Raw genomic sequence first — 128,630 nt, forward strand, 5'->3', positions numbered from 1 at the left:
GGCATCCATGAGAAAGCTTTAGGCCTGGTAGTATCAGAATATGTTCTGCTTTATTTCAGTAAATTTGAAATTGCTGATGGTCCCAGAATTTATACAAAGGACCTAGACCTGTTTGAAGGAGCTTAGGTAGAAATTATATGTAAGCATAAAACATTGAAGTTACCTTTTTTATTTTGATGCTAGATATTAAATCCAGGGGGTTCTACCTCTGAGCCATACTCCCAGAACTAACTAACTTACTTTCTTTCTCTCTTTCTCTTTCTTTTCTTTCTTTCTTTCTTTCTTTCTTTCTTTCTTTCTTTCTTTCTTTCTTAACTTTGTTTACAGAGTCTTGCTAAGTTGCTGAAGCTGACCTTGAACCTGTGATCCTCCTGTCTTAGTCTTCCAAGTACTGGGGTTATAGCATTCTCCCCCACACCCAAATTTGAAGTTACTTCTAATTTATAGTGATATGGAAAGCCAGGCGTGGTGATGCAGGCTTGTAATCCCAGCATTTGGAAGGCTGAGACAGGAGGATCGCAGTTTGCCAGCCTCAGCTACTACTTAGTGAGGCCGTTTGCAAATAGGGTCTCAGTGAGACTTTATTACAAAATATAGTGACATGGAAAAATTATCTTCAGGTCCTGGCAGGAGAATCTAAGGTCACTGAAGAACTGTCAAACTGGCTATATTTTAGGTAAATTCTTAAAAACAAAAATGTGCCATATTTTTATTTTTAATGTCTATTTGCATGGATAGTACTGGAAGTTGAAGCCAGGAGTGTTCTCTCTCTGAGCTATACCCCTAGCCCTATTTCATTTTATTTTTTGTTTTGAAACAGGTCTCACTAAATCACAGAGGGCCTCACTAAGTTGCTAAGGCTGGCCACAAACCTGTGATCCTCCTGTCTCAGCCTCTCAAGTTCTGGGATTACAGGTGTGCACCACCACACCAGGGTAAAAAAATATCTTTTATAGTGTTGGGCAGTCCCTTCTGGAATCATCCCTTTGAGGCAGAGGTCATTCCCTAGCAACTGTGTTTATGGTATGGGGGTTCCTGGGCAAGCCAAGGGCCACGAGCAGCACTTATGGGCGCCGCCTCCTCAGGGTGTGGGGCCCTTGCCGACCCCACTGCAGCAGCGTGGTGCTCGCCACTGCCCATTCTTCCTGAATCAAGAACTCTCCTATTGGAGAAGTTCACTCTTAGGAGATTCTTTTTCCCTCGTGCATTCCCCCATTGATATTTAGTTGGAACCATTTGAAATCTTCATATAGATATAGCAAGGCCCCCAGACACTGGGCCTTACCTCCATGTCTCTGAGTCGTCCAACTCAGAGGCCAAGATGAAGGAGGCAAAGTCCAGAATCGTTGCATTTATGTTGAATTGCCATGTTGTTGTTCTGTGAAGATATGGGAGCTCATTTTCTTTCTGGGATCTTAGAGAATTATCACTGTGAGCCAGGAAAAGCCATTGAGTTCATTCAGTCGCTCAGCAAAAGTTTCTAAGCATCTGCCGTAACTTCCCCTACAGTGCTCCTTCGAGACCAGACATCCTTTGGAGTAATCTTTCTTCAAAACTGAAGCAGTTTGCCGGGCGTGGTGGCGCACGCTTGTAATCCCCACGCTTGGGAGGCGGAGACAGGAGGATCGCGCAGGTTCAAAGCCAGCTGCTTGCTCTGGCTTAAGAGACCCGGTTTCCAAATAAAAATGTAAAAATAGGTCTGGGAGTGTAGCCCGGAGGTAGAAGGGCTTCCAGGAACCCCAGTACCACAAAAAAAAAAAAAAAAACGTAAGCAGTTCTTATACTTGACAGTGATTCTGTCTGACTTGACTTCCTGCCCAGCAGGTTTGTGGAGACAGTGTCTTCTCATGACACTGCAGTTGACTTGCCTAGTGCTGTCCGACACCATGGATAGGAGGCACCTGGGGAGCAAGGTTTGCCAGGGCCCTCAGATTTGTCTTGAGGGAATGAATACCCACGCTGCTTTGTTGGCTTTCATCAGGTGGGTGGATTCTTAAATCTAGACATTTTAAAAGTCTCCTTTTCAGCCGGGCATGGTGGCGCACACTTGTAATCCCAGCATTTAGGAGGCGGAGACAGGAGGATCGCAGTTCACGGCCAGCCTCAGCTACTTAGGCCCTTTGCAACTCAATGAGACCCTATTTCAAAATAAAGAATAAAAAATAGGGCTGGAGTGTCGTTTGGGGGTAGAATGACCCTGGGTTCCATCTCCATTACCACAAAAAAATTTAAAAAAATAAAAATAAAAATATTTTCAAGCAAGCTGTAAAACATGGCTATTCATGTAACCTTAGAACCCCACTCTAAGTACACTTCAGGGAAGAACCACATTGATATGATGTCTTATTAATTAAATGCGGTTGGTAAATGTTTCAGAATCTTCCTGAAGAAAAGTTACTAATGAGTTAGACTTCACAGGCATGAATCTATACTCTCCATGGGTGACTCAGCAGCCCTGTTTCATTTCTTCAGAGCCTTAAGGTGCTGGGAACAGACGGGTTTTAGCTTTCAGCTTTCCTGGTGTTCCAAAGCAACTAGCTGCCTGGTTTCCAGTGACCTTTGGGCATTTGCTGACATATAGAATATTGTGTTTAATTTTGATGCAGGGTGGTAGAGCGGAGAGACTGGGAACTGTCGGAATCCAGGGTCTGATTGCTCCTCCCTTTACCAGCTGTGGCAAGTCAGGGCCCATTGCGCTACCTGTAGACTGAAAGGACCAACCTGGTCACAAAGCTCCATCCTTTAACATGTGGTGGGAGTAAGATTGTGCACAAAGCTCCTCCTCCTCCTGAGAAAGAGACAACATATACCACTCTTTCGGCAGTTAGTAAGTGTGAGTCAGTCTGGTAACAGATTTTATTTTATTTTTATATATATTTTTGTGGTACTGGGGGTGGAACCCAGAGGCTTTCTACCACCGGGCTATATTCCCAGCCCTATTTTTTATATTTTATTTTTGAAACAGGGTCTCACTAAGTTGCTGAGAGCCTCACTAAGTAGCTGAGGCTGGCTTCGAACCTGCGCAATCCTCCTGTCTCAGCCTCCCAAACGTGGGGATTACAAGGGTGCACCACAATGCCCGGCTTCAGGTAACAGATTTTAGAGAGTTTAGTACTTAAATGGCTGTCTGTTATCCAGAGAGGGAGAGCACTGTACTGATCCCACCTTGTGGTCGCTCCAACATTCTACGGAGGGGAAGCAAATAGGTCAGTTGCATGGTGAATTTCCAGACATAAATAAGCGGGCCTGCTGAAATAAAAGCACTAAAGAGAATTATGCCAGGAAAAACAGAGCTTAGTGGGCCAACACTGTACAGGAGAAATTGTCATGAGGCTGTTGTAATGGAGCCCTTTTTGCTGAGTAGTGATGCCAGTTGGGGTCCCCCAGCAGGTTGGCTGCAGTAGGTGTGGTGAGGATCACTATAAAAGGCCCAGTCCACCGTGGTTGGAGATGTTTTGGTTGAAGCGGCCTGAGGAGGACTTGGCCTCCTGGCTGAAGAGCCCTGGCTGCTGGGTGTGGAGCTGTTTCTTCGGTCCCAGGTTGGGGAAGATATCGGTCAGCATGTTCCCTATGGAGGTGCCTGAGAAAAGACAAGTGGGATCCAGAAGGAGAGTGTGATTAAGCAAAAAAAGGTGACCAGACAGCAATTCAAAGGAGCTCATGAAGGTGGTGCTTCGAGGGGTGGCCCATATGCAAGCCAGTGGCAGGAGTTCAGGCCACAATACCCGCAGCTCCAGGGAAAGTTTTGTTTGATGTCTTTTAAGAATCCCATTCTTTTTTTTTTTTTTTTTTTTTTTTTTTACCTTTCCTCATAACTGTGGTAGATATGGGATGTGGAGCTTCCAAGAAATGCCAAGGGCTTGTGCCATCTGTTGAGTAACCTTAGAAATAAAAGCTGGTCCATTATCAGACTGTAAGGAATTGGGGAGTCCAAACCGAAGGATAATAATCAAGCATAGAGCATTGGGCACTGTGCTGGCTGTCTTATTTTTTTGAGGGAAAAGCTTCTACCCTGTTAGGGTGTTGACCATGTTAAGAAGATATTTTAGTTATTTGTGAGATGGCATATGGGTGAAATCAATTTGCCAGTACTGTCCTGGCAAATGTCCTCTCATTTGGTGGATAGGAAAAGAGAGGCAAAGGCCTCCTTGGGGAGAAACAGCAGCACAAGTAGAACAGGAAGCACTGATTTTACTAATCAGCTATTGCAGGAGGGGAGACTAAAACAAGGGGTTTAGGAAATGTTTAAGCACTGTAGGCCCAATATGTAGGGAATTATGTATTAGGTTAACAACTGCTTTGGCCTGAGCCTCAGGCAGGGCAATTTTGTCCTGTAAGAGGACCTGTAGTGTGTGAGCAGGAGGGCTTACTGTCAACACCCTGTACCAAAACTGGAAAAGGAAAACTAGGACCCAAAAAGGATGGAAGGATTGAGTAGGCAACCAAAAATGAGATTGGCTTACCTGCTACCTTGAGAGTTATCCTGGGCCTGGCAAGGGGAATTGAGGTTGAGGAGTCTGGGAGCCATCAGTCTTCGGCCAGGCCGAGTAGGGCCAGCAGCGGGGCCTGGTCTGGAAGGGTGGTCCCGTGTTGAGGTACCTGGGGCTCACTGCTTTTCCAAGGGCACTGTTCCAGCGGCCCTCCTGGCTACATGCCAGGCATGGTCTGGTGGGTGGGTATGGCCTTGCCACACTTGAAGCAGGGTCTTGGAGGTAGGTATCATTGCTGTCCTCCACCCCTAGGTGGCGCTCCAGAGGGTGAGCCTCCACCACTGGCTGCAAGGCACTACCAAGGATCTGCTTTTTGGTGAAGTTGGAGTGTATGCTCCATTTCAGCCTGTTCCTCTCAGAAATTAAAGGCTTTAAATGCCATGTTTACCAAATCTCAGATAGGGGTCTGAGGGCTGTCCTCAGCCTTTCTTAATTTTTCAATTATCAGGGGCCGATTGCCCAGTGAAATGGGTTGCCAACACCACAGATCCTGCCTCAGTAGACAGATCTAAGCGGATATAGAGGGTAAAAGCCTCCTGAAGCCAATTAACAAAAATGGCTGGGTTTTCATCTGAACCTTGGGTAATTTCCTAAAGTTTATCATAATTAACCGCTTTATGGAAAGCAGCCCGCATGCCATCAATAAGGCATAGTATCATATGGTCTCTCATTTTTATACCCTCACCCCACCATTTGGGGCAGGCTGATACTCCCAGTGGTGATCTTCAGAAGATACCACAGCCGCTCCCATAGGTAGTTAAATGCGCCTGGTCGGCCCGTTCTTGGGCAGCCTTTATAATATGATTCCGTTCATTCAGAGTTAAGGCAGAGGTTAAAGTAACATGAAGATCCCACCATGTGAGATTGTACCCTTGCACAATGTATTGGAATTTTTTAATAAAACCGGATGGATTGGCGGAAAGAGAACCCAGTTTTATTTCAATTTGAGCAAGGTCTGGGAGGGAGAAAGGGACATGGATGTGGACCACTCCTTCAGCACTGGCCACCTCACGGAGCAGGACCAAGAGAGAAGAGGGGTTCTTGGAGCAGGTACAGTAACTTACAGGTGAAGGCGAGAGGGAGGTAAGGGTTAGTCCCTTAAGGGAGGATGGCGGGGGTGGGGAAAAGGAGGAGGTTAGAGTGAGAAGCCATCCTAGGGTAGTTTGGTGGTCGGGGCAGTGAGGAGATATTCTGAGGATTAGGGTCCTCAGAAAGCGGTGTCTGTAACCCAGCCAGGTCACAAGCTGGCAACCACAGGCTACCACAATGGGGCGAACAAGATGGTGACCTTGTGACATCACCAGGTCATGACAGTGCGTCATCACAAAATGGCAACTGACAGGGGAGAGCGGTCAGGGGGATGGAAGTGCAGGAAAAAGAAAGCCTGGACATAAAGGCTTTCTGACCATTTACCAGGCTGCTTACAAAAGTTGCTGAGATTGGTCAGGGTATTAAAATCCGGAGTTTCGTTTTTGGGCCAGTGTGACATATTATTTTGGAATTCTGGCTTCTCAAGTCTGGTCCGTGGGCGAGAACGAAAAACAGGACACAAGCGTCCTCAATTATCTTGATCAACGTCCGGGAATCAGGGCCAAGAGGGCAGGAAGAATATCTTGCTCCCTTCTCAAGGCTGGAGGACGACCTGGTCGTCTGGAGGCAACTCTGACATGGCCACACATTTTGAAAACAGAGAAGCGAGAGGCAAGAAGCCGGACCCGCTGACCAGAGAAAGGGATGGAACTCACTCTGTGTGAAAGAAAGCAGTCGGTCCAATGAAGGGTTGGTTCAGGTGGGAGAGTCCGGGGCTCGAGGAGGAGTACAGCAACAAAAAAAAGAGAAAATATATAAAAAAATAAATCCTGGGTTTTGTGCACCAGATGTTGTGGTAATATGTCCCATTCTAAAATTTCTCTTTTTTTGTGTGTTAAATCTGTCTAAACCCCTGAGTTGTTCCTTTGTGCCAAAAGGCCTGCAACCCCTGCCCTGCCATGTCCTGTGTCCAAAAAAGAAAGCATTTTCTGTAATTGGCTAAGTTTAAGATAACCCTGGGAAGCCGGGTGTGGTGACGGACGCTTGTAATCCCAGCATTCAGGAGGCTGAGACAGGAGGATCGTGGTTCGCGGACAGCCTCAGCTGCTTAATGAGGCCCTCTGCAACTCAGTGAGACCCTGTTTCAAAATAAAGAATAAAAAATAGGGCAGGGGGTGTAGCTCGGAGGTCGAATGCCCCTAACTTCCATCCCCAGAACCACCAGCCTCATGGAAGGCCCCAATCCCAGCTTTGCTGTGTCTGTCGCCGGCCTCACCCCTTGGCAGGCTCTAATCCGAGCACCCTCTTCGTCCCAACCATTTGTCCCATGCTCTCGAGGGTGCATGGTGGTAGCATTCTGCCTCTGGGGTCATTACTTCAAAGGTTCCAGGTATAATGCATCAGATCTCTGCCTCCCCTGAGTACTGGCCACTGCCATTGCCACTGCCTCCACCATTTCAAATCTTTCCCAAGCTCTTTTGCCACTCTGAATGATGTCCAGTGTTCCTAAGCATGCGCGACGGTAGCATTCAACCTTTGGTGTAATTTCTCCAAATAAAAAATAAAAATAAGGTTGGTAGGCTCCGATTTCTGCTTCTCCCGAATACAAGTCTCCACCGCCAACGCGGAGACCGCTTCTCCTTGGTCTCCGCTAAAGTCTCTCTCCTTAAACAGGTGATGTCCAAGATTCTTAACAATGTAGAGAAGAAGCAGTCCTCCTTAGTGGGGAATTTTTCCAATAATTCCAGTTCATTTGGATAAGTTTTGTCTGCATCTCCAGTATCCTGGCATCCACCATGGCCTCCTTGACCCCTCTCCGATGTTTTCCTTTTTTCTTTTTCTTTTCCTTTTTTACAGGGTCCTTCCGGGTGGAGAGGAGGTCACCGAAGGGTGCCCCGCCAGCGCCTGCCCACCCGCCCAGGGTCGGGGCCAGAGGCCTGGACCACAGGGTCCTTCCAGGTGGAGAGGGGGTCGCCGAAGCCTGTTTTTTATTATTAAAAAATATTGAAGAGGGAGGAAGTTGGCAGCGGCTGCAGCTGCAGTGGTGACCACAGCCAGAGTGGTGTAGGTTGGCAGTGGCTAAAGAGGACATGCATCCCTCTGAGAAACCCTGAACAACAGATTTTGATTTAACAGCTGATTGGGACAACACACAGAAACATCTCCAGTCATGACTTCCTATCTGAAATATAAGAGAGAGAGTGGCAAATAGTGGAATTAGAGGCAAGATGGCAGCGCGGCGCCTGCCACTGCAAGAAAAGTAATTTTTGGAGGGATATCCCAGAAGAGATCAGAAAGCAGACTGCTCCTGCCACACATGCACAGGAATACTTAACAACATACTCTAGGAGACACCAAGAAGGCGGCGGCAGCGGCCAGCATTCAGGAGAGACAGACAGATCCAACCAAATCACCTTGATTTTTGAAGAAATCTCCCCAAAAGTAGACTGCTCCTGCCGCACATGTGCAGGAATTCTGGACAACATACTTTGTAAGAAAAATGTCTGGAGCAAGTCGGATGGAGCCCCGCCCTTATTGCTGGACCAGCTTGCTGCGCGGTGTCCTGGGAGACCTCAGCTCATGGTTACCCACTCATCTGCGCTGCGCTGGGGGACAGGGTGTGCTTGGAGCAGCGGATTCCGCTCTCCATGGTGAGGCTGTGAGCCTCCGCTTTCAGTGGGGAGATAAAATCCATTGCTGCTAAGGAACTGGGCTCCCAGCTTCTGTAAATGACACATGCTGTTTTCTCTGGAGCCAGCTAGGCCGGGCTTGGAGCCTGTTGCATGGCAGGCCTGGAACTGGGGCCTGCTCCGCAGCAAAGGGCCAGAGGGTTTCTTTAGCTGTGTGGCCAGGAAGCACTAGAAGCTGCCGCTGCCTCACCTAATCTCTCAGCAGATTTCCAGATCCAAGTGACCTCTATTAAAAAAAATTGGTTGTGAGTGGATCATCTTGTCAAAGTTACTCACCTTCTGGCTATCAGGTTTTCAGTAAGTGGGAATAGTGTGGAGAAATAGAAGCTCTAATACATTGTTGGCGGGATTGCAAGTTGGTGCGACCACTTTGGAGAACAGTATAGAAGATCCTCAGAAGAAGGAAAACGAACTTACCATATGATCCAGCAACATCACTTCTGGGTATCTACCAGAAAGAATGAAAATCAAAATACCAAACTAATGCATGAACAACCATGTTCACAGATGCACAGTTCACCATTGCCAAACTATGGAACCAGCCAAGATGTCTTTCAATGGATGAGTGGATTTCAAAACTATGGGATATGTACACAATGGAATGTTGCTCAGCCATAGGGAGAACAAAATTATGGCGTTTACAGTGAAATGTCACAAAAAATAAGAAATCAGATGATTTTCTAAATGTGTGAAATATTAGGGAGAAATGGGTAACAGGAGGAACTCTAGATGAAGAAGGGACCCTATAGAGGAGCAATGAAGGTGACATATCTGAGGGGATAAGACGGAGGATAAGGAAACTCTTTAAAGCACATGATGTACTTAAACATATAAAAGTTAATCAGGAAGCCAAGCATGGGTAGGAGGGAGAGGGAGGGAAGGGGTTAGAGATTGGGTAGGGGCTGATTGGGTGATGTGTGCATGTATATCTCCACAAGTTTTTTATCCCATTGCGATATATGACTACAATGCACCAATAAAAATTTATTAAAAAAAAAAAAAGCTTGGTGTGGTGGTGCACGCTTGTAATCCCAGCACTTGGGAGACTGAGACAGGAGAATCATGCAGGTTCAAAACCAGCCTCAGCTACTTAGTGAGGCTTTCAGGAACTCAGTGAGACCCTGTTTCCAAATAAAATATAAAATAGGTCTGGAAATATAGCCTGGGACTAGAAAGCCCCTCGGTTCCATCTCCAGTACTACCAAAAAAATTGCTTTAAAAATAAAGGACAATCTCGAGCCCTCTGCCTGTAGCTCTATGTTTGCTGTGGTGACAGATCAGGGGTGAGCGCCCAGCCTCCCTTCAGCCCAGCACGCTCTTCACAGACGTAGGGAAAGTTCTCTTCCTCTCCTCTCCAGGACTGTTTCCTTTTGTTATCTTGTCTGTACTAGAGCCGCAATCTCATCTTTTCTTACATCCTGACACCTCCTCTCCACCCCAGCAAGTCTCTTCAGCTCCACTCCTGTATTAGTTGAAATATACGAGCTGGCTGTGGTGGTGCACGCTTGTAATCCCGCACTTGGGAGGTGGAGACAGGAGGATCACGCAGGTTCAAAGTCAGCCGCGCTGGCTTAAGAGACCCTGTTTCCAACTAAAAATATAAAATAGGTCTGGGAGTATAGCCCAGAGGTAGAAGGGCTTCCAGGAACCCCAGTACCACCAAAAAAAAAAAAAAAAAAAAAAAGGCCGAGTGTGGTGGCGCAAGCTTGTAATCCCCGCGCTTGGGAGGCTGAGACAGGAGGATCGCACAGGTTCGAAGCCAGCCTCAGCTACTTAGTGAGGCTGTCAGCAACTTAGTGAGACCCTGTTTCCAAATAAAATATAATATAAAATGGGTCTGGGAGTATAGCCCGGAGGTAGAATGCCTCTGGGTTCCACCCCCAGTACCACCAAAAATAAAAAAGAAAAAAAAAAGAAATATACGAATGGATGGCTAAAACAAATGAAGAAATAAGTGAATGGCTACCATTTTAAATTCATATTAAAAGGCACTATCTCAAACAACTACACTGACATTTCAATTGTGTATTTATATTTGGATTTGGATTATATAATTATTGTGATGAATAGCCTTCTCAGTCATAGAATTCAAAACAGTTTTATGGGATGGGAGAGGAGATGATCTTTAATCTCAATGAGATTTAAGCTCTATTAACCTATCAAATGTCTACCAGTTGAGCCAGGAATGGTTGTGCATGTTTGTAATCCCAGTTCTTGGGAGGCTGAGATGGGAAAATTGCAGGTTCAAGGACAGCCTTAGCAATTAGTGAGATTCTCATTAACCTAGTAAGACCCTGTTTCAAAATAAAAATAAAATAGGACTGAGGATGTAGCTCAGAGGTAGAATGCCCTTGGGCTCAATCCCTAGTACCACACACACACACACACACACACACACACACACACACACAAGAGTTCACTGCTAGCCGGGCGTGGTGGCGCACGCTTGTAATCCCCGCGTTTGGGAGGCAGAGACAGGAGGATCTCGCAGGTTCGAAGCCAGCCCTGCGCGCTGGCTTAGGAGACCCTGTTTCCAAATAAAAATGTAAAAATAGGTCTGGGAGCGTAGCCTGGAGGTAGAAGGGCTTCCAGGAGCCCCAATACCACCCCCCCAAAAAAAAAAGTTCACTGCTGCTTTGGGGAATATCCAGAATCCTAGAAAATAAGTGTCATTATCCTAAACAGAATCTACTTAAAACAGTCTCTCATGGATATCTATCACACCTGACTTAATTACGAGGTCTTCTGAACTTAGGAAACAGAACTGTGCTGAGGCCCTGTTTGATGGAATGTTACACGATTTGGAAACCAGATGTTTGATGTTAATAAGCCCTAGTCAAACTGCACTTCCTGGAGGCACCGCTTATAACTCCAGTACTTGGGAGCCTGAGACAAGAGGATCGATCGCAAGTTTGTGGCCAGGCTCAGATACTTAGTGAGGCACTCGCCAACTTAGTGAGACCCTGATTCAAAAATAAATAATAATAGTGCCCGCTTATAATCCCAGTACTGTTTCAGCCTGTCTGAGAGGCTGAGACAAAAGGAGCGCAGTGCACAGCCAGCCTCAGCTACTTAGTGAGGCTCTCTGCAACTTAGTGAGACCCTGTTTCCAAATAAAGAATAAAAAATAGGGCAGGGGATGTAGCTTGGAGGTCAAATGCCTCTGGGGTCCATCCCTAGACCTGCAAAAAAAAAAAAAATTAAAAAAAATAGGGCTGGGAATATAGCTTGGAGGTGTAATGGCCCTGAGTTCCAACCCCAGTACTGGGGGAAAAAAAAAAAGAAAGCACTTTTCTATCTAAAGTTTTTTTTTTTTTTTTTTTTTTTTGGTGGGTCTGGGGATGGAACGCAGGGGCACTTAATCTCCAAGCTACACCCCCTGCCCTATTTTTTATTCTTTATTTTGAAACCAGGTCTCACTGAGTTGCAGAGGGCCTCACTAAGTAGCTGAGGCTGTCCGCGAACCGCAATCCTCTGGTCTCAGCCTCCCGAATGCTGGGATTACAAGCGTGCGCCACCACTCCCGGCTCTATCTAAAGTTTAACTTTTTTTTTTTTGTACTGGGAATGGAAATCAGTGGCATTCCATCTCCAAGCCACCACTCCCTGGCCCGATTTTTTATTTTTTATTTTGTAGCAGAATCTCACCAAATTACTTGCTGAGGTTGTTCTTGATCATGTATCCTTCTGTCTCCGCCTCCCAAGTCCTGGGATTACAAGCCTGTGTCACCACGCCCAGTTTAACAGGTTTGAAGTTTGTCTTATCTGAACTAAACACTGAGAACATTTAAATGCAACTTCTGACCTAAAAATAACCTTAAAATCAAAGTAACACTTTTTCCTGTCATACTCAGGTTGCTTCTGCTTTTCAAAGCACTGATTTTATTATATTAGAAACAAAAACTGAACTGGGCGTGGTGGCGCACGCTTGTAATCCCTGCGCTTGGGAGGCGGAGACAGGAGGATCATACAGGTGGCTTAAGAGACCCTAAGAGACCCTGTTTCCAAATAAAAAAATATATAAAATAGGTCTGGGAGTGTAGCCTGGAGGTAGAAGGGTTTCCAGGAACCCCAGTACCACCAGAAAAAAAACAAAAGAAACATAAACTGAACTGGGCATGATGGCGCATGCTTGTAATTCTAGTACTTGGGAGGCAGAGGCAATTTAGTAAGGCCCTCAGCAACCTAGTGAGACCCTGTTTACAAATAGGAAACAAGATTGGTCTGGGGGTGTAGCCCACAGGTAGAATGCCTTTAGGTTCAATTCCCAGTACCCTCCCCCCAAAGAAGCACAAACTGAAGTTGGGTGTGGTGGTGCCCACCTGTAATCCCATTACCTGAGAGACTGAGAAGAGGGTCGCAGGTTTGAGGCCAGCTTTAGCAACTAGTGACTCAGTAACCTAGAGACCCCATTTCAAAAATAAAAAAGCCCAGCCAGGCGTGGTGGCACATACTTGTAATCCCAATACTGGGAGGAAGAGACAGGAGGACTACAGGTTTGTGGCCAGCCTACGCAACTTACTGAGAGCCTGTTCCAAAATAAAATAATAAATCAGAGCGGGTGTACCTCAGAGGTAAAATGCCCCTGGGTTTCATCCCTAGTACCACCCTAACCACCAATGCCAAAAAAAAAAAGTGCTTAAAAGCATAAAGTGTCTTCATTATGTCCAAAGTAGAACTGATAAGTATTTAGATGGGAAAAAGTAAATAGTAAACACTGAAATGCTTTTCCTAAGTTTTGCTTTTGAGATAGGGTCTCACTGTGTTGCCCAGGCTGGCTGGCCTTGAACTCCTGAGCTCCAGAGATCCTCTTGCCTTGGCCTCCCCAGTAGCTGGGATTACAGGTATGTAGGTGCATGCACATGTGTGTTAATACACACATGCACACACACGCCTTTTTTCTTGACAATTATTCCCAAAGTTTGGTAATCTGACACTTTTGTTGAATATTTAAGATTTTTTTCCCCTTTTCTTGTGGCACTGGAGATTGGACTCAGGGCAGTCTACCTCTGAGCTACACCCTCAGCCCCATTTTATTTTTTATTTTGAAACAGTGTCACTAAATTGCAGAAGGCCTTGCTAAATTGATGAGGCTGGCTATGAACCTGCAATTCCTCCTGTCTCAGTCTCCCAAATACTGGGATTACAAGTGTGTGCCAACACACTCATTTTTGAATGCTGTCAGGGATAAAGAAAACAAGCTTGAGCCGGGCGTGGTGGCGCACACTTGTGATCCCAGCATTCCGGAGGCTGAGACTGAAGGATCGCAGTTGGCGGACAGCCTCAGCTACTTAAGGACCTCTGCAACTTAGTGAGACCCTGTTTCAAAATAAAGAATAAAAAATAGGGCAGAGGGTGTAGCTCAGAGGTCAAATGCCCCTGGGTTCCATCGACAGACCCGCAAAAAAAAAAAAAAAAAAAAAAGCAAGCTCAACAGACGAGAACAGGCTTTAATTGGGGTAACGCCTGGGAGGGGGAACTGGCCAGGAAAAGAGTGAGAAAAGCCCCTTCCTCACAGACTACAGGCTTTGGGGCAAGGAAGGTGGGGACAGGAACGGTCACGGATGCTGCTGGCTGGTGGGCTGGTGGCAGGTCATCTTGGGCAGGGTCATTGTCTGGAGGCGTCCCTCTTTCTATTGTGCTGTTTTTGGCCCTTTGTTCTCCGCCCTCCCCAGCCAGACCTCACAGCGCTCACATTCCACAGGTCTGATAATATTTGTATGAGGAATGGGCCGACATTTTTTTTTTTTTTTTGCTTTAGCTACTTCCTGCATGACAAGAAGACGAAGGTAGATCTAGGGCTAGAAGCTGTGTAGGCGTGATGATGATCTTCAGAGGTTCTGTGTTTGGGAGGAGAGTACATTGGCCTCTGGTCTACAAGAGAAGAACCTTATTAACAGAGTGGGAGCGATTTTTTGTTTGTGACATAAGCAGGCTGATGATGCATATTCCAAAGAGTAGGACGAAGAGGAAAATGAGCAAAAGAGGCGGGAGCCATGCTCTCCAGGAGAAACACACATCCAAAGAGTCCTTTTGATCGGGAAATATTATCTGGTTTTATGTACATGACCTAGTTCTGCATTGATGACTGCCAAAGCTAAGGCTGCGTCATTAACACTTTTGGTGATTAGGCAAGCCAGCTGATTTATTTATTTATTTATTTACTTATTTATTGTGGTACTGGGGATGGAACTCAGGGGCATTCTACCTCCAAGCTACACCCCCAGCCCCATTATTTATTCTTTATTTTGAAACAGGGTCTCATTGAGTTGCAAAGGGCCTCACTAAATAGCTGAGGCTGTCTGCGAACCTGCGGTCCTCCTGTCTCAGCCTTCTGAATGCTGGGATTACAAGCATGCGACACCACGCCCGGCTTCTTTCTTTCTTTCTTTCTTTCTTTCTTTCTTTCTTTCTTTCTTTCTTTCTTTCTTTCTTATTTTTGGTCTGGGGATGGAACCTAGGAGCATTTGACCTCTGAGCTGCACCCCCTGTCCTATTTTTTTTTTTTTTTTGAAACAGGGTCTCACTAAGTTGCAGAGGGCCTCACTAAGTAGCTGAGGCTGCCGCTGATGGGGTGTGTGCATACAGCGCCTAAGGAGATGCAGCCTCCCTCTGCCTGAGCGGCCTGCAGCTTAAGGCAAAGCTTTAGGTAAAGTTTAAGAACTTCTGCAGTAAAATGATTCAGCAGAAAATGGGCTAAGATGGAGCCTGGAGGAAGCTACGAAGGCGTGGTTTCCCCATTCGTTATGGGTAGGGAGACTGAGCAGTTTTTCCCTTTTTTACCTTTAAAGGAGCTTCTGCACACATGAATGGCTCATGTACTGGCCTGGGATTGGCTGTGAACTACGTGCTAGTGATCTTTATTACAAGAGGCTAGGCTATTTCCCATGGGAATTCCCCTTGTGCTTTGGTGCTATATATATGATTGCTTGGAGAGAAATAAACGAGATCTTGCTTGACATATCTCCTGGCTCCGTGTGGTGATCGGGCCGTCGGTACTCATCATCTCTCCAAGCCCCGCCGCTGTCGGGCTGGATCCTGACAAGCCGCGAACTGCGATCCTCTAGTCTCAGCCTCCTGAAGGCTGGGATTACAAGCGTGCGCCACCACGCCCGGCTTATTCTTTACTTTTGAAACAAGGTCTCCCTGAGTTGCAGAACTGCACTCAGTAGCTGAGGCTGGACACAAACCCGGATCCTCCTGTCTCAGCCTCCCAAGTACCGGGATTACAACTGTGTGCCACCACGCCTGGCTCAGCTGATTTATTTGAATGTAAGTACCTACCATTAACCTGGGGATGGCTGACAATCTGTGACAAGAGCTGGAGACCAGGGACATCAAAGGGTAGAGAGAGCGTGTGACCCATGAATGAGTTGATATTGGTGGAGAACATAAAAGTATTCTGAGTTTTCTAGCCGGGCGTGGTGGCACACGCTTGTAATCCTCATGCTTGGGAGGCTGAGACAGGAGGATCACACAGGTTTGAAGCCAGCCTCAGCTACTTAGTGAGGCTCTCAGCAACTCAGTGAACTGTTTCCAAATACAATTTAAAATAGGTCGGGGTGTAGTCCAGGGGTAGAGGCCCTGGGTTTTATCCCCAGGACCACACACACACACACACACAAAATCATTCTGAGTTTTCCAACATAAGAGCAACCATTGGGAATGGTGGAATAAGAGAAATTAAAAGACTTATCAACCTGAGGCTTGGTTCATCTTCATTGTTGGAATTGGACTATGGACATCGTGATTTCATTTGAGGTTATGTAGTGCTGATCCTATACACTGTCTCCTGGAATAATCATTAAGATTGGAATGGGAAAACCCATTCCAATCTTAATGTGTCTTACTATGAGGGTTATGGTATAGCCACTAAAACCCAAATGGGCCATTAGGTTAAGATTTGTCTGCTTTTGGATTCTTCATTCTGTGAGGCCATAACCAATTAGATGTGAGGCCAAGACCTGTTTAGCTAAATTGGGCTTGAACATACAGAAGGAAGATGTGTTTAGTACATGTTCTGCCATGTGAGTCCAGAAATTAGTACTCTGGAGAGCAGAAGTGGGGTTTGGAATAACTTGGACAAATATAGAAGTCAGTTTTTTAATATATCAAAAGAGTACCAGCCAGGTGTGATGGCGCACACTTGTAATCTCAGTACTTGGGAGGCTGAGACAGGAGGATTAAGCAGGTTTGAAGACAGCCTCACCTACTTAGTGAGGCTCTCAACAACTTAGTGAAACCCTGTTTCCAAATAAAATATAAAAACTAGGTCTGGGGGCCCAGACGCACTTGGGAAGCTGAGACAGGAGGGTCACGCAGGTTCGAAGCCAGCCTCTGCTTAACTTAAGAGACCCTGTTTCCAAAGAAAATATAAAATAGGTCTGGGAGTGTACCCTGGAGGTAGAAGGCTCCTGGATTCCATCCCCAGTACCACCCCCCCCAAAAAAAAAAAACCCAAAATAGGTCTGAGAGGATAGCCCGGAGGTAGAAAGCCCCTGGGTTCCATCTCCAATACTACAAAAAAAAAAAAAAAAAAAAAAAAAAAAAGAATACTGGACCAAGAGGCTCCTCCTGGTGGGGTAGATTCAGTCGTTTTTCCCACTGCCATTTGAGTCACTTACAGGTACTAATGTCTAGTAGAGTAGCAAGATGATAAGAACTTTTGGTTGTTTTTTCTGGCTTGATCTGTTAGGTTTTTTAACCTGGACTCCTTTGTCCATATGACAGGACCTCATGCAAACAGTGGAGTATCAAGTGAGCACCCACAGTTATCATGGTCTCACGATGGTTAGATGCTATTAGGAGACAGCTCTTAGCCATTAGAACTGTAATAGAGGAAAGAAAGAAAAAGAATGAGGACAAACCCATTACTTATTTATACCCCAGTAGGGGATTTTTTTTTCAGCACTGAGGATGGAACCCTGGGGCATTCTACCTTGGAGATACACCCCCAGCCCTAGTTTTTATTCTTTGTTTTAAAACAGGGTCTCACTAAGTTGCAAAAGGTATCACTAAGTAGCTGAGGTTGTCTTTGAACTGTGATTCTCCTGTATCAGCCTCCCAAATGCTGGGATTATGAGTGTGTGCCACCATGCCTGGCACCAGTAGGGGATATATATATATATATATTTTTGGTGGTACTCGGGTTCCTGGAAACCCTTCTACCTCCGGGCTACACTCCCAGACCTATTTTATATTTTTATTTGGAAACAGGGTCTTTTAAGCCGGCACGGCCAGCTTAGAACCTGCGCGATCCTCCTGTCTCTGCCTGCCAAGTGCGGGGATTACAAGCATGTGCCACCACGCCCGGCTATAGGGGATATTTTTTTTTCCTTATTTGTTTTTAAAAAATTTTTTTTCATTGGTGCACTGTATTCATACATCATAATGGGATTAAAAAAAAAAAAACTTTTGTAGACATACATGCACACATTGCCCAGTTAGCCGCTACCGGATCCCCACCCCATTCCCTCCCCATCCCTCCTTCCCATGCTTGGCTTAGTGGTTGACATCTAGTATTATAGCAATTTATCCAAAATTAACGGTGATAATCTCACATAACATTTTCATTTGTCTGATACCAAGCTTTTGATGACTTAAAGATAACATTTCAATATTTCTTTTTGCTTTCTTTCTTACCAGAAAATATTTTTTCTTTTTTTAGGTGAAACTATCATACACTTATTTATTTTTCAGAAAAAAATCTATCCTAATATGGAATATGGACTCTAGATACCCAAAACGATCTTGAAAAGAACAAAGCTAGAAGATGTATATTTTCTGATTTCAAACCTTATAAAGCTACAATAATTGAAACAGTGTAGTACTGTTATAAAGGCAGATATATAAACCATTGGAGTTAAATAAAAGCCTAGAGATGAATCCTTCCAAATATTGTCAAGTTATTTTGACAAGGTTTCCACAAACATTTGGTGGAGGAAATAATAATCTCTTAACTAAATATTGTTGAAAAATAATAATTACATGAAAAAGAATAAAATCGGACCCTTACCTAACCCCATATACAAATATTAACTCAAAATAGATAAAAGACCTAAATATAAATCTTAAGACTATAAACTTTTAGAAGAAAATCTGGGTCATAAAACCTCACAACATTGAAATTGGCAGTGATTTCTTGGATATGATTTCAATGGCACAGGCAACAGGAGGGTAAACAAACTCCCTAAAAAATAGAAAAAATTACATATCCAAAGACAATGTAAATAGAGTTAAAAGTTACTGATAGAATGGGATAAAATATTTCCAAATGCTATATCTGAAGGTATATTAATATTCCAAACAGAAATCCTAAAAATTAGCAACAATAAAAGCAAACAATACAATTTAGAAATAGGCAAGAGACTAACATAAATAATGAATCTCAACAGATAACCAATCTTAGTTGTCTACTGGATGGAAAATCTTGTTTCTCTGGTTCTGGTGTGTGTTACCTATTTCTTCTTTGTAGTTAATCTCTTTGAGTATTTTCTCTAGCGCTGGTTTTGAAGACATAAATTCCTTCAGTTTCTGTTTGTCATGGAAGCTTCTTATTTCCCCATCTAATTTGATAGAAAGTTTTGCTGGGTAGGAAATTTTTGGCTGGAAGTTGTTTTCTTTCAGAGTTTGGAATATGTTACTCCAAGCCCTTCTGGCTCTCATGACTTGGTTTGGGAAGTCTGGAGTGATTCTAATTGGTTTGCCTCTGAATGTCACTTGGCCCTTTGTTTTTGTTGTCTTTAAGATTCTCTGCTTGGCTTCCACATTGGTCATCTTGACAATTATGTGGTGTGGGGATCCTCTTCTCCGATCCTGTCTAGAGGGAGTTCTATAAGTTTCCTGGACCTGTGTATCGTCCTTTTGCTCTATGTTTGGAAAATTTTCTGCTATTACTTCCTTGAAGAGATTGTTGATCTCTTTGGTTTCACCTTCTTTTCCCTCCTCTATTCCAATTATTCTTAGGTTAGCTCTCTTAAAATGAGCCCATATTTCTTCAATGTCAGATTCCTGCTGTCAGATTTTTTTTTCTAAATTAGAAACTATGCATTCATTTTTGGAGTGATCATCTTCTAAGAGTGAGATTTTATTCTCCATGTGGTCTAATCAGTTGTTTGTACTTTGAATTGAGGCCTTTACTTCATTAATTGCATCCTTTATATCTTTTTGGCTCTCTCTGAATTCTTTTTGAAACACCTCTATTATTTCTACAGTTATTTTCCTGATTTGATTTTCTAGAAATCTCTGAATTTCTGTTTTATCAGGTTCTGATGTTGTGGGGTTGTGGGCATTCATTACTCCATTGTTATTCCTCTTTCCCATGATTTCAGAAGTTTGTGCCTTCTCTGGGTTCTTCCCTGGGTCACTACAACTTCACTTAAGGTGCTCTGGATCTCAAGTCTGTGGTATCTCAGTCACCACTACTCCGTTACTGGGTTGTATCACAAAGTCTCAGACCCAGGGAGTCAATCAAGGCTGCTTTAGACCATGGGGGGTGCCAGGTTGGGCATTCTCCTATGGTGTGATATCTCTGCCACCACCACTCCCCCACTGGGTCAAGTCTCTGGGAGTGCAGTACTGGGATTTCTCCTTTAGGGGCCGCAATTTGACTCACTGTTGTTGAGTACGCTGATGGAGCTGTAGTGGACTCAGTGAATTCACTGCTGCTGCTGCCGGTGTCAAGATGGCACCACTGCCACGCCCTCAGCCGTGAGGCTGGTGTATTTCTTCTCTGGTTTTGAGCACCACTCTGAATCCCTGCAGGGTGTGCTGAGCCCAGCCACTGGGAGCTTTAGATGCTCCCTGCACCGAAAAATCTGCTGAATTTCGCCCAGCTGATCCGCAGCGGCTCACCTCGGCTTGCTGTCCACCGCTCCTCTCTGGGGCTTGGTGGACTGTTGAGTGCATTGGTCTGGTACTGTCCGGTGAGCTCGCTGCTGCCTTCGGCAGCATGGCCTTGCTGCTGCGTCCTCAGCCGTGAGGCCAGCTTATCTCCTCTCTGGCTGTGAGCTCCATTGTGAGTCCCCCTCCTCTCTGGGGCCTGGTGCTGCAAGGGAAGATGGCGCCCGCGCGCTCCACACCGTGGCTCCAGCCACAGCACTGCGGTCTGGTTTCTTTCTGGTGTCTCGTTATTCTAGCCCTCTTTTTCTCTGTCCTTTGTATTTACATTTTTTGTTTCTCTGCTGATGGTGTTTTCTGGCTATGAAAGGTGCTGATTTTGTGGTAATAGAGATTGGTTGTTAACGGGGCTCGTAAGCCCTGCTTTTCTCCGTCGCCATCTTCCTGGAAGTTCCTAGGGGATATTTTTGAAGAGAAGTTTAAAAAAAATTTTTTTATAGGCTTAGAGGCTGGGGGTTGCTTTTTAGCATTCAGCATCCTCTGACTGTATCCATCTTAGAGGCTCTAACAGTGTCCAGTGTAATTCCAATCATGAGGCATAAAACAATTTCACATCAGCAGATCTAGTATAACGTGGACACCAGGGACAAGAGTCCAGAATAGGGTGCGGGGTCTTAGAGCTTCTTGATCTATCATGGAGAGGGAGTTTGGATATTTTCTCAGAAGAAATTTGATCTGAGGAACAGTCAGTTAAATTACCTTGCAGGGATGATTAGTCCACCTGTATGTGCTTGGTTCCAGGAAGAGGTGAGAAGGCATTTTTGGCTCAGAAAAACAAGAGTTAAAAGAGAGTTAGAACTGCTGCTATTTTTAGCCAGGCGTGGTGGTGCAGGCTTGTAATCCCAGCATTCAGGAGGCTGAGACTGGAGGATCGTGGTTCGTGGACAGCCTCAGCTTCTTAGTGAGGCCCTCCGCAACTCAGTGAGACTCTGTTTCAAAATAAAGAACAAAAAATAGGGCAGTGTGTGTAGTTCAGAAGTAGAATGCTGCTATTTTATCTGGTAAGGGAAGTATGCCAAGACATCCTGCTGCCTCGGCATCTATGTGTTGAGACCCCACTCCACATAGTTAATTCGGCAAAAAGCCCCGAGAAGGAGGAGTCGTCTCTGGCCAAAGTACCCCCCACTTTTACTATTATCCTTTTAACTCTCTACACGAATTGCTCCAGTGATGTGAAATTAGGACTATAAATAGAAACTGAGTCCGTGGAAATAAACTCTCTAATAATTTGTCTAAACATCCTTGGCTTTGCTCAATAGTAATGAAAAAACTGGCCAGAACTCAGATGTTGTGATAAGCATTCCAGCTGCAGCAATCACAAAGGGTCTCCGACCCTCACTCCTATCACTAGGTTAAGCTGTTAACTTCGGTAACCGGTAGCTCAGTTTAAGGAAACTTTGCTTACCCTTGAGATCCTGCCTAGAGACAGAGAAGATAAAATTTTGTGTGTGACTTCGAAGCAATTTAGTTGATGAACAACTTAGTTGCCCAAATACAATAGAGCCAAGGAAAAAGATTGTTGACTTTTACGCCCAGTGTAAATATTCCTGAAGAAAAAAGGCATTTTTGCATGAAGAAGAGCTTATCATAAGAAAGTCCCAACTGGGAAAGAAAGGAATTAGAAGGTTAAGAGCAGGTTGCAGAGGGCTTGTGACAGGGAAATGGATTATTAAAGATGGTTAGACTTTTAATAGGCTTGTTGTCTAAAGAAGAGTGTTCAGCAGTTAAGGAAATACATCTGACAGTTAAAACCAAGAACTTTGTGGTGTTGTTTGTGGTATTTTGTCTACCAAACTGTGTTGTGAGTTTGCTTAAGCTTTCAGATTTAGAAGGTAAAATGCCAACACCTGGAGAAACTCTATCACATCCACCTGAATCACCACATCTCCCCACACTTGCTATATGGAACTGAGCACAAAAGATGGAAGGTTCCAGGAAAGTTAAAGAAGATTCCCCGAGAAGCCTCCAAGCCTTGGGTGTGCCCGTTTTCTTCTGAAAGATTGCCCTTTGGAACTGCTTGACTGCAAGATCTGGGAGAGAGCCGGAGTTAATCCCTTGAAAGCCAAAAGCCAGCTGAAAACCGGACTAGTTTTTTTACCTCTGTTTATGTGTCATTCACTATTGTTTCACAGTGATTACATTCACTTTCTTTCCTCTTACTATTAACTTTACTGGTGAAGGGTATAAATTTTGGGGGTTTTTGTAATAAAGTGTCATTGGCTCAAGAAGCCTTTGTCCATCTCAGGTTCTTTCCAAAGCGTCGTACCTAAAAACTTAAGGAATTCATAGAGGGGAAAGAATCGCTGCAGATAAGTTTCTGCAGAACTCCACCTGCCTTTTGCTCCATCTTTCTGAGGATTTGACCGGGAGCTGACAATAACGACCCAACTGAGATTAGTCGGCAACAGAAGTATATATGGGGGTGAAAAGTGAAGGGCAGAGAAAGCAAGGCAGAGGGAAAAGAAGTGAATTTTGGTGGGGGTATAATCTTGGAAGGTGCCCTGAAGCCACAACTGGTGGTGTGCATGTAGGATTTGTTCAAGTGTGTTGAGGGACCACGAGGAAACCAGGTGTGGTCCCAAGTGAAGTATAGGAGAAGCCTGTGGAATTCTTGTTGAGAAAGAGACAATGTTAGGCTGGGTCATTTTGTTCAGATTGATTTTCTTCTGGTATAAAAGTGATATGGTATCCTTTTTTGTGTGTATGTGGTACTGGGGATGGAACCCAGGGTCATTCTACCACTGAGCTCACCCACAGCCTAATTTTTTATTCTTTATTTTGAAACAGGGTCTCACTAAATTGGGGAGGGCCTCACTCAGTAGCTGAGGCTGTCCTTGAACCGTGATCCTCCTGTCTCAGCCTCCCAAATGCTGGGATTACAAGTGTGCGCCACCATGCCCAGCTCTTGTTTTGTAATTTTTATCTGCCAAGGAAAGAGGGAAGAGGGTGAGGGAGTATGGTGATTAGTAGAAAAAAGGGAGGATGGGTACATATACATATATATTTACCTGATTTTATTTAATTTTTGTTTTTTTTTTGGTGGTATTGGGTGTGGAACCCAGGGGCTTTTCTACCTCCGGGCTATACTCCCATACCTATTTTATATTTTATTTGGAAACAGGGTCTCACTAAGTTGCTGAGAGCCTCAGTAAGTATATGAGGCTGGCTTCGAACCTGTGCAATTCTCCTGTCTCAGCCTCCCAGGCGCTGGGATTACAAGTGTGCACCACCACGCCCGGGTTTATTTACCTGTTTTTTTTTTTTTTTTTTTTTGTGTGTGTGTGTGTGTATGTGTGGTACTGGGGTTCCTGGAAACCCTTCTACCTCCGGGCTACACTCCCAGACCTATTTTTTATATTTTTATTTGGAAACAGGGTCTCTTAAATCAGTGCGGCTGGCTTCGAATCTGCGCAATCCTCCTGTCTCCACCTCCCAAGCGCGGGGATTACAAGCGTGTGCCACCACCCCCTGGCCATTATTTACCTGGTTTTAAAGAATGTGGAGATTCCTCTCCGGGACTTGGGCGGGAGAGACCTGAAATGAAGGACCCGGGCAATTGCCTCTTGTGCAACTGACAATTTTATTCTCTGAAACTATTTTTTTATACCCTTTTGCAGTTAGGTTAAGTATCACAATCTCATGGGAAAAAACAGACACCGCAATACCATGAGTAATGTTAGAGATTGGGAAGGTGCCATAAATCACTAAAATACAATCATCAAAGAAAACTAACAAACTAACAAACTAAACACAGGGAAGGACACAGTGGCTCAGTAAAGGATTAAGATAAGTTCCCTCTTTCACTGGGGGGCCTTGAGGTGTGAATTTTGGAGGGACTGGAGTTCTGCCTGGAGTCTTGGGGGAGTCTGACCTTCGTCAGCCCCCCTTTTAACTCCTTCAGAATCTTTCATTCCTCAGGCTTCATCCATGTCTCCTGTCAAAAGAATCCAGTTCTGACGGGTCTGGTGGTCATGCCTGCTTGAGGAGGATAAACGATTCCAGGAGGGGAGTCTCTTTAATTTCACTGCTGTTAATGTAGTCAAGATAATTTTGTGGGGCCCTTCCCATTTTGGGCAAAGTGGCTTTGGTGAAGTGTGGAGATATATTCAGTCTCCTGGTTGTGAGGAAGAATGGGTGAAGGGGAAGCATTGGGCAAGACTGGAATCTACGTGTTTCCATAACACAGAATGCAGGGAGTGGAGCAGGGGACTGAGCAAGGGTGGAGGTGCAGAAAGGGCAACCTGGGAGGGTTGAAGTGTAAATGGGACAACAGAGGCTCCCACACCTTATTTCAAAGGGCTTATCATGAGGGGTTTTCAGGGAAGTCTTCTCAGTTTTAGGAGGGCCAAAGAAATGAGGGTAATCCACTCAATGTGAGTTTGTTGAGAGAGGTTGGTTAGGGTGTGTTTTAAATCCTCTATTCATTCTTTCAACCTTCCCTGATGACTGGGGTCTATAAAGGAAAATGTGGAAATGCCAAGTTATCCCCAGGGTCTAATCAGACTTTGGGTGATTTCTGAGGCAAACTCGGATCCATTATCAGACTGGATTGCATTGGGTATGCCAAATTGGGGAATTATTTTAAGGTGAGGTGAAGAGCAATAGTTGAGGCTCTTTTGTTGGTAGTTGGAAAGGCCTTGACCCACCTCAAAAAGGTATCTACTAAGATGAAAAGGTATTTTACTTTTCCTACCATGGGCATGTGGATGAAGCCTATTTAACAGTCTTCCCCAGGAAGGTGACCTTGGGCTTGAAGAGTGGAGAAGGATGGGGAGGGGATCACAGGTTAGAGGAGGTTGAGGACTGCCCGCAGATAATTAATTAATTAATTAATTAATTAAATTAATTAATTTAATAATTAATTAATTAATTAATTAATTATTTTTTGCAGTACATGAGATGGAACTCAGGGACATTCTGTCTCCGAGCTACACTCTGGTATTCTTTATTTTGAAACAGAGTCTCACTGAGTTGCAGAGGGCCTAAGTAGCTGAGGCGGTCAGCAAACCATGATCTCCCTGTCTCAGCCTCCCAAATGCTGAGATTACAAGTGTGCGCCACCACATCCGGCAGTCTTTTTTTTTTTTTTAATAGTTTATTTTATATGCTTTTTTTTTCTCGGATCTGAGGTAGAGATGGGGTTCTGATAATCTCTGGATAGAGTTGGAGCCAGCATGGAAAAGGTTATGTAATTTGGTGAGGAAGTGATCTTGGGACTGCTTTAGAAGAATTAGCTTTTCCTGTATATACCAAAAGGGATTTTGTGTGTGTGTGTGTGTGGTACTGGGGTGAAACCCAGGGGCTTTTCTACCTCCGGGCTACACTCCCAGACCTATTTTATAATTTATTTTTAATTTAATTTTATTTTTTTTTGCGGGTCTGGGGATGGAACCCAGAGGCATTTGACCTCCAAGCTACACCCCCTGCCCAATTTTTTATTCTTTATTTGAGTTTCAGAGGGCCTCACTAAGTAGTTGAGGCTGTCTGTGAACCACGATCCTCCGGTCTCAGCCTCCCAAATGCTGGGATTACAAGCGTGCGCCACCACGCCCAGCTCTATTTTATACTTTATTTGGAAACACGGTCTCACTAAGTTGCTGAGAGCCTAAATTGCTGAGGCTGGCTTCGAACCTGTGCGATCCTCCAATTTCAGCCTCCTAAGCGCTGGGATTACAAGCATGGGCTACCACGCCTGGCTTACCAATAGGGATCTCAAAAGTGGGCTTCTAGAGCCTTAAGTTGGCTCTCTTGTTTAGGAGGATACTCAGTTGGGAGAAGGCGTGGGTTGGGATTAGTGGCATTAGTGGAAATTAAGCAGAGGGGAGTATACTCACCTTTAGCGGCCAATATGCTAACTTGCCTACCTCTTGATTTCTTGAGGAGATACATTCTTTTTCCTTTTGGTGTCCCTTGCAATGGATAACCACCATTTCTTTTGGTAGGAGAGCTGTGTGGAGAAGGTGATTAATTTGTGATTCTGTATGGGACTCCCTTTAGTAGTTAAAAGACCTTGCTCCCTCCAGATTTGGGCATTGGACTGAAGAATATTGTAGGAATATTTGGAATCAATATATAAATTATAGAATTTTTTGCTAAGTTTAGTGCTCAAGTAAGACCTATGAGTTCAGCTTGATGGGAAGTGAAGCGAGGGGATGGAGGGGCTGCCTCAGTTACCCTCCTGCATGGGTAACATTGATTGAGGGACCAAAGTGACGCCATAACAGGCTCCAGTTAAAGCTTTAAGAAGAGTAGGCCTAAGTTCCCCCTTCTTAGAAGTTAAGTTCCCAAGTCGAGTGTGGTGGCGCATGCTTGTAATCCCCGGGCTTGGGAGGCGGAGACAGGAGGATCACGCAGGTTTGAAGCCAGCTGTGCTGGCTTAGGAGACCCTGTTTCCAAATAAAAAAGTGTAAAATAGGTCTGGGAGTGTAGCCCGGAGGTAGAAGGGCTTCCAGGAACCCCAGTACCACCAAAAAAAAAAAAAAAAAAAAAAAAGTTAAGTTCCCCTTTGCCCTACTTTCTGGAGAAACTGCAACTATGCTAATCTGTTCTTCCCCTAGCAACAGCCAATTAGTACAGAGTACCCCAGTGTCTGGAACTAGCAGATAAAAAGCAAGGTCACTGTGCCTCTAACAGGAGACCCCCACCCATCCTTGAACATTCCTAAGATAACCAGCCACGGGCCAGACCAATCAGCTAAAGGGCCACCTAATATGGCAGATACTTCTTAGTGATGATCCCCTTCCCAAGGTGTGAAAGCTGAACTAATCATGAACTAATCAGGGAAGAACAGCAAATGCTTAGGTTTATTTTTATTTGTTTGTTTATTTATTTATTTATTTATTTATTTATTTATTTATTTATTTTGTGGTACTGGGGATGGAACCCAGGGGCCTTCTACCTCTGGGCTACACTCCCAGACCTATTTTTTTTTTTATATATTTTTTATTTGGTAACAGGGTCTCTTAAACCAGTGGAGGCTGGCTTCAAACCTGCGCGATCCTCCTGTCTCAGCCTCCGAAGTGTGGAGATTACAAGCATGTGCCACCACTCCCGGCGAATGCTTATTTTTAAAAGTGACCAATGAATATACTGGTGGGTGGGAAGGTACTCTCAGGGGATAAAAGCTTTGTTCTTGGGGGACAACGGGCTCTTCCTCCATGACTACTGTGTTGGTGTATGTGGAGAGTCCAAGCTCGAGCTTGAATAAAAAGCCCTTTTGCTTTTTGCATCGGAACATCGGCTCCTGGTGGTCATTGATGCATAATGGACTGGCATTTCAGATCATGGTCATGATACCCTTCAATAATGGTATATCCAGCAGTTAGGGGGTCCTTTATACACTCTCACCAATGAGCCAGTCATGTGCCCTCAGAATGTGGGTGATGGTTGTATGGTGGAAGGTGGACAGGGAAAACCCAATAATCTCTCAACAGTTATGTTGGTCATTTTCTTCTGGGTGTTTTGGGGGAAAAAGACTAACAGGGCTTAAAGGGACCATCTTGCAAAGGAGATTTCAGGTTGGAGGAGAGTGGAGAGTTTGTAAGTGGGAATCTCAAAACAGTGTTAAGAACTTTGTGACTCAGCATATCAGGTAAGTTTTGAGAGGATAGCACCATAAGCGGGCGATAGAAGGTTAGTTTGAGGACCTTTGGTTTTAGTAGGGTGGCAGAAGCCAAGACCTTTAGACAGAGTGGCCATCCCTGATATATGGAGTCTAATTTTATTTTATAATCTAGTGACAGGTACTATTTGGTCCCTGGCTGGCTGAGCTAGGGGCCCTAAAGCCTGGTTTTTTATTCTTTGCAGATACAGAAAAAAGGGTTTATTTGGATTTGGCAGCCCCAAGGCAAAGGCCTGGCTCAGGGCCTGTTTAAAATAATGAAAAACTCGCAAGGTGCTGAGTATGGTGGAATGTGTTTGTAATCCCAACATTTGGGAGGCTGAGACAAGAAGATTGCAGTTTGCTTAGAGCCTTGGCCACTTAGTGAGGCACCTTTGCAACTCAGTGAGTTTCAAAATAAAAAAATAACAAATAGGGCTGGGGGTGTAGCTCAGAGGTAGAATATCCCTGGGTTCCATCCATAGTACTGCAAAACAAAACAAAACAAAACAAAAATCCTCTCAGTGTCAGGGGAATTAGGTCAGTAAGGATTCCTTTTGCCAGTCTGTAGAGGAGTTTGGCTACAAGGGCAAAGTTAGATACCCAGGATCTGAAGTACCAAGTAAGATGCAGGAAAGAGACAAGGCCCTGTTTTCTGTCAGGAAAGGGAATAGAAACGATGGCCTTTTTCTGAGACAAGGGGATCTCTTTTGTTTTGAGAGTGATTATTAAGCCAAAATATGTGGCTCCCTGAGTGATCAGATGAGCCTTTTCTCGTGAAACTCTATACCCACAGGTGCCCAGGAACTTTAGCAACTGGACAGTATGAGTTATACAGTCTTGCTTGATTGGACTATGGAGCAATAGATCATCAAGATACTGGAGAGCAACGCTGGGAATTAGGTCTCTTCAAGCCTGAGAGAAGGGCCCGACTAAAGAAATGGGGACTGTCACAGAAGCCTTGAGGGAGGACTGTCCAGGTAAGTTGGTGGGCATGTCCGGTATTGGGATCTGTCCAGGTAAAGGCTAATAATTGTTGTGAAGATGGGTTAGAGGAATAGTAAAGAAGACATCTTTAAGTCTAATACAGAGAAAAAGGTGATGGGTGGAGGGATGTGGGATAAGACAGTATAGGGGTTTGGCACTAATGGGTGGGTGGGGATTATGACTCTGTTTACATGTCAGAGGTCCCACACTAAGAAAAGGAGCCATCAGGTTTTGTGACAAGAAGGAAAGGGGTATTATGTGGGGAGTCAGTAGGGATTAGGAGTTGGACAGATAGAAGGCAAGAAGTAATAGGCTGGAACCCTCAAAGACTGGCAGGCTTAATGGGTATTGGGGAGCAGTGATCAAGTGGGAAGGATCGCTCAATGAGATTTTTATTGCTCTATGGTAGATGGCTATTTTTGGAGATTTTGTATCCCATATTTCCAGATTTATTTGGGCATGGATGTTTTGGGGATTGTTATTTTCCCCTTGAGACAGTGGGGTAGATAAGTAGGCCAAGGATGACTTTCCCTAAACTTTTAGTCATATGGATGTACCTAATTTGTGAAGTAAGTCCCTGCCCATAAGGGGCACAGGACATTGTAGAATCACCAGGAAGAAGAAAGGAGGTTTTTCTAAAATTGCAAAATAGGAGTGGAATCTCCCTGGGGTTTTCTGGGATTCCTTTTACTCCAACAACAGAGTCAGAGTTGAAAGGAGCAAAGGTCCAGAGAATTCTGTTAAAACAGATAAACTTGCCCCAGTATCCAGAAGAAGGAAGATAATTTTACCAGACACCATCCCTTTTCCCCCGGGGTTCTGTGGGTTCACAGTGTGAGGGTGGGAGGCTCAGCCCTATTTTTCAGGCGGTGGCCTGGGATCCTGAGTGTGGGATGCACTTGAAGGAGGGCGTCCCCATTGAGGGCATTTCCACTTCCAGTGGCCCCCGTGTCCACACGGTTGACAGGTTCCCTTTGATGGCCGTGGATTACGGCATTCTTTATCCCAATGTCTGAATTTGTCACAACATAAACAGTTACCAGGCGGCCTGTGGAGGGCCTCCCTGGGAAGCAGTCACTGTGAGAGCTGTCTGAGGAAGGTCCCTCTGGTCTCTGGATATGGAGACAAGCATCTGATACTTTCTTTTTGGCTTTGTTGTTACTCCTTATTGTTTACCTTAAAGGCTGCCTTTAAGAGAACTTTGAGAGGTCTGAGGACCCTCTTCAATGTGCTGTGACATTTTTTGAATACTGGGAGCAGACTGAAATAAAAGATGTAAAAAGGTCTTACCTTCCTGTGGGTTGGGAGGCCATGTTGTATATTTAAACATTGTCCCCCGGAGGCCAGACAGGAAATCTGCAGGATTCTCAGGGGGCATCTGCGTCACTTCTCTAATCTTATAATTAAAAGCCTTATTGACATTTTTGCCTATTCTTGCCATCAAGGCAGGAGATCATATGGTTTCTACTATTAAGAGATTTACCTCTCTGTTGCTAAGTACATTTAGGACTGGTTCTAGGAAGAACCTAAATGCCCACTGGGTACGTTTCTTAGACCTATTGATGGGGGTCTTTGCGTGGGCTTCAGAAGCCCACCAGATGCGTTCCTTTTCCTCTAGGTAAGGGTAGATGTAAATATCATCCCAGAATAGATTGTTTTGTTGAAATACTCGGAGGAAACCCCAGTGGAGTTTGGTGGAGTCCTAGGAGAAAGATCCTGTTGGCTCCTCTGCTTGGACAAGGTCTGTCCAAGGAAAAGGGCACCGGAACACAATCCCTCAGGGCCCCAAAACCTCTCGCATAGGCAACGGCAGGGGAGCGTGTGAGGGGTGGAGAAAAACCGAGAGCTTTGGTCTGCTGGGCAGCCAAGGGCTGTAGCGCAGCAGCAATGGCTGCAGGAGGGCAGGTGCCAGCAGAAGCAGCTGCCTGAAGTGGCTCAGTGTAAGCAGTGGCAAAAAACAGTGGGATGAGACAGAAAGGCAGAAAGTGGCGCCACACCAGTGGGGAGGGGAGGCGGGGCTTGAGGGAGGTGGGCGGATCAGGGAGGAGCTTGTGGGACGCTCGGAGGCTGGAGATGGGGGAAACCCAGGAAAGAGTCCGAGGGAGATTTTTGTTTTGGAAGCTTAGCGTTCAAGAGAACCTGGCAGGGAGAGGGTGTAGAAATAAGGCGTTTTGGTTTAAGCTCACCCATTAGTCCCAAGGTGGCATTGTAAAAGGCATGCCAGCGGAAACTCGGGGTTATCTTCGAGGTTTTGGAACTCATAGGTCCGTCAGGAAGGTGCTGGAAGACAGGTGTGGCTTTTTATTTTTTTAATTTATTTTGTTTGCAGTACTGGGGACTGAATTCAGCCAGGTGTGGTGGGCAGTGCTTGGAATCCCAGTACTTGGGAGGCTGAGACAGGAAGATAGCAGGTTCGCAGCCAGCCTCAGCTACTTAGGCCCTCTGCAACTCAGTGAGACCCTGTCTCAAAATAAAGAATTAAAAACTAGGGATGGGAGTGTAGCTTGGAGGTAGGTGAGGCTTTTTATTTTATTATTATTTTATTATTTTTCTGGTGGTACTGGGGTTCCTGGAAACCCAGCCAGAAATCTCTTCAAGCAAGAGACCTGACTTCTAGTTACCCTTCTGGGTTTTCGGCACCATCGGTGTCGGGGAATATGAAGACAAGCTTCAATTGGGGAAATGCCAGTGAGGGGGAACTGACCCAGGAAGACAGTCGAGGAGACGGAAAAGGCCCCTTCCTCACAGACCAGGAGCTTCCTCTGGGGTGAAGAGGAGGGGGCAGGAGAGGCCCAATGCCTCGGGGGCTGGTGGCCAGGTCATCTCGGGCAGGGTAGTGGTCGGGGGGCTCCTCTTTCTTTCCCCTGACTTTGGTCCTTTTGTACTTGATCCTCCCCGGCCAGACCCCTCACTGCCCACAAACACAAAATTTTATATCAATCAGTAATATGGTACCTGAATTTTGATACTTGATATGAATGATCTTTTATAGCTTTAAAATTTTTTAAAAAGTGGTATTGGCTGAAATGTAAAATAGCTATTGTAAATAAAATCTGGATGAAAGAAACAGAAGAAGCATGATATTTTTGAGATCCTTTTATTTTTTAAAGGAGTTTTTTAAAATTTTAAACTACAAAACAGACTCCATACATTCTGCCATAAATAAAAACAAACAATAAGGCAGGACTCTACATAAGCAAACTGAGAACAACGGTTTTTCAGAAAATGTGATAAAATGCTTTACAATCATAAGCCATCCAGTTTTTAAAATAAAACTGTGGGAAACTCACAAATCTTCAAGCGGCACAAACGAGACACCCTTGAAGAGGGAACAAAATGTGGTTCTGCCATTTGGTATTGTTCTCACACTTTTGAAAACCTAATGTTGCTTAGAGCATAGGTCTGTTCCATTTTCTAAAGTTCACACAGGTTTGTTTCTTCTCAAGAACCATATGATAGAGGCACCAATGACAATACAACTTTGTTTCCAAGAACCTTGTAACAAAGTGTTGTCTCTTTAAACATATGACTTAAGAGGCAAACAGAATCCTGGGGAAGTTTTCTCTCCAGGCTGGACGCAGCCGGCCTCACCGAATGCGCTTCTGCTGCCGCGCTCTGTAGATGTCGTGCACGGGCGGGACGACGGCTCCCTTCTCTTCGTCTTCGTCGGAATCCTCGTTGGGCCTTTTGACCGCCTTGGTGAGCACCGCGTTGCTCTCCACCGGGCCGTTGCCTTCCACCGCCAGCTCCGGGGCCCCGCCCGTGATGAGCCTCACCGCCTCCTCGACAGCTAGAAGAGAGACAGGACGTGGCAGGAGGCCGCACATGGCCCTGCTAGGAACATGGTCTTCCACCCTGAATACTTAGTAGCTCACTTCATAGCCTACCAGCAAAGCATGGGGCAGTATTACAGATGCTAAATTAAAGAGCAAAGCAGCTGTTAAAACGAATACAATTAGATTTTCATAAGCCAGAAAGGAGAGTGCATATTCATCACATGCATAGAAAACGTAAGCTTTTATGACAATTTACTTTGTGGAATTAGATTATGAACACGGTTCTCTCTATTGAAGAGGGTGCAGCCCACTCCCGGGTTTCTTTGTACTTCTGCAAACTGACTAGCTGGTTCTGGAGACTTCAGTGGCAAATAACAATCTCTGCTGCTTGGGAGGCAATGTGAATGACACGCGGGAAATGGAGCTTTGGTTACTCACTATTTGGTATCTTGCATCTTCGGAAAATCTCCATCAGTTCATCCACTTGTACAAAAGGACCCTATTTTGACACAAATAAATTTTAATTAATTCCTAGATATCTGACAAGTTAGCAGTGCTTTATATTTCCATGTATACAAGGGCGAAAGCATACAATTATTATAACCCACAGAACCAGGTATCTATCATAAAGAGTTAACAAACCTGGAAACAGATAGGTGGAGGGAGAAGTTTCATGAGAACGACAGCTGCAGGGGGCACTGGAAACACTCCACCGGGGACAGGGTGTAAGCCTGGAGCTAAGAGAGACAGAGAGCATGATCCAGAGGCACAGAAGAGCGTCTCTACAGGTTAAGCAAAATGATTTCCTATGTCTCTTGCTTTGTCCTGGACACTGAAAAATGCTTGTGAGCACTTTTGCTTGACCAACCCAAATGGGTTGGGTGAGACAGGAAGCAGGCTCAACCCCAAGGCCACAGGGAAGCAGAACTGCACTCAAGTGACGTTCAATAAGGCACCCAGGGCCGAACTAAAGTTTTTTGTCAAGGACTATTTCTGAGTGGTATGTGTCACTTTTTCATCAATTCTATTTTTTTTTTTTCTACTAGGGATTGAACACAGGTATTCTACCTGCAAGCTATACACCCCCTGCTGATTTTATTTATTTGGAAAAAGTGTCTCACTAGGGTTACTGAGAGCCTTGCTAAATCGCCGAGGCTGGCTTTGAGCCTGTGAGTCTGCTGTCTCGGCCTCCCAAGTACTAGGATTATAAACATGTGCCACCAAGCCTGGCTCACCAATTTTACTTATTTTGGGTACTGGGGATTGAACCCAGGAGCATTCTACCTCTGAGCTACACCCCCAACCCTTTTTTGAAACAGGATCTTGCTAATTTACTGTGCATTGGCCACAAATCTGACTCCTGTCTCAGCATCCCAAATACTAGGATTACAAGTATGTGCCACTATACCCAGCTTCAGCAGTCCTATTTAAATAAGTTATTCAAAAGCATATGTAATTATTAGGACCTTATTCAAAAAAACAATCTGGAGAGGCTACTAATCATTAGTAACTATAAATAATAACAAATAATATCACCAAAGTAAGTTTCCAGCTTTTCAAGTAACCTGCACATAGGAGCATGTTTGAAAACCAAGTACTACCGCCATAATGGGCTACTGGAGTGTAGACCACACAGAGTTTTGTATTTTAGGACCAGAATATAGTTCGCCTGGTTCAAAGACTACTGCCAAGTCACTTGTCATCGTGACCCTAAGTCTAATTGTTAACCTACAGTGGAAAGACCATGTCACTTCCCCCCACACCTTGGGCTTAAGCAACACACCCGGCTTCTGAGCCGGGTCTGAAGCTGTGGCTTACGTGCTAAGTGTCGTGGCTGGAATGGGATCATCTGCTGGGTGTCTGGTTTGGGGTACTCTGGTTTTCTATCCACTTCATCTTTCAGAACAGGCACTATAGAAGGAGCTACAACTGGGTCTGGAATTATAGCTGCTAGCTTAGCCCGGGAGACATCCTGAAAATGCAGAACAGAAGAATCCTAAACCTGGAAAAGGGTCTTATGGAGTATAATTGTACAATTCTACAATCTTGAGGATACAGTGGAATAACTGAGTTAAAACCACAGGAAGAAAAGGGAGAGGGATATGCAAGAACTTTCATGATGGCAAAGATTGTTAAATACTCAACAAGGAAAGCTCTGGGCTATGAAGACTCAGTGCTTTACCACCTCTGCCACACAGGACATCAGTACGAGCTTTTGTGGGATGAAAGTTTTGTAAGAGAGCAGCAGATAAGATTATAGGTATTTTTGTGAGACAGCAGGGTGATTTGGAGGAAAATTTCAAAATTTTAGATATTCTTTTGACTCCTCCCAGTAGAATTAAATAACCTCTATCCATTTCTTTAGGTGAAGAAGGTGGATTAGGTGAGATTCTGCTTCATGAAGGCACAATAAAGTTTGCCAGCACCTACAGTCAGAAATAAGACTGATAAAGATATTAAGAATGATTTCCAATGTACTATGAGGGAAAGGACCACAAGCTGAGCAGCCCCTATTGGCCAGGCAACCTCCCTCTCTGAGGAAGCAAACAGTAATATCTAGTAATATCCCCACTTTACAGAGGGGACTCAAGGCCCAAAGTTCACAGAGTAGAAAAAGGGTTGCGAGCCCTGGCCTTTGACCTCAAACCAATCCTGAGTTGTCCTTCCAATGTACTAACAGTGCCCTTCCAGGGCTGAATACTCTCTTAAGGTATATCAAAAGAGGGCTGCAGTTGCCTGTTTATAGAGGCCCTGTCCCATTTTACTTTCTCAAAATTTGATCAAATACAGTTGGTATCATAGGAGCAAATCTAAAAGTGTAGGCACAATGAGAATTTCCTTTTTTTTTTTTTTCCTTGTGATGCTGGAGGATGAAGCCAGGGCCTTGTGCATGCTAGGCAAGTGTTCTACCACTGAAGTACATCTCCAGCCCACAGGGAAATTTCTTTTCTCTTACTCATGCACATTTCACACTACCTACCACATATGGAAATTCATTAATTTTTCCGAACAAAAAAACAGAAATAGAAATACAGGGTGGAAAACTCCTATTCAAGAAGTAGTTCTATGTGGAAATATTAAAATCTATTTTCACCAACCCTTTTAATTTCCATTTTTATCTTGGAAGGGTTGAAGTAATTCTTTCTTTCTCCTTTCTTTCTTTCTTTCTTCCTTTCTTTCTTTCTTTCTTTCTTTCTTTCTTTCTTTCTTTCTTTCTTTCTTTCTTTCTTTCTTTCTCTCTCTCTCTCTCTCTCTCTCTCTCTCTCTCTTTACCAACCCAATTTTTGTATTCTTTATTTTGAAACAGGGTCTCACTGAGTTGCAAAGGGCCTCACTAAGTAGTAGCTGAGGCTGTCTGTGAACCTCAATCCTCCTGTCTCAGTCAGCCTCCCGAATGCTGGAATTACAAGTGTGCGCCACCACATCCAGTTTGAAATAGTCTTTTCTAATAAAGTAGTCTTGAAATGTTCTTGACATTTCATTGAGGAGTAAACAAGGAGCAGAAACCACCTATTTTTGAGCAGTAACCCCCTGAATACTGGGATCTCATGATTCAGAAAAAGAATTGGGTTAGCACAGAACTGGGGCTCCATTAAGGAAAATGACTGAAGCTAAATTATAGGTACTTTTTCTTTTTTTCTTTTGGTGGTACTGGAGATGGAACCCAGGAGCCTTCTACCTCTGGGCTACACTCCCAGACCTATTTTATATTTTATTTGGAAAGAGGGTCTCTTAAGCCAGCTGAAGGTGGCTTTGAACCTGCATGATCCTCCTGTCACAGCCTCCCAAGCGCGGGGATTACAAGCGTGCGCCACTACACCCGGCTAGGTACTTTTTCTTAGTTTTTAATTTGATTCAGACAGAGTGAAATGGGTCAAAAGAGATGGAGTGAGGGAAAGAATGATGGTCAAGAATGCTCTAATGCTAGCTGGTTTAATGGGACCAGCCAAGGGCTCTTGTGTGTTTATATATGTATACATGGAGACATGTTCGTATGTGTACGCAAATATATACACACACACGCACACAAACACACATTGATTTCCATGTTGTTTTTTTGTTCATAAAGGATGGAAAGATCAAGAAATTACAGAGCAACGGTTTTCTAAGCAAGGACTATTTCTAAACCTTTGTATACATTAATCTTTCCATCTTGGCCTAAACAGCTTCTGGGACTAGATTTGTTTTCTTATGACTCAAAAATCTCCACAGAAGAACTCCATTCCTAGATGAGCTAGTTCCCCTGAGGGCTGCTGAATGAATGCTGTTTCAGGATATAAACCTCTCAAGGGACTTCATGGATTAGTAAACTGTCACATTTCTTCATTATATTGTATAAAGTATGCAACAGGAACTGCCTGTGGTTTAAGATCTGTCAAAACATGTTCATTGGTTTGATAAGAATTATTAGAACAAAGGTAATAACCAAGATGGCATTAAGACTTTCTTCTGTTTTTTTCCCTTCCCACACCCTTCCCATCTGACCAGACAGAAGATGTAAGCACTGCAATCTCAGGTACAGATGGAAGTGTCTGCTCGATCTCATATCAACTTTCATTTTGTTCAGATACTTTGCCAAAAAAAAAATCACTGAATTATCTGTTTCAAAGCTAGATTATCTTATATTTTGGAGTCTACTAATTTAGAATGAAGGTTATCCATGAACTTTTCTAAAACACTAGAAAATTAAAGAAACTACGTAGCCATGTTGGTCGTAAGTACATACCTTATAACCCAGTGCTTTGAGCTCACTTGCGGAGCAAGGGTACAAATCCATGAACTTGTACCTGTCCACCAGCAAAGCTGTTTCTTTGCCTTCATATTCTTCTTTGAATGCTGTAAACCGTCTTTTTTCTACTTTGAGTATACTAGCTAGATCACCAATATTACTTTCAAAAGCTAGAAATCGGGCCCAGATTTCTCTATAAGAAAATAAACATAATCAACACTTAGCTATTCTGGGTTGGGAACAATCATTTATCGAAAAACCCGTAAAATAAACAAACGACCAAATTAACAAAAATATCCCCTTAATTTCTCTCCTTCTACTACTCCTAAATTATAAAAAGATTTTTTATTATAAAGATTTCCAAATTATAGAAAAATAGAAGAGTTTAATGAATACCTATATATCGTTATCCAGATTTAATAATACTTAATATTTTGTCATATGTGGTTAATCTTACTTTTGCTTAAGCATTTTTTGTGTGTGTGTGGTACTGGGGGGGGGAACCCAGGGGCTTTTCTACCTCCGGGCTATACTCCCAGACCTATTTTATATTTTATTTGGAAACAGGGTCTCACTAAGTTGCTGAGAGCCTCACTAAGTAGCTGAGGCTGGCTTTGAACCTGTGCGATCCTCCTGTCTCAGTCTCCCAAGCGCTGGGATTACAAGCGTGCGCCACCACGCCTGACTCTTGCTTAAGCATTTGAAAGTAATTATAAACAAAAGACTTCACTCTAAATACTTAAATAAGTCCTTTTTATTTATTTATTGTTTTGGCACTAGGGATGGAACCCAGAGGCATTCTACCTCCAAGCTACACTCTCAGCTCTGTTTTTTATTTTCCATTTGAAAATAAGGTCTCACTAGTTTGCTGAGAGCCTCTTTAAGTTGCCAAGCCGGCTTTGAACCTGTGATCCTCCTGTCTCAGCCTCCCAAGTACTGGAATTACAAACGTGCGCCACCACACTTAGCTCGTAAAACTTTGAATATGTGACAAGAGTCTGCTTTTGAGTAGAGGAAGTAAAAACTTAAGAATTCCTAATATGTTCATATCAATTTCTAAATATAATAAACTAGAAAGACATATTAAAATGTTTAATAATAAATTACAAAGGCATCTCTCAAAAAATAACCAAGAATGAAAATATTGCAGGTAAATAAAGTAAATCTTGAGAGAGAAGGGAAATTTTTCCTGAAACTCCCACTCAACCCAACATTCACCCCACAGATCACCTTCAGTATTAAAGCTGCCCTTAGGGCCTCAACAACTCACTGTCAAGAGTGGCTTACCCAGATTTCTCAGGAGGAAGGCTTCCAGATGTTAAAACTCGTTCAAACAAAACTCGGGTATTATTGTCCTCTAGGATATTTAACAGATTTTAAATATTAAAAATCAGTTTTACAGTTCAACAATGTTTTTTACAAACATTATGTCAACCCTCACAAAAATCCTTTGAGGAAATATAACTATTGTTATATCAAATTATCTTATAGAGGAGGAAACTTGGGGTTCAAAAAGATGAGTACTGTGGATTGAACTCAGGGGCATTCTACCTCTGAGCTATACTCCCAGCCTTTTTATTTTTTAGTTTGAAACAGGTTCTCACTAAGTTGAGGAGAGCCTCAGTAAGTAGGTGAGGTTGGTCTGGAACCTGCGAACATCCTGTCCCATCTTCGCAACTACTGGGATTCCAAGTGTATGCTACCACACCTGGCCTATTACTCATCTTTCAAACCAGCCCACAGGCCCCTCCCTGAGACACCCACTAGGATAGTGCTACCCAACAGAAAAGTAAATGCAAACCAAATATGTCATTTAAGATTTATGAGTTGGACAAAGTGGCACATGCCTGTAATCCTAGCTACTGAGGAGGTTGAGGCAAGAGTCCCCCAAGTTTCAGGCAAGCCTGGGCAACTTAGTGAGAAGCTGTCGCAAAATAAAATATTAAGCTGGGTGTGGTGGTGCATGCTTGTAATCCCAGCATTTGGGAGGCTAAAACAAGAGGACTGCAGTTTGAAGACAGCCTCAGCTACTTAGTGAGACCCTTTGCAACTCATTGGGACCCTCTTTCAAAATAAAGAATAAAAAACCAGGGCTGGGGGTGTGGCTCAAAGGTAGAATGCCCCTGGGTTCCACCCTCAGTACTGCAAAAATAAATAAATAAAAAATAGAAAATAAAAGCTGGGTGTGGTGGCGCACACTTGTAATCCCCGCGCTTGGGAGGCAGAGACAGGAGGATCGTGCAGGTTCAAAGCCAGCCTCACTGGTTTAAGAGACCCTGTTTCCAAATAAAAAGTATAAAATAGGTCTGGGAGTGTAGCCTGGAGGTAGAAGGGTTTCCAGGAACCCCAGTACCACCAAAATAATAAATAAATAAATAAACAAACAAACAAAAAACAAAAACTGAAATAGGGCTGAGTTGTAGCTTAGAGACAGAATGCCTCTGGGGTTCAATCTCCAATCTCAGCCTCCCAAATGCTGGGATTACAAACATGTGGCTCCATGCCCGGCTTATATAAGATTTTTTCAGTCAAGAAATTGCATATCCAGGACTATAGGTAATTAGGCTAAATTTTCACACATGTGCAAACACATACAAATGAATCACCTAGCATAGTTCCTGGCACATTATAGGAACTCAATAAAGGATGGCTATATTACTGTTACTATGACAGAATGGGAGGATAGAAGTAAGAATGGTAATGAATATATGTGTCTTTCTAAATGTCCCCCAGTAGACTCAATATGTTTTCCTTTACTACATGGGCATATTTGAGTTTTGGTAACTAGAGGTTTGTTTGATTTGGCAGTGCTGGTAAATGAACGCAAGGCCTCCCACTTGCTAAACCAGCACTCACCACCAAACTTCATCCCAGCTCTAGGTTTTTTTAGCCTGTTTCCCACCTATGGAGATAGGAGATAAGTTGCCCAGAGTCATCAGAAATTAACATAAACAGTCTGTGTCTCCTAACTCTGACTCTGCAGCCGACAGATGGTATTTTACCAATTAAAGGCCATTTGGTGCCGGGCATGGTGGCTCACGCTCGTAATCCCAGCATTTTGGAGGCTGAGATGGGAGGATCAAGGTTTGCAGACAGCCTTGGCTATTTAGGCCCTTTGCAACTCAGTGAGAACCTGTTTCAAAATAAAGAATCAAAAATAGGGCTAGGGGTATACAGCTCAGAGGTAGAATACCCCTGAGTTCCATCCCCAGTACAGCAAACAAACAAATAAACAAACGCCATTCAGTAGAGTCAAAAGACATCTATCTTTTATTTTTTGCGTGTTTATGTATAGTACTAAGGATTGAATCCAGGGGCTTTCCACCTCTAAGCAACACCCCCAGCCTTATGCATTTTTTATTTTGGAGCAAGGTCTTACTAAGTTTCTGGGGCTAGCCTCAAACTTGCAATACTCCAGTCTCAGCCTCATAAATACTGGGACTACAGGCATGTGCCACTACATCCAGAAGCACCTATCATTACAAGTATAATAAATTCATGATAGGCACAAATATTTCTTGAGTAGCTATTTGCTTTGTTCTGGCGTGATGCCAAAATTATAGTACATTCAAGGAGAAAAAACCCAGCAACATAATTTCAGATAATTTACTATTAAGTAACTATAATATATTCTAGAATCAACTTACCATTGAGGTGAGATAGATAATCAATATAGGCCAGAACATATTCTGGAATGTCTCCATATTTCTTTAGTCCCAGCTCAAAGATTTTAAAGGCAACAGATTTGTCCTGCAAATAAAGAGAATAAAGTATTAATTTCCATGAAATGTCAGGTAAGATACTCAAAAGAGTACTAAAACTATAGCACTTTAATATGACACGATGCAAAAAATTAAAACCAGCCAGGTATGGTGGTATACACTTGTAATTCCTGTACTTGGGAGGCTGAGACAGAAAGATTGCAGGTTCACAGCCAGCCTCACCTACTTAGTGAGGCCTTCTGCAATTTAGTGAGACACCGTTTCAAAATATAGAATAAAAAAAAAAATAAGGGCTGATGGTGTGGCTCAAGAGGTATGCCACTGGGTTCAATCTCCAGTACTTGGGGGGAAAAATTAAAATCACATAAAGTAAAAATTAGTGAGCTAAAAACCAGTCAAGGGGTTTAGGAATATGGAGTCTAAGCTGGATATGGTGGCACATGACTGTAATCCAGTACTTGGGAGGCTGACAGGAGGATCACAGGTTCATAGCCAACCTCAGCAATTCATCAAGGCCCTCTGCAACTTCATGAGACTCTAGAGGGGGAAAAAAGGGCCTGGGAGTGTAGCTCAGAGGTAGAATGCCTCTGGGTTGAATTCCCAGTACTATACACACAAAAAAGAGGTCTATGGCCCTGATTCGTGGTGCTTGCTTGTGGTCCCACCTAATTGGGAGGATGAGGCAGAAGTTCAAGGCCAACTTAGGCAACAAAGTGAGGACTATCTCTTAAAAAAAAAAAAGGAAAGAAAGAAAGAAGGGAAGAAAGAATGAATGAATGGAACTTCACCAGGTATAAATAGCAGCCAGTTGGGGATCTAGATAACACTTCACATAATTTTACATAGATACATTTGAACTTCCTTTAGAAAATGGAATAGTAAAGCTTAATGACAGAAACTGGGACTACTTTTAATTAAGGTCCTCAAATGAAAGGACTAATTTCATCTTTATGTATTTCAGTATTTACCTTACTACAGTAATATTCCATGAGTGCTGCAGTAACATAGACATGGTGGCGTGTTCTGGTATCTTCTCTTGCTTTTTTAAATATCATTCTTCCAGACTTGATACCTTCTGCTCTCCTTGCAAATTTCATATATTGAATATATACCTATGCAAAAACCCCAACATATTTGTATTCTACAAATTAGGCAGAATTTGATCCTAATACCATCCATTACCAGCTCATCCAATCCCTATACCACTTTGTTTCTATAACAAAGTAGAAATATATAAGAAATCAATTATGAATATCCAAAATATTAGAATGTAATAGATAATAGATAATAAATTGTTTAAATGGTATTAGGACATGGTGGTGCTCCTGTAATCCCAGTATTTAGGAGGCTGAGACAGGAGGATTGCAGATTCACGGCTAGCCTCAGCAACTTGTGAGGACCCCCACAACTGAGACCCTATAAAAAAAAAAAAAAAAAAAAAGCCAGGCCAGGTGTGGTAGCACACACTTGTAATCCCAGCAATTGAAAGACAGAGACAGGAGGAGCGCACAGGTTCAAAGCCAGGCTCAACTACTTAGTGAGACTCTCAGCAACTTAGTGAGACCCTGTTTCCAAATAAAATATATAAAGTAGGTCTGAGAGTATAGCCTAGAGGTAGAAAAGCCCCTGGGTTCCACCCCCAGTACCACAATAAATAAATAAATAAACAAATAAATAAATAAATGAAAATTAAAAAAAAAGCCAGGCATGGTGGTACACGCTTATAATTCCAGCATTTGGGAGGCTGAGAGAGGAGGATCATGGTTGCAGACAGCCTCAGGTATGTAAGACCGTTTCAAAATAAGGAATAAATAGGGCTGGGGGTATAGTTCAGAGGTAGGATGCCCCTGGGTTCCATCCCTAGTACCAGAAAAACAAAACAAAACGGCTGGAGGGGTCTATAGCGAAGGTAGAAAGTCCCTGGGTTCCATCCCCAGTACCACACAGAAAAACAAAAACAAAAAAACAGAACAAACAAAGAAAAACAACCCTGGGAGGCTGAGACAGGAGGATTGCAGGTTTGAGGCCAGCATGTGATAATTTAGCAAGACTCTGTCTCAAAATAAAAATTTAAGGAAAAGGTTGGGGATGTAGCTCAGAGGTAGTACACCCTTGGGTTCAATCTTAAGTTCATTGTACCACAATAGATAAATAAGCATATAAATAAAGAAAGAAAACAATATAATTTAGCAGGGTCCAGAGCAGTACTTGTCAGAAACCGAGGTGAGGGAAAGGCATGCACGCAGCAGTCACACAATGGAATTTTGTTTTGTATCTTTATTGTGATGGTGCCCCATGAATTAACGTTATTTGTCAAGATGCACAGAACTACACAACAAAAAATGATAATTTTACTATATTTGAATTAGTTAATCTTGTTGTTAAATCAGACTTCAAGGTGAAAAGAGTTACAGTTACTCACCAAGGTGGGGTCAATATCCTCAATTGCTAGAAGTCTGTTATATATACTGTGTACCTTCTCATACTTCATGCGACTCTAGGAGGTAAAGAAATAAACGAGCAGGATTTGAGTTCTTAGGAGACCAGTGCTCCACCCTGGCCTCTCCCCTTCCCCGTGCAAACACAACAGCACTTGGAACTAACACCGATGTGAGCTGAGAACTAACAACGGTTACTTCCTGCTTTGTCATCTCTGGCTACCAAGCAATATCAGGCAAAGCAACAGCCAGAAAAAAAATCCAGTCATGTAGTAAAAATTAAATTATAATGAAGTTCTAAACATTTTTACTTACTTCTTCATAATCTGCATATGCAAAATAAAGAAGCATATTCTTCTTCAGTAAAGTGCTTATGGCTCTTTCATATATATTAGCAGCTTCATCACTAAATAATTTGGCATTATTCATATCCTAGGGGAAAAAACAGCTCATCTTCAGTAATTTTAATATAGTTGAAAGTGAATAAAATTAATAAATTTATGTATATGTACTTTACAAAAGACATACAAGTTGACATATACACACACAGACACTTTCTGAATTCTAAAAAAGAATGCCAGCGGGGTGTTGGTGGCACAGGCCTGTCATCCCAGCTATTCAGGAGGCTGAGATAGGAGGATCTCAGTTTGAGGCTGGCCTTGGCAACTTAGGGAGACCCTGTTTCAAACAGAAAATGAAATAGGGCTGGGGATCCCAGTGTGGTGATACACACCTGTAATCCCAGTACTTAGGAAGTTGAGCCAGGAGGATCACAGGTTCAAGACCAGTCTCAGCAACTTAGTTTGAGACACTGTTTCAACATTAAGACTGGGAGTGTAGCTCAGAGGTACACCCCTGGGTTCAATTCCCAGTAAAAAATACATCAACATATATAATGTTTTTACTTTTATTTTTTATACTGTGGTACTGAGAAAGGAACCAAGGGCATCATTCTACCTCTAAGATATACCTCCAGCCCTATATTACTTTTTAGATTGAAACAGGGTCTCACAGAGTTGCAGAGGGCCTCACCAAGTTGCTGAGGCTAGTCTTAAACTTGTGACCCTCTTGTCTTAGCCTCTCAACAATTGGGATTATAGGTGTGTGCCACCACTCTTGCACAACATTTTTAATTTTTTAAATTAATAAAGTAAAAAGGATTGGGATGTAGTTCAGTGGTAGAGCACCACAGGTTCTATCCTCAGTACTGCGGAGGGTGGGGAATTCAAGGCCTCTGTTTTTTGGTGCTAAGTATTGAACCTGGGGCCATGTGCTTGACACTGAGCAATAACCTCATGACCCATTGCTTTAACTTTCAGGAGAATCATGCAACAAGATTATTCATCACGTTAATACGTTAAGCAGCCTAATCATATTAGTGTAACTAAGATTCATACTGAAAATGTTTAACATTTCCACCATTTACAATACCAAAATTCAGTGTTATATTTTTCAACCAATCATTGCTATATCAAAAGTCACAAAAAGATTCAGAGAAATACTCACTCCCTTTTCTGCTAGCAGTTTACTTGACTGTTCAAGATACTGGGCAGCTTCATACCAAATATCAGGGTGGTGACCCAGCACAAGCAGGCACTGTTCATAGGCAAACATAACTAAGGGAAGAGACACACAAAGAACATTCAATTAAGATAACTATTATTTGTAAAACTATCAATACAAGCATCAAAACTAATTTATTAAGATGACTTAGGGTCCTCAATAATGAATGACAATTAGAAATGAGAAGCTTTAATGATTTCTGCCACTGTTATCTACCCAAGCCCCATCTGCCCATCATTTACTAAGTTAATATTTACTGGGCACCAACTATATCCTAGAAAGTATGAGTGGCACACTTTAAGCATATAAGTAAAAATAAGATGTCCTATATTCAATTAGTCTGTAGTAGTTAGGCATAGTGGTATATAGCTGAAATCCCAGTGATTTGGGAGGCTGAGGGAGGAGGACTGCAAGATCAAGCCCAGCTCAAGTATAGAGTGAGATCCTTTCTCAAAAAACAAAAGAGCCAGGTGTGGTGGTGCACGCTTGTAATCCCACTTGTAATCCCAGCATTCGGGAGGCATGGCGGTTCAAGGACAGCCTCAGCTACTTAGGCCCTTTGCAACTCAATGAGACCCTGTTTCAAAAATAAAACCACAGCGGGGCATGGTGGCGCACACTTGTAATCCCCCCACGCTTGGGAGGCGGAGACAAGAGGATCCCACAGGTTCAAACCAGCCGCACTGGCTTAAGAAACCCTGTTTCCAAATGAAAAATATATAATAGGTCTGGGAGTGTAGCCCTGAGGTAGAAGGGCTTCCAGGAACCCCAGTACCACCACCACCACCAAAAAAAAAAAAAAAAAAAAAAAAGAATAAAATATAGGGCTGTAGGGGTAGCTTGGAGGTAGAATGTCCCTGAGTTTAATCCAGTATCCCCCCCTAAAAAAAGAGAGAAAAATATGTATATCCATATATGGTGTTATGATGAGGAAAGTATAATATATTCATGGAATTTAGGAACTAAAGAAAGGCTTCCCTAAGGAACTGATACCTGAAGCACAGATCAGATGAGGAATGAGTGGAGCAAAGGAAGGACAGAGAAGGGTAGATATGAAAATGGTGCAGGCAAGATGGGTCTGTTTTAGTTGGGTGTGGTGGCGCACACTTGTACTCCCAGTACCCAGGAGGCTGAGACGGAAGCACAGAAGCATCAAAAGTTCAAGGACAGCCACAGGAACCCCCCCCATGGGGTGAGGACAACAATGATGAAGGCAAAGGAAGCAATATTTGCAAAGGCCCACAGGTAAATGAGTAAGGCAAGATTGAATAACTCAATACAGGTCCAAATTCCAATCGAGCAGCGGCAAAGCAGATTGTTTCAGAATAACCCTGAAATAGCAATTATAAACTGAGGCCTGTGGAACTAGAATGCCCCTGGGTTCAATCCAGTACCAACCAACCAAACAAAAACAACAAACAGCCAGGCGTAGCCCGGAGGTAGAAGGGCTTCCAGGAACCCCAGTACCACCAAAAAAAAAAAAAAAAAAAAAAGCAAAAAACACCAACTATTAAAATATCTTAGAGCCGGGCATGGTGGCACCATGTTTATTTTTATTTTTATTTTTTGGTGGTACTGGGGTTCCTGGAAGCCCTTCTATCTTAGGGCTACACTCCCAGACCTATTTTATATTGTTTTTATTTGGAAACAGGGTCTCTTAAGCCAGAGAGGATGGCTTCGAACCTGCGCGATCCTCCTGTCTCCGCCTCCCAAGCACGGGGATTACAAGCGTGCACCACCACGCCCGGCACGCCATGCTTTTAATCCCAGCATTTGGGAGGCTAAGACCAGAGGATCGAGGTTCGCGGACAGCCTCAGCTACTTAGCAAGGCCCTTGGCAACTCATTGAGACCCTGTTTCAAAAGTGAAAAGAGGAAAAAAATAGCTCTGGGGGGTGTAGCTCGGAGGGAAAATGCCCCTGGGTTTTATTCCCAGTACTGCAAAAAAAAAAAAAAAAAAAAAAAAAAAATCTTGGAAAGCCAGGCACATGCCTATGGTCCCAGTTTCTTGGAAGGCTGAGGTAGGAGGATCACTTGAGCTCATGAGTTCAAGATCACCCTTGACAAGATAGTGAGCTTACATCTAAAAAAAAATTTTTTTAAAGTACTGGAGAATGACCAAAATGAAGCAGAAATCAGAGTATAATGAGCTCTTAAAAAAGGGGACCTATACTAGGTAAGATCCATACTTAACATTTTTTTAAGGGCATACCCATATCCATGCAGCTCGGGAATAGCTAGAATTCAAGTCAGATTATACAGTCCTGCTAGCTTGAAGAAACATGGAATTTTGTGCTATGAGAGCAGATGGAAACTAAAGACAGACATTCCCCTAAGGAAAGAGAAAGAGCCTGAAAGTCTGGGCATAAAAATCACTAGGTGCAGTGGCATATACTTGTAATCCAAATATGTGGGAGGCTGAGACAGGAAGATCCTAGGTTTGAGGCCAGTCTTAGCAACTTAGTGAGATCCTCGGCAACTTAGCGAGCTCCTATTTCAACATAAGAAACAAAAGCCAAGTACAGTGTGACACACACCTGTAATCCTAGTATTTGGGAGGCTAAGACAGGAGGATTACAGGTTTAAAGCCAGCCTCAGCAACTCAGTGAGGTTTGCATCAATTTAGTGAGACCCTGTTTCCAAATAAAAAATAAAAAAGGGCAGGAGGTGTAGCTCAGAGGTATAATACCTCAGGGTTTAATTTTTAGTACCCAAAATATTTTTTTAATTAAAAAGAATGGCTGGGGTATACCTCAGAGGCAGAGTGCCCTTGAGTTCAGTTCCCAGTACTAAAAACAAACAAACAAACAAACAAACAAACAAACAAACAATCCTAAAATGCCCATCCAATCCCTGAAATGTATGTAATGTGTCAGGAAAGAACAAAGAACCCAGCAAAAAGTAAAGATGGAGGGCTTAAAGACTTGAATAGGCATCTTAGCAGCTGCCCATTACAAGAGATATTAAGTTTAGAATTTGAGTTGGATATATCCTAATGGTCTGGATAAATGTCTTAGTGCACTTTCCACTAGGTGTTAGGAGCAAAGACTGTGTCCCAGAACTAAAGGAGTTGTCCTGAGATTAAGTATACGATGAAAACATGCCCATCTTAATGGTAAAAAACCAAACTTCCTGTCACAAAGTCTGTCAGTAATTTAAATTCCTGCTATCTAAAACTCAACAGTTTTCAGTGGAATATAACAGAATTCAGAATTTTTTACATGTACCATTTGTACAATGTCTGAAAGAAAAATCCTAAATATTTAGACATGTGATAAAATAGAAAAATATGACCCATAGTCAAAACAAAAAGCAGTCAGAGGAGACCCACTCCATGATATCTGATGGCCTAGATGTTGGAATTGGCAGATGAGAATTTTATAACCTTATATATACATCAAATACCTAAAGAAAAAGATAGTAACATAAGGAATCTCAACAGAGAAATGGAAATTACATAAAGAACTGTACAACAAAAAATTTCTAAAATAAAAATTCACAGAACTGAAAAGTATAGTATATGAAATAAAGAATTTACTGGAGCCAGGTGTGCTGGCACACACTTGAACTCCCAGAATTTGGGAGGCTGAGAAAGGACGATCTCAGTTTGTGGGCAGCCTCAGCTACATAGTGAGGCCCTCTGCAACTCAGCGAGACCCTGTTTCAAAATAAAGAATAATAAAAAAAAAAAGGTCTGGGGGTGTAGCTCAGAGGTAGAAAGCCCCTGGGTTCAATCCCCAGTAACACACACACACACACACACACACACACACACACACACACACACACATTATTGGATGCACTTAATAGTAGATTAGATGTAATGAAGAGTCGGTCAATATGGAGATAAATCTATAGACATTATTAAGTCTGAAGAACATAAGAGAAAACATTATTAGAGATTAAAAAAAAAAAAACTGAACCTCAGCTGGGCATGGTGGAGAATGCTTGTAATCCCAGGACTTCAGAGGCTGAGACCAGAAGATCATAGGTTTAAAGCCAGCCTCAGCAACTTAGGGAGACCCTATTTTCAAATAAAAAAATATCACCGGGCGTGGTGGTGCACGCTTGTAATCCCCCGCGCTTGGGAGGCGGAGACAGGAGGATCGCACAGGTTCGAAGCCAGCCGCGTTGGCTTAAGAGACTCTGTTTCCAAATAAAAAAGTATAAAATAGGTCTGGGAGTGTAACCCAGAGGTAGAAGGGTTTCCAGGAACCCCAGTACCACGAATCCAAACCAAATCAAACCAAACAAAACAAACAAAACAAAACAAATAAAAAAATGTCTCGGGAATCAATCACAGGTTTGCAGCCAGCCTCAGCTACTTAGTGAGGCCTGCTGCAACTTAGCAAGACCCTGCTTCCAAATAAAGAATAAAAAAATAGGGCTGGGTTTGTAGCTCTAAGGTAGAAAGTCCCTGGGTTCAATCCTTGGTACTGCAAAAAATAAATAAATAAATAAATAAATAAATATTTTAAAAGTTTGGGGTTGTAGCCTGGGTGTAGAACGTCCCTAGGTTCCATCCCCAGTACCACTCCCCCCATAAAAAAAAAAAAAAAAGAATCTCAGTAATCTATAGGACACTATGAAGTGACCTAACATCCTTACTTGTAGTCCTATGAGGGTTCATCTTCTTACCTCTTTTTGTTATAAGAGTCTGATCCTCTGTACGGAGAGGGTTGCTCTTTTCCCACTGTATATATTTCTTCCACATATCTACTTGTTGTGCTTCTTGAGGAGTATTCTGAGGAGGCACTGAAGGGGCGTTGCGGTCCAAACCTTTCATCACTGTCTCATATTCCTAAACAATAAGCATTTAGAAAAATGCTGAGCCTAGAACAACTCAAATGTATGGAATAGAGGTGATCAGTTTGAAATGCTTTCTCCAAAATGACTATATGTTTTTTCAAATATCACTTTTTAATATAATCTAAAAACTAAGAGGAAAAAAGATAACAGTACTATCCACACAAAAAGAGGTTCCCGGAAGTCGGTGAGCATCCGGGCCCTCTCTGCAGAGAAGAAGGGCTGCTCTCTAGGATGTACGAGTTGACAGATCAACATGACTAAACATGTTGACATTATTATTGCCAACTGTCCAGATGTGTCTTTTTAAATTTCAACAGTTTGTACTAAAAGGCTACTTTTTCTAACTTCTAAGAATGCCAATGAATGAGAAGTTCTTCACATAATGAAGATGTGTCCCTGGGCACTGTTATTTTATAACCATACTCTGCCTACAGAGTAGTACAAAATTCAGATGAGCAAATATGAAGGAAGGATAGGATAAACTTCACCAGTCCTAGGCAGAATCATGCTCCTATGTCCTCAAGATTGTGAAACAAACAAACAAACAAACAAACAAACTTCCTAATCCAATTAATTCTCTTTTGTCCTTTGACATACCTGAAAAAGAAGTACTTAAATTCAAATATGTCATCTCTTCAGACAGTGATGCCAGTTAACTTCCATTAATTGTTATTAGTTCAAATTACTAATGATTGAGATTATCAAGGGTTATGCCAGACAAGGAAGTCATTGCTACCGCAACAGGCTTACTAGTCCCTAAAATAAATGATGCCTAATGGAATTCCTTACCTTTGCTACACGCCTAGCATTCATGTAATCTCTACTCCGATCTTCAATCATTTTTTTAGCTAAGTGAATATTTATACCCTAAGAAAAAGCAGAAACATATTAAAAACACATTATTATTATTTATAGCAGTGTTTAGCATCAAACCCAGGGCCTTACATATGCTAGGCAAGTGCTCCGGCACTGAGTTACACACACTAATTTTAAAATTAAATAGATTTTTTTGTGTGTGTGATACTGGGGATTGAAACCATTGGCACACAACTGTAATCTCGGTACTTGGAAGGCTGAGACAGCAGGACTGCAGGTTTGTGGCCAGTCTCAGCAAATTACTGAGGTCCTCTGCAACTTAGTAAAACTGCATTAAAAAAAAAAATAGGGCTAGGGATGTAAGTTCAACCCCAAGTACCAAAAGAAAAAAAAATTAAAACCAATAATATTATCACTGCAATTAAGAGAAAAAGGTATACAGAAACAACTGGTCAGTAATACTGTAAAAATAATTCCAAAAAGGCATAATTTCACAGGCGGTCAAGGGCAATGTGTTTGTGTATAAATATGTTGAGTAAAAATAGGGCTAGGGATATAGGTGAGTGGCAGAAAGCCTCCCTTCCATGCAAGAGGCCCTGAGTTTAATCCCTATACTACCTTCACACTGAAAATAGTTTTGTAAGCTTGTAGTTCTCCCAGAATATTCTCTAAAACATAATGACATTAATATGGATATTCTAAAAATGTCACAAAAACATTAAGAGTAGCCCTTTCATTATAATCAACACAAAATCAGACAACATGTCTGCCAGGCGTGGTGGCGCACGCTTGTAATCCCTGCGCGTGGGAGGCTGAGACAGAAGGATCGCACAGGTTCAGTCTCAGCTACTTAGTGGGGCTCTCAGCAACTTAGTGAGACCCTGTTTCCAAATAAAATATAAAAAAGGTCTGGGAGTATAGCCTGGAAGTAGAAAGCCGCTGGGTTCCACCCCCAGTACCACTAAAAAAAAAAAAAATAATAAATTAGACAACGTGGACCACGGGTATAACTCGGTGGTATGGAGCTTGCCTAGTATGTAAAAGACCCTGAATTTGATTCCCCAGCACAACAAATAACAAAACAAAAACCCAGACAATGTGCAACTCTGATATTCCAGTACATAATATGAGAAAAAAAAATTCATAAATCTAGAATAGATAAAAATTAAATGGTCTTTATGTATATGTTGGGGGGTTGTGGAGCTTAAGAGTGTTCTGTCACTAAGATATTCCCCCTGCTCTTTTAATTTTTTAATTTTTACTTATTTATTTTTGGATAATGGGAATTGAACCCAGGGACATTCTACCTCTAAGCTACAACCCCATCCCTTTTAATTTTTTTATTTTGAAACCAGGTCTCGCTAAGCTGTTGAAGGTCTTACCGAGTTGCTGTGGCTGGCTTTAAACTGCAGTTTTCCCATCTCATACCCCCATGTACTAGGATTTTAAGTGTGTGCTGCTGTACCCAGCTCTTGCTTTATACTAATAAACTACTACAGCTTTAACTTACCTCTTCATACTTGTTATAGTCTCTCCAGAGTTGTTCAATATTAATCATTGGATTAACACAACCTCGTTGATAAACTCTCCGGACAGCTGTTATTCTCTGATTTTCTGCATAAGATCCAACAGCTTCCCTGAGATTGAATATGAAATGTCATCAATTATATTAAATCTAAATTAAGTGTGTCTCTTTTTTTTTTTTTGGTATGGGGATGGAACCCAGGGGCATTCTACCTCTGAGCTACACCGCCTGCCATATTTTTTATTCTTTAATTTAAAATGGTTTCATTAAGTTGCAGAAGGCCTCACTAAGTAGCTGAGGCTGTTTGCAAACCGAAATCCTCCAGTCTCAGACTCCTGAATGCTGGGATTACAAGCGTACGCCACCACGCCTGGCTATTCTTTCTTTCTTCCTTCTCTCTTTCTTTCTTTCTTTCTTTCTTTCTTTCTTTCTTTCTTTCTTTCTTTCTTTCTTTTTCTTTTTGGTGACACGGGGTTCTTGGAAGCCCTTCTACCTTCGGGCTACACTCCCAGACTAATTTTATACTTTTTTTTAATTTTTGGAAACAGGGTCTCTTAAACCAGCGCTGCTGGCTTCGAACCTGCGATCCTCCTGTCTCCACCTCCCAAGCGCAGGGATTACAAGAGTGCGCCACCACACCAGGCTATTCTTTATTTTTGAAACAGGGTCTCCCTGAGTTGCAAAGGGCCTCACTAGTAGCTGAGGCTGTCTGTGTACCATAATCCTCCCGTCTCAGCCTTCCGAATGCTGGGATTACAAGTCTGCACCCCCATGCCCGGCCTAAATTAACTGCTTATATTTTAAAAAGACCTATAAGAATACTTACACGCCTTTTAAGAAATTGATGTAATCCACCCAAATCTAAAAAATAAAACAAAAATGTTAATATCTTTCTTGGTATTTTCAAATTTAAGTGTATTTGTTTATTTGTTTATTTGTTTGTTTATTTATTTATTTATTTATTTATTTATTTATTTATTGTGGTGCTGGGATAGAACCCAAAGGCCTTCTACCTCTGGGCCACACACCCAGACCTATTTTATATTTTATTTGGAAACAGGGTCTCATTAAGTTGCTGAGAGCCTCACTAAGTAGCTGAGGCTGGCTTCGAACCTGTATAATCCTTCTGTCTCAGCCTCCCAAGTACTGGGATTACAAGCGTGTGCTACCCTGCCCAGCTCAAATTTAAGTGTATTTAAGAATAAATTTAAGTATTTAAAAATTTTAACTTTACCTGATAGGACATAATTTCCATTCCAATTTTATCCAGTGCAAAGTCATACGCTTGAGCCATTTTTTCTCTGAAATGAATGTGAAAAACATTTTTTAAAAAGTGTTATCAAAATGTATCTATACAATTATAACTTCTAAACATATGATCAGAACAGCATTTAAACCTCTCTTTTGGTAAGTGGGATTGAACCCAGGGGCATTCTACCTCTGGGCCCCATTTTGATTTCTGTTTTCGAGCAGGGTCTTGCTAAGTTGCTGGGGGTCTTGCCACCCTCCTGTCTCAGCTTCCCAAGTACTAGGATTATAGGTGTGTGTCATCACACCCAGCTGCATTTGAACCTTTTCTATAAACAAAAACAAAGTCTTTGTAAGTATATAAAGTAGCTCTTTTACATTTGTCATTAACTTGTGTACTTTGTTTCCTTTGTCTACTTTTTTGTGAGCTTATCACAGATAAGGCCTGTGTCTTAATCATTCTTATATCCTTTAAATTGCCTAATTTTATTTTATTTTGCAGCATGAGGGACTGCACCCAGCCAGAGTTGTTCTACCAATGAGCACAATCCCAGTCCTATTTTATTTTATTTTTATTTTCAAATGGAGTTTTACCAAGGTACCATGTCTCCAGCCTAAAGTTGGCTAATTTTATATATAGCAAATTCATGTGTGGAAATAGTTGGTTCTCTCATTAAGGGAGTAAGTTATGTCTAAAGATCTATTAAGTTGGAAGTAAAATTTAAGGAGAATGAACTTCCTCTTTAATAGATAAGAGAAGATAATAAAGATAGAATACTCGTTACAAAAAAACTTGACTTTCTGTACTGGAATTACAGGTGTGCTCTACCATGCCCAGCTTGACTATTTGTTCTATACAAAACAGCATCTGAGAAGTTCCACTATTTATATTCAGTACAGACAGGTAGGTAGGTATAAGTCCTAATTGGTAAGTCAATTACCCAATATTTGGCCTTGGATCACTTAAATAGCAAACCTCCCAAAAACCATGTCAGGACAAGTATGAAGATGCTTTGTTTAAAGAGTTTGACAGGCCTGTCAACAGAATGGTTTAATGTTGCAAACACACTGTGCTTCAATATATAAAGGTTTGGGTGATTCAATTCTCCAAAGTTGAGACTGCTGATGGCTTTTTTTGAAGCACTTTTCCTGATTTCTTAAAGAATATTGACTTCTTTTTTTTCTGCAATACTCAGGCAGAACCAGAGCCTCAAACATGCTAAGCAAGTGGCCTATTACTGAGTGAAAACCTCAGCCCTGAATTCTGACTTTTCCAATCCTTAAGTCTCTTCTACCTGGAGTCAAGAGACAATGTGAGTTTATGTGGAATTGAATGTGTACTTGGAGACGACTTGCATTCTTAAGCTCTTGAGTTCACTTACTTGTAACTTGGTAGTTTACCCTTGGTTTCTCGGACATATGAAAGATAACACTTCCATAAATCAATGTGCAAAACCTTCATAAGGCATCTCTGAAATAGCTTTAAATACAAGAAAATATTATCAGACTCCACTTAAGTAAATTTCACATGTACATCAATGAACTAGAACATTAAAAAGTAAACAAGTTCAGCTTATTTCAGGAATTTATTTTCTTCTTTGTTTTGTTTTTTGTTTTTGCCACTAGTGGTTGAACCCAGAGGCAATCTACATCTCAGCTATACCACCAGCCCTTTTTATATTTTATTTTTGAAACAAGATCTTGCTAGGTTGCTGAGTCTGTACTTGAACCTGTGATTCTCCTGTCTCAGCCTCCCAAGTACTGGCAGTAGAGATACACACCAGCAAGGCCAGCTAGGAATTTATTTTCTCATGAATAAAAAGCAAGTAACAATTCCTTCCCATTTCCAAGGTAAAATCATGATTTTGGACAGTAGAGCATAATTATTCTCTTTTTCTCCCCAAACCACAAAATATATTGTTTTTTTTCCAAAATTTTTATGGTGAATTTTTTTCAGTACTAGAGATCGAATCCAGGGGTGTTCTACCACTAAGCTAAATCCCCATTCCTTTTTATTTATTTACTTTAATTAATTAATTTTTTTTGTGTGTGTGGTACTGTGGTTCCTGGAAGCCCTTCTACCTCCAGGCTACACTCCCAGACCTATTTTATATTTTTTTATTTGGAAACAGGGTCTCCTAAGCCAGCACGCGCGGCTGGCTTCGAACCTGCGCGATCCTCCTGTCTCTGCCTCCCAAGCGCGGGGATTACAAGCGTGCGCCACCACGCCCGGCTTTATTTTTAAATTTTAAGAGAGGGTTTCACTCAATTTCCTATGCTGGTCTCAAATTTGCAATCCTATTGCCTCAATTTCTTGAGTAGTTGGGATTACAGGCATGTAAATATTTTTAAGCAGGTAAAAAAGATCAAGAAAGCAGAATTCCTATATAATCACTGCCTGGATTCAGTAACTGTTAATATTTTACAGTATCTGCTTTATACCTATTGAGTCTTAAACTTTAGCATAATAGCTGGTGTGGTGGTGCAGGCTTATGATCCCAGTATTTGGGAGGCTGAGACAGGAGGATCACAGGTTCATGGCCAGCCTCAGCAACTTGTGAGGCCCTCTGCAACTTAGTGAGACCCTGTTTCCCTGTTTCAAAGTAAAGAATAAAATAGGGGTGGGGATGTAGCTCAAAAGTACCCTGGGTTCCATCCTCAGTACCAAAAACAAACAAACAAAACAAAACAAACAAAAAAACCTTCAGCATAATATTCAAAGTATATGTAAAGAACTCACCTTTTCAACCTTGTCATAATTTTTAGCTTTAATCTAAAGAGAAACAAAAAATAAATAGAATTAATATTATTCATTTCAGAGTACCAAAATACTATTTCTGGATTGCTGGCTAATTTTTTGACCAATCTTGAAACTTTATCTCTACACCTATTAATCTTGTTCTTCAGGAATAACAGATAGTAGGGATTAGAAGTCAACATGGAACTGGGCATGGTGGCACATGCCTGTAATCTTAGTACTTGGGAGGCTGAAACAGGAGTTCACAACTTACACCGTCAGCAACCTAGGAAGACCTTATTTCAAAACAAAAAGTATAAAGGGCTAGGAGTTTACCTTGGGTTCAATTCCTAGCACTAAAACCAAAACAAAAATATGGGTAATATTAATTATAAATATTAATTTAAAATATCAGTATAAACTGATTCTAAATGGGTTTTCATACTAATTTACATGGAAATTTGCGAATACAAAATTAGCCAGGTGTGGTGTTTGGTGCTTGTAATCCCAGCATTTGGGAGGTTGAGACAGGAGGATCACGATTCAAGGACAACCTCAGCTACTTAGTGAGGCCCTCCACAACTCAGTGAGACCCTGTTTCAAGATAAAGAATAAAAAATAGGTCTGGGAATGTAGCTCAGAGGTAGCATGCCCCGGATTCCATCCTTAGTACCGAAAAAAAAAAATTATTAAAGTCGTAAGATAAATATAAAAATATACACAAGGTCTACCCAAATACCCTTATATATATCTACTGAGGACAAACTCTTCTTAAAGCTTTACTTTCCCTTAATATCTACTACAATTTGATTAGAGCAACAAAAAAGGAGATTTGAAATTTTTGCAAGCACTGTGCTAGGCACTGAAGCTACCACAGAGAACAAGATAGGCATGGTCTGTTCCTGTCCTCACAGAGCCAACAGATTATGGGGTTATTAAAACAAGAAGAAGGTTATTATAAGAGAGTGTAGTAAGTGCTAAGCTTAGGGGGTGGAAACAGGGTGCTAGGAAACATTGAGGAGTAAAATAACCAGAGTTGGGGAATTGCAAAAGATTTCCTGAGAAAAGGTATGATCTTAAGAACAAGATGGTTGGTAAAAAAAAGGAGTTAGTTGTTCTAGGCAGGAGGGATAACATGTACTAAGACTGAGATTAAATATTATTATGCTTCCCTTAATTTTCTCTGAGTATCTTCATCAGATAGTGGGTGGGGCTGGTGGCTCACTTATTTGTATTATACAAGCAAATCACTGTTTCACTCTGATCAGTAAATATTTTGGTTGCTTAGAGAAATTTTTACTCAGCAAATTTTCCCAAAATTTTCTGGTTTAAACTACTATAGAAAACAGGGCATGGTGGCACATGCTTGTAATCCCAGCATTCGGGAGGCTGAGACCTGAGGATCGTGGTTTGCGGACAGCCTCAGCTACTTAGTGAGGCCCTCCGCAACACAGTGAGACCCGGTTTCAAAATAAAGAATAAAAAATAGGGCCGGGGGCATAGCTCGGAGGTCGAATGTCCCTGGGTTCCATCCCCAGACCTGCAAAAACAAAAACCAAAAACTACTATAGATGTAAAGATGGGGTTTTTTTTTTTTTTTTTTTTTTTTTTTGCGGTACTGGTGATAGAACCCAGGGGCATTCTACCTCCGAGCTACACCCCCAGCCCTAGTTGTTTTTATTCTTTAGTTTGAAACCAGGTCTCACTGAGCTGCAAGGGGCCTCACTAAGTAGCTGAAGCTGGCCATGAACCGCAATCCTCTGGTCTCATGCTGGGATTACATGCTACACCACCACGCCATATTATCTTAATCTTTGGTATTCATAACTTTTACATGATATGCCTAATCACTTTGCTTGTCAGGCTATGGTGTGTGTGTGTGTGTGTGTGTGTGTGTGTGTGTGTGTGTGTGTGTGTGTGTGTTACTGGGATGGAATCCAGTGGCATTCTATCTCCATGATACACCTTCAGCCCTATCTTATTATTTTATTTTGAAACAGGGTCTCAGTAAGATGTGGATGACCTAAGTTGCTGAGGCTGGCTGGCTGCAAACTTGTGATCCTCCTGTCTCAGCTTCTAAAGTACTGGGATTTCAAGCATGTGCTACCATACCTGGCTCGTTGAGCCACTTTTTACTGGGGTTCCTGGAAACCCTTCTACCTTCGGGCTACACTCCCAGACCCATTTTATATTTTTATTTGGAAACAGGGTCTCTTAAGCCAGTGAAGCTGGCTTCGAACCAGTGCCATCCTCCTGTCTCCGCCTCCCATGCGCAGGGATTACAAGTGTGTGCCACCACGCCTGGCGCTATGAGCCACTTTAGTAAGGCTCTGAAGTCAAACCTCATAGGTGCACATTCTAGTTATTCACATAACCTCCTTTTGCTACCTGTAATCCTCAGGTCTCAGCCTTCCAAGTACTGGATTATAGGTATATTATATTATAATCCACCAAGCCTGATTCTGAAGACCCAATGAGTTATTAATATAAAGCTTTTAGAACATTGCCTGATGGAGCATGGAGCAAACACTTAGTAATTTCTATTTATTATAATTACTACCAGTTCTGCTTGGAACACAGCATGTCCAAAAACCTAGGTTTTTTTTTTTTATTTTAGCTTAAAATTTATCTTTTAAAAATCCCTGTCAGAAGCTGGACATGATGGCACACACTTGTAATCCCAGCATTTGGGAGGCTGAGACTTGAGGATCACAGTTCACAGATAGCCTCAGCTACTTAGTGAGGTCCTCTGCAACTCCGTAAAACCGTTTCAAAATAAAGAATAAAAAAATAGGGCTGGGGGTGTAGCTCAAAGGTAATTCCCCTGGGTTCTATCCCCGGTATTGAAAAAAAAAAAAATCCCTGTCAGTTAGGCATGGTGGTGCAGGCCTGTAATACCAGGTCTTGAGAGGCTAAGATAGGAGAGGATCAGAGGTTCAAAGCCAACCTCAGCAATTAAGGCTCTCAGTAACTTAGCAAGACCCTTTTTCAAAATAAAAAATAAAATAGGACTGGGGGTGAAGAATGCCTCTGTAGGTAGAATGCCTCTGAGTTCAGTCCCCAGCACTGCAAAACAAAAACAAAAAACAAAATCCCACAAAAAATCATTATCTTTCTTCCATTTGTTTGTTGTTCTCCTTCTAGAAATTCCAATTATATACCTTAAGTTTCCTGCTTCTATCCTTGAAATGCTACATACCTTTGGATTTGTATAAAAAGTGTTTTTTTATACTGGGGATTGAGTCCCAGGGCATTCTACCTGAGCCACATCCCTAGCCCTATTTTATTTTTATTTAGAAACAGCGTCTCGCTAAGTTGATGAGAGTCTCACTACTTGCTGAGGCTGTCCTTGAACCTATCTTATTCTGTCTTAGCCTAAGTACTAGGAGTACAGGTGTGGACCACCATGCCCGGCTTCAAATTTTTAAAAATACCTTGTCTACTAGACTCTCCAGGCTAAGTCTTCATGGTACCATTATTATTCTTTTAACCAACTATTATATCTGGTTCACAAATAATGGGTTTGGCTCTAGAGGATTGTTAATACTGCACTTTGAATCTTATGCTAATACTATTATTTTGTTCTAGTTCTCTTTCCTCTAGAAGCTCTAGTTTGTTGAGGCCCTGTCCTGACAGTTTTCATTTTCATTTCTCTCTGGTTGTTTGATCCTTAAATGTGCAGATTTTCTCTTCCCATTCACTGAAGTCCTAGGAGCAGTAGAAGCTGACACCATTTCCACTAAGACAGCTGAGAAACAGGTGTGGGCAGAAAATAGGCCACTGCTAGTCCTCTACCAAGGTACCAGAAAGAAATCTCTGCTCAAGAGTAGGGAGGACTCAGACAGCCTCTTCTCTTCCTATTGTTTCCTAGAGGCCAGGCTAATGTCAACATTAGTCTAGGGTAGAAAAGTAATTGAGAGGTTGCAAATGGTAATATCTACTTTATCAGAAAGACATGGTGGAACATTTTTCATGTTTCACTATTTTATGCAATGGAACTAAATGTGAAATTCACATTTTTCCTTTTTTTCTCATCAGAGAAATAAAATTATTTGTCAAATGTGTTTGAATGAATTTCATTAAATTACATTTATTTCCTTATTCATAGAAGAAAAAAATCTCATAGCATCAGAATTTTGAAAAGTATGTTGTCTTTAAGTTGTTATTATTTTGGTACTAGGGATGAACCCAGGATCATTGTACCTCCAAGTCACACCCCCAGTCATATTTCATTTTTATTTGGAAACAGTGTACTTGCTGAGGCTATCCTTGACCCAGCAATCCTCCTGTCTCAGCCTCCAAGTACTGGGATTACAAGCATGTGCCACCACACCTGGCTTTAACTGTTGATTATGAGAATCATTAAAAACTACAATTAACTCGAAATGGTTAAAAAACACACTTGACAAATGACCCCACTGCATACAACTATCAAGGAAAATCAAGAAGCCAAACAGTCTAAAGAAAAAAGCCTCTATATACTCTGCTTAGGTTTTCACACAATAACCATTTGAGAGGACTCGAATCTTGTATTTTTAGACAGTACTGACCACAAAGCAGAGCAAGGGCGAGGATCCACCCACCATCACATGGCAGTGTACAATAAATAGGGTGAACGAATGAATGAACAGCAGAACTATTCCTAATTGGTCGGGGCACCTTTTCTACTCTTAAGTATGACTTATAAATCTTTATGGACCTTAAGAGAATCAATTTAAGTTGGATTTATTGTAAAAGGTACCTTGACTGCTAATCATCCAAGAAACTTAGCCTTAACTCTGAAAGCAAATAGACCCTCGATATAAACCCGCATCCTATGCTTTTACTTTTTCATTACTCTTTCTGGCTGCTCTCCAATTTCCTATACTCTGAAAACTGTCTTGGAAGGTTATAGAATGTAAGTAATTTAAAGGAATTTGGAAAACAATGAAGAATGGCACTTTAAGATCTATGAGCAGGTTTTTATGTTGCTGGAGTGGTTACAGATCTTTCTCTTTGCCCCACTCGCTCCCAATTATATGGTAAAGCTGTTAGGAGTAGTGTCTGGATATAAATTCATTTTTTTGGGGGGTGGTACTGGGGATGAAATCCAGGGGCATTCCGAGCTACACCCCAGCCCTCTTCTTTTATTCTTCATTTTGAAACAAGGTCTCATTGAGCTACAAAGGGATTCAAAGTAGCTGAGGCTGTTTGTTAACCACAATCCTCCTGTCTCAGCCTCCCAAATGCTGAGATTACAAGGCGTTTGTATTCAAAAGATAATTTGTGTGCATTTTATGTGGAAGACTCAGTTTAATCCACAACTGTTATTTCCAGTGCTAGAAAAGGGCTGGGGTGTAACTCGAAGGGAAAATGCCCCTGGGTTCCATCCCTGTATAAAAAAGAAAAGAAAATGTCCTAAATCCAGTTATCGTCATGTCCAGAATAGATTTACTTTCATTTTGAATCTTATAGTAATCATATGTCATTAATTAATCTTCCACTTTCCTGAGCCAACTAAAAAACATTTTTCAGGGCTGGCGATGTAGCTCAATGGTACAGCATGTGCTTTCCATCTATAAGGCTCTGGATTTGCGCGACACACACACACACACACACACACACACACACACACACACACACACTTTATCAACCAGATATGGTGGTGCTTTCCTGTAATCCCACCAACACAGGAGGCTAAAAATAGGAGGACTAAGAACGTGAGGCCACCCTAGGCAACTTAGAGAAACCCTATCTGTCTGGGCGTGGTAGTGCACGTGTGTAATTCCAGCATTTGGGAGGCTGAAACAGGAAGATCAGGGTTCAAGGACAGTCTCAACTACTTAGGCCCTTTGCAACTCTGTGAGGCCTTACTTCAAAATAAATAATAAATAATAGGGCTAGGCGGGTAGCTCAGAGGTAGACTGCCTCTGGGTTCCACGCCCAGTACTACAAAAAAAAAAAAAAGAAAGAAAAGAGAGAGAGAGAGAGAGAGAGAGAGAGAGAGAGAGAGAGGAAGAAACTCCATCTGAAAACAAAAATAAAAAAGGAAAGGGCTGGAGTTAGGCGTTAGTTGGACATACCAAGTAGATATAGGAATAAAACCCTATTAAGGAACATATAACCTAGTTAGAAACAAAACTAATATTGGAAGCAATGTAGGACTTATAGATAGAAGCAATATAGGATTGAACTCAGGGGCATTTTACTTCCAAACTATACCCACAGCCCTATTTTATTTTTTATTTTGAAATGGTGTCTCACAGTTGGGTATGGTGGCACATGTTTGCTATCTCAGTACTTGGGAGGCTGACATAGGAGGATTGCAGGGTCAAAGCTAACCATGGTAACTTAGTGAGGCCCTCTACAACTTAGTGAAACCTTATTTCCAAGTAAGAAATAAAATCAGGCTGGGGATACAGCTCAGAGGTAGAATGCCCCTGGGTTCAATCACCAGTGCTAAAAAAAGAAAAAAAAAAAAAAAAAAGAAAAGAAAAAAAAAAGAAAAGAAAAAAAGAAACAGGGGCTCACTATATTGCTGAGGCTGACCTTAAACCTGCAATCATCCTATCTATGTCTCCTGAGTATTGGGATTACAGATGTGTACCACTACATCTGGCTAAGACTGAATTTAAATTTAAATTGCTTTGTATATATTCTGTGTCCTATAAAATTCAGAGGAAAAGGAATTACATGTAAACTAGATAGAGTTAAAAAGGAAAGTTTGGCTGAATAGATGGAATCCAGAACATCATGAGAAAAGGGATTTACACAAGTCAACTGAAATAGCTTCAGAAGTTTTCTGTGAAATACTAAAGACATTCATGTAAGAATATGTTTTAAAATATAGGTGGTAAGCTAGGCATGGCAGGGCATTCTTGTAATCCCAGCACTTGGGAGGCTGAGACAGGAGGATCGTGGTTTGTGGACAGCCTCAGCTACTTAGTGGTAGTGAGGCCCTTTTGCAACTCAGTGAGGCGATGTTTCAAAATAAACAATAGGGATGGGGGTGTAGCTTGGAGGTAGAATGCCCCAGGGTCCTATCTCCAGTACAGCAATAAATATATACATACATAAATAAACAAATTTTAAAAAGGTTGGTAGTTGTGGTGAAGGTCCCTTACAGAGAAGATAACAAATCCAAACACAGTTAAATCTGATATGCTAAAAATAAAAGTCACAGATTTTCCTGGCAGGTGATAACGATGTCAGTAGGGAAAGGATGGTTTGTCAGCAGCGTGTGTGAGGTATAGGTTGGTGGGAACACAGCGCTAAGTCTGTGGGATGAGGCTGAGATGCTGTTGTATTTGTCAGTGTAAGGGGGGAGTGCTGGCCTGGGCTTGGGGGAGAGAGAACAGGCAAGATATAATATCTTTTCTTGGGAATAAAAATAAGAAATGTTAAGAGAGTTGCTGTACAGTAGAACTTATTTTTGATTAGGTATGAGATAAATATATTGATTAGAGTCAGGAAACAAGGGATGTTTCAACTAAGACAGCATAAAGAGGTATATTTGAGTCAATTGTTAAAAAATGTTTACATATACCTAGGGCAAATAAAAGGGGATGAAGAATATACAGAAAAGTAAGAACTCATTTCTCAAAATTATCCATTCTTTGGCAGAGAAAAGAAATAGAATGCCAAGGGGAACTTGAGATAAGAGAAATAAGAGAAAACTATAATTGTAAAGTCAAAGGAGAACACTCTAAGGAAAAGACCTGGGGTAGGGAGAGTGTGTCATGCAGATCAAAAGGAATAAGGGTGGACTACATGTGTGCATAGCCACCCTGCCTATTGGTAGACATTTAGGAATATATACTTAGTGGCTGCAGTGGTGTGCACCTACAGACCCAACACTAGGGAAGCTGAGGCAAGAGGATCATTAGAGCTCAGATATTTGAAGTCAACCTGGACAACGCTGCAAGATCTTTTTTGGAAAATAAATAGTAAGTATTATTCACATTTGATATGTCTTTATTTAACTAGAGTGCAAAAGACATAAATGCAGGAGGAATACACATAAAACAGCAGAACTGATACTGCTGGAAGGGTTGAGATGATGGTGTTTCAGTGACAGATATATTTTTGTAGCATTTTATTCTCGTAACAATTTCACAAGTCAAGAAAACAAGGAATTATTTTTTAATTTTTTGCAATACCGAGGATTGAACCCAGGGGGCATTCTACCTCCGAGCTACATCCCCAACCCTATTTTTTATTTTTTATTTGGAAACAGGGTCTCACTAAATAGCTGAGGTTGGCTTAGAACCTGAAATCCTCCTGTCTCAGCCTCCCAAATGCTGGGACTACAAGCGTGCGCCACCACACCTAGTTTAGGAAAAAAATTTTTTTTTTGGGTGCTGGGGATTGAACCCAGGAGCATTCTACGACCAAGTACAACCCCAGCCTCATTTTTTATTCTTTATTTTGAAACAGGGTCTCACTAAGTTGCAGAATGTCTTACTAAATAGCCGAGGCTGGCTGCAAACTTAGATCCTCCCATTTCATCCTCCCATGTACTGGGATTACAAGTGTGCACCACCATGCCCAGCTAGGAATTTTTTTAAGAGAAAGAAAATCACATCTGATTTTGGACAACAAATCCTCTTCATAGCATAATTACTATTTTCTCAAAAATTTTTTATAAACATTCTACTTTTAATGTTTTCATAGCCTTATCAAGAGCTAAATGGCTAAAATGTTAAGTAACTGCTAGGTATATAAGACAATAATGAGCCAGGTGTGGTGGTATACACTTGTAATCTCAGTACTTGGAAGACTAAGAGAGTAGGATCACAGATTCAGAGACAGCCTCAGCAAGTAGTGAGACTCCTAGCAAGACCTTGTTTCAAAATAAAATAGCTCAGAAGTAGAATGCTCCTGGGTTCAATCCCCAATACTGAGAGAGAGAGAGAGAGAGAGAGAGAGAGAGAGAGAGAGAGAGAGAGAGAGAGAGAGAGAGAGAGAGAGAGAGAGAGAGAGAGAGAGAGAGAGAAATAATGATTTCAATCAAGGCTATCAAAAGCAAAATTCCCACCCAAATTTGATTTTGTCCAAATTTAAGTCATCTGTCAACAACCATCACTTAACATTTATAGACTCAGACAGGTTTATCTTAAGTCTAAACCCTTTGTAAATAGTTGACTGCACAACTCCAAACATCTTTCAAATGATAATTAATCTGAATGGTACCAGGGATTGAACACAGGGGCAAGCATCACCCCCAGCTCTATTTTTAACTCTTTATTTTGAAACAGGGTCTCACTAGGTTGTGGAGGGCCTCACTAAGTAGATAAAGCTAGCCATGAACCTGCAATCTTCCTGTCTCATCCCCCCAAGTACTGGGATTGCAAGTAAGCGCCACCACACCCAGCTAATCTGAAATTTTTGAGCAAGAAAAATTCACCATTTACTTTATGAGAAAAATGAATAGTCAGGTGTCACATCATAGTTGATAATGGTCCAAATATACAAGCACAATCCCATGATTTATCACCAAGTGATGTCCTAGGTCACTTATTTTGCAAAAATATAGTCTATGATGTTCTCTTCTCAATGTCAATACTGATTTCTATCAGGTGTCATTTTACTATTAAGCAATACATGGATGTAATTAGTTGGAAGCCACTGGGTGAGTTTGAGACTCAATAGCTTAGCTCCTCTAGCCCTCATCATGTCACTCCTCATCTAACACTGGTCTTTCAAAGGCAAGTTAAAATTGAGAGAAAAAAATGTATACAATAGTTTAAGATCATTCAGTTATCAGGATGAAAAGATCAAAATTTTAAGCCACTAATGTTAAAAACAGCATAATTTCTATATTGTACAGCCAGAGTGGTACTCAAGTGGGCATGCTGATTTGCTTTCCTCAAGTGTTTATTAGTTTATTGTACATCAATCTTCTACCACACCACCTTAATTGACAGCTTTTATGAATTGTGCTCTTAATAAAAATTCTTCCAAGCAAACTTAAAACATTATTGAACAATACAATTACAGCCAGGTGTGGTGGCCTAAGCTTACAATCCCAATACTTGGGAGGTTAAGACAGGAGGATCACAGGTTTGAGGACTGCCTCGGCAACTTAGAGAGGACCACTTAGTGAAACCCTCGGCAACTTAGTGAAACCCTGTTTCAAGCTAAAAAATAAAATAGGGCAAGGAGTGTAGGGTATAACCCAGAGGCAAAATACCCTTCAGTATTCAATCCTCAAGTACCAAATCCAAAGTTCAATCCTCAGTACCAAAAACCAAAGCCAAAACCAACAAAAACGTTCAAAACTACTACATATTGCCTTAGAAAATCTCCCCTCACTCTCATTTCCCGAGTTATTCTCCCAAAAAGGTGGGTTTGAATAGAGAACCAAGAAGAGCAAATCTTTTTTTTGTGGGTATGTACTGGGGATGGAACCCAGAGGCATTCTACCTCCGAGCTACACCCCCAGCCCTATCTTTTATCCTTTATTTTGAAATAGGATCTCACTAAGTCGCAGAGGGCCTCACTAAGTACCGGAGGCTGGCCTTGAATCTGTGATCCTCCCCTCTCAGACTCCCAAGTACCGGGATTACAAGCATGTGCCACCAGACCGGCTCTACCTACACTTTTATAATAAGAAATAAAACATAACATTTATACTAGATATCTAGTTACTCAAATAATACTTCATTTGGCCTTTCTTGAAATCACTTTTCAAGCTGGATGCCTAGATCAAAGGTAGAATGCCTCTGGATTTAAGTACCACAAAAAATAAGAACAATAATAAAAAAGGGTCATACACATACAAAAAAGAACTTTAAAATAAAAAAAAGAACAGGATTAAGCTTCTACAGTAAGTGCATACACTCAACAGATAGCATATATTTTTAAGTAATTTGCCCCCTATCTATCAACATAAATTCGTGTTTAGGAAAATAAACCACTTACCTCATTCTACAAATGTACATTTCTTACATTGAAATAGTCCATGTTTCTAAAATCATTATTGTTATTCCTAGTTATAGACAAGTAATTATATTGCAACTCTAGTTGTTATACTCAAGAAAACATAATCAGTATATATATATATATTTTTTGGTGGTACTGGGAGTGGAAACCAGAGGCTTTCTACCTCTGGGCTATACTCCCAGATGTATTTTATATTTTATTTGGAAACAGAGTCTCACTAAGTTGCTGAGATCCAAGTACCTTTTTAAAAAGTGTTTTTGTTTTTTCCAGTACTGGGAATTGAACCCAGGGACATTCTACCTCTGAGCTACACCCCTTGTCTTATTTTTTATTCTTTATTTTAAAAAAAGGTAAGTTGCAAAAGGGCCTAAGTAGCTGAGGCTGGACTTGAACCTGTGATCCTCTTGTCTCAACCTCTCAAGTACTGTGATTACAAGCATGCACCACCACGCCGGGCTCTAAAGTGTTTGTGTGTGTGTGTGTGTGTGTGTGTGTGTGTGTGGTACTGGGGTTCCTGGGAGCCCTTCTACCTCCGGGCTACACTCCCAGACCTATTTTTTATATTTTTATTTGGAAACAGGGTCTCTTAAGCCAACACGGCTGGCTTTGAACCTGCGCGATCCCCGTCTCCGCCTCCCAAGTGCAGGGATTACAAGCGTGCGCCACCACGTCTGGCTAAAAAGTTTTCCAAATATCTTTCAATCATCTTTTGCACCACAATCATACATTTAAAGTCAGCTCCGATCTGAGCATGGTGGCATATGCTTGTAATCCCAGTTGTTAGAGGGCTGAGAGAGGAGGACTACAAGTTGACAGCCAGTCTCAGCTACTTAGTGAGGCTCTCTGCAACTTGGAAGACTATTTCAAGATAAAGAGTAAAAAATAGGGCGGAGGGTATAGCTCTGAGGTAGAATGCCCCTGGGTTCAGTTCACAGTGTCACATACACCAAAAAAATGAACCCTGGTTTTTTTTTTTTTTTTTTTTTTTGCGGGTCTGGGGATGGAACCCAGGGCATTCGACCTCTGAGCTACACTCCCTGCCCTAGTTTTTATTCTTTAATTTGAAACAGGGTCTTACTAAGTAGTTGAGGCTGTCCACAAACCGCGATCCTCCAGTCTCAGCCTCTGGAATGCTGGGAACCCTGTTTTTATAAACAAGCTAGATATTAGGCATTGTTTCTAAAATTCTGCAGCATACTTTTTCTTTCTTTCCTCTGTTTTAGTTTTTTAATTGGTACTAGAGATCAAACTCAAAGGTATTCTACCTATGAGCTGTACATGAGCCCTTTTCTGTTCTGAGATGGAGTCTCCCTAAATTGCCGAGGTTCTTCCCAAGTTGCTGAGGCTGGTCTGGAACCTATAATCCTCCTGTTTCAGCCTCCCAAGATTAAGAAAAGGATTTGGAAGTGGACATATGAAGAGGTAAGTGTAGTTAAGAAATCTTTTGGAAACCTAAAGAAAAAATTCAGGTTTGAAAAATATTAAATTGTATGCCAGGCACGGTGGCGCATGCCTATAATCACAATATTCAGGAGGCTGACAAGAGGATCACAGGTTCAAGGCCAGCTTCAGCATCATTGTGAGACTCTTAGCAACTTAGCAAAAGCCTGTCTCAACATATGAAAAGCTGGGGGTGCAGCTCAGAGGCAAAATGTCAGTAGGTTCAATTCCCAATGCACATGAACATGCGTGCGTGCACGCGCGCGCGCACACACACACACACACAGAGTAAGTTAAAATCTAAAAGAATCAAGATAGCAGCATGAATTTTCTTTTTCTTTGTAATAGTTTCATCTTGAATTTTGGGTTCAAATTATTTAATGGACAAAGTCCTAACTTCATATTATTTCTGGTATATTTATAAAAGCATGAATTTTCTTTTTCTTTGTAATAGATTAGTTTCAAACTTGAAATTTGGGTTTTATTTAATGGACAAAGTCCTAACTTCACATTATTTCTGGTATATTTATAAAACAATCTACTAGGTGCTTAAAAGCATTTCCCCTGAGCTAGGCATAGTGGCACATGCCTGTAATACCAGTAATTGGGAGGCTTAGTCAGTAGAATCAGAGGTTCAACAAAAAATGAAAGAGCTTTAAGTATAGTTGAGAGGTATAATATTAGTCTCTGGGTTCAATCGCCAGTACTTCTCACCCAGTACTGCAAATAAATAAATAAATAAATTAATTAATTAATTAATTTTAGGGGGAAAAAAATAAATGCTGCACCATCAGCAAAATCCCCTTATAAAATCTACTTAAAACTGTTTTATAGCCAGGCATGGTGGCACACACTTGTAATCCTAGCATTCAGAAGGCTGAGAATGGAGGACTGTGGTTCGCAAACAGCCTCAGCTACTTAGTGAGGCCCTTGACTCCAAGAAAAACAAACATATGCAATATAAAACACAAATACTGATTATTTAAATGTGAGCAGGGCATGGTAGTGCATGCTTGTAATCCCAGTACTTGGGAGGCAGAGACAGGAGGATCAAAGGTTCCTGGCCAGCCTCAGATACTTAGTGAGACGCTCTGTAACTTAGTGAGGCGCTGTTTCAAAATAAAGAAAACTAAGCTGGGTACAGTGGCGCACCCTTGTAATCCCAGCACTTGGGAGGCTGAGACAGGAGGATCACGATTTGCGGACAGCTTCAGCTACTACTTAGTGAGGCCCTTTGCAACTCAGTAAGACCCTGTTTCAAAATAAAGAATAAAAAATAGGGCTGGGGGGTGTAGCTCAGAGGTAGAATGCTCCTGGGTTCCATCCCCAGTACTGAGGGGTTGGGGGAAACTAGAGCTCAGAGTGTAGCTAGGAGGTAGAATGCCCCTGGGTTCAATACCTAATACTGAAAAATAAAAAGTGCAAGAATTATTTGAACTTCTAAATAGCAAATTGTGCTAAAGTTGAAAGCTTCCCTTGACTTCCCTAATGTGTTCTTGCAAGTAAGAAAAATAAGAAAGAAAAATGAACTATGACTAGCTCTCAGGAAAAGAAATCAAATGGGATCTTAAGCATGAAAGTATGCTTAATCACATAAGAGAAATTACAGTGAGGCCAAGTGTGTGGTGCACACCTATAATCTCAATACTTGCAAGGTTGACACAGTAGGACCGTAGGTTTGAGAATAGCCTCAGCAACCTACTGAGACAGTATTTCAAAACAAACGTGCTATGTTCCGATAGAACGTCCCTATGTTCAATCTCCAGTACCATTAAACAGAAGGAAAAAAGAAAACTTTTTTTTTGGTGGCACTGGGATTGAACCCAGGGGCATTCTACCTCTGAGATATACTCTCAGCCCTAGTTTATTTTTGTTTTGAAACAGGGTCTAACTAGGTTGATTAAAGTCTCACTACACTACTTAACTGAGGCTGTCTTCGAACCTGCAATCTTGTTTTAGCTTCCTAAGTACAAGCATGTACCACCAAGACTGGCAAGAGGGTTATATTTAAAAACCCTACCAACCATGACCAGATAAAACTATCAACCTTGGCCGGGCGTGTTGGTGCATTTTGTAATCCCTGTGCTTGGGAGGTGGAGACAGGAGGATCACGAAGGTTCAAAGCCAGCCGTGCGTGCTGGTTTAGGAGACCCTGTTTCCAAAAATAATAATAATAAAAAAATAGTTCTGGGAGTGTAGCCTGGGAAGGTCTTCCAGGAACCCCAGAAAAAAACCCAAAAAAACAAAAAAACTATCAACCTTAACAAACTGATTAAAATGAAGTACAGAGGCACTATAAAAATTTTCAAACTACAAATAAGATATTAATTAGTAGAATGAAACACTGGTATAACTAAAGATTATTAAGGACATTCATTTCCAACCAAGTAAAAATATTACATATCTAATAACAAAATTATCAAACTAATATACTTTAGTTCAAAATCTTTTTTGTTTTTGGTGACACCTGGGATTGAAGTGAGGGACATTCTGCCTCTGAGTTACACCCTGAGTATTATTTATTTTGAAACAGGGTCTCACTAAGTGACAGAGGTCCTCACTAAGTTGCTGAGGCTAACTTCGAACCTGTGATCCTCCTGTCTCATCATCCCAAGTGCTGAGATTTGAAGCGTGAACCACCACACCTGGTTATTTTTTCTTTCTGAAGTACTGGGGGTTGAACCATGGGCCTTACAAAAGCTAGGCAAGCACTTAGCACTGAGCTATATCCTCAACCCAAGCTCCTATGCTCCTTATTTATTTATTTATTTATTTATTTATTTATTTATTTATTTGTTACTGGCGATGGAATCTAGGGGCATTCTACCTCTGAGTTATACCCCAGCCCTATTTTCTTTTTTTGATACTGGGGATGAAACCCAGGGGCATTCTACCTCCTAGCTACACCCCAGCCCTAGTTTTTATTCTTTATTTTGAAACAGGGTTTCACTGAGTTGCAAAGGGACTAAGTAGCTGAGGCTGTCTGTGAATCTTGATCCTCCTGTCTCAGCCTCACAAGTGTTGGGATTACAAGTTTGCGACAGCACATCTGGCTTCCCACATCTTCTTTAAGAAAATACTTCATTAATCCCATAAACTATATACTGCTCCAATTAAAACAATCAAGTAAGATTTACTTATCTACTTATAAATCATTAAACATTCAATAAAATGAACAATATTGCCCTGAAAATGGAGTTAAAAATACACTATTAATTATAATTGCAATAAAAATCCTTTTACTTATGAGAAATTTGATTGTAACAAAATATTTGGGGGTAGATAGCTTATTAAGAAGATAAAACAAAATAGACCCCAAAAATGGGCCACATGTGTAACTTAGGGGTAGAACACATGCCTTAACATGTACAAGGCCTTGAATTCAATTCCCAAGCACCACAAAAGAACAAGAGTAACTCAATGAACACTTAGTTTCTCATTCTTAAAATAAACAAACACATACTACATATGCACACACAATTTCATTTGTTACGTACAATTGGAAATATTAAAAAATACATGAGTATCTTTGACATTATTTTAACATTGCCTAGAAATATCTTTTATTTCATCTTCAAATATCTTGCTCCTCAGGATAAAACATATTGAACTTTAAAAGCCAACAGCTGTTTTTTTTCCTTCAGCAAATTAAGAAATTTCATTACATTCTGAGTTCCCTTTCAATGCTGAGACATTGTCATCTGCCATCCCTTTGAACGTCATTTTCTTTTTTGCATCCACTTGCTTCTGTAAACTTTCTTTAATACTTATTTTTTTTGTAGTTTCTCATGTATCTGGGTGTGGATATAAACTTCGTGAGAATGAGAATCCTGACTTTTGATTGACGTCTTCAATAATCCTGGAAAATTCTTGGCATTTTTCTACAAATTCTTCTTCTGTCCAGTGTCTCCCCTTTACTTCCAGAACTTCAGTTTGATACATTTTTCACCTTATCTTTCATCATCTTTCGTCTTTTCTATCCCACTGTTTCTCCAAATTCCAAATGTTGATTCCTTCAGTTTTCCAAGTCTTTCTTCACCTGTGTCTGTTATTAAACCAATTCAACCTTAATTCTAGCTTCTTAAGTCTTTGCAGGTTACTACTATGTGACTTCCTTACATGCTTAGTTTTAACTGAATTGTTTCTTTTCCTCAGAAAATTATTTGTGGATTCTTTGAGGCCTATGATGCATGTGCATTCCTCTAAGAATCTGAGTAGATTATTATTAAACACCTAGTGGAATAATTCAGATTAAGTCCATTTTTACCTTCACATTTTAACTGGACATGGTGGTACACGCCTGTAATCACAGTACATGGGAGACTGTGACAGGAGGATTGCAGGTTTGTGGCCAGCCTCAGAAACCTTGTGAGTTCCTCTGTAACCTAGTGAGACCCTGTTTCAAAATTAAAAAAACAATAAAATTTATGGCCAGGGATGTACCTCAGAGGTAGAATGCCCCTAAGTTCAATCCTTAGTACCACAAAAAAAAAAAGAAAAAAAAAAAAAGAAAATTGGCGTGTAGCTTGGAGGTAGAATGCCCCTGGGTTCAAACCCCAGTACCAAAAAATAAGGTAAAAATAAAAAAATATTGTTTTGAATACTTGTGTCATTTATTCCCACAAATCCATGCAAGATCATGTTATAATAGCTCTGAATTTCTCCATTCCACTGTATTCAAAGTAACTGTCTTCAGCCCCTATGGGTTGTAAAATGGTATAAATTTACTTCTGGCTCACTTTCACCATGAATGTAGCCTTATATGCACATAACATTTGGGGGGGCACTGAGATGAAATTCAGGGGTATTGTACCTCTGATCTACACTCCCAACCCCCTTAAAAAAATTAAAACAGGCTCTTGCTAAGTTGCTGAGGGCCCCTCTAGATTGCTGTCTCAGAATCCTGAGCACTAGGAATACAGGTGTGTGCCAGGGTACTTGGCTCTTGTGTATACAAATGTAAGGGGAAAGGATGTTGAACATCCCAACTTGGCAGGCCTTGAACTTTGACTTTTGATGCCTGAACTCCTAGAAGCCTTCAAAATTGCAGCACAAAAGCTGGGCATGGAGGCACAGGTTGTAATTTGGTTGCAATCATGGTTCTCAGATAGTCGCAGTACTTAGCGAGACCCTTTGCAACTCAGTGAGACCCTGTTTTAAAAATAAAAAAACTAAGCCAGGCCTGGTGGTGCACACTTGTAATCCCCGTGCTTGGGAGGTGGAGACAGGAGGATCACACTGGTTTGAAGCCAGCCTCTCTGGCTTAAGAGACCCTGTTTCCAAATTAAAATAAATAAATAAATAAAATAGGTCTGGGAGTGTAGCCCAGAGGCAGAAGGGTTTCCAAAAACCCCAGTACCACCAAAAAAAAAAAAAAAAAAAAGACTAAAAAATAGGGCTGGGGGTGTAGCTAGGAGGTAGAATGTCCCTGGGTTCTATCCCAATACTGGAAAAAAAAAAAAAATTGCAGCACAAGTTTTCCCAGTTTGCCAAACAACGGGCAAAAAGAGTTCAAGAACATTGCCTGTGTTCTTTTTTTCTTTTCTTCTCCCAATTAGGTGACCTGCTAATTGCAAGCTGTGCTATCAATTCTTCAAGGCTTGTAAGGTATTCTTAAAATTCTATCCAGCAGCCTAACTTATTAAAAAAACAACACAAAATAAAAGAGTTCAGCCAGGCGTGGTGGTGCACTTGTTGACCCAGTACTTGGGAGGCCGAGACAGGAGGATTGCAGGTTTGCAGCCAGCCCCAGCAACCTCGTGAGGTCTTCTACAACTTAAATTGTTTTAATTTAATCTATGAAGTTAACATTTAGATTTCTTTTCACAGATATAAAAGATGATATATATATATAGCTTATAGCTATATATATCATATATATATATATATATATATATATATATAGCTTATAGCTATATATATATATATAAAGCTTATATAGCTTTCATTTTTTAAAATCCAGTAGAATTCTGCATTTGATACATTTACCATTTTACTTTTTAAAAATAATCTTGATTTATTTCACTAAAACTTTTCACATAGGATAGGTAAGAATAAAGGTAAACTCAAACTGCTGGGTTTATAAAAATCAGAACTTAATTGCACTTACTTGGGAATTGTGTGAGGTAGGAAATATATTTAACTGGATTCTATTGTAACTGCAATTTTTCCTTTGGCATTTATTATTTTAGTGGCTATTGGATTTTAGAGTTTTTAGTTGTTTTTAAAGGTAGTTTGTATACTAAAGATTTTCTAATTTTTTCAAAGTTTGTTGTTGGTAAAACATATTGAAGGAGTACTGAGTTATATGATGAAGTAGGTTATTCTCAGATCATTTTTTTTTTTTTTTTTTTTTTTGCATGTGTGGTACTGGGGATGCAGTCTACCTCTAAGCTACATCTCCAGCCCTATTTTATTTTTATTTTAAAACCGGGTCTCACTAAGTAGCTGAGTCTGGCCAGAAACCTGGATCCTTCTGTCTCAGTCTTCCAAGTACTGGGATACAAGCATGCACAACCGTGCCTGACTTCAACTCAAGAATTTTTCTTTTTGCGGGTCTGGAGATGGAACCCAGGGGCATTTGACCTCTGAGCCACACCCCCTGCCCAATTTTTTTATTCTTTATTTTGAAAAAGGGTCTCACTAAATTGCAGAGGGCTAAGTAGCTGAGGCTGTCTGTGAACCGCGATCCTCTGGTCTTAGCCTACCGAATGCTAGGATTACAAGCATGCGCCACCATGCCCGGCTCAACCCATGAATTTGATGAAACATGAAAACTCAAGTTTTTACCATGTGTACACAATCAAATATATTGGAAATTTTACTCAGATATGTATGTCTAAACTTTTACTGTACTGGGCCAGGATTTTATCTCCCATATCAGGTTTTTTTTTTTTTTTTTTTTTTTTTGGTGCTGGGGGTTGAACCCAGGGCATTCTACCTACAAGCTACACTCCTAGCCTTATTATACTTTTGACTTTGAAACAGGATCTCACTAAGTTGCTGAGGCTGGCCAAGAACTTTTGATCCTATCTCAACTTCCCAAATACGTGGATTAAAAGTGTGTATCACAATATCCAGCTCAGGTGTAATTTATTTTTAAATTTTAAATTTAAATTTGAATATATTTTAGAATCATAATCAACTTTTTCCCCCCTTCTCTTTTGGTGATACTGGGGACTGAACCTAAGGGTGTTCTACCTCTGCACTATATCCCCAGCCCTATTTTATTTTGAAGTAGGATCTCAGTAAATTACCACAAACTGATCTGTAACCTCAGATCCTACGGTCTGAGCCTCCCAAGTGTTAGAATTACATGCCTGGCTTTAAGCAATCAATTAAAAAGAAATTAATTTATTAATAGATTTTAATTGACAATCTTTTAAGGAAATAAAACTTATGTTATACATCAAGGTAGCTTTAAACATCAAAGAAGTTAAAATACTCAAACACACCTGTAACCTCATTATTTAGGAGGCTAAGATAAAAGGATCACAGGTTTGAGGCCAGCCTCAGCAACTTACACTTGTTTCAAAGTGAAAAATTAAAAAAGAGTTGGGAGGCCAGGCGTGGTAGCGCACGCTTGTAATCCCCATGCCTGGTAGGCGGAGACAGGAGGATTGTGCAGGTTGGAAGCCGGCTGTGCTGGCTTAAGAGACCCTGTTTCCAAATAAAAAGTATATAAAATAGGTCTGAGAGTGTAGCCTGGAGGTAGAAGGGCTTCCAGGAACCCCAGTACCACCCCCTCCCCCAAAAAAGGGTTGGGAGTGTAGCTCAGAGGTAGGATGTTTCTGGTCTCAAATCATCAGTACCATAAATAAAAATACTTAAGTGTTGGAAATATCATACAATTCAAAATAACTTCTACTTTTTGGAGACAGGGTTTCGCTCTTGATCCTCATATGAACTGGGCTCACATTCTATCTTGCAGTCTCAGCATTCCAAGTAGCTGAAATTATAGACTTGTGCCAACCTGTCCAGTGAACATTTTTTGTAGCATTCTAAATACACAATTTTTTAACAAAATTACATACTAACTGCAATGGTATTGGTCAACTTAATTTTATATTTATGAAAAATAATACCTTTTTTACAAATTAAAATTCAAGTTGTAGCTGGGCGTGGTGGTGCTCGCTTGTAATCCCACCATTTGGAAGGCTGAGACCAGAGGATCGCGGTTCGCAGACAGCCTCAGCTACTTAGTGAGGCCCTCCACAACTCAGTGAGACCCGGTTTCAAAATAAAAATTGGGCAGGGGCTGTAGCTCGGAGGTCAAATACCCCTGGGTTCCATCCCCAGACCCGCAAAAAAAAAAAAAAAAAAAAAAAAAAAAAAAAAAAAAAAATTCAAGTTGTAGCCGGGCGTGGTGGCACATGCTTGTAATCCCAGTACTTGGGAGGCTAAGACAGGAGGATCATGAGTTGGCAGTCAGCCTTGGCTACTTAGTGAGGCCCTCTGCAACCTAGTGAGATCCTGTTCCAAAATAATGAATGAAATCGGGATGGGGGTATAGCTCAGAGGTAGAATGCCACTGGGTTTCACCCCTACTACCACAAAATAAATAATATAATTATTTCTCACTGTTCAGTTTCCATTCAACAAATATATATAATGCTACTACATTGCAAGCATTGTTCTAAGTTTTTGGAACATGTTAATGTACAATGAACATGTTCAATATAATTGGAACATGTAATGTTCTTGGAATACATTAATGTACAAAAGACAAAAGATAAGCATAATCAGTGAACTGCTCAATCCATGAAAAGGTGGTGTAATAAGTGAAAGGGAGAACCCAGTAAAAGCTGAAGAACGGGGCACTGGGAACAAGGATGCAAACTTTAAATAGGGCATTAGGAATGAGGATGCAAATTTTAAATAGGGTGGAGATGGTAGATCTTATTCACAAGGTAGTATTTTGGAACAATTTGAAAAAAGCAAAGGAACCAGTAAAGCAGCTATCTGCAGAAATATGGTTAAGAATTCATAAATGAGCAGGATATAGAAAAACTCTAGCGGGGCATGGTAGCACATGCCCGTAATCCCAGTACTTGGGAGGCTGAGATAGGATTGCAGGTTGGAGACAGCCTCAGCAATGTAGCAAGACTCTCAGCAACCTAGTGAGACCATGTTTCGAAATAAAAGCTGACATGGTGGCACATGCCTATAATCCTAGTACTTGGGAAGCTGAGGCAGGAAGATCACAGGTTCAAGGATAGACAGCCTCAGCAAATAGATTCTCATTAAAAGCTAGATACTGGTATATTTGGACTAGGTAAAAACAAATGCTTTTCATGATAAAAATATTTCTATGAATCAAACTGTTTTGTCCAATGGCTCAAATTTTGCCTACTATAGAAATCAACTAATTTTTTCCATGAGAAAGGCCTTTTAGCTCTAAAAATAACTCTAGCTAATTAATATCACATCTTCTTAAAACTGTATGAAGACTATTAAAGGGGAAAAAGGTTTTAGTTTCTTAGTTCTGATAGTTTCTTAGGACTCAAACATAAAGAAAAAAGCCAATGAGAAAAAAAAATTTCTAGCCAAAATGTATTTTTTTGAAAATTAAACTGAAGTTTGTCAGTTAACCTTTAAGTTTTCCTAGGTGTGAGTAAATTATGGGCCCAGAATTATAAATGATATCTCAACCTCAAGTTTTCCTAGAGCAAAATTATATTCACCCTTTTGCTTGAGCCACTGTAAAATCTCAGATGTTCTTCTCTAGTTCTACTCCCCAACAGTTAGACACAACTCTAGATTAAATGCTAGAAATTTTTTCTGTACTTGATAACATTTTCATGTAATAGTCACTAAAAGCAAGATTAAGTTTAAAACTCATTGAGCTACTTTGTTCCAATTCCTAAAATAAAGCGTGATTTTTCTCTCCTTCAAGGCTTCTCTGCCAGGAATTTTGGCCCAGTCCTACACACCCGTCCAGCTTTCCTTCTGAAGTTATGTTAATGAAGCTTTCTTTGATCTGCCCTCCCAACTTTTCTCAATATACTGCTTCCTATACCAAACTACAGAAATTTTTACTGGGTTGTCCTAAGAATCTAACAGTGCCTGTCATGTCATGTTCAGCAGACACTGAAAAAATAAAACTTTTCAGAAGCAATTTAGAAAGACAATTCTGGAGAGGCCTTCAATAACTCAGTTGGTAGAGAAAAGGACTGTAGAAAGACAATTTTACCTTCTCTTGATAAAGTGAAAGCAAGAATCTGAAACATTTCATTTACTTTCTTATCTATCACCACATAAAATCTATGAAAATATTCAAATGATACGGGGTCTAAAATAGTACCAAGATGACTTGAGAAAATGTATAAATGTACAAATTCAAATATATTGGAGTAAAAAAGTTTTAATAAAGTTTTTTTGTGTGTGTGGTACTGGGGTTCCTTGATGCCCTTCTATCTCCGGGCTACACTCCCAGACCTATTTTATTTTTGGAAACAGGGTCTCTTAAAGCCAGTGCAGCTGGCTTCGAACCTGCGTGATCCTCCTGTCTCAGCCTCCCAAGTGTGGGGATTATAAGCGTGCGCCACCACGCCTGGCCTTTAAGTTTTTAGTACTAAAAGTTAATATTTTGAGCAATTTTATCTATATACAATACATGCAAATATGCTGACAGCTGGACATGGTGGTACATGCTTGTAATCCCAGCATTTAGGGGACTGAGACAGGAGGATCTGGTTTCAGCCTCAGCTACTTAGACCTTTGCAACTCAATGAGACCCTGTTTCAAAATAAGGAATAAAAAATGGGGCTGGTGATGTACCTCAGAGGTAGTATGCCCCTGGGTTCAATCCCCAGTACTGGGAAAAGAAAAATGCTGACAGACACCTGTAAGTTTCATTCTACTGAAAATCCACTATGGCAGGTTATGTTTAAGGACTAGGCCTCCACATGTAAAATTACATATGAGGGTTTGCTAACACAATTTTGCTCTTTTAATTTTCTTTTTTTTATTTGGTGGTACTGGGGATGGAACCCTTCTACCTCCAGGTTACACTTCCAGACCTATTTTATATTTTATTTGGAAACAGGGTCTCTTAAGCCAGCAAGGCTGGCTTCGAACTAGCACCATCCTCCTGTCTCTGCCTCCCAAGTGCGGGGATTACAAGTGTGTGCCACCACGCCCGGCTTTCTTTTAATCCATAGTAACCTAACAGCCATAAACTACAGCTTATATGCTTTTCTACCCACAAAAATATCTTAGAATAAACATCACTGAGCACATTAAAGTAAAATTTTATGGTTCTGCTGGGCATGGTGGTACACACCTGTAATCCCAACTACTTAAAAGACCAAGGCAAGGGAATCAAATTCAAGGCGAGCCCAGGGAATTTTAGGGGAACCCTGTCAAAAATAAAATTAAAAGGCTGGAAATTAGCTGAGTGATAGAACTCAAGGACCTGGGATCAATAGCCAGTACTACAAAAATCTATAGTTCATTGTAGTAAAGTTGAATTGCAAATTGTGTTATAGGTAAATAATTTAAATTTAGATATACCATCTTAACAGTTAACTCAAAATCAACTGAGTAGTATCAAGTAGCTGAAAATATTTCAGTTTTCAATGGTGTAGGATTGGAGATGTCTTCATTTTGAGTCTCTAAGTCTGATAAACCATGAATCGCTACTAACATATAGTGCTAATAACATATAGTGGGTATAACTCATTGGTAAAGCACTTGCTTAATATGCATAAGGCACTGGGTTCAACCCCCAGAACTGCGCAAAAAAAAAAAAAGCTATAAATTGCCTCCCTTTGTCTTTTAATTTCTATTTTTTTCCTGAAGTATTCCTTCACAATTTCAAAGTTTAAAGATCTCAAGGAATGTATCACAATGAGTCTAGTCCATATTCTATCAAAACTTATAAGACTTTTATACTTCTTGAAAAGAAAATGAAGATAACTGTTTAGTTAGTAAGATATTAAAAGGCTAGTATATCCAGTATTACATGCCTATAATCCCAGGAACTCAAGAGACTGAAGAAAGAGGATCAAAAGTTCCAGGCCAGTAGGGCATGCAAGTAATTCCAGTACTTGGGAGGCTGATACAAAGGTTATCATAGGTTTGAGGAGAGCCTCAACTTAGTGAGACTGTTTCAAAATAAAAAATATAAAGGGAGCTGTGAGTGTAGCTTGGAATGCTGCTTGGTTCAATCCCTAGTACCACCCCCCCAAAAAAAAAGTTTCAAGCCAGCCTTGGCAAGTTAGTAAGACCCTGTTTGAGGAGATGGGGGAGGGAAATCAGTGGTTTCAAATGCAATACTGCCAAAAGAAAATAAAGTATATAAATAAATGAATAAAAGGCTAACATACTTTACCAAAATTCTTAATGTTGGGTCTGATTTAAGAAAACCCAATTTTAATACTCCTATTGCTAAACCAGAAAAAGATTTTTTATTTATTTGGAAACAAGGTCGCACTTGGAAAAAAAAAAAAAAAGATTTGTTGAAAATTCCACTAAAGAAATTTTATGTGGTTAAATACCTATAGTTTTTTTTTTTTAACATAGGCCAAAATCCCGGTAGACTTAAGATGAAAATAGCTAAAGAAAAATGCAAGAAACTATTAAACAAAGAAAAAAGGAATAATTTATGAACCTACTATATACCTACTTCCACAACTGAGCTATACTGTAGGATGTTTTGGGTACTAGGGACTGAACTCAAGCATGCTCTCTCCATGAGCTACACCCCCTCCAGCAGTTTTCCACTTCTTGCTGAAGTTGCCCAGGCTGGCCTGAATCCTCCTGTATCAGCCTCCCAAGTACTAGAATTGCAAGCATGAGCCACCATGCTTCACCTTCTATGTTTCTTAGGTGAGTATAATGGCTCCTGATTTGAGCTCAGGTTAGGGAATAGAAATCCTGAGTTCTATTCCTAGCTTTCCCAGTTATAAGGAACTTTAAGATACTTATTCCTATACCGAAGAATAAATTTTGACCAAATGTATAATCTATATCATAGTACATGGAATATTTAAAAGGCCCACTAAATGTTATTACTACTAAGACAAGTAATCAAAATAAAGTCACCATCGACAAGATCCACTAAGAATCAATGATGAGCTGGGCTTGATGGCAAATGCCCATGTAATCCCAGTACTTGGGAAACTGAGCCAGGAGGCTCACAGGTTTGAGGCCAACTTAGTGAAATCTTGTTTCAAAAATAAAAATAGTGAGCTGGGCGTGGTGGCACACGCTTGTAATCCCAGCACTTGGGAGGCTGAGACAGGAGGATCACACAGGTTCGAAGCCAGCCTGTTACTTAGTGAGGCTCTCAGAAACTTAGTGAGACCCTGTTTCCAAATAAAAAAATATAAAAAATAGGTCTGGAAGTATAGCCCAGAGGTAGAAAGCCTCTGGGTTCCACCCCAATACCACCAAAAATAAATAAATAAATTAAAAAAAAAATAATGAGACCCTGTTTCCAAATAAAGTATAAAATAGGTCTGGGAGTATTGCCCAGAGGTTGAAAAGCCTCTGGGTTCCACCCTCAGTACCACAAAAAAAAAAGGGGAGGGGGGAGGCCGGGTGTGGTGGCACACGCTTGTAATCCCTGTGCTTAGGAGGTGGCAACAGGAGGATCACACAGGTTCGAAGCCAGCCAGCCATGCTGGCTTAAGAGACACTGTTTCAATATAAAAAGTATAAAATAGGTTTGGGAGTGTAGCCCGGAGGTAGAAGGGCTTCCAGAACTCCAGTACCACCAAAAAAGGGGGGGGGGAAATAATATATATGTATGAAAAAATAAGCTGGGCATGGTAGTACACATTTGTTATCCCAGTACTTGGGAGGCTGAAACAGGAGGATTACAGGTGTCCCTACAGTATCAGCTATTTAGTGAGGCCCTCTGTAATTTAGTGAGACTCTGTTTCAAAATAAATAATAAAAAAAGAAGGATGGGGCATATCTCAGGGGTAGAACGTCCCTGGTATCCATCCTCAGTTTAACACACAAAAAAGTTTTCTCATTTTGATGGGGATGGGAACTATAAGTTGAAAACAACATGAAATCTATGTAGTAAAACTGATATTTAAACATAACATGCAATAGATTATTGAACATAAGAGTCAAGTAATTTAATACTACATAAATATACAGAATTTTAGAAAACACAATATACCTAGAACTGAGAAAATATAACCAAACAATATTATATTCAAATACTACTGCTATTTTTGTTATAATGGTTTCCTAAGGCAATATTCTTTTTTTTTTTTGGAGGGGAGTACTGGGGATGGAACCCAGGAGCATTCTACTTCCAAGCTACACCCTCAGCCCTATTTTTTATTCTTTATTTTGCGGTACTGGGGATGGAACCCAGGGGAATTCTACCTCTGAGCTACACCTCCAGCCCTATTTTTTATTCTTTATTTTGAAACAACAGGGTCTCACTAAGTTACGGAGGGACTAAGTAGCTGAGGCTGTCCTCAAACCACAATCCTCCTGTCTCAGCCTTCCAAATGCTGAGATTACAAGTGTGTGCCACCATGCCTGGCTTTTTATTCTTTATTTTGAAAGAGTCTCACTAAGTTGCAGAGGGCCTCACTAAGTAGCTGAAGCTGGCTGAAAATCTGTGATCCTCCTGTCTCAACCTCCCAAGTACTGGGATTACAAGTTTGTGCACCACCGTGCCCAACTTAACTTGTTTTAAAGTGAAAGATATTAATGATTTTTATAAAACTCATAAATTATGTTAATAATTTCCCAAATGATAGACTAAGTAAACCAATATCTATTTTTTGTGAACTATAGTGGTTCATATTAAAATTCAAGTTTAGGCAGGCCTAGTAGCGCATGCCTGTAATCCCAGGAGGCTGAGACAGGATCATGGGTTTGAGCTCCTAGGCAATTTAGCAAGGTTATTAAGCTAGCAAGACACTGTGTCAAAAAATAAAATAGGGCCAGGCATGGTAACACACGCTTGTAACCCCAGTACTTGGGAGGCTGAGATAGAATTGTGTGTTCGTGAACAGCCTCAGCTACTTACTGAGGCCTTCTGCAATTTAGTGAGACCCTGTTTCAAAAATAAAGAACAAAAATTAGGATTAGGGGTGAGCTCAGAGGGAGAATGTCCCTGGGTTCCATCCCTAATACCGCAAAAATAAACTAAAATTAAAAAAATAGGGCTGGGAGTGTAGCTTGGAGGTAGAATGCCCTTGATTTAATTCCCAGTAAGTACCACATAAACCAAAAGAAAAAGAAACCAAGTTTGTGGGGATTATTTTCTCCCCCATAGGACTTAGGATAAAATTAAAGGCATTAATGACAAATGATTTTATATTTGAAAAACTTGCTGCAATGAAAAACCAGCCAAATTCTCTAGTTTTTTCCCTTACATCACTACTAAGCTTAATAACTGGGAGACAGCTAGTACTTTCTGGTTTTCCAATATAATGAACTTAAGGTTGGAAACAATCTAGTGCCTACTTAGACTCAATAATAATAATCACATTTAAAAACATAGCTAACTTGATGGAAAAATACCTGATTCAGGGAAGAATCGACAACAGGTTCTAGTGTAGGTAGTTATTGGATGAGAAATAAGATATTTACAGTTTCAGCTGGGTATGCCTGCGATGTCAGTACTTGGGAATCCGAGGCAGGAGGACAGCTGGTACAAGGCCAACTTTAGCAACTTAATGAGACCCTATTTAAAAACATATATATCTATAAAGCCGGGTGTGGTGGTGCACGCTTGTAATCAAGCATTTGGGAGGCCGAGACAGGATTGCAGTTCGCAGCCAGCCTCAGCTACTTAGTGAGGCCCTTTGAAACTCAGTGAGACTCTCTTTCAAAATAAAGAATAAAATATAGGGCTAGGGGTTCAGCTCGAAGGTAGAATGCCCCTAGGTTCCACCTCCAGTACCACACATACACATAAAAAAAGAAAAAAAGAAAAAAAAAGAAAAATAGGATGTAGTTCAGAGGTAGAATACTGGGTTCCATCCCAAGTACTACAAAAACAAAAGGATATTTGAAGTCTCAAAGTCTGGGTTTTTTTGTTTGTATGCTAGAGACTCAATCCAAGACACTGAATCATAATACTGCCCAACATCTTACTACTACTACTACTACTACTACTACTACTACTACTACTACTACTTACAAAAAGAAAAATAGTAACTACACAGTGAAGAAACTGACCAACACCTGGATCACATCATCAAAAATTGATATAATCAGCTCATACTTGTAGTCCCAGTACTGGGGGGGTATTGGGAACTGAGACAGGAGGATTGCAGGTTTGCAGCAAGCCTCAGCTACTTAGTGAGGCTCTCCACAACTTAGTGAGACTCTATTTCAAAATAAAGAATAAAATAGAGCTGGGTGTGTAGCTCGAAGGTAGAATGCCTCTGAATGAGTTCAACTGAGGACAAGCAACCATTTTTGTAGCTTTTAGGCTAAAACATATAACCAAAATCTAACAATAAATCAAGAAACTTAAGGCTCAGGAAATATTACACATCAATGAAAACTAGGGAAGAATGCCATATATATAATGGATATGTATGATCTTGGATTAGAGCCTCAGAAGAAAACTTATTAAGGTCACCACTACAAAGAGGACTTCTACTGCAAAAACTCTATTTTAAATTTCCTGAATTTGATAACTGTGTTTATATATAATAGCATGTATTTATTACTTTGGTGATCTTCCCCCAACACACTTAAGCTTCACTCATACGACACTGCCCTTTTGAGAATACTTCATATGGTATTGTAATTTTTACATTTGTTTTATAAAATTTATACTAACTTGTAATTCTCAATTATAGGTGGAAAATCATCCTAGAATAGCCAGAAGTTTGTTTTTAATCACATTGACTTTAAAACTGTCAAAAAAAAAAGTCATTTAGGAAATATTTTAAGATTAACCTTAGAAGGGGACATGGTTAAATCAATAGCGGAGGGTGTGTGTGTGTGTTATAGGATATTAAGCCCGGGTTCATTTTAACCTCTGAGCTATTTTAATTCCCAACCCCAGTTTATTTTTTACTTTGAAATAGAGTCTAAGTTGCTGAGACTGGCCCCCAACTTGTGATCCTCCTGTCTCAACCTCCCAAATAACTAGGATAACAAGTGTGCACCATCATGCCTGGCAAAAGCATTCTTTTCATTTTTCCTGGAAGTGCTAGGAGTTGAACCCAGGGCCTCATGCATGGTAGGCAAGTGTTCTACCACTGAGCCACATTCCTAGCTCTTCACTGCTCATCTTTCTAGTAAAAATTTAAGAAATAAATTGAATTCTGAGTACAAAAAGTGGTAACTGCTCCTTTGAGAGATCATTCTATTCAGTCTTCTTCAACATATATATAAGATTCAGAACCAACATACATATAAGACCCAAGAACTGGTTAAATAAAGGTATTAGCTAACAAACTGAAAATATTAAGAAGTGGTATTGTTTAAACTCTACAGAGGGTATAAGGTAGATACTACAAAAAATGCAGCTAATTCCTTTAAGCCAGTGTCCAGCCTAAGTGTTCCTCTAATAAAACTTGGAACTTCCTTAGAGGTTGTCTGGCTCTTAAAAGAATTTGGCATTAATATTATTTGAAAAAAGAAAGAAGAGTTTACAGAGCCAGCAAACTGGGTTTCAAACGTATGTAGACATCCAGGTTAAAAACTGTCAAAGCTAAAATGGCAATCCTAAGCCTGACAGCAGATTAAGAAACAGTGACAATATTTCCAAGCAAATGACAACTACCTCAACAATTATTTTGGTAGTACTGGAGATTGAACCCAGAAGCATTCTGCCTCTGAGTTACAACTCCCACCCTCACCACTATTTTATAATTCTCAAACAGAGTCTAGGTTGCAGAGGGCCTTGCTACATTTGCTGAGGCTGGCCACAAACCTGTGAGTACTAGGATTACAGGCATGCCCCACACCATGCTCGGCTTAGATTACTTTATGGATTATATATGAAGAAAAAGCCAGGAGGCTAAATTATTGTTCTGACAAGTAAAGGAAATGTTGTCAGATATAAGATACATAGCCAACAATAAGATTTGATTGCTGCCTTCTAATGTCTGTTCCCAAAAGTGGCTAACAGGAACAAATACCTTGTGTCCATTCTTGAGAGACTAAATGAATACTGACATGCTAGCTCAAAAGCTTGTATGCTTTAAGGGTTTCTGGGCTGATCCCAAAGCAGTGAAGTGTATAAACTTTGGCTCTAAAGGTTAACAATTTAATCATGTACAAAATGAGGTAGCTAATTCACTTACAACTCTAAATTTCTGATTTGAAACATATTTGGCTTTAAATATACAATACTGTGAGCCAGGTGTGGTGCTGTGCATCTGTAATCCCAGTACTTGAGGAACTGAGACAGGAGGATTGAAGGTTTGAGGTCAGCCCCAGTAACTTAATGTGGTCCTCTGCAACTAAGTGAGACCCTGTTTCAAAATAAAAACTAAAACAGGGCTGAAGGTAGCTCAGAGGTAGCTGCCCCTGGATTCAAATCCCCAGTACCACCACCAAAAACAAAACAAAAATAGGGCAATACTTATAGTATTCACACTTTGGCAATTGAAAAAAAATTTTTTAAAGCTATTATCACTAAACAGCCAACACTTGTTCTTCAATATGAAAAATTGCAGAAATTACAACCTTACTAAAAAGGCCACTTCCCAAATGTGAATTTTTGGGTAAAAGACTAAATGTCATCTGTACTTGCAAGAGCTAAAATTTCATAAAGATATAATTGATAGAGCACGTTCTATTACGTAATAGAATTTTATAAATAAGTTATATTTAAAAAGATTAAAATCCGGCTTAGGACCATTAAGTGTTATCTTTCCACCATATTACATTTCAACACTAATCTAAAAATAAGTATCATTTCCAGTACTTGGGAGGCTGAGAGAGGAAGATCCGGGTTTGCAGTCTGCCTCAACTACTTAGTGAGGCCCTCTGCAACTTAGTGAGGCTGGGGTTGTAGCTCAGGGGTGGAATGCTACTGGGCACAGGCTCAATCCCCAGTACTAACCCCCCCAAAAAAAACCCCAAAACCCAAATGTTAACTTACCCATATTATGCTTCCCTGAGCCTTAGCAAAGCAGATGTTTCTCAACAAGTTGTACTCAAAGCAACCCACCACCATTTTTGGTCAAAATGCTGTGGATTCTATTAGGTGGAGGCAAAAAAATCTATAGACGTCAACATATTGCACCATTATACTAACCAATTATTTGTTTTCTGCTAAGAATGCACTAAGAGCAAAACAGTTCAGTTAAAAATTTTAAAATTCTTTACAAGCTAATAAACACAAGCTTTTCATATGTATCAATGACATTTTATACATCTATTTCCTGGAAGTACCCGTGTGTGTGTGACTGGGGATTGAACTCAGGGGCATTCTACCTCTGAGCTATACCTTCAGCCCTACTTTATTTCCTATTTTTTGTAAAAGGGTTTCGCTATGTTGATGAGCAGCTCACTACTTGCTGAGGCTCATCAATGAAGAGGAGCCTCACTGTGATCCTCCTGTATCAACCTCCCACGTACTGGATTATAAGTTTGTGCCACCACACTCGGCTCTGGACGTACCTTAAACAGCCTCATTCAAAAGGAGTGGCTATTTAAAAGTTGACTCACTAAACTCTGCCTTTGACGTTTTTGTTTTTTAAGAAAAAGTCAACTGCCACCTTGTTCTAAGCTCAAATGCTATGTACCCTGAAAAGGCTTTTACGTGTTGAAAGCAGTTCTATTTCCAAATATGAAGTTTCCAGCTCTAAAATTAAGAGGGGCTTGTTTTTGTGTTTATTCATGGATGCTATGTTAGAACATATCTTTGTGTATGTGTGGGGTCTGGAACCCAGGGTAATTTGCCTTCCAAGCTACACCTCCTGCCCTATTTTTTATTTTGAAACAGGGTCTAAGTTGTGGAGGGCCTCACTAAGTAGCTGAAGCTGTCCATGAACCTCTGGTCTCAGCCCCCAGAATGCTGGGATTACAAGTGTGCATCATCATGCCCGGCTAGAGAATTATCTTCTAATACCTCTCAGAACAGGTATTGGGGGAGTCACCCATCAAAATTATCCCCTATGATTTTAATGACAACATTCTCAACTTTTTATTAGGCGGCTGGGCGTGTTGGCGCATGCTTGTAATCCCAGCATTTGGGAGGCTGACAGGAGGATTGCACAGGTTGGAAGCCAGCCTCAGCTACTTAGTGAGGTTCTCAGCAACTTAGTGAGACCCTGTTTCCAAATAAAGTATAAAATAGGTCTGGAAGTATAGCCTGGAGGTAGCAAAGCCCTTGGATTCTACCCCCAGTACCATACACACAAAAATAAAGTATTAGGCAAAATATTAAATTATTCCATAAATGGTCAAGAAATTTAGGCTAAAACACTATCTCCAGAAAAAAATCAAACTACAAGATCCAATACTTTGTTTCAAAATTAATTTTAGCATGTCCATACTAATAATTCCTAATGTCCATTGTAATAATTCATAAACCTAGCTTGATGTCACTTCTCACATTTTCAGATACATGACAACTCTTACTAAACAAAAAGAAAATGACAGTCAGGATCAAATTTAATCATCTTCACAGAGAGAAAGGAAATAAAGTGACCATTTTTTCATTACATTTACTAATGACTGACTGTAGAAATTACAAATTTGCCTTATAAAGTTGAAAAATGTAAAGACAATTAGGTTGATTAGCACAGTATTTTGCTTGGAAATAATAGCTAAGTTTCACGTAAAATAATAAATTATCTAGAAAATACAAAGATAGAAAGCAGAGTTTCATTTAAAGAATTTTGATATTATATATATATGTGAATGTGTCCTTTGGCAAAGTTTTAGAATGAAGCACCTTGAAAAAGAAAAGCCCCCAAAAGGTGAAAAGTATTGACCGTGTTAGTAGAAGCGGTAACACCTAAACATTGCAGCTACAATGGATAGGGAGAAAGGATAGAATGAGACATTTAAATGAAACCTAAAATAGTTTAATATTTATAACAGTGAACATGCAAATACTTCTTCTGCTTATCAAATAGTATTCTTACTATTCAAAGAACTTTCAGGTATTTGTTCACTTGGTTGTGTTTGCAAATAGTTCCTGTTTTCCTTTTTATTTCTACATTTATGCATTTAAAAAGTATCTTGAGTTTTAGAGTAAAATCTGAATAATCACACAGACATGGACCAACATTTATTACAAACAGGAAAAGTGTGAATCTATAAGAAAAGAGGACAGTTTTTTAAAAAAGAGCTACAAGCTGAAGTAGAGAGAAATCACCATCATTTATAGGATAATGTAGTAATTTTATCTGCATTTTAAAATCACATTGCTCAACATATACAAAACATTATAATACAGTAAACTGCTGTAAATGCATTAAAACAGTATCAACAGTTGAGTTTACTTCAATTTAGGTCACTCATGCTCCATCCTGAGTTCACTTCCATTTTCCAAGAAGGTTATTTTGAAAAAACTGAAATTTATACTTTACAACCTATTATTTATAAGGAAAGAAAAGCCATGTGTAAAGAATTCATATCTTTAAATATTTTAAAGAAAATGCAATCAACTCTATATACTTTTATTAAAGAATTACAGCTTTTCACAGATAGACACTTGCTATTACCAGCAGCATTGCCTTCTTCATTTCTCCTTCAGCTATCAATAAAATATCTTTGTGTTGGAAAATTTCCTATGAATATGTCATATTTCAAAACAAACTGCTTGTAACAATAAAATACTACAGTTTACATGTTGTCACCCTGGTTATCTATCAAATTACCTTAGGGAGAGGGAAATCTAAGAGGACATGGTAATTTGGATACTTTTTTCCATTTTGTGATATTTAAGTGACCATTTTGAATATGATAAAATGTTGTTCTGGTAAAGAACACTGAAACTAATTTGAAGTGGAATATCTGAAAGTGTGTTTTTTTTTTTTTTTAAAAAAAGCTTGCACTTTTTTTTCTCATTTTCATAATTTTATTTTTGTTTGTGTGGTGCTGGGGATTAAATTCACAAACACTGTACTTCCAAACTATACCCCCAGCCCATTTTTATTTGGAAACAAGGTCATGCTAAGTTGCTGAAATCCTTGCTAAGTTGTTGAGACTGGCTTTGAACCTGTCATCCTCCTATCTCAGCCTCCCAAGTACTGAGATTATAGGAATTTACCACCATACCCAGCAAAAAACATGCATTTCTCAAAAATATTCTAAACTGCATTCATGACATTTGTATACAATTAAGTAGAGCCAAAAATCGTTTTTAATGTTTCCTTTTGCATAAAACTGGGTAGAAGCAAAAGTTGTTTCATATCATGATAGTCATATTTACTCTATACTTTATACTTTTGCTAAAGTCATGTGAAGCTGAGGTTTTGAAATACAAAAGTAGCCGGGCGTGGTGGCGCACGCTTGTAATCCCCGCGCTTGGTAGGCTGAGACAGGAGGATCGCAAGGGTTCGAAGCCAGCCTCAGCTACTTAGTGAGGCTCTCAGCAACTTAGTGAGACCCTGTTTCCAAATAAAGTATAAAATAGGTCTGGGAGTATAGCCCGGAGGTAGAAAGCCTCTGGGTTCCACCCCCAGTACCACAAAAAAAAAAAAAAAAAAAAAAAAGTAAAGCAAATACATTGCCAGACATTTGGGCAAATATAATTTCATAAATATTATACAAAACACTAAATTAGCTAACCCCAATTTTCAAAATGATATTATAAATACAATTTAGTTCTAAATGCCCATTCACTAAAACAAAGGAATTTTACCTCCAACAGTGTCTATACTGTAGCAAAAAATAAATAATAAAAATGGGCAATGAACTAAGAATAACATTTTTTTCTTTTGTAGTACTAGAGATTGAAACCAGGGGCATTCTACCTCCAAGCTACAACCCCAGCCCTATTTTTTATTTTATTTTATTTTTTTTGAAACAAGGTCTCAATAAATTGCCAAGTGCCTCATGAAGTAGTTGAGGTTGGCCACAAACCTTTCAGTCTCTCTCAGCCTCCCAAATACTGGGATTACAAGTGAGCACAACCACATCTGGCTCAAGGATAACATAATTTTGCCGGGTTGGTGAAACATGCTGTAATCTCAGTAATTTAGGAGACTGAGACCGAAGGATCACAAGTTCAAGGCCAGCCTCAGCAATTTAGCAAGACCTTCAACAACCTAGAGAGACGGTTTCAAAAATAAAAATTAGAGCCGGGCATGGTGGCCAATGCTTGTAACCCCAATACTACAGAGACTGAGACAGGGGGATCATAGTTCATAGCCAGCTTCAGCTACTTAGTGAGGTGTAACTTAGTGAGACCCTGTTTCAAAATAAATTATTAAAAAATAAGCCTGGAGGCATAGCTCGAAGGCAGAATACCCCTGGGTTTCCATCCCAGTACCACAAAAATAAATAAAATTAAAATTAAAATAAAGGGGGACTAGGAGTGTCTCTCAGAGGTAGTCTGTCCCTAGGTTTGATCCCCAGTACCACACACAGACATAAAACTTAAGTTTTACAAAGGTAATAAGATACTGCTAAATTCTCACTCTTAAGAGCCGATATATAATACTCTCATTTCTAAATATTTATAATATGCTCTCATTTTCTATTGATGTTCCAAATTAAAAAATATTTTTAAAGATTACATGTTTCTTTGCCCCTCAAAACTGAAGCAAAATGTAGAAAACTCCTGGGAAAGAAAATTATTTTTCTCATTAATATATTTATATATTTTCTATTAGCAAAAATTAATGTAGAGTGACACGTGTTAGTTTAGCTGAATATAAATAAATGAAACATCACAATTTTCCCACCATGAAGTACTGTTACAACAATGTATTAAGAAAACTTTATTTTCTTGAGTCATACAGGATGTTATGTAAACACTGTTAGTATTACTTTCAATGTAAAGACATTCTTATTATCAGCTCAGATATTTTCAAAGTAATTAGAAATAGGTTATGAGTCTTCTTCAGATAAAGGCCACATTTGAGTGACACGATCAAAGAAAATTTTAGCCTCTTTGAGGCCAAACAAAAAACATGAAAACAAATAAAAATAGAGAGCAAATCAGAAGAGAAAATCACAGCTCTATGTATTTCTGAAACCAGCATTCAATTTAACATCTCAATTCCTAAACCAGAAATATAAAATTTTAACATATGTTCATTACCATTTTTCTCAATGATTTATACATACATATGGTTTGTGTTTTATACATACATATTTGTGTGCATGTGTATGTGAAATAACGGCAATTACCAGCTAAGTAAACCAAGCAACTGCTAGTAGTAGCTGTGAAATATTACACGAAACGAGCCTGCTATTCCGACAACTTTCAGCCCCTTGGAATAAAATGTGTTCTTTCTTGTAAATTTTAAAGAATATTCATATCTGATAGGAAATGGGAGAAGCAAACTTACTATGTTTATAATTACAGAATGCAATAACTGCCAATTTTAGTTTAGGTTATACTATCAATAAAATGCATTGATAATGTCTAAATACTGGAGAAACAAATTCAAAAGCTCAGGAAGTAGTACAAAACAATTATTTATAAATTGTTGCCTCTGGTGGATTTAAATATAAGCTAGTGTGTTTGTAAATTCAGATTAGAATGTAGAGCAGGTACAGGTGATCCGGTTCCTTGCTTTAATGAATAAGAGGAAGCAGCAGTGGCTTCAACATATTCCAGACAGGCCTCTCCTACTGAGTTTCATGCCCATCTAACTAGGGTGATTTAAATATATGAAGGAAAGAAATGGTCTAGATAGGTGATGAAATTTAGGGATATGTCATGGGCCAAAACTACCAGACTCCACATAAGGCACGTCGCATTCACACATACAAACACACAAACATACAAACCACATACACAACCACACGCACAAAAGTAAAACGCACACAATGTTCCTGCTATTGTCCAGTAACTGCCCTCCCCACAAAGTAATACAATCTAAACTAGAGCACAAGTTCAATGAGTACACTGTAGCCTCTATTTAAATCTGTTACTGGTTGGATCCATTCTGAGGACACATAACAGGTGACACGGGGTTGACGTCTGTTCGGTACTGCTGAAAGATAACGTCCTTTGAAGAGGTCTAAAACAGACCCACGTATTATCAAATTTTAGCTACTGTGGAAACTGTTGAGGCTGCAGTGTACTTAATTATGTCGAGAATTTATACCACAAAGCTAACATTAAAGTACTGCTTAAATATTATAGGAGAGTTATATAAAAAGACATGGCTATCATTTTCAACTTAATGTGATTATCAATTATTTCCATCTCACCCCTTCTACTCCATTAATTTATAACCTGGAAATGACTGTTTGGTGCCAATTGTTATTGACACATTAACGATTATTTTGATTGCTAATTCCAGTCTTCAAAATGAACATTTTCCTTCTAATCTTAATCAAGAATGGGACCTTACTCTTTAAAATAAACATACCTGACTTCAATTTCCAAGACAGATTTTTTTTTAAAAGGATAATTGGGTAAACTATAATTAAAAACTTTGAGTCACATTAGCTTATTTCTTCATAATGTGAATTTCGTCCTACAGAAAAAACCCTTTTCTTTAAATTTGAGTGCTTCCATTGACAAACCATGCATTTTCACAAAATAAAATTTGTAATAATCCTTCTCTTAAATGTTTCATTTCACAAGACACTCAAAATACTACAAAACTAAGTTAACACTTATGTATTTTCATATAATCCCATTCACATTAGTTCATAAGTAGGAATAAAAAGAAAAATGAGCTCTAAATAAATGACACAGGAGGCAATAAATTGACACATGACAAGTAAATAAAAGGCTAAAGCACTCCAATACCATTGAAACTGTTTTAATGTTGTTGCAATTCCAAAATGCAACAATCATCAGCTTGTAAAGTACCCAAATTTCAAAAATAGTTTAATCACTCCTTTATACCTATTTTACAAAATAAAGGCAAAAGACATTTAAATCCTCCTGTCCTACTTGTGCTATGTTCCTAACTTGTTTCCTATCACTACAGTGTATGCTCAATCCCATCAGATGCTATATATGAAAAAAATAAAATAAAATATTAACCTCTGCTTCAATGTACAGTTTCCAGAATCTGCCAGAACTGGGGAACTGGGCAACAAGGCGCTCATAAGTCTTCCGTGCTTTGTCTATAGGTTGATTCTAAAATTGAAAACCAATAAACAGCATTTACAAAGTTAGGATTATGAAAATATTTACTGCAGAACCAAGTAGTGTGATTGGACCCATAGAGAAGGAAATGTAATCCTATTATCACTAAACCTGTGCCTCTCGAATGAGAATGCTCCAAGCATCAAGGTCATATGGATTCTCTTCTAATTTCTTTTCGGCTTTCTTCACCTTCTCTGGGACATACTCAGCTGCCTGAGGAGGGGGGAAAAGAAGAAAGAAACTGAAGTTATTGTTAAAAATCTCATGCCTAACTTAATTCAACAACGTATCAGCCCCTAGATGCAATGTCACAAAACAAAGCACTGACTCTTCCTCCCATAAGAGGACTGAGTTGCAATCTATAAACGGAATACTTTTATTGTACATCACAAACATAAAAGAATGAGATCAAGTCGTTACACATTTTATCTATAGTAAGGTTTTTACATTAAGTAACATACAGCAGTTCTCAAACATTATGGTCTCAGGTCCCCTATTGTCTTTTAATAAACAAGATTTATTTTACATATTTACAAATTTGTTTTCTGACGCACACGTGAGAGTGTGTGTGTTACTGAAGATTGAATACAGAGGCATTTTACCTCTGAGATACAACCCAGCCCTATTTACTATTCTTAATTTTGAAATAGAGTCTCAATAAATTGCAGAGGGCCTAAGTAGCGGAGGCTGCCCACGAACCTGTGACCCTACCTCAGCCTCCCACGTTACTGATTACAAGTGTGCACCACCACGCCCAGCCTGTTTTCTGATTTTTTTAAATGACAGGGCATGGTGGTGCATGCTGGATGTTCTTATCTGTTTCTGCATTAAGTCTGCTGCCCTATCATGTTACAAAGATGCTGGAAACTTCTACTGTAAACTCATAAGAAACTTGGTGGAAAGGTGAAAAAGTCTTAGATTTCTGCTTTTTAAGTGTGTGGGGATGGAACCAAGGGCATTCTACTTCTGACCTACAGCCCCAGCCCTATTGATCTTATTTTTACTTTGTGTGTTGTGTGTGGGGAGGGGATGGAACCCAGGAGCATTCTACCTCCAAGCTAAACTCTCAGCCTATTTTTTATCCTTTATTTTCAAACAGGATCTCACTGAGTCACAAAGGGTCTCAACTAAGTAGCTGAAGCTGGCCCCAAACCGCTATCCTCCCATCTCAGCCTCCTAAATGCTGGGATTACAAGGGTGTGTCACCATGCCCAGCTTAATTATCTTATTTTGAAACAGTGTCTAAATTGTGGAGAGTCTCATTAAATTGCTGAGGCTGACTAAGAACCTGCAATCCTCCTTTCTCAGCTCTCCAAGTACCAGGATATAGCTTAAACCACCACATTCCACTCCACTTTTTTTTTTTTTTGGTACTAGGGATCAAACCCAGGACATTACACTTGCAAGCAAGTGCTTTACCACTTAGCTATATCCCAGCCTTCCATTTTATTTTACTATTATATTTTTGTGTGTATGGTACTGGGGATAGAATCCAGGGGCATTCTACCACTGAGCTCCCCTCCCAGCCTGATCTTACTTTTTTTTTTTGGTGGTGGTGCTGGGGGTGGAACCTAGAGGCTTTCTACTTCCGGGCTATACTCCCAGACCCATTTTATATTTTATTTGGAAATATAATTTATTTGGAAACAGAGTCTCACTAAGTTGCTGAGAGCCTCACCAAGTAGCTGAGGCTGGCTTTGAACCTGCGCGATCCTCCTGTCTCAGCCACTCAAGCATAGGGATTACAAACCTGCGCTGCCACCTCGCCGGACCGGCCTGATCTTACTCTTTATTTTGAAACAAAATAGCCTATGATCCTCCTGTCTCACCCTCCCAAGTACTAGGATTACAAGCACTGCCACCTCACCAGCTCAGCTTTTGTTTTGAGATGGGACCTTACTAAGTTGCCCAGGCTAGTCTAGAGCACCTGTGCTCAAGAGAGCTTCCTGCCTCACCCTCCCCAAGTAGACTGAACTTCAGGTTTGTGTCTTATATATCTTATAAAGTAGTTGAACTCACAGATCTTTAAAGTCTTAGAAACCCTTTGGGTGCCTGGATCAACTTTGAGAAACACTGAACTCAACCTGAGCCACAAAGGAAAGCCATAAAATAACATGGAAATTTTATTTTGATTTAAGAAATTTTAAAGACATGATTCACAAATATATAAATTATAACAAAAAACTATAAAGAAATATGAAATACAAGATTTAAAAATAAGCTAAAATGCTTATACCACAGTCATGTTTTGGTAATGAATAGTCAAAGTACAGACAGGTAAGATTTTCCCTTTTAGTATTTTCCAAACTTTTTTTTGGTGTGTGGCACTGGGGGTGTTACTGGGTGGACCCAAGGGCTTTCCCAGCTCAGAGGTAGAATGCCCCCCTGGGTTCTCACCCCATACCACCAAATTATATATATATATACACATACATACACTCAGAGGTAAAATGCCCCTGGGTTCGATCCCCAGGACCAGAAAAAAAAAATTAAGTAAACTAGAATTCTAATTTGTGAGATACCAATTATAAAATGACAATGGTAAATTAATAAGTAAAACTGATAGGGAAACTAAGACAATCTAGCCAAGCACAGTGGTGCATGCAAGCCTAGAATCCCAGTACTTGGGAGGCTGAGACAGGAGGATGAGAGGTTTGAGGCCTCCGTAGACCAGCACCTCTAGGAATGTGTGTACATCAGTATCTTTTTCCCTCTCTGAACTCTCCCAATGGTTCTAGTCTGGTCCTGGTTGAAGCCATGGCTTTCAATGGATGCCTAATTAATTTTGGTGCTACAGAGCCTTTCTTCACTCTAGTGAAGCTTAAGAGGCTATTCTCAGAATAAAGTTCTTAAGTGCATAAAATAAATTCCGAGGAATTTAATATTAAAATTATAGAAATATTGAGCCGGGCATGGTGGCACACGCTTGTAATCCCAGCATTCGGGTGGCTGTGACCGAGGATTGCAGTTCACGAACAGCCTCAGCTACTTAGTGAGGCTCTGGAACTCAGTGAGACCCTGTTTCAACATAAAGAATAAAAAATAGAGCAGGGGGTGTAGCTCAGAGGTAGAATGCCCCTAGGTTCCATCCCCAGATCTGAAAAAAAATTAATATTTATTTACTTATTTATTTATTTACTTACTTATTTGCAGTACTGAAGATTGAACCCAAGGGCATATTACCTCTGAGCTATATCCCCAGCCCAATTTTATTCTTTATTTTGAAACGATCTCACTAAGCTACAGAGGGCCTCACTAAGTAGCTGAGGCTGGCTGCAAACCCAGATCCTTCTGTCTGAGCCTCCCAAGTACAGGAATTACAAGCATACGCCACCACGCCTGGCAAAATATTTAAAAATTTTGAATATGTAATATATACTTAACACATCAAATAATAAGCCCCAGTGGCCAGTTCAGAGATGAATGCAAATATATTTTGCATATTTGTCAATGCTACAACTGCTAACACTACTAATGTAGTTTGGGGACCACATTAATAATAAGAAAAATGTTCAAATTCTTTTTTATTTTTGTGGTACTGGGGGTAGAATCAAGGGGCATTCTACCCCCCCTATCTATATCCCCAGACCTATTTTTAGTCTTTATTTTGAAACAGAGTCTCACTGAGTTGCAAAGGGCCTCACTAAGTTCAGCTACTTACTTCAAGGCTGTCCTTGAACCCTGATTCTGTCTCAGCTTCCCAAATGCTGGGATTACAAGTGTGTGTCACCACGCCCAGCTGCAAACGCTCATTTCAATTGGAGTTTGGTAGCAAAAAAAAAAAAAAAAAAAAACCCCACCCAACTTCATGGAACCCCTAAAACTCTAGCACAGGCCCCCGAAGGTAATTAGGAATATCAATTCTATCTCTGTTCTCTGGACAAGTATGTAGTAAATGTTCATAGAATTATCTGTATCACTAATTCTCAACCACTGCATTAACACTGGAAGCTAATCAATGGCCCAAGCTAACTATGCCCCTTACAGCCACATTTAACTGCCACAATAAAAACTGTCTCCTCATAGTTAGGAACCAGGAAGCTGGACCTCAAGTTCACAGCAAGCCTCAGCAACTTAGCAGGGGCCTTCAACAACTTAGTGAGACTGTTTCAAAATAAAAATAAAAAAAATAAGCCTGGAGGTATAGTCTGGAAGCAGAATGTCCCTGAGTTAAAAACAAAACACAAAAAAACAAACAAACAAAAAAACAAAAAACAAAAAAACAGTAGATGGCCAAGGTTGAGAATGTAGCATCTTTGTCTTCTGGACAGGTTACTATATTGCTACAGGGCAATAAGAATTGAATAGTAGCCAAGCTGGTGGCACCACATTTGTAATCCCAGCATTTGGGACAGGAGGATTGAGGTTCGCAGACAGCCTCAGCTATTTAGTGAGGCCCTCTGCAACTCAGTAAGACCCTGTTCAAGATAGGAATTTTTAAAAAATGGGCTGGGGGTATAGCTCGGAGGTAGAATGCCCCTGGGTTCAATCCCCAGTATAATAAATACATAAATACATAAATAAATATCAAATAGTTCCCTAGCATCCACAAGACACAAGACTGGGTACCTAGAAGAAATATTATTGGCACTGCACAGTGGGGTATGCCTGTAATCCCATGAACAGAATTGCATGTTTTAAGTCTACACTGGGCATTTCATCAATATCCAGACTCAAAATAAAAATGAAGCTGGGTGCAGTGGTGTAAGCCTCTAATCCCACCAATGGAGACCATTGGTGACCAAGGTAGGAGAATCACGAGTTCCAGGCCAGCCTGGGCAACTCTGCCAGGTCCTGTCTCAAAGTAAAATATAAAAAGGATGGGCAGCCAGGTGTAGTGATGCAAGCCTGTAATTCCAGTACCTGGGAAGCTGAGACAGGAGGATCTCAGGTTCAAAGCCAGTCTAAACAAGGCTCTCAGCATTTTAGCAAGACCCTGTTTTCAAATTGAAAAATAAAAAATATGGTTGAGGATGTAGTTTGGAGGTATAACAACCCTGGGTTTAATTCTAGCACCCCAAAAAAAGGCAGGGGGTGGGGACATAACTCAGTGATAAAGCGCTCCTGGGTTACAATTGTAGTATCACCAAAAGGTTTGTATGGGGGGGGGGCCCTCAGTGGCAGAGTACTTCCCTAGCATGAAGAAGGCCTGGGATTCCCCCACACTCCATGCCCTGGTTCCATTGCAAAATCAAAGGAATAGGTCACTAAGAAAAATTAGGGCAAGTTTCCAGTGCCCATCTAAGGTCATAAGTCTGCTTACATAGCAAAAAAATAAAATATAAAATAGGTCTGAGAGTGTAGCCCGGAGGTAGAAGGCTTCTGGATTTCATCCTTGGCACCACACACACACAAAAAAAAAAAAAAAAAAAAAAAAAATAACTTCCTAATTTATTTTCTCGGAATAAGGACACAAGTATAACTGGCTAAATATTTGGAGGTTGGGTAAATACACAAGGTTAATCTTTCAATTTCTAGTAATGGCTTTACTAATACATGATTCACATTGCACACAACTCACCAATTTATATACATACATACATATATATATATATATAGTGGGGGGGGGGTACTGGGGGTGGAACCCAGGGCTTTTCTACCTCCAGGCTATACTCCCAGACCTATTTTATATTTTATTTGGAAACAGGGTCTCACTAAATTGCTGAGAGCCTCACTAAACAGCTGAGGCTGGCTTCAAACCCATGCAATCCTCCTATCTCTGCCTCCCAAGTGCTGAAATTACAAGTCTGCTTGCTACCATGCCCAGCAACAATTTGCTATTTTTATCTATGTAGATGTACAACCATGAACTTTATTACTTACTTACATTGTGGTACTGGGGACTGAATTCAGGGGCATTCTACCTTTGAACTAGCTATAACCCCAGCTCTATTTTATTTATTTTGAAACAGGGTCTTGCTAAGTTACAGAGGGCTGAGTTACAGTTGCTGAGACTGGCTGTGAACCTGTGATACTCCTGTCTCAGGCTCCCAAGTACTGGGATTACAGTCACGTGCCACTGCATGTTGCATGTAGTGTGTGTGTGTGTGTGTGTGTGTGTGTGTGTGTGTGTGTGTGTGTGTTACTGGGGATTGAACCCAGAGGCATTCTTGACAGTAGTCTCACTAGTTGCTATGGCTATTCTTGAACCTGTGATCCTCCAGTCTCAGCCTCCCACTACTTTTTGTTTTTAGATAGGGTCTTACATGGTCAATGAAAGTCTCAACCAGTTGCTGAGGCTGGCCTCAAGCCTATAATTCCCGTCTTAGCCTCCCAAATATTGAGATTATAGGTATGACTCTTTACTACTGGTTCTCTATTAGAAATTAGAAACATATTAGAAATGCAAATTCCCCACTGGGTATAGTGGCCCATGCCTGATAATCCCAGTATTTAGGAGGGTGGGACTAGAGGATCACAGGTTCAAGGATAGTCCCAACAAGTAATGAGACTCTCAACTTAAAAAGATCCTGTTTCAAAATAAAAATGAAAAAGGGATGGGGGTATAGCTCAAAGGTGGAACGCCCCTGGCTACAGTCCCCAGTACCCCGCCCCCCAAAATCCCTTATTTTTTGGGGGGGGTGGTACTAGGGGTGGAATCCAGAGGCTTTCTACCTCCGGGCTATACTCCCAGACTTTTTTTTATATTTTATTTGGAAACAGGGTCTCACTAAGTTGCTGAAAGCCTCACTAAGTAGCTGAGGCTGGCTTTGAACCCATGCGATCCTCCTGTCTCAGCCTCCCAAGTGCAGGAATTACAAGCATGCACCACCAGGCCCGGCTTTTCATATGATTTACAAAGATTTTCTCACATTACATGGGATCCTTAGTCAATATCTATATTTAACCTTTTGTTATACAAAACTAGATAACTCACAGAGAAATAGAATTTAGGACCCTGGCTTATAGGCATCAAATACTATTCCAATTATTCTCAAATATTTTTGTAGCTGGGTGCAGTGGCGCACGCCTGTGATCCCAGTAACTTGGGAGGCTGAGACGGGAAGATGGCGGGTTCAGCAAGCAGTGAGGCCTAGCAAGACTCTGTTTCAAAATAAAAAATAAAATAGGGCTAGGGATGAAGGTCTGAGGTCGAATGTCCTGGGTTCAATACATAGTGCTACAAAAGAAACAAAGAAAAAAAACCTATGCCCAAGTACTCTATATTGGCTCTTTTACTAGGTACTTGTTAATAGGAGGTAAGAGCCGGACATGGTGGTGCACCCTTGTAATCCCAGTACCTGGGAGGCTGAGACAGGAGGATTGCAGGTTCACAGCCAGTATCAGCTACTTGGTGATGCCCTATTGCAACTCAGTGAGACCATGTTTCAAAGTAAATAAAATATAGGGCTGGGGATGTAGCTCGGAGATAGAATGCCTCTGGGTTTAATCTTCATTACTACATACACAAAGAGGGTAAGGTGTGGAAAGGTAACAGACGCTATTTTAATAATGATTACAAGAATATAGGAGCAGGGGAGAGAGTTCAGCTGTAGAGTACTTGCCTAGCCTGTTGTGAGGTCCTGGATTGAATCCCCAGCACTGCAAAAATAAAAAACAAAAATACCAGGATAGGCTGGGCACAGTGGTGCACGCTTGTAATCCCCGTGCCTGGGAGGCAGAGACAGAAGGATCGCGCTGGTTCGCAGCTAGTCTCTCTTTGGCTTAAGAGACCCTGTTTCCAAATTTAAAAAGTATAAAATAAGTGGGGCATGGTGGTGCACGCTTGTAATCCCCGCACTTGGGAGGCTGAGACAGGAGGATCCCATAGGTTCCAAGCCAACCTCAGCTACTTGGTGAGGCTCTCAGCAACTTAGTGAGACCCTGTTTCCAAATAAAATAGAAAATAGGTCTGGGAGTATAGCCCGGAGGTAGAAAGCCTCTGGGTTCCACCCCCAGTACCACCACCAAAAAAAAAAAAAAAAAAAAAAAGTATAAAATAGGTCTGGGAGTGTAGCCCGGATGTAGAAGGGTTCCCAGGAACCCCAGGTACCACCAACAAAAATAAATAAATAAAAATAAAAATACCAGGATAGAATCGGGCATGATGACGCACGCCTGTAATTCAGTCTTGGAAGACTGATACAGAAGGATTTCAGGTTAATGGCAAGCCTCAGCAATTTAGCAAGACCCTGTTTCAAAATAAAAATACCACTGGGAGGGAGGGAGGGAGGGAGGGAGGAGCTGGGGATATAGTTTGAAGGCAGAATAAAAAAAAACCAGTCCTTTCTTCAAATAGCTATCTTCAAGGTAAACTGGGTATTTTGTTAAGGGGTCAAATTGAAAGTAAATTGGAGGTCAGCTTAATCAAGTGATATACCTCAAAAATAAGAGAGAATGCTTATAATTCCAGCAAACTGGAGGCTGAGATAGGAGATCAAAGGAAATCAAATGCCTCAGTAACATATGGAGCCAGTTTCAAAAATATAAAAAGGATGGAGAATATAGCTCAGAGACAGAATGCCTGGGGTTCAATTCACACACAAACGCACGCACGCATGCACTCACGCACACGCACTGCCAATAAGATAGAGCTGGACATGGTGGTGCAGGCTTGTAATCCCAGTACTTCGGAGGCTGAGATAGGAGGATAGCAACTTCAGAGCCAGCCTCAGCTACTTTAGTGAGACCGTTTAAAAAAAAAAAAAAAAGGTTGAAGGTGCAACTCAGAGGTAGAATGTCCCTGGGTTCAATCTGCAGTACCACAAGAAAAAAAAATAAAGGTGATAAAATAGGGCTGGGAGTAGAATATGCTTGGATTCAATTCTCAGCACCACAAAAAATACAATGAAATAAAAAAGATTGCAAATTAAAGGATTTAATCCTTTACCTGTGTAAGCTTTTCTATGGTGCTGGGAATTGCACCCAGGTACATTCTACCTCCAAGCTACACCCACAGCTCTATTTTTATATTAGAGTCTCAATAGGTTGATGAGAGTCTCACTACCTGCTGAGGCTGTCCTAAGCCTAGGATCCTCTTCCTGTCTCAACCTCCCAAGAACTAGAGTTATATAGGCATGTGGTCACCATACTCGACTTCTGTTTAAGCTCTTGACCATGATGAACTGAATTAAGTGGAGATGAGCTTCAATGCTGCTTTGTTTTTGTGTGTGTATGGGAAGTAGTGGAGATTGAACCCAGGGGCCTTCTACTTCTAAGTCTAAGCTGCATCTCCAGCGCTATTTTATTTTAAAACAGGGTCTTGCTGGGCCTGGTGGCGCAGCTTGTAATCCCCGCGCTTGGGAGGTGGAGATAGGATGATCTTAAGAAACACTGTTTCCAAATATAAAAAAAAGTATAAAATAGGTCTGGGAGTGTAGCCCGGAGGTAAAAGGGCTCCCAGGAACCCCAGTACCACCAAAAAAAAAAAAAAAAAAAAAAAAGGCTCTCACTAACGTGGCTGTGAGTCTCAATAAATTGCTGAAGCTGGCCACCAACCTGTGATTCAGCCTTCCAAGTACTGGGATTACAAGCATGTGCCACCATGCCTGGCTCAATCTTGGTTTGATATGAACATTTCCATTATAGCTAAATATAACTGGAGCCAGGGGTGTCAGTAAATACTTTTCTCAACTTATCTATAAATTTTCCCCACTTATTTTATCAATAATATATTTTAAAATAACCTTTAAGCCCCATTTATCCTTCTACCCAACCTAGTTTGCAAGCTTTCATTTGTATAAAAATCACCCATGGTACCTGTTTCAAATGAAGTTTCTTAGAATTACTCACAGAGTCTGATAGCTCAGAAATTGAAGGTGATTAACCAAAAGACTACTAGAACTGATTAACAAATTTAGCAAAATAGTGGGATGCAAAATCAATCTAAAAAAAAAAAAATCTGAAGGTTTTCTATATGCCAATCATGAATCCATTGAAAAAGAAATCCAGAGGACAGCCTCAGCTACTACCTAGTGAGTCCCTTTGCAACTCAGTAAGACCCTGTTTCAAAATAAAGACTAAAAAATAGGGCTAGGGGTATAGCTCAGAGGAGAATGCCCCTGGGTTCTGTTCCCAGTACCACAAAAAAGAAAAGAAAAAAAGAAAAAAGAAAAAGAAATCCAGAAAATACCATTTGCAATAACCTCAAAACCAATAAAATACCTAGAAATAAACCTAACCATGGAGGTAGGTAAAAGACCTCTACAAGGAAAATTATGAAACATTAAAGAAAGAAAATGAAGATCTTAAAAGATGTAAAGATCTCCCTTACTCTTGAATAGGCAAATACTATCAAAATGGCCATTCTACCAAAAGTGACCTACAGAGTCAATGCAATCCCTATCAAAATACCAATGTCATTCTTCACAGACCTAGAAAAATCAGTCATTAATTTCATACGGAGAAACAAAGGACTCAAAATAGCCAAAGCAATTCTCAGCAATAAGAACCATGCAGGAGAGCCGGGCATGGTAGCACATGTTGTAATCTCAACATTCAGGAGGCTGAGACTGGAGGATCACAGTTGGCAGACAGCCTCAGCTACTGAGTGAGGCCTATCGCAATTTAGTGAGACCTTGTCTCAAAATAAAGAATAAAAAATAAGGCAGGTGGTGTAGCTTGGAGGTCGAATGCTCCTGGGTTCCATCCCCAGACCAGCAAAAAAAAAAAAAAAAAAAAAAAAAAGAACCATGCAGGAGGCATCACAATTCCCGGCTTCAAATTATACTATAGAGATATAGTAATTAAAAAGAGCATGGCATTAGGACAAAAACAGACACAGACCAATGGAACAGAAAATAGAGAAACAATTCCACACACTTATAACCAACTCATTTTTGGCAATAGTGACAAATACATATGTTGGAGAGAAGGCAGCCTTTTCAATAAATGGGATTGGAAAAACTGGTTATCCAGTTGTAGAAAAATGGAACTAAATCCTTATCTCTCACTTTGCATAGAACTTAACTCAAGATAGATCAAAGACCTTAAAATTAGACTCGAGACTTTGAAAGTAGCAGAGGAAGGTCCAACACTTCAACACAGAGGCACAGATAGAAACTTTCTCAATAAGATCCCCAAAGTTAAGAAAATAAAGAAAAACAAGAATAAATGGGAGCCAGGGAGGTGGTCCTGGGGAAAGGTAAGGGGAAGACTGAGGATCAATAAGAGTTACTACCATCAGTTTTTCTTTTTCTCTTTTTGTGGTACTGGGGGTGGAACCCAAGGGCTCTTTTTCCTCGGGCTATCCTCCCAGACCAATTTTATATTTTATTTGGAAACAGGGTCTCACTAAGTTGCTGAGAGTTTCACTAAGTAGCTGAGGCTGGCTTCAAACCTATGCGATCCTCCTGTCTCAACCTCCCAAGTGCTGGGATTACAAGTGTGCGCCACCATGCCTGGCTCACTACCATGTTTTATGTACTATGGCAGAATATCAATCATCTCAGTACTCTGTATGGGGAACGGGGAGGATATGAAGGGAGATGGTTGGAAAGTCCACCAAGTACTGTGTGAGTGTATATCACTATCAACATGACTTACATTATGTGAGACTATAATGCACCAAAAAAGTATATTAGAAAGAAATTGGGAATTGAGACCTGTATATTTGATAAAGTATCTGATTATGATGCAATAGTTATGCACTGCTTAAGGACATGTTAATCAACATTATATACTATGATGGTCCCAAAAGACTGTAGTGGAATAGAAACATTCAATTACACTATAGCTTACTTAGTGACATCTTGGTTGTCATTATAAAACATATACTCAAGTGTCTGAGGTGATGCTGGTATAAACAAACCTACTGCACCACCAGTTATACAAAAGCACAACAGTACATAGAATTACACACTGTACACAATACTTAATAATGATAATAAATGAAATGTTGCTGGTTTATGAGTTTACTATTAAACACCTGTCAAAACATAGTAATGATCAAAACAACGTATAGTCATCATTTTCCAGTATACTATTTATTTTTTTTACATTGACTGTAAAGCAGAATACCCTGCATGCCAGCAACAGCCTCATATATTTCCTTCTTTCCTTCACAATGCTGAGGATGGATCCCATGGCACAAGGAAAGCACTTTACCACTAGGCTATAGCCTCAAAGGCCTTCCCAGGTCCAGGTCTCCTGTGCTTGATTCAATCCTGTGCTTTTTAGTTCTCCATGGCCCTAGGACCAGACACCTTTCACAGAGCCATAGGCTGTAATGCCTAGATATGTATAAATACACTCTCCAATGTCCACACAATGACAAAATCACCTACACTATGACTATTATCTAACCTATCTGTTCTATAATACATTTGTCCAAATGTCATGTTCTATAATACTTTTGTCCAAATGTCATTAAAAACTATGGTGGCATCAGGTCCAAATCATTCTAATGAGTTTTTACTAACATTAGGAAAATTACATATTTTACACTATTTGAAGTTTTAAGTCTCTGTAGTTAACAATTTTTTTCCCAGTATTAGGGATTGAACCCAGGGGTGTTCTACCTCCAAACTATACCCCCAGCCCTATTTTTTATTCTTTATTTTGAAACAGGGTCTCACTAAGTTGCAGAGGGGCTCACTGCATAGCTGAGGTCCTCATCACCAACATGTGATGCTCCTGTCTAAGCTTTCCAAGTACTGGGATTACAAGCATGCACCACCATGCTTGGCTGTAGTTAACATTTTTTTTTTCCCCAAAATTAAGAAGTAGACTAGGGAAATTTGGAATGGTGCTGCATACCTCTAATCCCTGTACTTGGGAGGCTGAGATAAGAGGACCCAGGATTGAGGCCATTCTCAGCAACTTGAGAAAGATCCTGTGTCAAAATGAAAAAAAAAAAAAAAAAAAAAAAAGTAGACCAGAGGAGCATTCTATTCTTAGATTAAGCCAACTCATATGTCCAGAGAATAAAGTACTATATGACAAGCAGCATGACCTGTCAGAAAAAATAGGACACCAGCTTAGTTGTGTTCGTCTACTAATGCAAATGAATTCGTTATTGTGAACAAAACTGAACAGGTATTCTGTATTACAAAGCAATAATCCTGAAACCCTTCCTTTTATTTTTTCTTATTTTTTTGTTTTTGGTGGTACTGGGGTTCCTGGAAGCCCTTCTACCTCCGGGCTACACTCCCAGACCTATTTTATATATATTTTATTTGGAAACATGGTCTCCTAAGCCAGCGCACGCGGCTGGCTTTGAACCTGCCTGATCCTCCTGTCTCCGCCTCCCAAGCGTGGGGATTACAATGTTCCTTTTAAACATGCAAAAAGGCCGGGCGTGGTGGCGCACTCTTGTAATCCCCGCGCCTGGGAGGCTGAGACAGGAGGATCGCACAGGTTTGAAGCCAGCCTCAGCTGCTTAGTGAGGCTCTCAGCAACTTAGTGAGACCCTGTTTCCAAATAAAAAATATAAAATAGGTCTGGGAGTACAGCCCAGAGGTAGAAAGCCTCTGGGTTCCACCCCCAGTACCACAAAAAAACAAAAAAACAAAAAAAAAAACAAAATATTTCAAACTTTTGAAATTCTAGGCATAGCTGAACACAGTAGTACATGCCTGTAATCCTAATACAAGCCTGAAACAGGATGCTCACAGGCAAGGACAGCCTCAGCAACTTAGTGAGACCCTGTTTCTAAATAAAAAATAAGGCTGAGGGGTCTATTTTAAAGACAGACTGCCCCTAGGTTCAAGTCCCAGTACCCAAAAGAGGAAAAATAAAATAAAACAAAACAAAAAAACCCCAAAATAGTGCTGACTGTATAAATTACACTTATTTTCACTAATTAAATCTGCTTATCAATCCCCTAGGAAACAAACAGTTACAAAATACAAACAAGAACTAAGTTTATAGCTCAGTGGTAGAGCATGAACTTAGCATGCACAAGGGTTCCATTCCTAGAGCAGCCCCCCCCCCAAATACAACAATCTCAACCTTTTGGAATTTGGAAGAAAAGGCTCTTTGAACCCTAAGTAGCCAAGATATTATTTCATTACATAAACTAAATCAGCTGGGCCTGATGGCATGCACCTGCAATCCCAGTTATTTGGGAGGCTGAAACTAGAGGATTGGAGATCCAAGGACAGCCTCAGCAAGTAGTGAGACTCTCATCAACCTAGTGAGTCCTTGTTTCAAAATAAAACTAAATCAGCTGGAGGCATATCTCAGAGGTAGAATGCCTCAATGGTTCAACTTCCAGAAACACACACACACACACACACACACACACACACACACGCACGCACGCACCCACACACGTATGTATAAACTAAGTCAGAGATTTTAAAAAACCTCAATTAAGGCACATAGTTTTGGGCTTTTATTTTTACCTACTGTATATCTGAATACTGAAGCTATCCATTATTCTGTTTTGTTTTTTTTTTGTGGTACTGGGGTTCCTGGAAGCCCTTCTACCTCCGGGCTACACTCCCAGACACCTATTTTGTATTTTTATTTGGAAACAGGGTCTCTTAAGCCAGCACACGCGCCTGGCTTCGAACCTGCGAGATCCTCCTGTCTCTGCCTCCCAAGCGCGGGGATTACAAGCGTGCGCCACCATGCCCGGCAGCTATCCATTATTCTAAAAATAGTTCAAACAATTGCTAACTCCAATCTCTTTATATATTTGTATGTATTTACTTATACCAAAAGCATTTTTTTTGGGGGGGGGGCAGGTCTGGGGATGGAACCCAGCGGCATTTGACCTCTGAGCTACACCCCTGCCCTATTTTTTATTCTTTATTTTGAAAGCAGGTCTCACTGAGTTGCAAAGGGCCTCACTAAGTAGCCGAGGCTGTCCTTGCCGGCCGCGATCCTCAGGTCTCAGACTCCTAAATGCTGGGATTATAAACGTGCGCCACTACACCCAGCTACCAAAAACATTTTTTAACAGTAGCTGGGATTACAAGCATGTACCTTACCACACCTTACATCAAATCTTTTACATCAATTCTCAAACCATTACCAATTATCCAACAAAAAACAAAATGACTAAAAATTCATGACTAAGTCCAGTCTAAAGAGAAATACAGATTTAGAGACACAGTCAAACATCTTAAACTATACATTGTTTTGGGCAATAGTCCAACTGGTATCAACATCCAAATGTAGATTTCCCCCTTCCCAAGGTCTACCTGGGATATAAGTCCCTTTATCCCTTTATTACTCCTAGGAAATCCTTTCAGTTTTACTTTTAAGAAAAACAAATACCAAGCTGGGTGTGGTGGCTCATGCCTGTAATCCCAGTGCTTGGAAGGCTGAGACAGGAGGATCAGAGGTTCAAATCCAGCCTCAGTAAATAGTAAATTAGTGAGATTCTCATTAACCTAGTGAGACCCTGTTTCAAAATATAAAAATAAGCCAGGTGTAGTGGTGTACACTTGCAATCCCAGTCCTTGGGAGGCCGAGACAGGGAAAATTGCAGGTTCGTGGCCAGCTTCAGCTACTTAGTGAAGTCCTCTGAAACTTAAAAATGTTTCAAAATAAAAAATAAAAAAAGGGCTGGGCTGGGGGTATAGCTCAAAGATAGAATGCCTCTGGGTTTAATCCCCAGTATCACAACAAATAAATAAGTAAATAAATAAATGTGCAATTTATTGGGATTTGGAGCTTTTTTTGGTTCTGGAGACTGAACCCAGAGGCATTCAACAATCGTGCTATACCTCCAGCCTGATTTTTCTTATTTAGAAATGTGAACCTATAATCCTGTCTCATCCTCCCAAGTACTGGGATTACAGGCATGCACCACCACACCTGGCTTGGGATTTTGTTTTTTTTTTGTTGTTGTTACTGGGAATTGAACTCAAGGGTGCTTTACCTCCAAGCTATACCTCCATCCTTTTATAATTTGCTTGGTTTGTTATTTTGGGGCTGTAGTGTTAAGAGATTGAACCCAAGAGCATTTCACCTCAAAAGCACTACCCAGCTCTAGTTTATTTTTATTTGAAAACAGGGTCTCCCTAAGTTGCTGAGAGCTTTGATAAATTGCTGAAGCTGGCTTTGAACACCGGATCCTATTTCAGCCATCAAGTACTGGAATTACAGGCATGCACCAATGTGCCCAGTTAGAAATTCACTGTTTATGAGGCATTTTACACCCAGCACCTGCAGAGTTCCCATCACATGATGAGTATGCAATGTTTATGAACAAATGGTTGTTAGTGGAGTCCTGGTTTGCCTAGATTTGATAAATAGATGAATGGATGAATAAACTATATGAATTCCTTAAGGAAAGGAATTTGATCTAGTCTGTCATTATATTATTGCAGTCTAGCACAATGCATAGACTCCAGCAATTGTTTTTCCTTGTGGTACTGGGGATTGAACCCAGGGGCATTCTACCTCTGATCCTCAGCCCATTTACTGATTTATTTATTATTTAATTCATTCATTCATTCATTTTTTGCAGTCCTGAAGATGGAACCCAGGGGTGTTCTACCTCGAGCTATACCCCCAGCCCTATTTTTTTTTTATTCTTTATTATGAAATAGGGTCTCACTGTGTTGCAAAAGGACTCACCAAGTAGCTGAGGCTGTCCTCAGAGGCTCCTGTCACAGCCTCCCAAATGCTGTGAATATAAGTGTAAGACACCACACCTGGCTAATTTTTTTTTTTTTTTTTGCGGGTCTGGGGGTGGAACCCAGGGGCATTTGACCTCCGAGCTACACCCCCTGCCCTATTTTTTATTCTTTATTTTGAAACCGGGTCTCACTGAGTTGCAGAGGGCCTCAGGGCCTCACTAAGTAGCTGAGGCTGTCCGCGAACCGCGATCCTCCAGGTCTCAGCCTCCCGAATGCTGGGATTACAAGCATGCACCACCACGCCCGGCTAATTTTTTGTTTTTTGAAACTGGTTCTTACTTGCTACACTGCTGAGGCTGTCCTTGAGCACAGCTCTGATCCTTGACTCCTCCCACAGGCCTGCCCTTCCCCCTTCCCACTGAGAATGCCATTGTACTTCTGCAGAACCTCAGGGCTTTGAAAACCACCACTAAACTGGGCGTGGTGGTAGAGGCCTGTAATCGCAGTGCTTGGGAGACTGAGACAGGATAGCAGGTTTAAGAATTGCCTCAGCAAGCCGGGCGTGGAGGCACATGCTTGTAATCCCAGGATTCAGGAGGCTGAAAGGGATCTTGGTTCGCAGACAGCCTCAGCTACTTAGGCCCTTAGCAACTCAGTGAGACCGGTTTCAAAATAAAGAATAAAAAAAGAAAAAAAAAAATAGGGCTGAGCCGGGCACGGTGGCACACGCTTGTAATCCCCCCCCTTGGGAGGCTGAGACAGGAGGATTACGAAGGCTGAAGCCAGCCTCAGCTGGCTTAAAAAACCCTGTTTCCAAATAAAATATAAAACAGGTCTGGGAGTGTAGCCTGGAGATAAGAAGGCCCCTGGGTTCCATCCTCAGTAACACACACACACACACACACACACACACACACACACACACACACACCACACACAGGGCTGCTCAGAGCTGTAGAATGCCCCTGGGTTCCATCCCCAGTACCTCCCCCCCACACACAAACTGCCTCAGCAAATTAAGAGACCCTCATCAACCTAGCAACACTATTTCAAAATCCCCAGTGGTGGCGCACGCTTGTAATCCCCGCGCTTGGGAGGCGGAGACAGGAGGATCATCATGCTGGCTTAAGAGACCCTGTTTCCACATAAAAAGGTAAAAAAATAGGTCTGGGAGTGTAGCCTGTAGGAGTGTATCCCGGAGGTAGAAGGGCTTCCAGGAACCCCAGTACCACACACACACACATCCCCAGACCCGCAAAAATAAAATAAAATAATAATAATAAAGAAAAAGACGGCTGAGGGTGTAGCTCAGAGGTAGAAGGCCCCTAGTTCAATCCCCAGCACCACATACACACAGAGATAATAGAAAAACCACAAGTATACAGCAGGATTCACAACAAAGTTGAGTTCCTAGCAAATCCCTAGCAAGGAATTAAGGAAAAGGTTAGGGGTGTAGCTCAGAGGTATAGTCTTGGGTTTAATCCCCAGTGCTACAATAAATAAATAAGCAAATAAATAAATAGAAAAAGGAAACGAATGAACAGAATCCAGGGCAGTACTTGTCAGGGCAAGCTGGGTTCCTAGCAAATAAACTTAGCAAGATCCTGTTTCTAAACAAATAAAATCAGATTGGGGGTATAGCTCGAAGATAGAGTGCCTCTGCTCAATCCACAGTAGCACACACACACAAAAAGAATTAAAAAATAGGGCTGGGGCATAGCTCTGAGGCAGAATGACCCTGAGTTTAATCCCCAGTACCACAAAAACAAACAAGGTCTGTTGTGATGGCACAGGCCAGTAGTCCCAGTGCTTGGGAGGCTGAGCCAGGAGGATCCTCAGCAAATAGTGAGACTCTCCCCAACCTAGTGAGACCGTTTCATAATAAAAATTTAAAAATAGGGCTGTGGGTGACGCTGGGCGATAGAATGCCCCTGGGTTCAATCCCCAATGCCCCCCAAAATATACAAATACAAAATAAAAAGCTATGGGTAGAGCTCAATGACAACGCTCCAACAACACCAAAAAAACAAAACAAAACAAAAAAAAAACATTACATTCTTAAGGCAACTGGAAAATCCAAATATGGACTCTTAAAATATGGTTTTACAAGTTGGGCATGATGGCACATGCCTGTAACCCCAGTACTTGGGAGGCTGAGAGAACGATCACAGTTATCAATCACAGGTTTGCAGCCAGCCTCAGCAACTTAGTTGAGACCCTGTTTCCAAATAAAAAATAAAGCTAGGGGTATAGGTCGGTGGTAGAATGCCCCCTCCCATTGAATCCTAAGTAGTGCACACAGACAGACACACACACACACACACACATACATACACACAAATCAATAAGCCTTTATATAAGGGTAGCAGCCAGGAGTGGCAGCACACCCTTGTTATCATAGTACTTGAGAGGCTGAGACTGGAGGATATATAAGTGTTCTGGGGATTCTCCCAGATAGAATGCCTCTGGGTTCAATTCCCAGTACCACAAAACTACAACAGTAACCAAAAAAAAAAAGTGTACTTTAAGAGATAAAAAAGATGGGTGTGCTGTTTCAGGCTTATAATCTCAGTACTTGAGAGGCTAAGGCAAGAGGATCACAGGTTAGTGACCTGCCTCAGCTACTCAGTGAGGCCCTCCGCAACTTAGTGAGATCCTGTTTCAAAATGAGAAAAATAGCCGGGTGTGGTGGCTCACGCTTGTAATCCCAGCGCTTGGGAGGCTGAGACTGGAGGATCACACAGGTTTGAAACCAGCCTCAGCTACTGAGTGAGGCCTCTCAGCAACTTAGTGAGACCCTGTTTCCACATAAAGTATAAAATAGGTCTGGGAGTATAGCCCGGAGTTAGAAAAGCCCCTGGGTTCCACCCCCAGTACCACAAAAAAAAAAAAAAGAAAAAAAAGAAAGAAGAAAAAGAAAAAAGGGTAGTACAACACTACTGTGTTTAATCTCCATATTACAAAAAATAAGTAAAAATAAAATAGGGCTGAGGTTATATAGCTCAGAGGCAGAACACCCGTTCAATTCCCAGTATAAGAGAAGTAAATAAATAACATAAACATAACAAGATCTGGGTGTAGCCAGGTGTGGTGGCTCAGGCCTGTAATCCCAGTAATTGGGAGAGTGAGGTAGGAGGATGGCAGGTTCAAAGCCAGCCTCAGCAACTTAGTGAGATCCTGTTTAAAAAAAATTTTTTTTAAAGACAGACGTGGTGACACATGCCTGTAATACCAGTACTTGAGAGAGTTGAGACTAGAGGATCACAGGTCCAAAACCAGCCTCAGCAAATTAGTGAAGCTCTCAGCAACTTAGCAAGACCTTGTTTCCAAGTAAGAAATAAAATCAGGCTGGGCATGTAGCTTGGAGGTAATTCACTTCTAGGTTCAATCCCCACTACCACACAGAAAACAATTACAAAAATGAAATAGATGTAGTGTGGAGGTAGAAAGCCCCTGGGTTCAATCGCCAGTATGCCCACCCCAAAAAGAAGATATGGCAAAGGCTGAGGGTGTAATCCAGTTGGTGAGTGCTAGTCTAGCATGCAAAACAAGCAGGACGGTACTAGAATATAATCCCAGCTCTTTGAAAGCTGGAACAGGAGGAATCCAAGTTCCAAAGGCCAACCTCAACAATTAGGGAAACCTGTTTCAAAAGTTAAAGGGCCTGGGGTGTAGCTCAGTTGTAAAGTACTCCTGGGTGATTCAACCCCCAAGTCCACTCCTCAAAAGAGAATGCTGGTTCTTGTTGAAAAACTGTACTATGTTTGTTGCACTTTTCTTTTACCTTCCTGTTGCACAATAAAATGGGAGGGGGTCTATAAATTTTCATCACCATTTGTCCCCATTTAAACATCACAGTTCTAGAGTATTCAAGGTCATAGCAACATTTCTATTTCTTTAACAACTTTAGATAAAGAAGAATGAATTTTAACCATGCCCGCGCTTGCAATCTCAGTATTCGGGAGGCTGAGACTCTAGAGGATTGCGGTTCGCAGCCAGCCTCAGCTGCTTAGTGAGGCCCTCTGCAACTCAGTGAGACCCTGTTTCAAAATAAAGAATAAAAAAATAGGGCTAGGGGTGTTGCTCAGAGGTAGAATGTCCCTGGGTTCCATCCCCAGTACCGGAAAAAAAAAAAAAGAATTTTGAAAATGTTCAGCAAAACCTCAATACACTACCCTTCTTCACTTTCAGATGACAAAATACTAAACCAAAAATAAATAAATAAAGGTAGGTAAAATAAACAGTTTTGAGCTGGGCACTTGAGAGGCTGAGACGGGAGGATCACAGGTCTCAGCAAGTAGTGAGACTCTTAAACCTGGTGAAACCCTGTTTCAAAATTAAAAAAAAAAAAAAAAAAAGCAGGGCTGGTAGTGTAGGTGAGAGGTAGAATGAATGCCCCTGGGTCCAATACTCATACCAAAAATAAATAAATAAACAGCTTTTATATATAATAATTTAAAGACTGCATTGCTGGGCATCCTAACAGTACTAAAATGTAAACTAGCCAGGCGTGGTGGCACAGTTTGCAATCCCAGTACTTAGGAAGCTGAGTGGTTCACAGCCAGCCTCAGCTACTTAGTGAGGCCCTTTGAAACTTAGTGATACTGTTTCAAAATAAATAAAAAAAATTGGGGGTGGGGGTGGCTCAAAGAAAGAATGTGCCTGGATTCGAGGAGGAGGAGGAGGAGAAGAAGAAGAAAAGGTAAACTAGCCTGGCTTTGTAATACCAGTAACTTGGGAGGCTAAGACAGAAGGATCGCTGGTTCGCGATCAGCGTCAACAATTTGTGAGGCCCTCCGCGACTTAATGAGACCCTGTTTCAAAATAAAAAATAAAACAGGGTAGGGGATGTAGCTCAGAGGTAGAATGCCCCTGGGTTTAATCCCGAGTACCGGAGGGGAAAAAAGTACACTAAACACGGAATATTTCAGGACTGAAATCAGTCCATAAGCAAACACAAAACTTCGTTTAGCCCCATTTCCCCAACATAATAAAATTTATAGTTACTAAGACTATTTAATAAGGGCAGCCCTACTTTATTTCATTTTTCAACTTCCAATAACAACTTCTATATTATAAACACTTGAAAAACAAAAACCCGTGTATTTCGTTGCTATGGCAATGGGAAATATCAGGAAACAAATTTTGCAGGCTAACCAGCCTCCATTAAAAAAAAATCTATGTATCTAAATATACCACAACTCACATCAAATTTAAAGACATCCTTCATAAAATCAGCTTCCTCTTTCATGCTAAGAGGTAAATACTATCCTACAAAACTCAAAACATAAAGAGCAAAAGAAACAAAGCACATTTATCTAAAAACCTCAGTTTTACTATTAAAATTGATGCTTTTGTTTACAGTGGCCAAAACGGACTCCGCTTTTGATTATCATCAAATTCTGCAGTACAGCCGCAAAACCGAAAATGAAATGTGGCTAGAAGGAGAAAAAGGAAGCCAGAGAAAAGCTACAATTCCCAAAAACCTCAGCATAATCATGTTGTACTTCTAGACTGCTTTTTTCTTCATCCATTCTCCCAAGTGTCTATTTCTCCAGATTAGTTTCGTCTCAAATGATTTCTCACACTAGTAACCTATTCTGCGTAGGGGGGCGCGCGAAGGGAACACTGTCAAGTTTTTGGAAAACAACGGATACCCGTTAAAAATTTTCTTAAACGTCCGAACGTCAAAATACTATCAAAGAGATTCCAAACGGAGTCCCCTTGAATCTAAACAGGACGAAGCAGCCTCCCAGCCATTGTCTAAGTCAAATATTTGTTCGTATTAACGCCTAAGACAAGGAAGCCAAACAAGTTTTCCAAATCTCCGTCAAATCCCGCTCCCCATTCCCAACTTCCTTCTGTCCACCGTCCCTCGGGTTCCCTAGACCCCGATTCCTTCCTCCTGAGAACATGGCTGGAGTACTGGGTCGGAGAGGGAAGAGGTCGCCACGAGGCCCCGCACTCTCCTTCCTCACCTGCTCCGCGGCTCCGTCTCCTGACATGGCCTCAGATGATTACAGTGTGCGCAGCGGCCCGTGACGAGAAGCTAGAAGAAGAAAAATTAAACTAAAAACAACCCCCAAACCAGAAAACTAACCCCCTGCCCAGCAGAGCCAGACCGCCAACTGGAATCGCCACCGCCCACTCAGCTATGAATTAAAATGGCTGCGCCCTGCCTGCCGGGAGGGGTGGGGCTTCTGCATTAATTTCCGGGGCAGTAGGCGGGGCTAAGGCTTCGACTCGCCCGTTACTCTGGGCGCGCAGACGCAGACGGCTTCCGGGGGCGGGCCCAGTGCGGACGCTTACGTCACAGCCCTGGGCTGCTGGTGCAGTTTGCGGGCTGGTTGAGACTGGCTGGGAAGCCGGAAGCTATTGCCCTGAGAGCGCTTCTGGGAATTGAATTGCTAGATCGCGCAGTGTGGTTCTTCAGTACTCCAGCCTGTCTGCAGATTAGACAAAACGACCATTTTAGGAAGCAATGCTAAGGGATAAATGCCTTCTATATTTCAGGGATAAAGACTCTGTCAAAGCCTTCTATGGAAGGCCGGGGTGATGGCGCACGCTTGTAATCCCAGTACTTGAAAGGCTGGGATCCACACCTTAGACCACACCTTAGACCCTGTTTCAAAATAAAGAAATTTAAAATTAAACCGGGTGTGGTGGCACACCCTTGTAATCCCAGCATTTGGGAGGCTGAAGCGGGAGGATCGCAATTCGGGGATAGCAGTGAAGCCCTTTGCAACTGAGACCTTGTTTCAAAAGAATAAATAATAGGGCTAGGGATTTCTCTCGGAGGTAGGATGCCCCGGGTTCCATCTCCAGTGCCAATAAATAAATAAATAAATAAATAAAAACTGAGTGTACCTCAGAGGTAGAATGCCCCTGGTTTTAACCCCTAATACCACAGAAATAATGAAAGAATAAAAAATAGAGCTGGAGGTGTAGCTCAAAAAGAAAAGTAAGGCTGGAGTGCAGTTCGGAAGTAAAATGCCCCTGGTTTTATCCGGTCTCAGCTAATGCTTTATTATTTATCTTGGTATTTGGGGTTGAAACCAGGGACATTCTACTCCCAGCCCGATTTTATTTAGTTTTTTTTTTTTAATATTTTCTTTTGCCAGGCGTGGTGGCCCACGCTTGTAATCCCCACGCTTGGAAGGCTGAGACAGGAGGATCACAAGGGTTCGAAGCCAGCCTCAGCTACTTAGTGAGGCTCTCAGCAACTTAGTGAGACCTGTACCAGTATTGGGACTGGCCTAGGAAGATTTGAGAAAGCTATGATTATTAATATATTTCAAAAATTGGGTGAGGGGCAAATCTGTGCTAGGACTTGGTTTCTGCCTAAAAGCGGGTAACTATTCCAACGTAAATTAACCTAGCTAAAAGTAATTAACAAGTCAATAGGAGAGGAGAACTAGGCCTTTATCTAAAGACAGATCTACATGATTAGATAAGCTAGCTAAGATGGTAGGAGGGGTCCACCTTCATGAAAGGAGACACCTTGCCACACCTTGTTGTGGGAGGTACCTTACAGGGTAAGGGGAGGTACCTTACAGGGACATTCACTAAGTCAGAATTACGCAAACAAGATGGAGGTCATGGGAATAAAATGTCCAGTCCATGTGTGATCCCTTTGGTGTATTCATTCGAGTCACCCCTCCATGCCAGTCTGGTATGGAGCTGTACCTATCCTCTGTATTTCTATCTTTTAATGAACTTCTTTAAATCTTCAGCCACTGTCCAAGCTATGAATATTTATTCTTAGCTTAGGACAAGAACCCACGGTGATTTTCTGTTTTGGGTCATTTTGGGTTTTGTTGTGGTTTGAGGGAAATTGTGTCCGGGACCCTAACAGGGGTCCCCAGGAACAGTTTCCCCACAACCATATTCTCCCCAAATCTGTATCAAGACCCTGTTTCTAAATGAAATATAAAATAGGTCTGGGAGTATAGTATGGAGGTAGAAAGCCTCTGGGTTCCACCTCAGTACCACCAAAAAAGAGAGCGAGAGAAAGCAAGCCGGGTGTGGCGGCGGTCCACACTTAAAAAAAATTTTTTCCCCTTTTTTTTTTTTGTGGTACTAGGAATTTAACTCACGGGCACTCTATCACTGAGCTACATTCCCACATTTGTATTTTTATTTTGAGATAGGGTCTCACTAAATTGCTGAGACTGGCCTCAAACTTGATTCTCCTGCCTCAGCTTCCTGAGTAGCCAGGATTGCTGGTTTGTGCAGCTGTCATCTGGTTTGCTTATTTTTCTTAGGTGTGGGAGAGACAGATCAAGCCCACATTTTTACTATCACTGTCTCTTGTGTCTTAAAGGCTTGGTTCTTCAGCTCTCTCTCTCACCACGGTATCTTGTTTGCGAAGTGCGGGTTATAGTCCGGAGCCTGACCGTGTGAATTTGGATCTGCCCTTTTCACTAGATGAGTAACGTTTGGGCAACTTCCCTTTGCTTGTTTTTTGTTTTTGCCTATAGATGAGAATAATAATAGTACCTGCAACGTATTTATTTTATTTTACTTATTTGTGTGGTGCCCTAGACTATTTTTTTTTTAATCTTGAAACAGTATTTCACTAAGTTGTGGAAGGCCTCATTAAATTGCTGAGGCTGGCCCAAAACCTGTGATACTCCTGTCTCAGCTTCCTAAATATTGGGATTACAAGCGTGCGCCACCATGCCCAGCTTTATTTTATTTTTATTATTATTTTGGTACTGGGAATTTGACACAGGGGCATTTTTTTTTTTTTTTTTTTTTTTTTGGTGGTACTGGGGGTGGAACCCAGAGGCTTTCTGCCTCTGGGCTATCCTCCCAGACCCATTTATATTTTATTTGGAAACAGGGTCTCACTAAGTTGCTGAGAGCCTCACTAAGTGGCTGAGGCTGGCTTCAAACATGCGCGATCTTCCTGTCTCAGCCTCCCAAGCGCGGGGATTACAAGCCTGCGCCACCACCCCCGGCGTAACACAGGGGCATTCTACCTCGGCACTATACTTCCATGCCACCTCACCCCACCTTCTTTCTTTCTTTTTTTTTAATACTGTCTTAGTGAGAGTCTTGATAAATTGCAGAGGCTAGCCTGAATCTTTGATACTCCTGTTATCAACCTTCCAAATACTGGGATTATTTATAGGCTTATGCCACAGTGCCAGGTTTTCGATTTAATTTAGTTAATACATGAAAAAGTGTTTTGGAACAGTTTGAGATTTAATGAAATGTTTTCTGATGTTCCTTATTTTCCATTCAAGGATCATTATGTCTCATTCCACCATATTCCCTCCCTGCTCTTGACCCTGTTTTGGCAGTACTAAGGATTGAACCCAGAGCCTTGCCACATGCTAAACAAGCACTAAGCTATAACCCTGTCTTTTTTTTTTTTTTTAAGTACTGGGGATGGAACCCAGGGGCATTCTACCTCCGAGCTATAACCCCAGCCCTATTTTTTTATTCTTTATTTTGAAATAGGGTCTCACTAAGTTGCGGAGGGCCTCACTAAGTAGCTGAGGCTGTTTGCGAACTGTAATCCTCCTATCTTAACCTCCCAAGTACTGGGATTATAAGCATGCGCTACCACGCCCATTTTTTCCTAATGGCACTAGGAATAGAGCCTAGGGGCATTCTACCTCCAAGCCACACTCCCAGACTTCTTCTTCTTCTTCTTCTTCTTCTTCTTATTATTATTATTATTATTATTATTATTATTATTTGGTGGTACTGGGGTTTCTGGAAGTCCTTCTACCTCTGGGCTACATTCCCAGACCTATTTTATATTTTTGAGACAGGGTCTCTTAAACCAGTGCAGCTGGCTGCGAACCTGCGCGATCCTCCTGTCTCTGCCTCCCAAGCGGGGGGATTACAAGCGTGCGCCACCACGCCCGGCTTATTTTATTTTTATTTTGAAACAGGGTCTTGCTGTGTTGATGGAGTCTTTCTGAGGCTGTTCTGTGATTCTCCCATCTCAGCATCCCAAGTTGTGGGATTACAAGTGTGTAACACCATGCCCCACTATCCTTATCCTTTTATTTATTTTTTTAATGATTTTTTTTTTTTTTTTTGGTGGTACTGGGGTTCCTAGAAGCCTTCTACCTCCGGGCTACACTCCCAGACCTATTTTTGCATTTTTATTTGGAAACAGGGTCTCCTAAACCAGCGTGCGCGGCTGGTTTCGAACCTGCGCGATCCTCCTGTCTCTGCCTCCCAAGTGTGGGGTTTACAAGTGTGCGCCACCACGCCTGGCTCCTTTTAAAATATTTTATTTTGTCACAGGTCTTCCTAAGTTGCTCAGACTGGCATGGAATTAACCAGCTTCCCAAGTACCTGGGATTAGGGGCGTGCACTACCATGCCCAGCTACACTTGCTGTTTTCACTTAGTGTATCATGGAGATGATATGTCACCACTAAAGTAGGGGACAGTCTCTCTTGGCCTTTCTGCCATCTTTGTAGAAACCTCTACACCATGAGAGTCAAGTGGAGGAAGAAGAGAATGCACAGACTGAAGCGTAAAAGAAGAAAGATAAGTCGGGCATGGTGGCACACTCTTGTAATCCCAGCATTCGGGAGGCTGAGACCAGAGGATCGCGGTTCGCGGACAGCCTCAGCTACTTAGTGAGGCCCTCTGCAACTCAGTGAGACCCAGTTTCAAAATAAAGAATAAAAAATAGGGCGGGGGTGTGTGTGACTTGGAGGTTGAATGCCCCTGGGTTCCATCTCTAGACCGGCAAAAAAAGAAAAAAGAAAAAAGAAGAAAGATAAGGCAGAGGTCCAAGTAAACTATTGCGTGCACCATGAAAGCAGAAATAAGGAATGCCAGAGGCCGGTGACCCACTACTAGTTGTTGGACTGCGTGCCCCTGTCCAAAATTTGTCTCAATGGATCTGGAACTTCCATCACCATTACGATCAGCTCTGAGATAGACACCTTGCTCATAATAAACAGCCCCCTTGGTCCTTTGTGCTAGGCAATAAAGTAGGGGATGAAATAATAAAAAGATTTTTACCTCTCTTTCTCTTTATAGTTGCATAGTACTACCATGAATGTAATATAAGATTATCCAATACTGTTGATAGATATGTGATTTCCAATCTATTGTTAGATTGAGAATAAAATTAACCTACTAAATAACAATGAAAATTGCATTTATTTTTATTGGTATTGCAATTTGGGAAAATACAAGTTCTAACAATCTTGAAAATGTGCTCCAACATTTTACAAATGCCTAAGCTGTCTTGTAAGAATGAAGTCTCTGACTTTGTAGAGGAAGGAGTTTTTTTTTTTTTTTTTTTTTTTTGTGGTACTGGGAATGGAACCCAGGGGCCTTCTACCTCCGGGCTATAATCCCAGACCTATTTTATATTTTATTTGGAGACAAGGTCTCTTAAACCAGCTGAGGCTGGTTTCGAACCTGCACAATCATCTTGTCTCAGCCTCCCAAGCGTGGGGATTACAAGCATGCACCACCACGCCCGGCATAGAGGAAGGAGTCTATAGAATAGAAATAAGAAGAGGTTAACAATGTTTTGTTTTGTTTTGTTTTTTTGGGTGGTACTGGGGATGAAACCCAGAGGCTTTCTACCTCCAGGCTATACTCCCAGACCTTTTTTTTTTAAATATTTTATTTGGAAACATGGTCACACTAAGTTGCTGAGAGCCTCGCTATGTATCTGAGGCTGGCTTCAAACCCATGCGATCCTCCTGTCTCAGCCTCCCTATGATTAATAAATAAAGATGCGGCGGGTCCCATTGGTGCACAGATACACGTGGAAATCCATTATAGGTGGTATGGATGCCTTTATTCGTGGGGAGTCGGCCACCAGCCCCCGTGGGCCTGCAGGGGCTAGTGGGGGAGAGCGCGCCTCTCCGTCTCTATCGGGCTTCTCTTCTAGAGGTAGCAGAGGCTCCCTTAAATCGAGGGGCGTGGTCACCTTTGGGAATCACAGGGCTCCGCCTCCTAGCTTCCGGCCCCGCCCCCTGTGAGGCAGCGGCTCAAACCTTTCATCCCGACCTCTTTGACTAAGGGGGTGGGGGGATACAGGACGATGATTACCCCCTCTAGTTACTTGCTAGTAACTAGGCATCATCAGGGGCCCCAGGCCAGGAGAAATCCGAGTCTGAGCCACTGGAAGGGGGCAGGTGGGTGTGGTCGCAGCGAGAGTTGGAGGTTACCCTGGAGAGCTCGGTGACGTGGTTTGCTTTGAGAAGATTTTAACACGCAAGGTGCTATTAAAGAAAAAAGAAAATCGTGAGAGTGGAACCCAGGCTGGGCAGGAGCCCTTTTAGATACGAGGCAGATTGTCACTAGATCTGTTAATACAAATAGCAGCATTTCCCTGAGGAAAACGTGTGCCGCCCCTTTAGCAGTTTTTCATTAGACCAGAGTCATTAATAGCAGCACCTCCCGGAGAGGACCCCACACCACTCTTTTCAGCATTGAGTGGGTATGGATTTGTCTGGTCAAACAAACACCTGTTACTGCATCAGGAGCATCAGTTACCAATTTTAGAGGTTTAATACTTATGGCAGTTTGGCATCTGAAGAGGGAGAGCACTGTAGTATGTAAACAAGTGGACCTGCTAAAATATAAACATCAAAGAGAGTTATGTCGAGAGAAACAAAGTTTGGTGGGTTCCAACACCATGCAAGAGAATTTGTCCTGGAGCTGTTGTAACGAGGCCCCTTTAGATACAGCCTAAGCCATGGACAGAGGCAGGAGAGCTTGCCGTCATCACCCTGAACCGAGATTGGGGAGGAAGACTAAGGCCTGAAAGATTGAGCAGGCCACCAAAGAGGAAACTGGCTTACCCTGTACCTGTAGAGTTACCCTGGGCCAGCAAGGAAGATGGAGGAAGGAGGATGAGGGAAAAAAGGAACATGGACCTGGACCACACCTTCTGCACTAGCCACCTCACAAAGTGGGGCCAGAAGAGAGGGAGATGGGGCCTGTGACCCTGGCACCCACGTTTCATTGCAAAATGGCGGCCATGAGCCCGCAGAATTATAAGCCTGTGACCCAGAAGGACCACCAGGTGGTGCCTGTGAGTTGCCACGTGGTGTCCAAGATGGCTGCTGTGGCTGGCAGGAAAATAAATAGCAGCTGAAAAGTTCCTAACTATTCCTGGGCTACCGCAACCCATTTCCCAACTCGTATCAAGGCCAGACAGGCGCTCAGGGCATCTGCTAGTTTAAAGGTTCGACTTCCCATAATTGGTTCATGGGCGGAAATGAAGAACAGGAAATGGGCGTCCCAGATTTCCCTGCTCAATCATTTGGAAACAGAGGTTAAGAGATAGAGAAGAATGTCTTCATTCCTTCTCAAAACTGGAGGATGACCTGGTCATCCGGAGGGTGGTCCCAGTGGACCGGGGGACAATGGGTCACCAAGTGCTTGGATTTTGGGGTCCCAGTGGACCGGAAGACTCAAGTCCAGAATCCGCTAACCAAGGGAAGGAGGCAGTTAACCGTAGTGAAGCGTTGCTGGCCAGTGCTGAGAAGCTGCTGGAGGCACGGTGGAGCTGGGGCGCACGGATGCCAGTGGCTGGTGTGGACGGCACTGGTGGCTGGCGCAGGCGGGATCAAACGGTGGCACGCAGGTGGCATGGCTTGCCGGGCCCGCAGCGTGAAGACAAAATGGCTTCCAGGCACGCAGTAGACGCTGAGGCTGGGCCCTGAGAAGCACCGCCAGTGAGCCTGGCTTTGGGCAGGTGGAACGGAGCAGCAGCAGTGAGTAGAGCTACGCCTGGTGTAGTGACTGTGGCAGATGCTGAGGCCGGCTGTGCGCCACCCAATGAACCTGGCTCTGGGCGGGCGGGGCAAACCGGCCAGAGGTCCCGGCGGTGACCGAAGCGCCGAGCTGGAACGGCGGTTTTAGGAGGTCCAAGCGGCAGGCAGAGGTCCTGGCCCGTGCAGGTGGTCGGCAGGCAAAGCAGGTGCCAGCATCACCCAAGGAGCTTGACCGGGGCCAGAAAGATGGCTGCCGGCTCTCCCGGAGAGCGCAGAGCTGGGGAAGAAGGCTTACGGTCCGGGCAGGCACGGGGCAGCAGCGGCGGCAGTGGCGGCAGCGCAGCGGGGGCGTGCACCTGAACTGGAGCGTGGCGGGGCCGCACAGTGCGGGGGGGGGGGGGGGGGCTGGAGCCTGAGCCGCTGGTGTGCAGCAGCGCGGCAGCCACCCGGATGGAGGAGCCCACTGGTGCTGCCATGTCGGCGGGCACCGCGAAGGTGGCACGGGCTGACAGATGGAGGAACTGACTTGCGCCGGGGCGGGCCGCGCTCGGAGGCGCCATGTCGCGGTTCCCGGGGCGGCGAGAGCTTGGCTGGGGGGGCGCTGCGGAGGGATGGAGCTGGAGTGCAGCGCTTTTGTGTAAAGTCCAAACTCTGAGCGCAGATGGAGAGTCAGCTGCAGGCAGAGTGGATGGAGGGTCCAAGAAGAGCAGGTCCATTAGGCAGGTCCAGATTAAGGCTCCATTAATTCGATACGGCCTTCGGCACCAATATGATTAATAAGTAAAGATGCGGCAGGTCCCATTGGCGCACAGATACACGCAGAACACCGATATAAGATGATATGCATATCTTTATTCGTGGGGAGTCGGCCGCCAGCCCCCGTGGGCTCTCAGGGGAGAGTGCGCCTCTGTCTCTATCGTGCTTCTCTTAAATCGAGGGGCGTGGTCTCCTCTGGGAATCACAGGGCTCCGCCTCCTAGCTTCCGGCCCCGCCCCCTGCGGGGCAGGGGCTCAAACCTTTCACTGAGGCTGGCTTCAAACCCGTGCAATCTTCCTGTCTCAGCCTCCCAAGCACAGCGATTACAAGCGTGCTCCACCACACCCAGCGGAATTCTTAGAAGCTTTTTTGTTTGTTTGTTTGGTGGTACTGGGGCTCCTGGTAGCCCTTCTACCTCCAGGCTACACTCCCAGACCTATTTTTACATTTTTATTTTGGAAACAGGGTCTCCTAAGCCAGTGCGTTCGGCTGGCTTCGAACCCGCGCGAATCTCCTGTCTCTGCCTCCCAAGCGCGGGGATTATACAAGCGTGCGCCACCACACCCGGCAACAATGTTTTTACAAATGTAGGTTTGAGCTGGGCGTGGTGGCGCACACTTGTAATCCCAGCATTCGGGAGGCGGAGACCAGAGGATCGTGGTTCTCGGACAGTCTCAGCTACTTAGTGAGGCCCTCTGCAACTTAGTGAGACCCTGTTTCAAAATAAAGAATAAAAAATAGGGCAGGGGGTATGGCTCGGATGTCAAATGCCCCTGGGTTCCATCCCCAAACCCGCAAAAAAAAAAAAAAAAAAAAAAAAATTTAGGTTTGCTGGGTGTGGTGGTGCGTATTCATACTTCCAGTATTTTGGAGGCTGAGATGAGAGAATAACAGGTTTGAGGATAAACCTTAGCAAGTAGTAAGACTCATCAACCTAGCGAGACCCTGTTTAAAAATGGAAATAGGAAGCCGGGCGTGTTGGCGCACGCTTGTAGTTCCAGCATTCTAGAGGCTGAGACCAGAGGATTGCAGTTTGCTGACAGCCTCAGCTACTTAGGCCCTCTGCAACTTAGTGAGACCCTGTTTCAAAATAAAGAATAAAAAATGGGACAGGGGTGTAGCTCAGAGGTCAAATGCCCTATATTCCACCCCCCAGACCTACAAAAAAAAAAAAAATGGAAATAGGGCTGGGGAGCAGGGTGTGGTGGTGCACACTTGTAATCCCAGTACTTAAAAGGTTGAGACTGGGAGATTGCAGGTTCATGGCCAGCCTCAGCTACTTAGGCCCTCTGGGATTTAGTGAGACCATTACCTGGGGTGTAACTGGGAGGTAGAATGCTCCATGGGTTCAGTTCCATGTACTAGTAATAATAATAAAAATAATTGTTGTTTGTGGTGGCATACACTTGTAATCCTAGTACTTAGGAGGCAGAAACAGGATGATTGCATATTAGTAGCCAGCCTCTGCCAAGACTTTGCTGCCCACTCCATCTCGGCATCTACATGTGTGAGAATCCATGTAGTCATCGGCGATTAGCCCCGAGAGAGGGCATCGTCTCTGGCCAAAAAACTCCTCCACTCTTAGATATTCTTTCATAACTATTATTCTTTTAGTAATGATTCTTTTAACTTTCCACATGAAATTGCTCCGGTGGAAAAAAGATCAGGACTGTGAGTGAAAATTGAATCCATGTCCTTCCAGTAAACTTTCAGCCTTGCTCAAATGGTAATTAGATGAGCCTTTTTCAAATGGTAATTAGAAGCAGCATTCCAGTCCACCTTCGACCTTCAATACAGCGACACCACCTGGTTAAAAATAGCTATGTCAAAACAAAGGACAGATAAAATAGGTGTGTAAAGATGAAAGAAAGAAAATATGGTGAGAATAAGAAAGTATTTTGTATGAAGAAGAGCTTATCCTGAGATTGGCCCGAATGGGAAAGAGAGAATTAGGGTAATCAGAAAAGAAAAGAAAGTTGCAGAAGGTTAGTGATAGGAATATGGATTATTAAAAGAAGGAAAATGCTCAGCTGCTAGAGAAATATATCTGACAACTAAATCTAAAGACTTCATGTTATTTCTTGGTGTTTACCTGCTAAACTGTGTCATGAGTTTGTTTAAGTTTTCAGACAGCGGATAGTATTGCAGACAAAATCCAGCAGACATTCATCGAAATTCCTTAAATCATCATAAAAGAACACGGATTTTCCTTACAATAACTATATGAAAGCTGGAATCTCGGACTTCGTCCTCCATTATATATAAAGGAGGACATTGGACTAAGCCCTAGGAATGAAAACTCTTAAAAACTGGATTCTTCGAGTGATCTTAAAAACTAAATTCTTCAAGTGATTTTGGGTGTGACTTTTAGCCAAATAGAAGCCTCTGCAGCTGCAAGGCCAAAGGGGGCTGGGCTCCCGAGCACAAGGCCCACCTGAGATAATGGGACTGATTTCAAACACAAAGACCTGTGATATCCCAGGTCTTTACTTTTGTCTTGTTCAGGGTTGGTAATCTGCATGTGTATCTCTCTTTTGTACCTTGGGTGTTTTGCACTTCTTTTTACTAGAAATTCACTGGGAGAGGGGAAAATATAAAAAATCTTGTGTCCAAAATAAAGTGTTCGATTGCACAAGAAGCATCGATCCATGTCAGGTTCTTTTTAAAAGCGCTGATCATAGGATTATTTTCCTAGGAAAGAACCGCTACAGATAAGAATCTGTAGAAAATCACTCTGTCCTTCCCCACCTTTACTGAGACCCATTGGACTAGCTGGCTTTTGGCAAGCCTCAACTACTTAGTGAGGCCTTTTGCATCATAGTAAGACTTTGTTTCAAAATTTAAAAAATAGGGCTGAGGGTGTAGCTTGGAGGTAGAATACCTCTGGATTCAATCCCCAGTGCTGAAGAAAAAATAATGCCCCATGTTGAAAACTCAGTAACGCCGGGCATGGTGGCGCATGCTTGTAATCCCAGCATTTGGGAGGCTGAGACTGGAGGATCACGGTTCGCAGACAGCCTCAGCTACTTAGTGAGGCTCTCTGCAACTCAGTGAGACCCTGTTTCAAAATAAAGAA

The 128,630-nt window shown here is 41.4% G+C and overlaps 1 protein-coding gene across 1 annotated transcript; it reads right to left on the reverse strand.

The window, feature by feature from the left end:
• Positions 1-32,280: 32,280 nt before the first annotated feature.
• On the reverse strand, positions 32,281-116,329 carry CSTF3 (cleavage stimulation factor subunit 3; the record flags this gene model as incomplete). Its single annotated transcript, XM_080690594.1, has 21 exons — positions 32,281-32,483; positions 32,908-32,968; positions 33,112-33,206; positions 34,288-34,441; positions 37,196-37,391; positions 38,486-38,555; positions 40,846-40,948; positions 41,889-42,032; positions 43,343-43,417; positions 43,674-43,790; positions 44,865-44,974; positions 49,559-49,721; positions 50,519-50,596; positions 52,056-52,182; positions 52,897-52,931; positions 53,305-53,371; positions 54,701-54,798; positions 56,059-56,091; positions 94,499-94,594; positions 94,715-94,816; positions 116,285-116,329. 21 exons carry the CDS (start codon positions 116,327-116,329, stop codon positions 32,281-32,283), a joined length of 2,172 nt encoding a protein of 723 aa, XP_080546720.1.
• Between the last annotated feature and the right edge of the window lie 12,301 nt (positions 116,330-128,630).

The sequence above is a fragment of the Muscardinus avellanarius genome (genome assembly GCF_963383645.1).
Source record: "Muscardinus avellanarius genome assembly, chromosome: 1".
Taxonomy (NCBI): domain Eukaryota; kingdom Metazoa; phylum Chordata; class Mammalia; order Rodentia; family Gliridae; genus Muscardinus; species Muscardinus avellanarius.